The 113,610-nt window shown below is 45.2% G+C and overlaps 4 protein-coding genes, 1 long non-coding RNA gene and 1 pseudogene across 6 annotated transcripts; 3 read left to right on the top strand and 3 right to left on the bottom strand.

The window, feature by feature from the left end:
* The first annotated feature begins 634 nt into the window (after positions 1–634).
* Positions 635–6,624, top strand: LOC132486811 (protein FAM170A-like; annotated as a pseudogene).
* A 3,116-nt stretch (positions 6,625–9,740) lies between these two features.
* LOC132486290 (zinc finger protein 226-like) lies at positions 9,741–21,149 on the bottom strand. Its single transcript, XM_060093279.1, is given in 6 exon segments — positions 9,741–12,426; positions 12,428–12,596; positions 16,342–16,468; positions 18,346–18,391; positions 20,484–20,534; positions 21,007–21,149. Coding segments are annotated over 6 exon segments (2,529 nt in total). The 5' UTR covers positions 21,042–21,149; the 3' UTR covers positions 9,741–10,325.
* A 7,407-nt stretch (positions 21,150–28,556) lies between these two features.
* On the bottom strand, positions 28,557–30,435 carry LOC132486810 (zinc finger protein 234-like). Its single transcript, XM_060094379.1, has 2 exons — positions 30,364–30,435; positions 28,557–28,895 (listed from the first exon to the last, which is right to left on the bottom strand). Exons 1-2 carry the CDS (start codon positions 30,433–30,435, stop codon positions 28,557–28,559), a joined length of 411 nt encoding a protein of 136 aa, XP_059950362.1.
* Positions 30,436–38,290: 7,855 nt separating this feature from the next.
* LOC132486809 (protein FAM170A-like) lies at positions 38,291–45,411 on the top strand. Its single transcript, XM_060094378.1, has 3 exons — positions 38,291–38,327; positions 38,599–39,355; positions 45,405–45,411. The coding sequence occupies exons 1-3, from the start codon at positions 38,291–38,293 to the stop codon at positions 45,409–45,411; spliced, it is 801 nt and encodes a 266-aa protein (XP_059950361.1).
* Positions 45,412–45,593: 182 nt separating this feature from the next.
* On the top strand, positions 45,594–51,449 carry LOC132486808 (protein FAM170A-like). Its single transcript, XM_060094377.1, has 3 exons — positions 45,594–45,618; positions 50,448–51,204; positions 51,422–51,449. Exons 1-3 carry the CDS (start codon positions 45,594–45,596, stop codon positions 51,447–51,449), a joined length of 810 nt encoding a protein of 269 aa, XP_059950360.1.
* A 50-nt stretch (positions 51,450–51,499) lies between these two features.
* LOC132486298 (uncharacterized) lies at positions 51,500–101,068 on the bottom strand. 2 transcript variants are annotated; one of them, XR_009531469.1, is made up of 11 exons: positions 101,008–101,068; positions 100,148–100,264; positions 89,864–89,960; positions 88,296–88,412; positions 78,012–78,108; positions 76,444–76,560; positions 65,925–66,021; positions 64,357–64,473; positions 54,073–54,169; positions 52,505–52,621; positions 51,500–51,938 (listed from the first exon to the last, which is right to left on the bottom strand). It is a non-coding gene; the product is annotated as an uncharacterized LOC132486298 (long non-coding RNA). The 2 variants fall into 2 exon arrangements; XR_009531470.1 differs by lacking the exons at positions 51,500–51,938; positions 52,505–52,621; positions 54,073–54,169 and adding an exon at positions 63,352–63,790.
* Positions 101,069–113,610: the final 12,542 nt, after the last annotated feature.

The following is a 113,610-nucleotide window of genomic DNA, read 5'->3' as shown; positions in this document are numbered from 1 at the left end:
CATTTTTCACTCATTCGTAAGATACAATCAAATTCAGTACCTTGGAAAGAGATGGGGAAAAAATGAAGAAATCAACTATATAGTTCCTCATCTTTAAGTACAGAAATAGCCGTGACAAAATTACACGTATTGAGGGAAAACTGAAGTGCAGAGTTTAAAATGTCAATAATCCACAGGGAAACTGGAGACCATTTAAAATATTCATATTAAATCTCTATATAAAAGACATTAAAAGATCTCCAATCAAAATGTTCATTTTATAATAGATATGGTATGATACAATTTATAATAGATGTGGTATGAACCTTTCCCTTTCATGGGAAAGGTTCAGCTGGGAAACAGGAATTGTTCTTGAAAACGGGGCCTGTGCTATTGCAGACACTGTGCTCAACCTAGGTCCACCGAATGCTCCGATGTCATCATTGAGGTCACAGAATCCTGCTGTGCGCCTGGCAACCTTGCAAACTTAACAGCCCTGGTGAGCACTAGGCAGCACTGCTGGTTCACTAAGTGGTACAAGGTTTTCAGCCATTTAGGAGACTTGACTATTTTGATTTGTATTGAATCATTTCAACGGATTGCCCAAGAGCCAACAAGGGCCAACCTGTAGCGAAGAGGAGGAGTTGGACATCTCTTGAGGCATCTTCTAAGGGAGACTTCTAGTTGGTACCATGAAACGGCGACAAAAGAGGAAACATCTGGAAAATGAAGAGTCCCAGGAAACTGCCGAGAAGGGAGGAGGTATGTGGGGGGCAACTTGGCTGGGGCACATGGGTTTCTGCCAAACTGAACCTTCTCTAGGAAGCGGGGGACTGAGAACGTGTCACCTGTGAAGTAGGGAGGGAGAGACCTTGTCTCACTGATGCTGCCGTATCCATCCGGAGGGTCCCTGTGGTGTGAGACGGCACAGAACGGCCAGATGCCCCCTGGGAGATGGGAGGTCAGCTCCGCTGCTCTGAGGACTCTCTCCTGGGGCTGCCGGGCCTGGAGCTTTGTCGGACTCACAGCAGGCTGCATCCTGCTTGCACAGACCTAGAGGTGCAGCTTTTCTCAGTCCCCGATTTCTCTCTTATTCTCTTGGATCTTTCCCTGGGGTCATGAGGTGGGGGATGTGAAGGATGCAAGGATGCTGAGAGAGACCCATGACTTGCTTGGCCTCTTTTACCAAAGTGGAAAGAGAAGCCCCATGAGCTGAAGGCCCTGTTGAAAAGTATCTTGACAAGTGGAATGCAGTTCGAAAGAAGATTGTTTGTCTAGGGATGGTGTCATATTGAAAGCAAGGAGGTTTTATTCCTTCAACAGGAACAATTTCCCAAAGGAGATCAAGGGAAGGGAAGGGCTTTCCAGAGACTGAGACTACATGGGCGGGGGTTAGAAATGTCCTCAGGGTCCTGCGGGGAGCTCTGAGAGCCACGGGCCACGTGGTGCCTGCGTGCATTAAATGTAGGCGAGTAGCTTGCCCTGGGAGGGGGTGGTCACGCCAGAGTTCCAGCTAGAGGCCTCTGCCCCAGATTAGAGCCCAGGAGCTCCTACCAGGCCCAGGGCCCTGGAGACTGTAGGATGGGCCCTGGGAATGGAGGTGTAGACAGCAGGCAGATTTTCAGGCAGTGCCTGGGACAGGCTGGGGAAGGCAATGACTGCCCCTGACCATTCAGAATATTTTTCTCTATGTTCCTGTGTGTGTGTGTGTGAGCGTGTGAGCGTGTGTGTGTGTGGTAGTGCAGAGAAGAGCAGGATGAATGGGGGTAGAGTGCTTATCAGATATAAAGTCTGCGTGGTAAAGTTCTTCTCATCCTGCCTGGACCTGGTTGACACTCGGCGTACGTAAGAGTGTATACAGAATTCTTGTTAGGGGTGTTTTATGAGACAGTAACTCATACACCCATGGACACTCTGATACAGCAAAAATATCACACACCCCACATATAACTTCCGTATTAAACCACACATAGCACATGGAGGTATATACACGCATCCCTCCTGTACTACGTTCTCATACAACCCACCTGGATCACAATCCTCTCCTCCAACACCAAACACTGGAGATGAGATATGTATATAGACACACACACTATATATATAGGACACACACACACACTATATATATATATATATATATATATATATATGTATCTCCTCAACTCTCGCACAAACACAGCTAACTTCAGCCATCTCTAAATACCTCTATAAGAACCAGTCACGTGTCATACACACCACACTTGTAACACATTCTTGAGTAATGCCAGACCCGCTTTGTACAAACCACAGTAAACCACAGTCTCACTAACCCATGTCAGGGTTGCCAGATAAAATATGGGCTATCCAGTTCAATTTGAATTCCAGATAAACAACAAGTAATTTTTCAGTATCAGTATGTCCCAAATATTGTATGGGCCATACTTACACTAAAAGTAAGTAAGACCAAATACTGCATGGGAATACTTACACTAAAAAATTATTCTGGGTTTATCTGAAACTGAAATTTAACTGGGTGCCCTGTATTTTTCTTCGCTTAGTCTGGCAACCCTTATATACTTGCCATCAGCTCAGGTAGTATATATTTATTGTATTTTTGTTTAGTGTGTGTCTTCCTCTACTAGAATGTGCAGCATTACCAGAGACTACAACAATGCACGAGTGCCGGATACACAGGAGTAGCTGCTTACTGAATCTTGGTGAATGAATGAATGAACACACACCATAAATGCAAGCCACACCATGTAATGAGGAAAAGTTACATGTCCCAGAATTCCTGACTTGTGAACAGAAACCATGCACACAAAGGCCACAGACACAGATAAGACACATCTCCACCGTGCTCCCCATGCCAACCCCACACTTACCACAGACTTAACTGATACACATCACTCACTCTTCCCACATACTCACAGTCACCACCGAGGCCTACATTACCAACTAGACAGTGAGAGAATAAGTATTGATTGGAATTAAATCCTGGAGTATCCACTGGGAACCACACTCTCAACTGTGTGTACTCACTGCACCTGACATGTGCCAGACACTCGGTAAATACTTATGGACAGAGGACTGATGAACCCACCGTGAGCCTTTCATTCCTCCCTCAGGAATCTCGAAGTCACAAGAGGATCCCCCTCAGCTTGGATCCACTGTGTTGGCCAAAGGCTGCAGCCCAGGGGCAGGGGAGGTCTCCTCTGCCCCTAAACACTTCTCGTGTGCTTCTTCGCAGCGCAAGCTCATCTACGCTGGTAAGGGCGTGGGGCTCCTCAGGTGAGGGGGTGTTTGGCTGTGAGGCAGGAGGCACACAGATCCCAGTGAGGCTGAGAGGAAACCCAGGGTCATCAGAGGTGATGAGGGCTCTGTGGAGGAGCCTGGGCAGGATGGCTGAGCTGTTACGAGGGCATGGAGCCCAGCTGAGTCTGGGGCGGGGGGTGTGTGAATCCTGGTACTACCATGGTGGCGAAGTCAAGGAGCAGGGGCCGGAAAGGTCTGGGCTTGAGGTGGAGGGAAGAGGGACCAGATTAAGCATCTTCAGAGGAAAATGTAGGGTTTCTCTTTGCCTTTGCTTCCAGAGAAGGACAGAGTTCTGCATCATAGACCCCCAGCCTGAGAGCAGGACCCTCCAGCTCAGGTCCACACAGCTCACACATACATCCGCCCTCCAGGCACAGCCCTTCTCAGTGCACACAGAAACCCCAAGCACCACAGCCCCATTCCACAAGTAATGCACCACCGATGTTCCCAAACTCACACTCCTCGTCGTACACGCATCCACCCGCGTCGCTCACATACCACAGCCCTCACCACCATACTCCACACCCCTGTATACAGGCACCGCTCCAGTATCCCCCCACACGCACATGAAAAGCCCACAGATGACACCAGATACAACGCTCTGTCCTACGGCCAACAGACACCAAGCTCACGACATAGCTACGTCATGCAAATGTCCCTCTCTCGTCTACCACACCTGCTCCCTCAGCTTCCGGCATGGCCCATGCATGTTATTATGGTTTTAATTTCCTTTTTCAGGAATCCGGAGATCACATCGAGACACTGCCCAGCCTACAGCACCCCTAGCCCAGGATCAGGAAGAAGGAGAGACCGCTCCCCCATCACACTGTGTCTCCTCCTCACCCTCTCCACCCTGTAAGCACTATCTGCACCCAGACAAAGAGGAAAGGGGCATGAAAATATACTACATGCAGGTACAAGTGAACAAGGGTGTAGCTGTCTCCTGGAAGACAAAGAAACCCTTGGAGTTGCCTGAAAAGCAGCTGACGATAGAAGAAGTGACCCTTCCTGAGGATGCGTGCACCGTAGGCACTTACCCCTCTGATGTGTCCACCGAAAACCTCCTGTCTGACAGTGAGCCCACTGGGGAGGAGAAAGAGTATGAGGAAAGGGCAGAGCCAGGCAGCCCATCAGGGTCACCTGCAGTCCAGGAGAGACCCAGGGCCAAGACACCGGACTGGATGGTGACCATGGAGACCGGCTTCAGGTGCATGGCCTGCTGCCGGGTCTTCCCCACCTTGGAGATCCTCCAGCAGCACGTGAAGGGCGGCGTCCTGGAGGGCTTCAGCTGCCGTGTCTTTCATCTCAACATGGCCCAGCGGATGGGCAATGTGGAATCCGAGATCACCCCGCGGAGGAGGACGAGGACGAGGAGGAGGAGGAGGAGGAGGAAGAGAAGCTAGAAGGCCCCAGCCCGAAGAGACCCCGCAGGCAGGGTCTTTTCTCTCTTTTGAGTTCCACACAGCAACTGAGATTCATGGGACAGAAGATCCTGGAGACGGTGTGGCCTTGGAAGAGGTAAGGCTTGAGGCTGGCACTCTTCTGAGCCTATGTCACGAGGGCCCAGAGGAGTCTAAGGGAAGGGGCCGCACACATGTGCTGGTTTACCTAATGGCTCTGCACTTGCATCAACTTGGGACACACCCAGCACTTCCAAAGGAATTGAGCTCTGCTGACTTCAACAAGAAGGTGGAGCCTTTTCCTAGGAGTTTTCTCAGGGTCTGCACGATGGACCTCAACTCTTAGAGGACGTACCACCAGCAGCTCCTTGTCGGCAGAGAGAGCCAGGAGTGGTCTGAAGAGAGGACAGGGGCCCTTGCAGGACCAGAACTTTGAGGTCTGAGAGCCTGGGGCCTGAGCCGAGATCTCACCCTGACCACTGGACCTAGCCTTCCGTGACAAAGGGGAATATGAAAGAGAGTCAGGTGGAAATGAGGTCCCCCGAGATATGGAAGTGTTCCAGAACCTTCGTTGCGTGGTAGTTGATCTGGAGCCAAGCTCACTGTGGTGTGTCTGGCTCTGAGCATTAAGGCAACGCTGGAGGGTGACCCTGACCAGCAGAGCTTGGAGTGCTGCTTGTCTCTTCCTGTTCTACCTCAGTTGTTTGATCCCTTCCAGGGAGAAGAAAGGACCCTCGGGATAGTTGGTAGTAAACCAGGGTATATCCTCCCTCAAGGGGACCCGGCCTGCCCTTCATTCAAGATGCTCTGGAAATGGGAACTGACTCATGTTATCGAATTGGCTGAGGGAGTACAACTCCCATGTTGATTCCGGTCAGACATGTTCATCAGACCTAGAGCTTTTCTCCTGATTCAAATCAAGTAGGGTATTAGTAGACTTCCCATTTATTTCAGCCCTAGAGATAGCACATGAGCAAATATAAAAAATCTCTGTGTATCAAAGCATTCTAATGAGCCCTTTCATTTTGCTGTTCATTGTGAAAAACACGCTCACTTTATCTCTGCCAATGGAGTGTTTCCACTTGACCCATGATGCCCCACGATCCCATTAGCCTCACTGAATTTAGGGAGCCCATTATGATGACATAATTTCCCTCTCATTCCTGGCCTGCAGAGAAGAACAGCTACAGAGCATTCCAAGACTGCTAACGCTCCCCTCACCAATACGTTTCTTAAACCTCTGGCAAAGGAAGTGTCCTCTGAGCCCTCCCAGGGCACATAGGGGGTTTGGGTGAGCACATCTTATGTGATAAATCCACTCCAGTGGTCTGGCATTCCTATGCCTTTGTAAACCTTCTACAGCGGTGGTTCTCAGCTGGGGACACTTTTGGTCCCCCCTCCCAGGAAATATGTGGCAGTGTCTTGAGACTTTTTTCTTTAAGGAGCTGTGTTATGAATGAGCCCCACGTGGCTGGTGCACACAGATGTATCAAGGCACTTTTTTTTTTTTTTTGCGGTACGCAGGCCTCTCACTGTTGTGGCCTCTCCCGTTGCGGAGCACAGGCTCCAGATGCACAGGCTCAGCGGCCATGGCTCACGGGCCCAGCTGCCCCGCGGCATATGGGATCTTCCCGGACCGGGGCACAAACCCGTGTCCCCTGCATCGGCAGGCGGACTCTCAATCACTGCGCCACCAGGGAAGCCCTCAAGGCACTTTTTATTGTTACAACTAGGGTGGCAGGGAAGAGTATGTGCCACTGGCCCATCTTACATTGCACAGGACAGCTCCCAACAACAAAGAGCTATCCAGTTCAAAATGTCAGTCATGCCAACGTCAAGAAATTTTGCTACAACATACTTAGAAAGTTCTGGCATTTTGACTTTAGCATACGCTAACTTTGGGTACAGGTTTCAGTCATTTGAGCAAACTGTTGAAGGCATTCCCAGGTAGCCAAGCTAACACGCTGAGTCTGGAATGGGTGTTGAATGCACTCGTATCAACAAATCCAGCCTAACCCAATATTACATTACTCCCACCTGCTTCAATACCTACAAAATCCACACACATTTCTCAGGTTTCTATTGATATAAATTATAAAATTCCTTATTTTAGCAGATAGTGTCTCCTCATGGTCATCCTTTATACCCGGTGGGTACCCACCCCTTCCCTGCTCCCGTCCCCATTTCAAGGACTCTAGTCTGATTACTAGGTCTGGAAAAACGAGAGGTAGTGGAGGCAAGTCTTGAGGATCCACAGTCCCCTGCAAGGAAACTATCTCAGAGTAGAGGCAGACTTCCTTCTAATAGCACAGCAGGCTCAACTAAGAGGTCACAGGTCAGAGGTCACAGGCCTCAGCTTTGTTGGAATCTGCCCATATATTTCCACCTCAAAGTTCCAGGATTCTACTCCTTCCCACTGATGCCCTATGACATAAGAGAATCTACAAGGTTGTGAATCAATGTGTTGTCATTCAGCCACTGACTTTGACTTTGGATCCCCTTAAAAAAATAAATAAATGAAAAGGAAGGAAAGATAGAAATGCTGATTATAACAAGTCCCCCAAAGTGTTGCTATGTAGCCAAGCTCAAAGCTAAGGCAGAAAATCCCCAACGGTAAAAATAGATTTCGAGCTCAAGCTATCAACTGGGAGTTGAAACTGAAGGCCCTACAAAGGCCAATGGAACTGGATACAAAGCTAAAGATTTAGTCTTTAGCATAGATGGGAGTCAAGGTTAGAGGAAGCCATGCACTGGGAGTGAGTTGTGAACTACTCAACACTAAGAATGGAAGAGCAGCTCTTTCATTGAATGTGAAGAAAGAAACAGGTAGTCCCTAGTTGCTACCACTGTCTTTGAACCAAACTAAAGAACAAGGTCAACCAGAAGGGCAGATATGAGAATCAAAAAGGAAACCTCTCTGGAATCCTCACTGAACCAAGTCTAAGTTCTGTTCTACTTGTGGTCTTTCACTTAGAGACAAACCTTTTGGGCTTACCACAGGGATCAACAGACTTTTTCTCTGAAGGGCCAGAAAGTAAATATTTTGGGTTTTGTGGGCCATCAGTGCTCGTCACAACCACTGAACACTGTCAGCACAATGGGAAACACTCAAAGATGGTAAATAAATGGATGGGCCAATAAAGAGCTTTTATGTTCCAATAAAGCTTTAAAGGCAATGAGCCAGGTTGGGCTCACAGGAGGTAGTTTTCCAGCCCTTGACTTAACTCACTAAACTACAAATTACCTTGAGAGTTGGTGGTTTGATATCTACCAAACCAAACCAAACAAGAAAGCCCTAGGATTTCTGACATCTAATGCAATGCAATTTGAGGTAGCATGGACTTTACATACACATGTGAAGGTGTGGTCTAGGAAACCAATCTTGGAAACCTGCCTCTCACATTAAATACATCTTTTGCTGAGTAAAGCCCTTTAACCAAGTAAGTGTTAAACATCAGTGAAATGACTAAGAAGTAGGAAATGGTATGCAAACCTCCTCCTTAACAACTTGTTCCCATCATTCGAGGTTTCTTCCCTATGCACATTTTTCCTTAGGGAATCGTTGATAAATTTTACCTCTAAAACTTACCTATTTCCACTCTCTATCTTCAGGATTTGCCCAATCACTGTTACTTTGTAAACAATTTTAAAAAGTTTTTTGGGGGGTAAATTCCTTTTTCCCCACAGCTAATGGTTCTCTGTGTCATAGTGTCTGGAACGACCCAGCTACTTCTCCAGTCAGACCAAGCACTTGAAAGGACAAGCCGGTACCCCGAGCTATCCGTCCATTCACCCAGTAAGGAAGCCTGATGAGGAGAACTAGGATGTGTAAATTTCTACTGTTGGAATTAAAACAGAATATTCTGGGCTGCATGGATTTATCCTAAACTTCAAATGCATTAATTATAAATATACTGTTACACGGACTAATATTCTGTATCTTTGAATAACCATATACATTTTTTCTTTTTATAACTGATTTCTAGAGGTCTATTCCTTAATTTTGGCCATATATATGTATACCTCATGATGGTAGGATTTCTTACTGTGACGGATTAATATGTTCTTAGTAATTTTTAATATTATATTTTACATTATTTTACTACCTATGTTACTATAAAAATAACAGTATTTTACTGGAAAATTGATGCTCAATGAAAAATTTTAAATATGGAAGTTAAATGTGGAAAAAATCCCTGAAAATCTTGCCACTGTTTACATAAGGGTGAATATCCCTTTACAGATGATAGGATGCATTAACACACACACATACATGTTTGATTAAGGTATGTGATGTACCTACCTAAAATACATTCAACTGTTACATGCTTCTGTCATTAAGTTTAAGCCATCATTTTAACAGATCTGTTATTACATAAGTATCTTAAAATATAAAGACATTCCTATTGAATATTTCACTTTTACAAAATTTAGTAACATTGACATGCTACTCACCTTTTCTATTTCAATTTCCTAATTATAAGGTCCTATTCTGATTTCTATATCAAAGGGATGCACGTTCTATGTTTTGATATGTACTCAGCAACTTCACTTTGAAAATCAATTTTTCAATCCACCGCTAGGAAAAAGTGTGCAAGTCAGTCATTGAATAAATATGTTTGATGAAATTACCAAATTTCAACAAATAATTTTTTTCTTTTTATCTCAGGCCAGAGAGGAGTAAGGAGATAAGAGAACTTGACAAAAGTAATCTACTTCAAACAGCCTCTTTTCTCTACTTAAGAAGTCTTGGTGAAAGTAATGCTAAAACCCTTGGGAGACAATCACATCAAAACCTAGACGGAAATGTGGTGAATAAGAAACCAACGATCAGTTCATTTACTAAGAAATGTTTATCCTCTGTCACTGTCATTAGTAACTCTTTCTGACACTTAAACCTCTGCCTTGACATTCTTGAAAAAAGGGTCAACAGTATGTTTTCTGTATTGCAAGATGAACAATCCATTTTCAGTAAGTCTATACTGTCACAAAAGATAACCAAATTTGTACTGTCTAAGATTCACAGAATATTAGATAGACAAAGTCCAAGATAAGATCCAACTTGAAGCGAGGCTGGGGGGAGACAAATGGAGCTAATCATAACAGGACGATGCCACATTAATATTACAAATTGCAATACTGAGTGGTTTTCTAACACTTCAAATTTTTGTCTCCCTGAATTACTTTTAAGGCCAGATTTAGGTTAACTGCTCTGAATACAAATTTTTATGAAATTCTGGAGGGGACTGCAACATAATTTTCAAAAAGTTTTTCCTCATTCATTAACTGAACAAATATCGAGCACCTACAAAGTAGCTGACAATGTTCAGACTGTAGATTCAGAACAAACGTCGCTGCATTCGTGGAATTTACGTTGTAATGGGCATAAATTTTGCCATGTTCATCATACTTTTGTACAAGGCCTGCTAAAACTCACACTAAGGCTTCTCCCCTAACATTTAATAGAGGTCAAAGTTCAAACTTACTACACCATTTACCAGAGTTCTCTGCCGTGTGGCCTCCTGACTACTGGGACATGTTGAGCTATGGCTGAAACACCGACTTTAATGAAACAAATGATTTTTTTTTCTTTTGAACTTGATGACTGGAAGAATTCACATGACACCTGAGTTGTTTTTGTTTTTGTTTTAATCATTTTATGGAACTTTTTTCGTGTGTGGGCTCTCTGATGGTCTTACCACTCCTATCACTTTTATAGGATTTATCAGCAGCATGGATTCTGTGATGAACTGTTAGATTGGAGCGCCAACTGAAGCTCTTACCACAGGTCTCACACTTGTAAGGCTTCTCCCCTGTGTGCACTCTTTGATGAGACTGTAGCTGTGAAGACCGACTGAAGACCTTACTGCATCTGTCACATCTGTACGGCTTCTCTCCAGTGTGGACGCTTTGATGAAGCTGAAGACCTGAGGCCTGAATGAAGTGCTTCCCACACTCCCCACACTTATATGGTTTCTCTCCTGTGTGGACCCTCTGATGCATGGCGAGGTTCAGGCTCCACTTGAAGCCCTTCCCACACTCCTCACATTTGTATGGCTTTTCTCCAGTGTGGACTTTTTGATGGGCTTGAAGGTGTGAACTCCGACCAAAGCTCTTCCCACACTCTTCACATTTGAATGGTTTTTCTCTGCTCTGGACTCTCTCATGGGCCAGAAGATTTGAGGCCTGCCTGAAGACTTTCCCACACTCCTCACAATTATACCGTTTCTCTCCGGTGTGGATTCTGCAATGAATTTTAAGATCTGCTCTACGACTGAATCCCTTCCCACACTCTTCACATCTGTATGGTTTCTCACCGGTATGGATCAGCTGGTGGATCTGAAGTCGTGAACTCTGATGGAAGCCCTGCCCACACTCCTCACACTTGTAAGGTTTCTCTACACTGTGGGCCTTCTGATGGATTTGAAGATATGAACTCTGACTGAAGCCCTTCCCACATACCTCACATTTATAGGGCTTCTCCCCTGTGTGGACAACCAGATGAACTTGATAATGGGAGTTCCTCCTGAAGCTCTTCCCACACTCATTACATTTGTATGGTTTCTCTCCTGTATGGACTCTTTGATGTGCCTGAAGGTTTGAACTCAGAGTAAAGCCTTTACCACACACATTACATATGTATGATTTCTCTCCAGTGTGGACTCCCTGATGGGCCTGAAGACTTGAAGGCCGACTAAAGCCTTTCCCACACACATTACATATGTATGATTTCTCTCCAGTGTGGACTCCCTGATGGGCCTGAAGACTTGAAGGCCGACTAAAGCCTTTCCCACATTCCTCACATTTGTAGGGTTTTTCTCCTATGTGGACCCTCTGATGAATGTATAGATTTGAGCTACAAATGAAGCCCTTCCCACACTCCTCACATTTGTATGGTTTCTCTGCCGTATGGACTCTCTGATGGGACTGAAGGTGTGAATTCCGACTGAAGCTCTTATCACATGTGTCACATTTGAATGGTTTCTCCCCAGTGTGGACTCTCTGATGGTCCTGAAGGTGAGAGGCCTGACTGAAGGCCCTCCCACACTCCTCACAATTATAAGGTTTCTCTCCCGTGTGGACTTTACAATGAATAGTAAGTGCTGACCTACGACTGAAGCCTTTCCCACATTCCCCACATTTGAATGGTTTCTCTACAGTGTGGACTTTCTGAGGAGTCTGCAGCTGTGAGCTCTGACTGAACTCCTCGCCACACTCATCACACTCACTGTGTTTTCCTCCCACGTGAACTCTCTGATGAATATGAAGAACCGAGCTGTAACGGAAGCCTTTTCCACACTCACTGCACGTATGAGACTTCTCTTTTGAGTGTAATTGCTGGTGAAGATCAAAGATGGAGAGATCGGTGAAGGTTTCTTTACATTCATTACACTGGTAAGGTTTTTGTCCTGTGTGAATCATAGTATTCTGATCCAGTGTTGAAACCCTCGTGCTATCTTTTCTATAATCACTGTAGCCGTAAGATTTTTGACCCTTGTGTACTCCATGAGCATCAAGGTGATGTGAAATCCAACTGATGGTGTCAACATCCTCTTTACACTGACACAGTTTATTTTTCATGGAAATTTGCTGGTGTCTATTCTGATAATTCTGTGACTCAGTCAATGAAGTTTTCCTCCAAGAATCCTGGGCTCTCAAAGTTGCAAACCTTGGATTTCCAGTACTACTGGGATCACCTGCTTTATCATTTAATATACGGTTCTCATCTTCAGAAATTTGAATAGAGTCCTGCCCCAATCTGGCAGGGGGAATCACCTTGTTTGTGGAACTGACAACTATTTATCATGGAGTCTTGGCATCTGGTTAAGTCATTTGCCATTTGTTGCCCGATTTGCCAGCAGGAAAGCTCTTCACGTGATCCTCTGTCTTGAACGGCCCTCAACTCACTTTGATTGTTTTCTTCTAGAAGGACAGAGAATTCAGAGATGTGGACACGTGAAAGCTTTGTTCAAAGATTCAAGATTTTACACTTAAGACACAGTATGAGACTTTAATGAACCTCAGGATGGTTCAGCTTATCTTTCGCACGACAAATCAAGTTCTCTGGTTTATATACTCACAGAAACCAAGAGATGGTCTGTTAAACTCCCAAATACTTAGCATTAATGAAACCCATTTAAAACCAAATGACTACTCTGACATACTATTTAAATCATCTTTCAAAAATTACATGTCTGGGCTTCCCTGGTGGCGCAGTGGTTGAGAGTCCGCCTGCTGATGCAGGGGACACGGGTTCGTGCCCCGGTCTGGGAAGATCCCACATGCCACGGAGCGGCTGGGCCCGTGAGCAATGGCTGCTGAGCCTGTGCGTCCGGAGCCTGTGCTCCGCAACGGGAGAGGCCACAACAGTGAGAGGCCCGCGTACCACAAAAAAAAAAAAAAAAAAAAAAAAATTACATGTCATTCCTACCATAATACAGTATCAATAAAGACAAGCATTTTGCTGTGCTCACAGCTTTAACAGTGCCTAGCAGTTAGTCAGGGCTCAAGAAATGCATGCACAGGTGAACTCAGTTTGATTTCTAGGATTCTCTACAATTCTGAATCCCAGGTTAAGTTTGAACCAAGTCAGAGACGCGAAACAGCTTTTACAAGTCAGGTATCAGATACAGGAAAAGGACTGGAAAGTACAGTTTTGCTTAAGTTGAAAGGCTGCACCCGAGGCGGCAGCACACCAAGGGGGTTAGTGCTGAGGAGAATATGAAAGGGGCTAAAAACCGGGACTTCCCCGGTGGCACAGCGGTTAATAATCTGCCTGCCAGTGCAGGGGACACAGGTTCGAGCCCTGGTCCGGAAAGATCCCACATGCCGCAGAGCAACTAAGCCCGTGAGCCACAACTACTGAGCCCACGTGCCGCAACTACTGAAGCCCGCGTTCCTAGAGACCGTGCTCTGAAACAAGAGAAGCCACTGCAATGAGAAGCCTGCGCACCGCAACGAAGCAGTGAGCTGCTCCCACTCACCACAACTAGAGAAAAGCCCATATGCAGCAACGAAGACCCAACGCAACCAAAAATTAATTAATTTTAAAAAAGGTTCTAAGAATCAGTGGGGTTAAAAAAAAGCATGAAGACCTGTGCACTGGATCCTTCTGAGGCATTTGTGCTGCCTAATATGTTCCTCCACTCCCCCTGCCAAGCAGGAGTCAAAATTTAGAGGCTAGGGAAGAATGCTGTCTCTTTAAAAACAGCATGGAAAATTTTTGGACACAGGTACATTGGTCTTTAACAAGAATGAGTTCCAAAGTGAAGAATGGGGTTTATGAGTGAGCTGGGAATAAATTCCATAGCCTGTGATAAGTATTGAGAAGAAACAGACTAGAAACTATTAAAGAATGATCAAAGCACTCAAGGTGACATTATCTAAAATGCCTTCTACAAGATACATACAAATGCACACACACACACACAAAATGTTTGTGGAGCTAACAAAGATCGATTTCTTATTAGTGAGGTGGGCTTTGGAGGAGGCAAATCGGACGCAGCGGGGCAAATCTTTTAAGGGAAAGGCTAACTCACCAGCTGGCTGTTTTCTGAGACCTGTTCTCCCCTGGTATAAGGGATAAGGAAATAGAAATTTCTTTCCTTCTATGGGAGGGTTACCTAAGAAGTAGACATAAGAATCCTCATTCAAAACAGTATTTCCTCCCCAAATGAATTTGCTCTGCTACTAAGAGCTCAAGGAAAGTCACAGGGAAAGCATTTTACTCAGTTTGGTTATAATTACAGGTTCTATACATATTTTTTGTGCAAGTTGACGAGGGCCAACTTGTACAGAAAGGCAAACACACACATACACACATCATGGGCACCTGAGAAGTTAGAATTAGGCTAGGAATTCATTTGAAGACAAAAAAACATTTAGCAATATCCCTTATTCACTCGGATTTGTTCACCGCCTACTAGCTATTTTCATGGAAGGCTAATTTCTCTATCCATTAACTCATTCGTTTATTCAAGAAATATTTAAGAGTTCCTGTCATGTACCAAGACTATGCTAAGCACTGAGGCTACTGAGCAATAAACATGTAACAGACCGAATTCCTCCTGCACTCCTGGATTACCCTCCAGTGGAAGAAAGAGGTGAGAAACAGGTGAACAAAATGTACATGAGTGAAACGCTTAGAGACAAAACAAGGCAGGGCAGAGAGAGTAAGAAAGAGAGGACTGTATTTTCCATAGGGTGGTCAGAGGACAGCCACCCCCTCATCTTTAAGGTGACTGACTGAAAGAAGTAGAGGCCTAAAAGATTACAGGTGAAAGAGTATTCCAGGCAGAGAGAAGGACAAGGAAAAGGCTCTGTGGCAGAAGCATCCTTTGCAGGTCTGGAAAAGATAGGGTAAGAGGGAGGAGAGGTGATGTATTCAGGGAGGTGGTGGAGAACGAACAGCAGCCCACAGAAGGCTCTAGAAGCCACTTTCAGTGGTTTTTATTCTAAGTAAAAGAAGCCACAAGAGAATTTTGAAACAACAACATAACCTGACTTAAAGTTACAAAAGATCACTTTGCCACCTAAAGAACAAACTGTGGGAGGAGAAGGGTGGCAACAGGTGACCAGTACAAAGACTATGCAATAATCCTGGAAAGAGATTTCCAACTGGGACCAGGTGATGGACAGCACAGGGCTGGTGAGAAGCAAATCAGATAGAGAGCTAACCACAGGAACTCACGACTGCTTGGTTCTCACCTAAATTTCTATCTGGGTTGCTGAATTCATCAACCAAAGCCTCTCTTCTCTTTCTGTATGTTTTGTATCTCGTTTGAAGAATGAGAACATGCAAAGTCACAAGTTAACATGAACGGGCTAGAGCTAAAGTTTACTAGAAATTTGAGTTCCAACTGCATATTCAAGGTATTGAAAGCTGTGTTTTTCAAACTTCGTATCACGACCCACTGAAGAAACAGCATTTATTTCACAACCTAGATACACAGGTAGAAAAGTATACATTACTAAAACGAAGCTTGAATGACCTATATCTAACCAATGTCTCTTTTCATGAAATCTGTTCCCACTGGCTCTCACACCACTCATGCCATCGCCCAGAGTTTCTGCTGCAATGTGTTGTACTCTTCCTAAGAAACTCTGGTATTTTCTATACTATTTTATTTCATTAAAAAATCACACGTAAGGGGCCTCCCTGGTGGCGCAGTGGTTAAGAGTCCGCCTGCCGATGCAGGGGATACGGGTTCGTGCCCCGGTCTGGGAGGATCCCATATGCCGTGGAGCGGCTGGGCCCGTGAGCCATGGCCGCTGGGCCTGCGCATCCGGAGCCTGTGCTCCGCAACGGGAGAGGCCACAACAGTGAGAGGCCCGCATACCGCAAAAAGAAAACAAACAAACAAACAAACAAACAAACAAAAAATCACACGTAGGGCTCAATAAATTGGCTTTATAATCCACTAATGGCAGGGAGGGAAATCTGAAAAAGAATACACAAGGTACAGCAAGATACTGTCAATTTACAGTTCTTTTACAAAATAATTGAAAAGGACCTGAAACACACTGTTTAGAAAGACCAGAGACATCCTCTCGTGTCCCACAGGAATTGCAAAAGTCTGGTCCCCAAACTCAGGGAACCACCTCAAGAGGCCCAAAGCCTTGAAACACCAGGGTCACAAAGACACGCGCAGAGAAAAGCTGTCCTCACCCACTGAGACCAGGTTCCGGAAGTTTTCCACCATCACATCCTGGTACAGCTTCCTCTGGGCCGAGTCCAGCAGCCCCAGCTCCTCCTCTGTGAAGGCCACGGCCACGTCCTTGAAGGTCACCGCCTCCTACGACAAACAACACCACCTCAATCTTATACCCAGTGGCCAGTGGAAGAGGGGCAGCCCCGAGGAGACGAGGAGGATGGGAAGTTGCTCCGGCTCCTGTGAGGTGTGCAGACTTCCCAGCACCCCCTCCTTCCATCCTGCCAATGCCACACACTGACTTTCCTCAGCCTCACCGGACGTGCAGCTATGAAAGAGAAAGCTTTGTGTGTTTACCTGGGGCTCTCAGACAACCATAAGTAAACTCCCTAGAATTCTAACCACTGGATCCTGAACTAAAAAGCTTTCACTGTTTAATTATTATTGCCAAGTGCCCCAGAAACAGTTACCAATTTAGTCCTGGCAGTATTTGATGGCACCTGCTTTCTCATTGAGGTGGGAACCAGCTGAGAAGGAGTGTTATAGGTGGAAATTAACCAAAAGGCCATGCCAGGTCTCTGAATGAAAACTCTCTCTTTCCCCGTTTCTGTCTTTCGCTTGAATGCGATACTCTGACTCCAGACCCTTGGTTTTCTGGGTGAGTCTGAGTTGGTTCCTCCTTTTTTCACAACCCCTATTCTTTATATTTAAAACAAAGATGAAACCAAGCACCTCTTTATACGATTGTTCTGAGCTGTCTATGCAGTGACAAGTGCTTTAAGTACCACTGGACTTTTTAAACTAAGGTCATGTATTACTCTGATTAGAAAAAAATATAAGATGGAAAAAGAAACAAACCAGTAAATAAAATACACAAAGGGTCTGACTCAAGATGGGGAAGACTGAATCTAACTCTGGTCGTGAGAAAACTTCTAACAATACATTATTTTTTCTGCGTGAAGCAGCCGTTTGATCCTGCTGTGCTCTGCCGTATTTGGATATTCTACCAAAAAACATCCAAGGCACCACATATAAAACATACCTCTTAAATTCTGAATACCTAAACCTACAATGTTAAGGGCAAAAAGGGGCAATATTCTTCAGAACAGATATTTTGAGAAAAAGGTTAAATCAGGAACACTGTCACTGTAGTGCTCCTAAAACAGGAGAAGTCTTTCAACTAAATGTCTGTGAATAAAGAATAGTTTAAAAAATAGGTGCAGGGCTTCCCCGGTGGCGCAGTGGTTGAGAGTCCGCCTGCCGATGCAGGGGACACGGGTTCATGCCCCGGTCCGGGAAGATCCCACATGCCGCGGAGCAGCTGGGCCCGTGAGCCATGGCCGCTGAGCCTGCGCGTCCGGAGCCTGTGCCCCGCAACGGGAGAGGCCACAACAGTGAGAGGCCCGCATACCGGGGGGGGAAAAAAATAGGTGCATAAGTTTGCAGGAACATGATAAAGCAATTAAAAGTGAATGTTAGCTAGTATTAAATGAAAAAAACAATTTAAAACTGTATCTATGTTATAAATACAAATACACATCCATGAATACATATGATGAAGAGATTACAGAAATATAAAAGCAGCTAATTTGTAAGCAGGTAAGCAGTAGACTGGAAGATGTCCTTCATTTCCCTTAATTTTTCTTTTACTTGTAAAATAAAAAAATGATGAAATAAAACAAAAATTAAAACCGAAACCAATTAAATTTAACAGGAATTTTTAAAAAAGCACACATGGCACACTCAGGTCCTCATATGCTTAGACTCTCCTTGAAAGAGAAAACCCATATGGAACTATACCCAATATTTTGTAATAACCTATAAGGGAAAAGAATCTGAAAATATATGTATATATATGTATAACTGAATCACTTTACTGTACACCTGAAATTAATACATTGTAAATCAACTATACTCCAATCAAAAAAAAAAAGAAAAAGAAAAAAAAAAGAGGAAAACCTGTGTCCAATCTGAGTACAAAAATGGCGTTTTTAACAGCAAGAAAGGCAAGCTCTACTCACCTGGAATGTGCTCATTTTCTCTCTCCTTCTGGGGAAGTGCAGAGTCCTGGCAAGACAGACAGGGAAAGAAGAAGTCAATGGAAACTGGTTTAAAGAAAAAGAAGTCACTAACCCACGTGGTGCTCATTGTGAATTACCAAGGCTCCCAGTCCTCGGGGTGGCTACAGCTGATTATGCTTGATGAGCAGAGCCCCACGCAGATACCAGATGCCCCCGTGAACCCCCTCAGTGGCTGTGTGAGGAATGACCTGCCCAGCCATACACAGTGGCCCCCTCACAGTGTGCCTGCAGCTTCCACAGGGGTCATTCTTATTCTGGGTATGGTGTAAACAGAGACCATGTAAGTCAGAGTAGGTTTTGGAGTCAATATGCATGGGCTGTGATCAGGCTACGCCATTCACTAGCAGTGTCACCCTGGGCAAATTATTCACATCTCTTCGCCTCAGTTCTGTCCTCTGCCAGTGGGGGAGAACACGGGCATCCACCTCGTGAGATCGTCCTAAGGTAGGAGGCTCTGAGAACACCACTGTCAGGGTTTCTTATTTCTTAGCAACTGCGGTAAAGCAGATGATATTTTGGTTAGAAATTATCCTTAGAGATGTGATTTCTACCAACAGAAGACTGTCAGACACGTGGAGGTCATACGTTGTTGCCCTGTTATGTGAGAGTCTTTAGACTTCTGAAAATCTCTGCTTGTCTTCCTAAAGATTTTGTGACTGCAACAATAATATTTAAATTGACATGGACAACTTTTTACAAAAGGTATAAAAATACGTTAAGTTTCTTTTTAAACAGGAAGTACCCTTTTGACAATTATGCACAGAGGTAGAGACCTAATAAAAGCCAGGATTCTGCAACAACAATAAAAAATAGTTTGACAGTCCATACCTAATTCAAATGAAAACAGACAGGAATCTGAATTGTAATTATATCATTATAAATATAGGAAAGTTTAAGAAATAAATGGGAGACTTCCCTGGTGGTGCAGTGGATAAGACTCCACATTCCCAATGCAGGGGGCCCGGGTTCGATCTAGTACAAAAGATGGCAATGATTCCACTCCCCAAAGGTTGGGAGAGATATATCTTCACAACTTCTAACGACCTCCATTTTGACTCTACACTTGCTAGCTGTCTTCTGCTCAATTCAGGATTCTGAAAGGGGCCCTGACAGTTGACAATAATTAGTGGGGGAATAAAATCATTGGACTAAGTAGGGCTTTGGTGAATCCAGCTCAGTTTTATCTGTGACATCCAGCAGGGTCAATTTCCTCGGCCTCAGTTTCCAGAAAAGACCCTCTCTTGAGCTTCTCGAATTTTCACGTGCATGTGAATTACTGCGGGATCTTGTTGGAATGCAGCCTCCTGGGCCCCCTACGCAGAAATTATAAATCAGAAGGTCTCGAATGGGGCTCAAGGCTGGGCATTTCTATCCAAGTGATGCCAATGCCGCTGGTTTGTGGACCACAATTTGAGTAGCACTGCAGTGTAACATCAGTCCCACAAAAAACAGCCTCCACTACACAGAAACATACACAAAGAGTAACCAGACAAAAAGGCACTAAAACATTAACAACTGTTATCTTTACATCCTAAAGTTATAGATCATTAAAATTTTTCTTTATGTATATATCTGCATTTTTCCATAATGATTATGCTACTTCTATGATATACATATTATTTGAAATAAAATAAATGACCCAGTTGAGAAAACTATCTTAAAAACTCATAAAACAGCCTAAACCTTGCTCTCAAGGTCCCCACAATTAAGTCCCAACCTACTTTCATGATATGATTCTAGCCAGTACCCTATGCTCAAAGAGAATATACCAAAGGGATTAGCAAACTCAGGTGCTGGACTCAAACTGCCTGGGTCCCAACCCCAGCTCTGCCTCCTACCATCTGGGTGAGGATGGGCCAACAGGGTTGTGTTCCCTGCCCCCAGCTCCTCATCCTTAAAGTAGAGAAAACAGCAGTACCAATTCACAGAGCCACTGCCTGATGGAAATGTGTTCATTTGCATAAAGCTTTTAGAATGGAAATTAGTGACCAAGGCTCAGTTATCATCGTTACCCATGTCCCATACGTTCTACAATTTATAGGAATACCTTAAGTAGAACAACGCCAAGTCCTACTCACGTGGGGCTCTGTTGCCTCTTCCTCCGTGCAGTGCTTTTTGAGAAGCCAGGGCTGGGGAAGGAAAGGAGACTGTGAAATACCAGGGCTGTGTTTCCATCCCCACTAATTCATACCGCACCCGCTTCCGCCCCCGTACCAGCTAGAAGTCCTCTCCTTCCAAAACAGGCCAGGAGTCCAGGACAATTCAGCTTCCTGGGCTCACAGAATCCCGCTGCGAAATGGGTCCTCCCGAATTAGCGTAGTATTAATACCAACAATGTATCAGGCAGTTGTAGACCTTTTACTTGTGCTATCTCGTTTCTTCTCACAACACTCTACTAACAAGGCATTCCTTTTCCCCCCTTTTACCGAACAGCAACGGAGGCACAGAGGAGTTAAGCAACTCACCCAGTGTGACGCCGTATGAAGCGGTAGGGCTAGCTCATAGGTGGGGGACGGGGTCAGGTTAGGGGTGAAGAAAACCGGGGAGACCCTCAAACCCCAGGAGGCACGACCTGAGCCCACCCCATCCCGGGTACGTTACCAAACGCAAAGAAGCTCCGCCCGCGGGACGTACATCACCACTCCAGGCCCTCAAACCTCCGCTTTTAGCCGCTCCTCCTCTTTCTCCCCAAATGAAAGGTCTGCAAAGGTTGGCCCCAGGCGCATGTCGGGGAAGCTTGAATGGGTCGTGAAGAGCGGACCTGAAACACCGTCAGCAAGCAAAACATGGCTGCTACGTGTCCTCCTGGGGCGGAAGTGCCTGCGACTAATCCGGAACTCCTGGACCACATTTCCCAGAATTCCGCGGGTAAACCTTTACAGCGAGGCCTTACTGTAGCTGCAGTATATGGGACGACACGAGTTTACGAGCTCTGGACTACATGTCCCAGAATGCAAGGGTGGGTGCCGGGGTGTCTACCGGCACGAGCGCTGGACCACATGTTTTCACTCTGGTTTTCACTTTCCGGAATCCCCGAGAAGGTCTCAGGCAGTCTTGCCGTTCTACTGTGTAGGCCTCAGAAGAGTGTAGATTCTGTTCATTGAAAGGCGTACAAACTCAGTAGAATCTTGGACGTCTTCAAGAGGCTAAGCGACAGAAAAGCATTACCAGCCACGAAGGCTTCCTGGTAAACCCCAAAGAGTTTCACCATTGGAATAAGGGGAGAAGGAAACTGGGCTTTCTTTGGCAGGGACTGAAGCCAAACGCCAAAACACCTCATTCCCTGAAATTGTGTAAAGGTGAACGTGTTTTGTTAGCATCTTACAACCCGTGCAAAAGCAAGGGAAAATCCTTTCTAGAGACAGACATCAACATCCTAGGTCTCAAGTTATTTCTGTAATTATAAAATCTGTGACATTGCTATTTGACCAAGTGAACTTTAAGGGGAAGAAAAAAGCATTACTTGACATACGGAGGGACACTTCACAGTCATAAAAGTTTCAAATTATCAGACACTAATAACTTCAGCTGATACTTTATAAAGCAAAAATTGACAGAACCATGAAGAGAAACATTCAAATTCATAATTGGATCTGGAGATTGGAACACATACATAGAGGGAAATGTTGAGCCTTAAAAGCATATATTAAAGTAGAAAGGGGGGCTTCCCTGGTGGCGCAGTGGTTGAGAGTCCGCCTGCCGATGCAGGGGACACGGGTTCGTGCCCTGGTCCGGGAAGATCCCACATGCCGCGGAGCGGCTGGGCCCGTGAGCCATGGCCGCCGAGCCTGCGCGTCCGGAGCCTGTGCTCCGCAACGGGAGAGGCCACAACAGTGAGAGGCCCGCGTACAGCAAGGAAAACAAAAACAAAACAAAACAAAATAAAGTAGAAAGGAAGTTGAAAATTGATTCAGAAAACATCCATTTCAGGAAGTTAATAAATGAATGATAAAACTGAAGAAGGCAGATGGAAAAATATAAGATCAGGTTAATGAAATACAAAATAAAGTAGATCCCACACACACCCACAAAACAGAAATTAAAGAAACAAACAAAACAAACAAAAAAAGATCATCCATAGTATAAACAAAGATTTTTTCAAAAATTTGTTCCAAATTCTTTCAGGAAAATATCCTCCAAGAACTATTCCTGACTTAAGCCAACATAGCACACAGGATTTCTTTCCACTACAAGTAAAGTGAAATCTTGGATATAGCATGATGAAATACGGTAACATGATTAAGTTTTATTTATTCACCTCCTGTTCCCTATGGCACCCTCCACTCCCTTCTCTACCCCGTAAGCTACCATTCTAATTTGTTTGATGTGTTTTCTTTTGGGTGTGTTCTTGTGCAAAATGTGCACTTGTGTATATTTTCAATTTATATAAATAATATTGTGTCATAAAATTCATTCTGGTGTTTATTTCCTTCATTCAGGAGTATATTTTTAAGATTCACCCATCCGGGCTTCCCTGGTGGCACAGTGGTTGAGAGTCTGCCTGCCGATGCAGGGGACGCGGGTTCATGCCCCAGTCTGGGAAAATCCCACATGCCGTGGAGCGGCTGGGCCCGTGAGCCATGGCTGCTGAGCCTGCACGTCCGGAGCCTGTGCTCCGCAGCGGGAGAGGCCACAACAGTGAGAGGCCCACGTACCGCAGAAAAACAAACAAACAAAAAAAACATTCACCCATCCATCTAATTTGTTTCATAGAGTTCCATTTTCTGCACCCACATTTTACCTGTACTCTTCCAACTGCCATGCCAATGATAATAAAATAAACATCTTCTTACATTTGTTTATAGACGTATCTGAGAATTTCTTTGGAGTACATACCCGAGTGAAGTTATTTCATAGCAAATGTGTATACTTTAATAATATAGCCAGATTGACTTCCTGAATGGCTACACCAGTCCAGATTACCAAAGAGTTGCACGTCAGGTTTTTGTGCAACCACTTACCTTCATTTGGACGACTCATCACCGTTTTGCTAGTGTATTAAATGTATAGTGGTATCTTGTTTTAGTTAAATTTCTCTGATTTCTAATAGGTTTGATCTTTTTTTCAAATGCTTGGTAGCTTCATTTATAAATGTCTACTTAAAACTTTTGCCCCATTTTCTAATGTGGATGCTATCTTTTTCTTCCTCATTTCTATTACATATTCTGATTATTAATACCTTTTCAGTTTTACCAATTACAAGTATCCTTTCCTAATTGGGCACGTGTTTCTAAAATTTTTCTATTGTGTTCTTCATGGAATAGGAATCTTTAATTATAAGATAATAAACCAATAATTTCTTAATATCTGTGCTTCTGAAACTCCTCAGGTGAAAAAATATATTTCTACCTTTTAAAAATTAACTTTCTAGACTTATCTTTCACATGTAGGTCCTTTAAATATTTTGGAGTCTATTTATGTACATTTTATTACATGGGATCCACTTTTATTTTTCTCCAAGAGAAATTCTTAAAAATAGTGATATTCATGGCTTGAAGATTCAATATTACAAAGATATCAGTAATCCTCAAAATGATCTATAGGCTCAATCAAACCCCAATAAAAACATCAGCATTTTTCCCCTTGGAAATTGATGAGATGTTTACAAATATTATGTGGGAAAGCAAAGAGCTATAAGAAGAGCTGGGGGCTTCCCTGGTGGCGCAGTGGTTGAGAATCTGCCTGCTAATGCAGGGGACACGGGTTTGAGCCCTGGTCTGGGAAGATCCCACATGCCACGGAGCAACTAGGCCCGAGAGCCACATACTGAGCCTGTGTGTCTGGAGCCTGTGCTCCCCAACAAGAGGCCGTGATAGTGAGGCCCATGCACCACGCTGAAGAGTGGCCCCCGCTTGCCACAACTAAAGAAAGCCCTCGCACAGAAACGAAGACCCAACACAGCAAAAATAAATAAATAAACTCCTACCCCCAACATCTAAAAAAACATAAAAATAAAAAATAAAAGAAGAGCTGGGACAATCTGAAAGAAGAATGAAAAGAAAGATATTAGTCACATTCAATCTTACTATAAATCTACAATATAAGATAGTCTGGTGTTTGCTCAAGGATAGACAAGATAATAGACATCAAAATCCATGTTGAAACAGACATTATAACAACGTGTAAAAAGAAAACACTGCAGGGAGTTCCCTGGTGGTCTAGTGGTAAGGATTTGGCGCTTTCACTGTGGTGACCGTGGTTCAATCCCTGGTCAGGGAACTGAGATCCTGCAAGCCACGCAGCACAGCCAAAAGAAAAAAGAAAGAAAAGAAAACACTGCAGCAGAGAGGGGAAAGAACTCTTGTTAATACAGTTGATCCTTGAACTAGGGTTCAAGGGGGTTAGGGGTGCCAACCCGCTGCTAAGTTGAAAATCCAAGTATAACTTATAGCCAGTCCTCTGTACGTACATGGTTTCTCCATAATCGGCAATTCTGCATCTGAGGATTGAACCAACCTTGGATCGTGTAGTAGTGCAGTATTTACTATTAAAAAAAAATCCTCGTATAAGTGCACTTGTGTAGTTTAAACCCATGTTGTCCAAGGGTCAACTATTGGTTCTCAGTCAGCTGGATATCCATATGGGAAAAATATTAATCATTACTGCATAGGATATAAAAATATAAATTCCAGAAGATCTGCAGACTTAAATTTGAAAAGTAAACAATGATGCTTTAGGAAAGAAACGTAAGATAACAGCCTTTTTGCCCTGGAGTAGGAAGAATTTCTTAAGACCAAAAAAATCACCAACTGTGAAAGAAAAAATTGAAAAATTGGACTATTTTAAAGTTAAGAAACACTGTAAATCCAAACGCAGCACTCTTGGGCCAAAAGTGAGAGATATTTTAAAAACATCTATGGAATAAAAGACTCAGGTGCATCCCTCATGCCCATGCATTCTTCAAGGGTCAACTGTATCTACCAAAGTTGAACATATACCCTATAACCCTTTGGTTCCACCCATAGAAATATCCCTCAAACAAGTGCACAAGGCACATTCTAGATTGCTCACATCACCACTAACTGTGATAGCCAAGAATGGGGAAGTACCCAATACCCACCAATAATGGGGTTAATAAATAGATTTTGATATGTTTACACACTGCAATAATATCCACCAATGAAAATGAATCAAAGGTATCCACTCCCAACAATATGGATAAATGTCATGGATATACTGTGGAGCAAATGAAGCCAACACAAAATAGCACCTATTACATGACTCCATTTATATAAAGTACAAAATAGGCTAAGTGAATCTACACCATTACAAATTAGTGGCTACCATATGGAAAGGAAGGTTACTGGAAAGAGCCAAAAAGGGATGCTTCTAGGGTTTGGGGTTTGTCCTGGTCCTCCAAGAACTAGACGGCAAAGTGCTGAGAAAGACTTTAATGAACAAATATTTCATTAGGGGAAACATCAGAGAGAAAATGGCAGGGAGCTCTGGAAGGCTGGCAGAACTATCAGCTCATAGTGCAAGTCTGACCCTGAGTGAAGATTTGGAAGAAAGATTTGGTAAATCATCCGAGACTGCCTTGTAATCTACGTAAAATCCTTCAAGGCTGTCAGAGTCCTTGAAAAAAGGTCACTGGACAGAGGAATCCTGGTCTCCAAGAAATGGCCTGCCTTAGGATCCCTGCTGTGCTGACTAGGAGCAATCAGGGGCAAGGCCGGCCTCCAGGCAAATGTGGTGATGGATTTAAGAGCAGCAGCTGGGACCTTTGGCCAGTTATGCTCCCTGTGGTCATAACTGTGAAACAGGAGACTCTCAACGTGGATGCTTCCTTGTGATAAGATCTGGTTGTTTATTTCTGTCAGTAATAATACTGAAGCAACGTTGCGTCCTTCTCAGGATATCATACCCCAGAGATCTAAAACGTTTGTTTGTTCTGTTATTGATAATGTTCATCTCTTGGCTAAGGTAGTGTTCACCAAATTTACACCTACTGTATTTCTTGTTGTGATTAATACTTTGTGGAGAGATATTTTGGGTTTTGTAGCATCCTGCTCCTTGTAAACTTTCAACCAGTAGTTTTATAATTCATTGATTACTCTTGCCAGAACCTATCATTACTATGATGGTTGTAAATAATGATTTTTACATTACATCATTCCTTCTATATATTTATGGTTTGGCATTCTATTATGAGAGCCCTTCCTTCCCTCCCTTCCTCTTTTTTTATTCATATTCTGTATGATAATTATTTATTTTATGGTCAAATTGCTCAGATTTACCCAGTGTGAGTCTCTTCAAGCTGGATCTTTTTACACGTCCCACCACTCTTTGCTACTTTCTGGCACAGTAAATTTTCTCCAGGATCATTCTACACTTTCCTTGCTCCAGCCCTGAAATAGAAACATGGATATATGTGCTTATATACATCACATACACGTGTGTGTTTGTATATCCTCACGCTTCCATATCTACTTCTGTAAATACCTAGCACGTGCACTCACTCCCTCTCTCTCTCTCCAGATGGGTGGACGGATGGATGGATGGATAGACAGATCTGTATAAATAACTTATGGTCAGACTTCCATATCCGTGGTTCCTCTGTCATCAGGGAAGGAAGTCCCTGTCATCATTTTACCGGCTTCAGATTAATAGAGGAATCTATCAAAACTCAAATTCTTACAGCTGTACACTAATTTCCATTAAAAAATTTAGTGACATCATTGATGTGGTGTTCATCTTTTTGGTATTTTAATCTCATACTCAATAACTTCCAATTATATGATTTCTAAATCAAAGAGATCTAATATATTCTGATATATATACTCCTTTCCTGAAACCATGCTTCACTGCAACCAATAGGGAAAAGCACATAAGTGTCAGTCTTGTCTCAATAATACATTGGATAATTTTATCAAATTCCTACAAGTTTTCTGGGTATTTGCCTCATGGATGTGGGGGGAGAATATGGCATAGCCCCTACCTGAGAAGTTTAGAAGAAATGCTACAATAATTAGAAGGCAAACATTTCAAAGTCTGGATGAAAATGCAGAGAATTAGAAATCAGTAAGTTCAAGGTCAACTAAAAATTTTTTTTTCTAGGGACAAACAATTTTTGTGACACTTTCAAAGTGTTACAGTAAACCCTGCCTTAATATTGACAGACAAAAAAATCAATTGTATACTATGCAGTTACTGTTGTTGCAAAGTTAATCATGTTTTTTCACTCTGTACCATCAGAAAAAAAAAATCACAAGATAGTTCAATTTCTACTGAACACAGTCCTTGGAAAACTAGACGGGGTCTCAAATAACCACCCAACTTGAGAACAGAGGATGCGGGAGGCAAGGAGCCAGTTGCGATAGGCTAATAGCATATTAATATTGAAGATTGGGGGGGCTTCCCTTCCCTGGTGGCGTAGTGGTTAAGAATCTGCCTGCCAATGCAGGGGACACGGGTTTGAGCCCTGGTCCAGGAAGATCCCACATGCTGCACAGCAACTCAGCCGCGTGCCACAACTACTGAAGCCTGCACACCTAGAGCCCGTGCTCCACAAAGAGAAGCCACTGCAATGAGAAGCCCACACACTGCAATGAAGAGTAGCCCCCACTCACTGCAACTAGAGAAAGCCTGCGTGCAGCAATAAAGACCCAACACAGCCAAAAATAAATTTAAAAAATATATATTGCAGATTGGTTTTCTGCAGTGGTTTTCAGTATTTCAACAAAAGTTCATGTCCTGAATTGATTTTATTTTGCAGGTTTCCCCATCTGGATACAACTTTCATATATTATACATTTCCCCCTTTTGGTTTATTTAAAACACACGTACTGAGCACACCTAAAAGCACTAGTCAATGATAAGGTTGTGTAGATTCAGCAGCCAAGTCCCTGCCCTCATGGAGCACACATTCTCATGGACATCAATTTTGACTAGCTCATCCTTACACTTTTGTTAAAGCCCAGACCAAACTCTTTTCCTTTCTAAGTGCTATCTCCTAAGTGACATCTGATAAATGTCAAAGTTCTGAATGCAGCCCTTACTGCACCACTCAGAAGGGATCTCTGCTGTGTGGTCTGCTGAACACTAGGATCTGTTTAGCTACTGCTTCAACACCAACTAATTTAAAATACTTTCTCTCCTATGAGACCTGACGCTTGCAAGAATGCACGTTGCACGTGAGTTTTTTGAAAACATCATTTTGTAGAACTTCTTTCCTCTGACAGTTCCTTGATGTTCTTACCACAGTCGCTGCTTTCATAAAATGTATCCCCAGTATGCATTTTGTGATGACTTATAAGATTGGAGCGCCAACTGAAGCTTTCACCACACGTCTCACACTGGTAAGGTTTCTCCCCTGTATGAACTCGCCTGTGATACTGAAGCTCTGAAGACCGACTAAAGACTTTACCACACACATCACATCGGTACGGCTTCTCTCCAGTGTGGATGCTCTGATGAAGCTGAAGACTTGAGGCCTGACTGAAGTGCTTCCCACACTCCCCACACTTGTATGGTTTCTCTCCTGTGTGGACCTACTGATGCATGTCGAGGTTCAGGCTCCACTGGAAGCCCTTCCCAGTGTCTTGGCCACTGTATTTATTTCTACTTGTCTACACTTATCTGTCACTTGGGGGTTATAATTGTACCTGGTCCATGGATACGTTGTACAAAAGATCTGTAAAGTAGTTACAAGGAACTGACACAGAGTAAGCACTCCACAGACATTGGCTATTAGCTATTGGACATATTTCTCCATGAAACAGATTACTTTATCAGTGGATGACTCGGTGGGAGACAGTGAATCACAGCATCACAGCATGTTGAAAGTGACCTAGTTCACACTCTTATGTGAAAAAAAGAAAAGTGTGCATGCGTAGAAAATGTCTGAAAGTTTACATAACGAATAGTTCATCATGTTAACTTTGAGGATTAGAATAAATCAGGAAAGGAGGAAAGAAAAACTTGAGTGTCATTCAATTTCTACATCATTTGTGTTTCTACACCGAGACTCTGAATACACTGGAAGTGCCATTTTTTTGAATGTGGCGGGATATGTATAAGGGGACAATGTATAAAAGTACAATAAAAGTCCCCCTTCATAACCCCCCAACCCCACTCTCAAGATGGAATAGATATGCTGTGATACAATTTATAGTCGTACTACTACTACTCCTCCCACCGCAGCCGAAATCCTCTGAGCCCGGTGCAGCAGCTTCCTTTCACAATGCTAGGACCGGCCACAAAACAGATGATAATCCCTTTGGACATTTCAAGGAGCAGCACCAAGGGAACAGTACCTGGGAAATGCCACTGACAGCTCAGAATATCCATGGCATTTCTAGAGCCTCGGCACTGCTCTCGCTCTGGGAATGAAGGTCCAAAAAGCACGTCAGAGAATGTTCGTAATTGTAAACAAGCTCCACCTTTGAAACACAATCTACATAGAACCAAATATACAAGCCTGCACAATGGATGAAGCCAACGTCTCCTCCATGATTGCCCTTCTGACAACTTTGTTGTCTCCTCAACCATAAAAGGTGAACTTGAAACTCCCGACCTTGCCTTGTCACCAGAAACATCCAAGCTTGGATCAGTCTTTCTAAGACCAGATATTTGCTCTGTGAACTATTAGAGACTTGTCACATACACAGAAGTAGAACAGGATTATTTCTATCTACCTGGCGACCTGGAGTCTTTCACATTGCTCCTGTTAAAACTCTCAGAATACCAAAACTTTACCTACAAAGGGTTCAAGCTATGACACTCCCAATTCTCACAAACCTCCTCATCTCTTGTGAGTCACATGCAGCCAATTCCAGGAATTGGAAACATGGTTGTGAGGATGAAACTGACTTTGGGGCTCCCCTTGGATATGGTCTTCCAGACTTACCAAAAGGCCATTAAGAGGACGGTTTACCCCACCTCAGGGAAACCTGAGGCAGTATTTGCAGTCAAGGGCTGGCCATGGCTTCTGAGCTACATCCAAAAAGAATTTCATACCGTACCTGGATCTGCTGAAGCCATTTCTGACTGTCCGAGAGCCAGCATGTACCGCTCCTGAACTGCCTCCATTGTGGATCATCAGTGGGGCTGTCAGATTTACTAAATAAAAATACAGGATACCCAGTTAAACTTGAACTTCACATGAATAGTAAGTCATCACTTTTAGTATAAGTAGATCCTATGTACTATTTGGGGCATACTTATCTTCAAAATATACTCGTTGTTTTTCTGACATTCATATTTAACTGAACAGCCTATATTTTATCTGTCAACCCTACTCATCAGAAATGATGGAGTCTTATAGAGATCCAAGAGATGCCTCAGAGCATCCTCAGCTTTTATTTCTATGTCCTGGACAGTGCGCACGAGCTTCCCACTCACATTAATTGGCTATAACGGAGTATATTCTCCATTTTAGAGCCTTTTGTACTTGTCATTGTTATCATCTTCCTTATTTTAAAGAGATGTTTATTTTTTTCCAAACTTAATAGCTCATCCAAAAGTATTTGGAAGTTCATTCGACAAGGGAAAAACAACATGCTTCTGAAAAGTGAAGGGAACCGCCTGGTGTTTAGTAAAGCAGTATTAGGGAGATTGAAAAAGCCAAACTTAATAAGCAAATCTCTCCAAGGGTATTTTCAGAGCTTGATACCCTCCCACACCCTGAAAATATTATTACATCAAGAAGGTAGAACCTGCTAACCAAATGTAAGGCTCCCATATGATTCTATCAAACGGAGGATGCTTCTTTACTAAGCAGTGAGCACACCTGCTGCCCCAGGGACCTTGGCAGTTGCAATACAGAGCTCTTCCCTTTGGGATGGAAACAGCAAGTTGTCCTGTGGTCTACACGCTGGCCCCAAAAATACTACACTCCCAATACTTGTCAACTTTAAGTATTTTTCTACATATCTCCATTTTTCTGTTACTATTTGGACTACATCCTAGCCTTGACATTACATAAATTGCATTCAAGAAGCTATTTTTAAAAGTTGGTAGGAAATCTTAAATATATAGCTTACAGTCCCTGGCTTACTTTCATCCAGGTGCATAAGGGTTTTCAAAAGTAGTCAGGTTAGTTACCCCGTATCACAGCCCCACGCTTTTGTCAGAGATACAAAAATGGAACATGGTATTTAAGGTTTTAGTTGCCAAATCATCAAGCCTCCCAGACAGAGGCAATAGAGCAAAATGATTACAGAGGCATGGATTTTGATTTGCTCCAGTGTCTTGGGCAAGTCACTTGGCCTCTGTATTTATTTGTACTTATCTGCCCTTTTCTGTCCCTTGGGAGTTATAATTGTACCTAGTCCATGGGTATGTTGTACAAATTATCTGTAAAGTAGTTAGAAGAAACCGACACAGAGTAAGCACTCCACAGACATTGGCTATTAGCTACTGGAAATATTTCTCCATGAAACAGATTACTTTATCAGTGGATGACTCGGTGGGAGACAGTGAATCACAGCATCACAGCATGTTGCAAGTGACCTAGTACACACTCTTATGTGAAAAAAAGAAAAGTGTGCATGCGTAGAAAATGTCTGAAAGTTTACATAACGAATAGTTCATCATGTTAACTTTGAGGATTAGAATAAATCAGGAAAGGAGGAAAGAAAAACTTGAGTGTCATTCAATTTCTACATCATTTGTGTTTCTATACTGAGACTCTGAATACACTGGAAGTGCCATTTTTTTGAATGTGGCGGGATAAAGGTTTTCAAGTTCTCCTGATACATCCGTATTATTATTTCAGACTTGCTGGCATTTCTTGCCATCTTCGGATCTACACCCATTTGAGTCAGGGGGCCATTCTGGACGGAGGAGATAATAGAGCAGAAGTGAAGTGAGAGAAAAGGAGAGAAAAGATTTTCTCTTTTCTCTTCAAAGAGGAAAGGTCTTTGGAATGGGAACAACTCACAACCAAACTTTGGGGAAAGGATGTGATGGAAAACGAGACAAACATCCTACCCCTGTGATGAGAAGGATTCCCTGGGCTGGATGGAGGGAGGTCAGAGGTGGCTGGTGAGGAAACGAACTAGCGAGAAACACACACAAGTGCAGAGCAAACACCCCGAGGCCACTCAGCCTGACTCCATGCAAACATGTGTCCAGCAGCCAGCCCTTCACCTGTGGCTCCCTAGCAAGACAGGTACCTCGGGGGTGCCAACTCATTCTGAGTCCATTATGCCTGGCCATTCATAAACGGCTGTCTAACGTGTGAGGAATAAGCTCTCAATGTTTATGAGGAAATTGGGGAAGGAGATTGAAAGGTTACTTAAACGGAAAAAAAAAGAAGTTCAGGAAGGCAGGATGGTAGAGAGACAAGAAAAAGACCTTAAAACATAGAAAGGATTTGCCAAAGAAGAGAAAGAAAAAGAAATGTTTCCAAATGGGTTAACCTGCACCTAGGAAGTTAAGGAAGATTACTGATCTGTGAAGACTATGGAATAAAGAGAATAAAATTTATCAGAAGTTGCTGAGAATATGGTAAGCAGCATGATTATCAAATTATGAATTGGCTGCAATGGCATTCTAGGGGGACACTAGGAAGGGGAAGCAAATGTTCATGAGATGACAGTGGCAGGTGGAAAGTTGTTTCAGGGGAAGATCAGTCTTGCAGAGTGTGTATCAGAGGAGGGCAAGTGTGAGCAAGCAAGGAAATACTAAGTGTATACGGTTCCTTCACTGAGTGCACCCAGCCCCGTGGTCAGCCTTGAGAACAAGCAGGACTTCAGGTTCTGGAGCTACATTTCATTCATCAAGACTTGAGAAGACACCCTTAACTCAGGTCTTCTCTTCAAACTCCATCTTTCCTTCTTGACCTTCATTTGGCCTCTTCCCTTACCCTCAAGCTGTGGACTGAGGCCACAGAGCAAGATGGGTCACTAGTGTCCTCCATCCCCTGGCGACTGTGTTTCACATCAGTGGAGCACCAAAGGCAATAACCAAGTAACAGACTCAAGAGTGTAGGAAGAGGAAGAGATTCTGATAAGGCTTTCTGTGACAGTGTGGGCCGAGTCGGCTCTATATGGCTGGTATCACCTGAATGATGAGCAGCCTTAGGGGAGAAGTGCTCAGAAGGCAGAGCCTGGCTCTCTAGAGGCTCTGCGTCCTCACAGCCCACTCCAAGACCTCAGTTGCAGCTTCGGCCCCCAATCTCTCTCCCTCTGCCTACTCACAGGTTTTGAAGTCTTCTTTCCTCCACATTTCTCTTGAGAGGTGGAGGAGGAAGATGAGCTTCAGGCCAGCTCAGACTCCCCTGGGATCCCAGCAGGATGCCTATCATGAACCTCCCACCTTCTAGGAATCTCCTAACATCTCCACATTTGGGGAATTTTCATTTCAGCTATACTTCAATTGCTGGCTGGAGATGGCCTGTTGGAAGGTGGCTAAAGGCAAGTAGGAATCCTTCGGGCAGCCTGGCCCTTCTCGACTGTCAGACATCTTCAGGGATATTCTAGGAAACGTTGTTTGTTCTAGAGAAGGGAGGGAAACACTCCAATTGTCCAATAATGCTTGAATGGAAAATAAATGATGCTATACGCATGTGATGAAATAATATCAAACAGTCAAAAATCAAAGACCTAGATCTATATGGACTGATGTGGATAAATCTTGAAAAGATAATATTGATTGAAAGAAAATAAGATAAAGAATTTTAGATTATGATAACAGGTATGTAAGTATTTAAATATTTAAATCAATTCAACATATTGCTTCTATATATATAGAGGCAAGAATATAAACTTTATCCAAAGAACACATTATTTACATTTAATATGTTCATTTATCTAGGAAACCCAAAAGAACCCACAGATAAACTAGCAGGAACTAATAAGACGGTTCAACAAGGCACACACATACAAGATCAATACATTTTAAAAATCAATCAGGCTCCTCTACACTGGCGATAATAAATTAGAAACTGTAAAAGAAAATAAGAAAAAAAGAAGATCTAAAACTAGTCACAAGAGCCATATAAATTATTTAGAGCTAAGCATACGTAAAAGTAAATATAATTAACAAACTGAGTACGACCACTTAAACTCCGCCCAACCCAAGGATTAAAACACGCCTGTTCTTACTTTATGAGAACAGGCCCTCTTCTTAAGTAGTAGATCAGTACGTGAGAGTGAATCAAAGAAACACAGCATTTGAAAAGTCAGCTAGGCCAAGCCTCTCGATCGCACAGACAGAAGCTATAGCCCAGACAGGTTGAGTTACTTGGTAAAGGGCCCAATGTCCTGACTCAAGGACTAGCATTTTTCACTCATTCGTAAGATACAATCAAATTCAGTACCTTGGAAAGAGATGGGAAAAAATGAAGAAATCAATTATATAGTTTCTCATCTTTAAGTACAGAAATAGCCGTGACAAAATTACAGGTATTGAGGGAAAATTGAAGCGCAGAGTTTAAAATGTCAATAATCCACAGGGAAACTGGAGACCATTTAAAATATTCATATTAAATCTCTATATAAGACATTAAAAGATCTCCAGTCAAAATGTTCATTTTATAATAGATATGGTATGATACAATTTATAATAGATGTGGTATGAACCTTTCCCTTTCATGGGAAAGGTTCAGCTGGGAAACAGGAATTGTTCTTGAAAACGGGGCCTGTGCTATTGCAGAGACTGTGCTGAACCTAGGTCAACAGAATGCTCTGATGTCATCACTGAGGTCACAGAATCCTGCTGTGCGCCTGGCAACCTTGCAAACTTAACAGCCCTGGTGAGCACTAGGCAGCACTGCTGGTTCACTAAGTGGTACAAGGTTTTCAGCCATTTAGGAGACTTGACTATTTTGATTTGTATTGAATCATTTCAACGGATTGCCCAAGAGCCAACAAGGGCCAACCTGTAGCGAAGAGGAGGAGTTGGACATCTCTTGAGGCATCTTCTAAGGGAGACTTCTAGTTGGTACCATGAAACGGCGACAAAAGAGGAAACATCTGGAAAATGAAGAGTCCCAGGAAACTGCCGAGAAGGGAGGAGGTATGTGGGGGGCAACTTGTCTCGGGCACATGGGTTTCTGCCAAACTGAACCTTCTCTAGGAAGCGGGAAACTGAGAACGTGTCACCTGTGAAGCAGGGAGCGAGAGACCTTGTCTCACTGATGCTGCCGTATCCATCCGGAGCGTCCCTGTGGTGTGAGACGGCACAGAACGGCCAGATGCCCCCTGGGAGATGGGAGGTCAGCTCCGCTGCTCTGAGGACTCTCTCCTGGGGCTGCCGGGCCTGGAGCTTTGTCGGACTCACAGCAGGCTGCATCCTGCTTGCACAGACCTAGAGGTGCAGCTTTTCTCAGTCCCCGATTTCTCTCTTATTCTCTTGGATCTTTCCCTGGGGTCATGAGGTGGGGGATGTGAAGGATGCAAGGATGCTGAGAGAGACCCATGACTTGCTTGGCCTCTTTTACCAAAGTGGAAAGAGAAGCCCCATGAGTTGAAGACCCTGTTGAAAAATATCTTGACAAGTGGAATGCAGTTCGAAAGACGATTGTTTGCCTAGGGATGGTGTCATATTGAAAGCAAGGAGGTTTTATTCCTTCAACAGGAACAATTTCCCAAAGGAGACCAAGGGAAGGGAAGGGCTTTCCAGAGACTGAGACCGCGTGGGCAAGGGTGAGAAATGTCCTCAGGGTCCTGCCGGGAGCTCTGAGAGCCACGGGCCACGTGGTGCCTGTGTGCATTAAATGTAGGCGAGTAGCTTGCCCTGGGAGGGGGTGGTCACCCCAGAGATCCAGCTAGAGGTCTCTGCCCCAGATTAGAGCCCAGTAGCTCCTACCAGGCCCAGGGCCCTGGAGACTGTAGGATGGGCCCTGGGAATGGAGCTCTAGACAGCAGGCAGATTTTCAGGCAGTGGCTGGGACAGGCTGGGGAAGGCAATGACTGCCCCTGACCATTCAGAATATTTTTCTCTATGTTCCTGTGGGGGGGGGGGGAGGGGGTAGTGCAGAGAAGAGCAGGATGAATGGGGGTAGAGTGCTTATCAGATATAAACTCTGCGTGGTACAGTTCTTGTCACCCTGCCTGGACCTGGCTGACACTCGGTGTACGTAAGAGTGTATACAGAACTCTTGTTAGGGGTGTTTTATGAGACAGTAACTCATACACCCATGGACACTCTGATACAGCAAAAATATCACACACCCCACATATAACTTCCGTATTAAACCACACACAGCACATGGAGGTATATACACGCATCCCTCCTGTACTACGTTCTCATACAACCCACCTGTATCACAATCCTCTCCTCCAACACCAAACGCTGGAGATGAGATATGTACATAGACACACACACTATATATATAGGACACACACACACACACACACTATATATATATGTATCTCCTCAACTCTCGCACAAACACAGCTAACTTCAGCCATCGCTAAATACCTCTATAAGAACCAGTCACGTGTCATACACACCACACTTGTAACACATTCTTGAGTAATGCCAGACCCGCTTTGTACAAACCACAGTAAACCACAGTCTCACTAACCCATGTCAGGGTTGCTAGATAAAATATGGGCTATCCAGTTCAATTTTAATTCCAGATAAACAACAAGTAATTTTTCAGTATCAGTATGTACCATATTTGTATGGGCCATACTTACACTAAAAATAAGTAAGACCAAATACTGCATGGGAATGCTTACACTACAAAATTATTCTGGGTTTATCTGAAACTGAAATTTAACTGGGTGCCCTGTATTTTTCTTCGCTTAGTCTGGCAACCCTTATATACTTACCACCAGCTCAGGTATTATATATTTATTGTATTTTTGTTTAGTGTGTGTCTTCCTCTACTAGAATGTGCAGCGTTACCAGAGACTACAACAATGCAAGAGGGCCGGATACACAGGAGTAGCTGCTTACTGAATCTTGGTGAATCAATAAATGAACACACACCATAAATACAAGCCATACCATGTAATGAGGAAAAGTTACATGTCCCAGAATTCCTGACTTGTGAACAGAAACCATGCACACAAAGGCCACAGACACAGATAAGACACATCTCCACCGTGCTCCGCATGCCAACCCCACACTTACCACAGACTTAACTGATACACATCACTCACTCTTCCCACATACTCACAGTCACCACCGAGGCCTACATTACCAACAAGACAGTGACAGAGTAAGTACTGATTTGAATTAAACACTGGAGTATCCACTGGGAACCACACTCTCAACTGTGTGTATTTACTGCACCTGACACGTGCCAGACACTCGGTAAGTATTTGTGGACAGAGGACTGATGAACCCACCCTGAGCCTTTCATTCCTCCCTCAGGAATCTCGAAGTCACAAGAGGATCTCCCTCAGCTTGGATCCACTGTGGTGGCCAAAGGCTGCAGCCCAGGGGCAGGGGAGGTCTCCTCTGCCTCTACATACTTCTCCTGTGCTTCTTCTCCGCGCAAGCTCATCTACGCTGGTAAGGGCGCGGGACTCCTCAGGTGAGGGGGTGTTTGGCTGTGAGGCAGGAGGCACACAGATCCCAGGGAGGCTGAGAGGAAACCCAGGGTCATCAGAGGTGATGAGGGCTCTGTGGAGGAGCCTGGGCAGGATGGCTGAGCTCTCACGAGGGCGTGGATCCCAGCTGAGTCTGGGGGTGTGTGTGAATCCTGGTACTACCATGGTGGGGAAGTCAAGGAGCAGGGGCCGGAAAGGTCTGGGCTTGAGGTGGAGGGAAGAGGGACCAGATTCAGCATCTTCAGAGGAAAATGTAGGCTTTGTCTTTGCCTTTGCTTCCAGAGAAGCACAGAGTTCTGCATCATAGACCCCCAGCCTGAGAGCAGGACCCTCCAGCTCAGGTCCACACAGCTCACACATACATCAGCCCTCCAGGCACAGCCCTTCTCAGTGCACACAGAAACCCCAAGCACCACAGCCCCATTCCACGAGTAATGCATCACCGATGTTCCCAAACTCACACTCCTCGTCGTACACGCATCCATCCGCATCCCTCACATACCACAGCCCTCACCACCATACTCCACACCCCTGTATACAGACACCGCTCCAGTATCCCCCCACACGCACATGAAAAGCCCACAGATGACACCAGATACACCGCTCCGTCCTACGGCCAACAGACACCAAGCTCACGACATAGCTACGTCATGCAAATGTCCCTCTCTCGTCTACCACACCTGCTCCCTCAGCTTCCGGCATGGCCCATGCATGTTATTATGGTTTTAATTTCCTTTTTCAGGAATCCGGAGATCATATCGAGACACTGCCCAGCCTACAGCACACCTAGCCCAGGATCAGGAAGAAGGAGAGACCGCTCCCCCATCACACTGTGTCTCCTCCTCACCCTCTTCACCCTGTAAGAACAATCTGCACCCAGACAAAGAGGAAAGGGGCATGAAAATATACTATATGCAGGTACAAGTGAACAAGGGTGTAGCTGTCTCCTGGAAGACAAAGAAACCCTTGGAGTTGCCTGAAAAGCAGCTATCAATAGAAGAAGTGATCCTTCCTGAGGATGTGTGCACAGTAGCCACTGACCCCTCTTCTGATGTGTCCACCGAAAGCCTCCTGTCTGACAGTGAGCCCACTGGGGAGGAGAAAGAGTATGAGGAAAGGGCAGAGCCAGGCAGCCCATCAGGGTCACCTACAATCCAGGAGACACCCAGGGCCAAGACACCGGACTGGATGGTGACCATGGAGACCGGCTTCAGGTGCATGGCCTGCTGCCGGGTCTTCCCCACCTTGGAGATCCTCCAGCAGCACGTGAAGTTCGGCGTCCTGGAGGGCTTCAGCTGCCGTGTCTTTCATCTCACCATGGCCCAGTGGATGGGCAATGTGGAATCTGAGAGCACCCCTGAGGAGGAGGGCAGTGTGGAACCCAAGACCACCTTTGAGGACGAGGAGGACGAGGAGGACGAGGAGGACGAGGAGGACGAGGAGGATGGGGAGGACGAGGAAGAGAAGCTAGAAGGCCCCAGCCCGAAGAGACCCCGCAGGCAGGGTCTTTTCTCTCTTTTGAGTTCCACACAGCAACTGAGATTCATGGGACAGAAGATCCTGGAGACGGTGTGGCCTTGGAAGAGGTAAGGCTTGAGGCTGGCACTCTTCTGAGCCTATGTCACGAGGGCCCAGAGGAGTCTAAGGGAAGGGGCCGCACACATGTGCTGGTTTACCTAATGGCTCTGCAGTTGCATCAACTTGGGACACACCCAGCACTTCCAAAGGAATTGAGCTCTGCTGACTTCAACAAGAAGGTGGAGCCTTTTCCTAGGAGTTTTCTCAGGGTCTGCACGATGGACCTCAACTCTTAAGAGGACGTACCACCAGCAGCTCCTTGTCGGCAGAGAGAGCCAGGAGTGGTCTGAAGAGAGGACAGGGGCCCTTGCAGGACCAGAACTTTGAGGTCTGAGAGCCTTTGGCCTGAGCTGAGATCTCACCCGGACCACTGTACCTAGCCTTCTGTGACAAAGGGGAATATGAAAGAGAGTCACGTGGAAATGAGGTCCCCCGAGATATGGAAGTGTTCCAGAACCTTCGTTGCGTGGTAGTTGATCTGGAGCCAAGCTCACTGTGGTGTGTCTGGATCTGAGCATTAAGGCAACGCTGGAGGGTAACCCTGACCAGCAGAGCTTGGAGTGCTGCTTGTCTCTTCCTGTTCTACCTCAGTTGTTTTATCCCTTCCAGGGAGAAGAAAGGACCCTCGGGAGAGTAGCAGACAGAATGCCGTGGTCTGAAGGAGGATGAAGGGACCGGCACTCAGTCTAACATCATATGACAATAGGAACGTCCTATGCAATAAAGGGCATTTTCCAAACCTTTCCTGGAGGTTTTAGTTAACTACATTTTTCTATCTATGCATCTATCTATCAGTCATCTACATCTGCATCTTTCAAGGTTTGTGAACAAGCTTTCACATAAGCACTAGAGACGTCCGCCAGCATTTTCCAGAAGGAGGCCTGGAAATTGCTGGGGACTTCTCACAAATAGGGAATGGCCACAACCCCTGCCACACAGACTATGCGCATGGCCCTCCTGACTTACTCCCACTCTCTCTCTGAATTTCCCAACGTCTGAGATGAGGGTGCTGGCTGGAGGCAATGATCGCGTGCAGGCTGAATCTTCTCCAGATTCTGATTCTCTTCCTGGGCCTATCGTCCTCAAGCACAGTCTCCATGTCCCTGGTCACACTGATCTCTCTCCTTCAGTCCTTCCCTCCCTCCCTCTCCTGCCTCCCAGTGCAGAGAATTCTTTTTTACATTTGAGACGAGATTTATTTTTTGTGCACAGAATTCTCACCTGTTCTACTGTGGCCTCTGTTTTGAACATTCCAAAGCTGAGAATTTTCTTTTTTTCTCCCTCATTTCTGCTGAGTCTTTACCTTCCTAATGCAGTGAACTCAGAGTGCCTAGCTGACTGGAGGGGGAAAAAAATCCAGGGAGAAAAGAGAAATAATACAAGAATATATCAGTTAATTTTTCATAGTGTTATCCAACTACATATTTTTAAAATTTTGGAATAATATTAGGAATATTCTCAGTATAAAAAACTGAATTATTGGGCTTCCCTGGTGGTGCAGTGGTTAAGAATATGCCTGCGAATGCAGGGGACATGGGTTCGAGCCCTGTTCTGGGAAGATCCCACATGCCACGGAGTAACTAAGCCCGCGCACCACAACTACTGAGCCTGCGCCCTAGAGCCCGTGTGTCACAACTACTGAGCCCACGTGCCACAACTACGGAAGCCTGCGTGCCTAGAGCCCGTGCTCCGCAACAAGAGAAGCCACTGCAATGAGAAGCCCGTGCACCACAGCCAAGAGTAGCCCCCGCTCACTGCAACTAGAGAACGCCCGCTAGCAGCAACAAAGACCCAATGCAGCCCAAAATAAATTAATTAATTTTTAAAAATTGAATTATTTTCAAGGGGACAATGTATAAAAGTACAATAAAAGTCCCCCTTCATAACCCCCAACCCCACTCTCAAGATGGAATAGATATGGTGTGATACAATTTATAGTCGTACTACTACTACTCCTCCCACCGCAGCCGAAATCCTCTGAGCCCGGTGCAGCAGCTTCCTTTCACAATGCTAGGACCGGCCACAAAACAGATGATAATCCCTTTGGACATTTCAAGGAGCAGCACCAAGGGAACAGTACCTGGGAAATGCCACTGACAGCTCAGAATATCCATGGCATTTCTAGAGCCTCGGCACTGCTCTCGCTCTGGGAATGAAGGTCCAAAAAGCACGTCAGAGAATGTTCGTAATTGTAAACAAGCTCCACCTTTGAAACACAATCTACATAGAACCAAATATACAAGCCTGCACAATGGATGAAGCCAACGTCTCCTCCATGATTGCCCTTCTGACAACTTTGTTGTCTCCTCAACCATAAAAGGTGAACTTGAAACTCCCGACCTTGCCTTGTCACCAGAAACATCCAAGCTTGGATCAGTCTTTCTAAGACCAGATATTTGCTCTGTGAACTATTAGAGACTTGTCACATACACAGAAGTAGAACAGGATTATTTCTATCTACCTGGCGACCTGGAGTCTTTCACATTGCTCCTGTTAAAACTCTCAGAATACCAAAACTTTACCTACAAAGGGTTCAAGCTATGACACTCCCAATTCTCACAAACCTCCTCATCTCTTGTGAGTCACATGCAGCCAATTCCAGGAATTGGAAACATGGTTGTGAGGATGAAACTGACTTTGGGGCTCCCCTTGGATATGGTCTTCCAGACTTACCAAAAGGCCATTAAGAGGACGGTTTACCCCACCTCAGGGAAACCTGAGGCAGTATTTGCAGTCAAGGGCTGGCCATGGCTTCTGAGCTACATCCAAAAAGAATTTCATACCGTACCTGGATCTGCTGAAGCCATTTCTGACTGTCCGAGAGCCAGCATGTACCGCTCCTGAACTGCCTCCATTGTGGATCATCAGTGGGGCTGTCAGATTTACTAAATAAAAATACAGGATACCCAGTTAAACTTGAACTTCACATGAATAGTAAGTCATCACTTTTAGTATAAGTAGATCCTATGTACTATTTGGGGCATACTTATCTTCAAAATATACTCGTTGTTTTTCTGACATTCATATTTAACTGAACAGCCTATATTTTATCTGTCAACCCTACTCATCAGAAATGATGGAGTCTTATAGAGATCCAAGAGATGCCTCAGAGCATCCTCAGCTTTTATTTCTATGTCCTGGACAGTGCGCACGAGCTTCCCACTCACATTAATTGGCTATAACGGAGTATATTCTCCATTTTAGAGCCTTTTGTACTTGTCATTGTTATCATCTTCCTTATTTTAAAGAGATGTTTATTTTTTTCCAAACTTAATAGCTCATCCAAAAGTATTTGGAAGTTCATTCGACAAGGGAAAAACAACATGCTTCTGAAAAGTGAAGGGAACCGCCTGGTGTTTAGTAAAGCAGTATTAGGGAGATTGAAAAAGCCAAACTTAATAAGCAAATCTCTCCAAGGGTATTTTCAGAGCTTGATACCCTCCCACACCCTGAAAATATTATTACATCAAGAAGGTAGAACCTGCTAACCAAATGTAAGGCTCCCATATGATTCTATCAAACGGAGGATGCTTCTTTACTAAGCAGTGAGCACACCTGCTGCCCCAGGGACCTTGGCAGTTGCAATACAGAGCTCTTCCCTTTGGGATGGAAACAGCAAGTTGTCCTGTGGTCTACACGCTGGCCCCAAAAATACTACACTCCCAATACTTGTCAACTTTAAGTATTTTTCTACATATCTCCATTTTTCTGTTACTATTTGGACTACATCCTAGCCTTGACATTACATAAATTGCATTCAAGAAGCTATTTTTAAAAGTTGGTAGGAAATCTTAAATATATAGCTTACAGTCCCTGGCTTACTTTCATCCAGGTGCATAAGGGTTTTCAAAAGTAGTCAGGTTAGTTACCCCGTATCACAGCCCCACGCTTTTGTCAGAGATACAAAAATGGAACATGGTATTTAAGGTTTTAGTTGCCAAATCATCAAGCCTCCCAGACAGAGGCAATAGAGCAAAATGATTACAGAGGCATGGATTTTGATTTGCTCCAGTGTCTTGGGCAAGTCACTTGGCCTCTGTATTTATTTGTACTTATCTGCCCTTTTCTGTCCCTTGGGAGTTATAATTGTACCTAGTCCATGGGTATGTTGTACAAATTATCTGTAAAGTAGTTAGAAGAAACCGACACAGAGTAAGCACTCCACAGACATTGGCTATTAGCTACTGGAAATATTTCTCCATGAAACAGATTACTTTATCAGTGGATGACTCGGTGGGAGACAGTGAATCACAGCATCACAGCATGTTGCAAGTGACCTAGTACACACTCTTATGTGAAAAAAAGAAAAGTGTGCATGCGTAGAAAATGTCTGAAAGTTTACATAACGAATAGTTCATCATGTTAACTTTGAGGATTAGAATAAATCAGGAAAGGAGGAAAGAAAAACTTGAGTGTCATTCAATTTCTACATCATTTGTGTTTCTATACTGAGACTCTGAATACACTGGAAGTGCCATTTTTTTGAATGTGGCGGGATAAAGGTTTTCAAGTTCTCCTGATACATCCGTATTATTATTTCAGACTTGCTGGCATTTCTTGCCATCTTCGGATCTACACCCATTTGAGTCAGGGGGCCATTCTGGACGGAGGAGATAATAGAGCAGAAGTGAAGTGAGAGAAAAGGAGAGAAAAGATTTTCTCTTTTCTCTTCAAAGAGGAAAGGTCTTTGGAATGGGAACAACTCACAACCAAACTTTGGGGAAAGGATGTGATGGAAAACGAGACAAACATCCTACCCCTGTGATGAGAAGGATTCCCTGGGCTGGATGGAGGGAGGTCAGAGGTGGCTGGTGAGGAAACGAACTAGCGAGAAACACACACAAGTGCAGAGCAAACACCCCGAGGCCACTCAGCCTGACTCCATGCAAACATGTGTCCAGCAGCCAGCCCTTCACCTGTGGCTCCCTAGCAAGACAGGTACCTCGGGGGTGCCAACTCATTCTGAGTCCATTATGCCTGGCCATTCATAAACGGCTGTCTAACGTGTGAGGAATAAGCTCTCAATGTTTATGAGGAAATTGGGGAAGGAGATTGAAAGGTTACTTAAACGGAAAAAAAAAGAAGTTCAGGAAGGCAGGATGGTAGAGAGACAAGAAAAAGACCTTAAAACATAGAAAGGATTTGCCAAAGAAGAGAAAGAAAAAGAAATGTTTCCAAATGGGTTAACCTGCACCTAGGAAGTTAAGGAAGATTACTGATCTGTGAAGACTATGGAATAAAGAGAATAAAATTTATCAGAAGTTGCTGAGAATATGGTAAGCAGCATGATTATCAAATTATGAATTGGCTGCAATGGCATTCTAGGGGGACACTAGGAAGGGGAAGCAAATGTTCATGAGATGACAGTGGCAGGTGGAAAGTTGTTTCAGGGGAAGATCAGTCTTGCAGAGTGTGTATCAGAGGAGGGCAAGTGTGAGCAAGCAAGGAAATACTAAGTGTATACGGTTCCTTCACTGAGTGCACCCAGCCCCGTGGTCAGCCTTGAGAACAAGCAGGACTTCAGGTTCTGGAGCTACATTTCATTCATCAAGACTTGAGAAGACACCCTTAACTCAGGTCTTCTCTTCAAACTCCATCTTTCCTTCTTGACCTTCATTTGGCCTCTTCCCTTACCCTCAAGCTGTGGACTGAGGCCACAGAGCAAGATGGGTCACTAGTGTCCTCCATCCCCTGGCGACTGTGTTTCACATCAGTGGAGCACCAAAGGCAATAACCAAGTAACAGACTCAAGAGTGTAGGAAGAGGAAGAGATTCTGATAAGGCTTTCTGTGACAGTGTGGGCCGAGTCGGCTCTATATGGCTGGTATCACCTGAATGATGAGCAGCCTTAGGGGAGAAGTGCTCAGAAGGCAGAGCCTGGCTCTCTAGAGGCTCTGCGTCCTCACAGCCCACTCCAAGACCTCAGTTGCAGCTTCGGCCCCCAATCTCTCTCCCTCTGCCTACTCACAGGTTTTGAAGTCTTCTTTCCTCCACATTTCTCTTGAGAGGTGGAGGAGGAAGATGAGCTTCAGGCCAGCTCAGACTCCCCTGGGATCCCAGCAGGATGCCTATCATGAACCTCCCACCTTCTAGGAATCTCCTAACATCTCCACATTTGGGGAATTTTCATTTCAGCTATACTTCAATTGCTGGCTGGAGATGGCCTGTTGGAAGGTGGCTAAAGGCAAGTAGGAATCCTTCGGGCAGCCTGGCCCTTCTCGACTGTCAGACATCTTCAGGGATATTCTAGGAAACGTTGTTTGTTCTAGAGAAGGGAGGGAAACACTCCAATTGTCCAATAATGCTTGAATGGAAAATAAATGATGCTATACGCATGTGATGAAATAATATCAAACAGTCAAAAATCAAAGACCTAGATCTATATGGACTGATGTGGATAAATCTTGAAAAGATAATATTGATTGAAAGAAAATAAGATAAAGAATTTTAGATTATGATAACAGGTATGTAAGTATTTAAATATTTAAATCAATTCAACATATTGCTTCTATATATATAGAGGCAAGAATATAAACTTTATCCAAAGAACACATTATTTACATTTAATATGTTCATTTATCTAGGAAACCCAAAAGAACCCACAGATAAACTAGCAGGAACTAATAAGACGGTTCAACAAGGCACACACATACAAGATCAATACATTTTAAAAATCAATCAGGCTCCTCTACACTGGCGATAATAAATTAGAAACTGTAAAAGAAAATAAGAAAAAAAGAAGATCTAAAACTAGTCACAAGAGCCATATAAATTATTTAGAGCTAAGCATACGTAAAAGTAAATATAATTAACAAACTGAGTACGACCACTTAAACTCCGCCCAACCCAAGGATTAAAACACGCCTGTTCTTACTTTATGAGAACAGGCCCTCTTCTTAAGTAGTAGATCAGTACGTGAGAGTGAATCAAAGAAACACAGCATTTGAAAAGTCAGCTAGGCCAAGCCTCTCGATCGCACAGACAGAAGCTATAGCCCAGACAGGTTGAGTTACTTGGTAAAGGGCCCAATGTCCTGACTCAAGGACTAGCATTTTTCACTCATTCGTAAGATACAATCAAATTCAGTACCTTGGAAAGAGATGGGAAAAAATGAAGAAATCAATTATATAGTTTCTCATCTTTAAGTACAGAAATAGCCGTGACAAAATTACAGGTATTGAGGGAAAATTGAAGCGCAGAGTTTAAAATGTCAATAATCCACAGGGAAACTGGAGACCATTTAAAATATTCATATTAAATCTCTATATAAGACATTAAAAGATCTCCAGTCAAAATGTTCATTTTATAATAGATATGGTATGATACAATTTATAATAGATGTGGTATGAACCTTTCCCTTTCATGGGAAAGGTTCAGCTGGGAAACAGGAATTGTTCTTGAAAACGGGGCCTGTGCTATTGCAGAGACTGTGCTGAACCTAGGTCAACAGAATGCTCTGATGTCATCACTGAGGTCACAGAATCCTGCTGTGCGCCTGGCAACCTTGCAAACATAACAGCCCTGGTGAGCACTAGGCAGCACTGCTGGTTCACTAAGTGGTACAAGGTTTTCAGCCATTTAGGAGACTTGACTATTTTGATTTGTATTGAATCATTTCAACGGATTGCCCAAGAGCCAACAAGGGCCAACCTGTAGCGAAGAGGAGGAGTTGGACATCTCTTGAGGCATCTTCTAAGGGAGACTTCTAGTTGGTACCATGAAACGGCGACAAAAGAGGAAACATCTGGAAAATGAAGAGTCCCAGGAAACTGCCGAGAAGGGAGGAGGTATGTGGGGGGCAACTTGTCTCGGGCACATGGGTTTCTGCCAAACTGAACCTTCTCTAGGAAGCGGGAAACTGAGAACGTGTCACCTGTGAAGCAGGGAGCGAGAGACCTTGTCTCACTGATGCTGCCGTATCCATCCGGAGCGTCCCTGTGGTGTGAGACGGCACAGAACGGCCAGATGCCCCCTGGGAGATGGGAGGTCAGCTCCGCTGCTCTGAGGACTCTCTCCTGGGGCTGCCGGGCCTGGAGCTTTGTCGGACTCACAGCAGGCTGCATCCTGCTTGCACAGACCTAGAGGTGCAGCTTTTCTCAGTCCCCGATTTCTCTCTTATTCTCTTGGATCTTTCCCTGGGGTCATGAGGTGGGGGATGTGAAGGATGCAAGGATGCTGAGAGAGACCCATGACTTGCTTGGCCTCTTTTACCAAAGTGGAAAGAGAAGCCCCATGAGTTGAAGACCCTGTTGAAAAATATCTTGACAAGTGGAATGCAGTTCGAAAGACGATTGTTTGCCTAGGGATGGTGTCATATTGAAAGCAAGGAGGTTTTATTCCTTCAACAGGAACAATTTCCCAAAGGAGACCAAGGGAAGGGAAGGGCTTTCCAGAGACTGAGACCGCGTGGGCAAGGGTGAGAAATGTCCTCAGGGTCCTGCCGGGAGCTCTGAGAGCCACGGGCCACGTGGTGCCTGTGTGCATTAAATGTAGGCGAGTAGCTTGCCCTGGGAGGGGGTGGTCACCCCAGAGATCCAGCTAGAGGTCTCTGCCCCAGATTAGAGCCCAGTAGCTCCTACCAGGCCCAGGGCCCTGGAGACTGTAAGATGGGCCCTGGGAATGGAGCTCTAGACAGCAGGCAGATTTTCAGGCAGTGGCTGGGACAGGCTGGGGAAGGCAATGACTGCCCCTGACCATTCAGAATATTTTTCTCTATGTTCCTGTGGGGGGGGGGGAGGGGGTAGTGCAGAGAAGAGCAGGATGAATGGGGGTAGAGTGCTTATCAGATATAAACTCTGCGTGGTACAGTTCTTGTCACCCTGCCTGGACCTGGCTGACACTCGGTGTACGTAAGAGTGTATACAGAACTCTTGTTAGGGGTGTTTTATGAGACAGTAACTCATACACCCATGGACACTCTGATACAGCAAAAATATCACACACCCCACATATAACTTCCGTATTAAACCACACACAGCACATGGAGGTATATACACGCATCCCTCCTGTACTACGTTCTCATACAACCCACCTGTATCACAATCCTCTCCTCCAACACCAAACGCTGGAGATGAGATATGTACATAGACACACACACTATATATATAGGACACACACACACACACACACTATATATATATGTATCTCCTCAACTCTCGCACAAACACAGCTAACTTCAGCCATCGCTAAATACCTCTATAAGAACCAGTCACGTGTCATACACACCACACTTGTAACACATTCTTGAGTAATGCCAGACCCGCTTTGTACAAACCACAGTAAACCACAGTCTCACTAACCCATGTCAGGGTTGCTAGATAAAATATGGGCTATCCAGTTCAATTTTAATTCCAGATAAACAACAAGTAATTTTTCAGTATCAGTATGTACCATATTTGTATGGGCCATACTTACACTAAAAATAAGTAAGACCAAATACTGCATGGGAATGCTTACACTACAAAATTATTCTGGGTTTATCTGAAACTGAAATTTAACTGGGTGCCCTGTATTTTTCTTCGCTTAGTCTGGCAACCCTTATATACTTACCACCAGCTCAGGTATTATATATTTATTGTATTTTTGTTTAGTGTGTGTCTTCCTCTACTAGAATGTGCAGCGTTACCAGAGACTACAACAATGCAAGAGGGCCGGATACACAGGAGTAGCTGCTTACTGAATCTTGGTGAATCAATGAATGAACACACACCATAAATACAAGCCATACCATGTAATGAGGAAAAGTTACATGTCCCAGAATTCCTGACTTGTGAACAGAAACCATGCACACAAAGGCCACAGACACAGATAAGACACATCTCCACCGTGCTCCGCATGCCAACCCCACACTTACCACAGACTTAACTGATACACATCACTCACTCTTCCCACATACTCACAGTCACCACCGAGGCCTACATTACCAACAAGACAGTGACAGAGTACTGATTTGAATTAAACACTGGAGTATCCACTGGGAACCACACTCTCAACTGTGTGTATTTACTGCACCTGACACGTGCCAGACACTCGGTAAGTATTTGTGGACAGAGGACTGATGAACCCACCCTGAGCCTTTCATTCCTCCCTCAGGAATCTCGAAGTCACAAGAGGATCTCCCTCAGCTTGGATCCACTGTGGTGGCCAAAGGCTGCAGCCCAGGGGCAGGGGAGGTCTCCTCTGCCTCTACATACTTCTCCTGTGCTTCTTCTCCGCGCAAGCTCATCTACGCTGGTAAGGGCGCGGGACTCCTCAGGTGAGGGGGTGTTTGGCTGTGAGGCAGGAGGCACACAGATCCCAGGGAGGCTGAGAGGAAACCCAGGGTCATCAGAGGTGATGAGGGCTCTGTGGAGGAGCCTGGGCAGGATGGCTGAGCTCTCACGAGGGCGTGGATCCCAGCTGAGTCTGGGGGTGTGTGTGAATCCTGGTACTACCATGGTGGGGAAGTCAAGGAGCAGGGGCCGGAAAGGTCTGGGCTTGAGGTGGAGGGAAGAGGGACCAGATTCAGCATCTTCAGAGGAAAATGTAGGCTTTGTCTTTGCCTTTGCTTCCAGAGAAGCACAGAGTTCTGCATCATAGACCCCCAGCCTGAGAGCAGGACCCTCCAGCTCAGGTCCACACAGCTCACACATACATCAGCCCTCCAGGCACAGCCCTTCTCAGTGCACACAGAAACCCCAAGCACCACAGCCCCATTCCACGAGTAATGCATCACCGATGTTCCCAAACTCACACTCCTCGTCGTACACGCATCCATCCGCATCCCTCACATACCACAGCCCTCACCACCATACTCCACACCCCTGTATACAGACACCGCTCCAGTATCCCCCCACACGCACATGAAAAGCCCACAGATGACACCAGATACACCGCTCCGTCCTACGGCCAACAGACACCAAGCTCACGACATAGCTACGTCATGCAAATGTCCCTCTCTCGTCTACCACACCTGCTCCCTCAGCTTCCGGCATGGCCCATGCATGTTATTATGGTTTTAATTTCCTTTTTCAGGAATCCGGAGATCATATCGAGACACTGCCCAGCCTACAGCACACCTAGCCCAGGATCAGGAAGAAGGAGAGACCGCTCCCCCATCACACTGTGTCTCCTCCTCACCCTCTTCACCCTGTAAGAACAATCTGCACCCAGACAAAGAGGAAAGGGGCATGAAAATATACTATATGCAGGTACAAGTGAACAAGGGTGTAGCTGTCTCCTGGAAGACAAAGAAACCCTTGGAGTTGCCTGAAAAGCAGCTATCAATAGAAGAAGTGATCCTTCCTGAGGATGTGTGCACAGTAGCCACTGACCCCTCTTCTGATGTGTCCACCGAAAGCCTCCTGTCTGACAGTGAGCCCACTGGGGAGGAGAAAGAGTATGAGGAAAGGGCAGAGCCAGGCAGCCCATCAGGGTCACCTACAATCCAGGAGACACCCAGGGCCAAGACACCGGACTGGATGGTGACCATGGAGACCGGCTTCAGGTGCATGGCCTGCTGCCGGGTCTTCCCCACCTTGGAGATCCTCCAGCAGCACGTGAAGTTCGGCGTCCTGGAGGGCTTCAGCTGCCGTGTCTTTCATCTCACCATGGCCCAGTGGATGGGCAATGTGGAATCTGAGAGCACCCCTGAGGAGGAGGGCAGTGTGGAACCCAAGACCACCTTTGAGGACGAGGAGGACGAGGAGGACGAGGAGGACGAGGAGGACGAGGAGGATGGGGAGGACGAGGAAGAGAAGCTAGAAGGCCCCAGCCCGAAGAGACCCCGCAGGCAGGGTCTTTTCTCTCTTTTGAGTTCCACACAGCAACTGAGATTCATGGGACAGAAGATCCTGGAGACGGTGTGGCCTTGGAAGAGGTAAGGCTTGAGGCTGGCACTCTTCTGAGCCTATGTCACGAGGGCCCAGAGGAGTCTAAGGGAAGGGGCCGCACACATGTGCTGGTTTACCTAATGGCTCTGCAGTTGCATCAACTTGGGACACACCCAGCACTTCCAAAGGAATTGAGCTCTGCTGACTTCAACAAGAAGGTGGAGCCTTTTCCTAGGAGTTTTCTCAGGGTCTGCACGATGGACCTCAACTCTTAAGAGGACGTACCACCAGCAGCTCCTTGTCGGCAGAGAGAGCCAGGAGTGGTCTGAAGAGAGGACAGGGGCCCTTGCAGGACCAGAACTTTGAGGTCTGAGAGCCTTTGGCCTGAGCTGAGATCTCACCCGGACCACTGTACCTAGCCTTCTGTGACAAAGGGGAATATGAAAGAGAGTCACGTGGAAATGAGGTCCCCCGAGATATGGAAGTGTTCCAGAACCTTCGTTGCGTGGTAGTTGATCTGGAGCCAAGCTCACTGTGGTGTGTCTGGATCTGAGCATTAAGGCAACGCTGGAGGGTAACCCTGACCAGCAGAGCTTGGAGTGCTGCTTGTCTCTTCCTGTTCTACCTCAGTTGTTTTATCCCTTCCAGGGAGAAGAAAGGACCCTCGGGAGAGTAGCAGACAGAATGCCGTGGTCTGAAGGAGGATGAAGGGACCGGCACTCAGTCTAACATCATATGACAATAGGAACGTCCTATGCAATAAAGGGCATTTTCCAAACCTTTCCTGGAGGTTTTAGTTAACTACATTTTTCTATCTATGCATCTATCTATCAGTCATCTACATCTGCATCTTTCAAGGTTTGTGAACAAGCTTTCACATAAGCACTAGAGACGTCCGCCAGCATTTTCCAGAAGGAGGCCTGGAAATTGCTGGGGACTTCTCACAAATAGGGAATGGCCACAACCCCTGCCACACAGACTATGCGCATGGCCCTCCTGACTTACTCCCACTCTCTCTCTGAATTTCCCAACGTCTGAGATGAGGGTGCTGGCTGGAGGCAATGATCGCGTGCAGGCTGAATCTTCTCCAGATTCTGATTCTCTTCCTGGGCCTATCGTCCTCAAGCACAGTCTCCATGTCCCTGGTCACACTGATCTCTCTCCTTCAGTCCTTCCCTCCCTCCCTCTCCTGCCTCCCAGTGCAGAGAATTCTTTTTTACATTTGAGACGAGATTTATTTTTTGTGCACAGAATTCTCACCTGTTCTACTGTGGCCTCTGTTTTGAACATTCCAAAGCTGAGAATTTTCTTTTTTTCTCCCTCATTTCTGCTGAGTCTTTACCTTCCTAATGCAGTGAACTCAGAGTGCCTAGCTGACTGGAGGGGGAAAAAAATCCAGGGAGAAAAGAGAAATAATACAAGAATATATCAGTTAATTTTTCATAGTGTTATCCAACTACATATTTTTAAAATTTTGGAATAATATTAGGAATATTCTCAGTATAAAAAACTGAATTATTGGGCTTCCCTGGTGGTGCAGTGGTTAAGAATATGCCTGCGAATGCAGGGGACATGGGTTCGAGCCCTGTTCTGGGAAGATCCCACATGCCACGGAGTAACTAAGCCCGCGCACCACAACTACTGAGCCTGCGCCCTAGAGCCCGTGTGTCACAACTACTGAGCCCACGTGCCACAACTACGGAAGCCTGCGTGCCTAGAGCCCGTGCTCCGCAACAAGAGAAGCCACTGCAATGAGAAGCCCGTGCACCACAGCCAAGAGTAGCCCCCGCTCACTGCAACTAGAGAACGCCCGCTAGCAGCAACAAAGACCCAATGCAGCCCAAAATAAATTAATTAATTTTTAAAAATTGAATTATTTTCAAGGGGACAATGTATAAAAGTACAATAAAAGTCCCCCTTCATAACCCCCCAACCCCACTCTCAAGATGGAATAGATATGGTGTGATACAATTTATAGTCGTACTACTACTACTCCTCCCACCGCAGCCGAAATCCTCTGAGCCCGGTGCAGCAGCTTCCTTTCACAATGCTAGGACCGGCCACAAAACAGATGATAATCCCTTTGGACATTTCAAGGAGCAGCACCAAGGGAACAGTACCTGGGAAATGCCACTGACAGCTCAGAATATCCATGGCATTTCTAGAGCCTCGGCACTGCTCTCGCTCTGGGAATGAAGGTCCAAAAAGCACGTCAGAGAATGTTCGTAATTGTAAACAAGCTCCACCTTTGAAACACAATCTACATAGAACCAAATATACAAGCCTGCACAATGGATGAAGCCAACGTCTCCTCCATGATTGCCCTTCTGACAACTTTGTTGTCTCCTCAACCATAAAAGGTGAACTTGAAACTCCCGACCTTGCCTTGTCACCAGAAACATCCAAGCTTGGATCAGTCTTTCTAAGACCAGATATTTGCTCTGTGAACTATTAGAGACTTGTCACATACACAGAAGTAGAACAGGATTATTTCTATCTACCTGGCGACCTGGAGTCTTTCACATTGCTCCTGTTAAAACTCTCAGAATACCAAAACTTTACCTACAAAGGGTTCAAGCTATGACACTCCCAATTCTCACAAACCTCCTCATCTCTTGTGAGTCACATGCAGCCAATTCCAGGAATTGGAAACATGGTTGTGAGGATGAAACTGACTTTGGGGCTCCCCTTGGATATGGTCTTCCAGACTTACCAAAAGGCCATTAAGAGGACGGTTTACCCCACCTCAGGGAAACCTGAGGCAGTATTTGCAGTCAAGGGCTGGCCATGGCTTCTGAGCTACATCCAAAAAGAATTTCATACCGTACCTGGATCTGCTGAAGCCATTTCTGACTGTCCGAGAGCCAGCATGTACCGCTCCTGAACTGCCTCCATTGTGGATCATCAGTGGGGCTGTCAGATTTACTAAATAAAAATACAGGATACCCAGTTAAACTTGAACTTCACATGAATAGTAAGTCATCACTTTTAGTATAAGTAGATCCTATGTACTATTTGGGGCATACTTATCTTCAAAATATACTCGTTGTTTTTCTGACATTCATATTTAACTGAACAGCCTATATTTTATCTGTCAACCCTACTCATCAGAAATGATGGAGTCTTATAGAGATCCAAGAGATGCCTCAGAGCATCCTCAGCTTTTATTTCTATGTCCTGGACAGTGCGCACGAGCTTCCCACTCACATTAATTGGCTATAACGGAGTATATTCTCCATTTTAGAGCCTTTTGTACTTGTCATTGTTATCATCTTCCTTATTTTAAAGAGATGTTTATTTTTTTCCAAACTTAATAGCTCATCCAAAAGTATTTGGAAGTTCATTCGACAAGGGAAAAACAACATGCTTCTGAAAAGTGAAGGGAACCGCCTGGTGTTTAGTAAAGCAGTATTAGGGAGATTGAAAAAGCCAAACTTAATAAGCAAATCTCTCCAAGGGTATTTTCAGAGCTTGATACCCTCCCACACCCTGAAAATATTATTACATCAAGAAGGTAGAACCTGCTAACCAAATGTAAGGCTCCCATATGATTCTATCAAACGGAGGATGCTTCTTTACTAAGCAGTGAGCACACCTGCTGCCCCAGGGACCTTGGCAGTTGCAATACAGAGCTCTTCCCTTTGGGATGGAAACAGCAAGTTGTCCTGTGGTCTACACGCTGGCCCCAAAAATACTACACTCCCAATACTTGTCAACTTTAAGTATTTTTCTACATATCTCCATTTTTCTGTTACTATTTGGACTACATCCTAGCCTTGACATTACATAAATTGCATTCAAGAAGCTATTTTTAAAAGTTGGTAGGAAATCTTAAATATATAGCTTACAGTCCCTGGCTTACTTTCATCCAGGTGCATAAGGGTTTTCAAAAGTAGTCAGGTTAGTTACCCCGTATCACAGCCCCACGCTTTTGTCAGAGATACAAAAATGGAACATGGTATTTAAGGTTTTAGTTGCCAAATCATCAAGCCTCCCAGACAGAGGCAATAGAGCAAAATGATTACAGAGGCATGGATTTTGATTTGCTCCAGTGTCTTGGGCAAGTCACTTGGCCTCTGTATTTATTTGTACTTATCTGCCCTTTTCTGTCCCTTGGGAGTTATAATTGTACCTAGTCCATGGGTATGTTGTACAAATTATCTGTAAAGTAGTTAGAAGAAACCGACACAGAGTAAGCACTCCACAGACATTGGCTATTAGCTACTGGAAATATTTCTCCATGAAACAGATTACTTTATCAGTGGATGACTCGGTGGGAGACAGTGAATCACAGCATCACAGCATGTTGCAAGTGACCTAGTACACACTCTTATGTGAAAAAAAGAAAAGTGTGCATGCGTAGAAAATGTCTGAAAGTTTACATAACGAATAGTTCATCATGTTAACTTTGAGGATTAGAATAAATCAGGAAAGGAGGAAAGAAAAACTTGAGTGTCATTCAATTTCTACATCATTTGTGTTTCTATACTGAGACTCTGAATACACTGGAAGTGCCATTTTTTTGAATGTGGCGGGATAAAGGTTTTCAAGTTCTCCTGATACATCCGTATTATTATTTCAGACTTGCTGGCATTTCTTGCCATCTTCGGATCTACACCCATTTGAGTCAGGGGGCCATTCTGGACGGAGGAGATAATAGAGCAGAAGTGAAGTGAGAGAAAAGGAGAGAAAAGATTTTCTCTTTTCTCTTCAAAGAGGAAAGGTCTTTGGAATGGGAACAACTCACAACCAAACTTTGGGGAAAGGATGTGATGGAAAACGAGACAAACATCCTACCCCTGTGATGAGAAGGATTCCCTGGGCTGGATGGAGGGAGGTCAGAGGTGGCTGGTGAGGAAACGAACTAGCGAGAAACACACACAAGTGCAGAGCAAACACCCCGAGGCCACTCAGCCTGACTCCATGCAAACATGTGTCCAGCAGCCAGCCCTTCACCTGTGGCTCCCTAGCAAGACAGGTACCTCGGGGGTGCCAACTCATTCTGAGTCCATTATGCCTGGCCATTCATAAACGGCTGTCTAACGTGTGAGGAATAAGCTCTCAATGTTTATGAGGAAATTGGGGAAGGAGATTGAAAGGTTACTTAAACGGAAAAAAAAAGAAGTTCAGGAAGGCAGGATGGTAGAGAGACAAGAAAAAGACCTTAAAACATAGAAAGGATTTGCCAAAGAAGAGAAAGAAAAAGAAATGTTTCCAAATGGGTTAACCTGCACCTAGGAAGTTAAGGAAGATTACTGATCTGTGAAGACTATGGAATAAAGAGAATAAAATTTATCAGAAGTTGCTGAGAATATGGTAAGCAGCATGATTATCAAATTATGAATTGGCTGCAATGGCATTCTAGGGGGACACTAGGAAGGGGAAGCAAATGTTCATGAGATGACAGTGGCAGGTGGAAAGTTGTTTCAGGGGAAGATCAGTCTTGCAGAGTGTGTATCAGAGGAGGGCAAGTGTGAGCAAGCAAGGAAATACTAAGTGTATACGGTTCCTTCACTGAGTGCACCCAGCCCCGTGGTCAGCCTTGAGAACAAGCAGGACTTCAGGTTCTGGAGCTACATTTCATTCATCAAGACTTGAGAAGACACCCTTAACTCAGGTCTTCTCTTCAAACTCCATCTTTCCTTCTTGACCTTCATTTGGCCTCTTCCCTTACCCTCAAGCTGTGGACTGAGGCCACAGAGCAAGATGGGTCACTAGTGTCCTCCATCCCCTGGCGACTGTGTTTCACATCAGTGGAGCACCAAAGGCAATAACCAAGTAACAGACTCAAGAGTGTAGGAAGAGGAAGAGATTCTGATAAGGCTTTCTGTGACAGTGTGGGCCGAGTCGGCTCTATATGGCTGGTATCACCTGAATGATGAGCAGCCTTAGGGGAGAAGTGCTCAGAAGGCAGAGCCTGGCTCTCTAGAGGCTCTGCGTCCTCACAGCCCACTCCAAGACCTCAGTTGCAGCTTCGGCCCCCAATCTCTCTCCCTCTGCCTACTCACAGGTTTTGAAGTCTTCTTTCCTCCACATTTCTCTTGAGAGGTGGAGGAGGAAGATGAGCTTCAGGCCAGCTCAGACTCCCCTGGGATCCCAGCAGGATGCCTATCATGAACCTCCCACCTTCTAGGAATCTCCTAACATCTCCACATTTGGGGAATTTTCATTTCAGCTATACTTCAATTGCTGGCTGGAGATGGCCTGTTGGAAGGTGGCTAAAGGCAAGTAGGAATCCTTCGGGCAGCCTGGCCCTTCTCGACTGTCAGACATCTTCAGGGATATTCTAGGAAACGTTGTTTGTTCTAGAGAAGGGAGGGAAACACTCCAATTGTCCAATAATGCTTGAATGGAAAATAAATGATGCTATACGCATGTGATGAAATAATATCAAACAGTCAAAAATCAAAGACCTAGATCTATATGGACTGATGTGGATAAATCTTGAAAAGATAATATTGATTGAAAGAAAATAAGATAAAGAATTTTAGATTATGATAACAGGTATGTAAGTATTTAAATATTTAAATCAATTCAACATATTGCTTCTATATATATAGAGGCAAGAATATAAACTTTATCCAAAGAACACATTATTTACATTTAATATGTTCATTTATCTAGGAAACCCAAAAGAACCCACAGATAAACTAGCAGGAACTAATAAGACGGTTCAACAAGGCACACACATACAAGATCAATACATTTTAAAAATCAATCAGGCTCCTCTACACTGGCGATAATAAATTAGAAACTGTAAAAGAAAATAAGAAAAAAAGAAGATCTAAAACTAGTCACAAGAGCCATATAAATTATTTAGAGCTAAGCATACGTAAAAGTAAATATAATTAACAAACTGAGTACGACCACTTAAACTCCGCCCAACCCAAGGATTAAAACACGCCTGTTCTTACTTTATGAGAACAGGCCCTCTTCTTAAGTAGTAGATCAGTACGTGAGAGTGAATCAAAGAAACACAGCATTTGAAAAGTCAGCTAGGCCAAGCCTCTCGATCGCACAGACAGAAGCTATAGCCCAGACAGGTTGAGTTACTTGGTAAAGGGCCCAATGTCCTGACTCAAGGACTAGCATTTTTCACTCATTCGTAAGATACAATCAAATTCAGTACCTTGGAAAGAGATGGGAAAAAATGAAGAAATCAATTATATAGTTTCTCATCTTTAAGTACAGAAATAGCCGTGACAAAATTACAGGTATTGAGGGAAAATTGAAGCGCAGAGTTTAAAATGTCAATAATCCACAGGGAAACTGGAGACCATTTAAAATATTCATATTAAATCTCTATATAAGACATTAAAAGATCTCCAGTCAAAATGTTCATTTTATAATAGATATGGTATGATACAATTTATAATAGATGTGGTATGAACCTTTCCCTTTCATGGGAAAGGTTCAGCTGGGAAACAGGAATTGTTCTTGAAAACGGGGCCTGTGCTATTGCAGAGACTGTGCTGAACCTAGGTCAACAGAATGCTCTGATGTCATCACTGAGGTCACAGAATCCTGCTGTGCGCCTGGCAACCTTGCAAACTTAACAGCCCTGGTGAGCACTAGGCAGCACTGCTGGTTCACTAAGTGGTACAAGGTTTTCAGCCATTTAGGAGACTTGACTATTTTGATTTGTATTGAATCATTTCAACGGATTGCCCAAGAGCCAACAAGGGCCAACCTGTAGCGAAGAGGAGGAGTTGGACATCTCTTGAGGCATCTTCTAAGGGAGACTTCTAGTTGGTACCATGAAACGGCGACAAAAGAGGAAACATCTGGAAAATGAAGAGTCCCAGGAAACTGCCGAGAAGGGAGGAGGTATGTGGGGGGCAACTTGTCTCGGGCACATGGGTTTCTGCCAAACTGAACCTTCTCTAGGAAGCGGGAAACTGAGAACGTGTCACCTGTGAAGCAGGGAGCGAGAGACCTTGTCTCACTGATGCTGCCGTATCCATCCGGAGCGTCCCTGTGGTGTGAGACGGCACAGAACGGCCAGATGCCCCCTGGGAGATGGGAGGTCAGCTCCGCTGCTCTGAGGACTCTCTCCTGGGGCTGCCGGGCCTGGAGCTTTGTCGGACTCACAGCAGGCTGCATCCTGCTTGCACAGACCTAGAGGTGCAGCTTTTCTCAGTCCCCGATTTCTCTCTTATTCTCTTGGATCTTTCCCTGGGGTCATGAGGTGGGGGATGTGAAGGATGCAAGGATGCTGAGAGAGACCCATGACTTGCTTGGCCTCTTTTACCAAAGTGGAAAGAGAAGCCCCATGAGTTGAAGACCCTGTTGAAAAATATCTTGACAAGTGGAATGCAGTTCGAAAGACGATTGTTTGCCTAGGGATGGTGTCATATTGAAAGCAAGGAGGTTTTATTCCTTCAACAGGAACAATTTCCCAAAGGAGACCAAGGGAAGGGAAGGGCTTTCCAGAGACTGAGACCGCGTGGGCAAGGGTGAGAAATGTCCTCAGGGTCCTGCCGGGAGCTCTGAGAGCCACGGGCCACGTGGTGCCTGTGTGCATTAAATGTAGGCGAGTAGCTTGCCCTGGGAGGGGGTGGTCACCCCAGAGATCCAGCTAGAGGTCTCTGCCCCAGATTAGAGCCCAGTAGCTCCTACCAGGCCCAGGGCCCTGGAGACTGTAGGATGGGCCCTGGGAATGGAGCTCTAGACAGCAGGCAGATTTTCAGGCAGTGGCTGGGACAGGCTGGGGAAGGCAATGACTGCCCCTGACCATTCAGAATATTTTTCTCTATGTTCCTGTGGGGGGGGGAGGGGGTAGTGCAGAGAAGAGCAGGATGAATGGGGGTAGAGTGCTTATCAGATATAAACTCTGCGTGGTACAGTTCTTGTCACCCTGCCTGGACCTGGCTGACACTCGGTGTACGTAAGAGTGTATACAGAACTCTTGTTAGGGGTGTTTTATGAGACAGTAACTCATACACCCATGGACACTCTGATACAGCAAAAATATCACACACCCCACATATAACTTCCGTATTAAACCACACACAGCACATGGAGGTATATACACGCATCCCTCCTGTACTACGTTCTCATACAACCCACCTGTATCACAATCCTCTCCTCCAACACCAAACGCTGGAGATGAGATATGTACATAGACACACACACTATATATATAGGACACACACACACACACACACTATATATATATGTATCTCCTCAACTCTCGCACAAACACAGCTAACTTCAGCCATCGCTAAATACCTCTATAAGAACCAGTCACGTGTCATACACACCACACTTGTAACACATTCTTGAGTAATGCCAGACCCGCTTTGTACAAACCACAGTAAACCACAGTCTCACTAACCCATGTCAGGGTTGCTAGATAAAATATGGGCTATCCAGTTCAATTTTAATTCCAGATAAACAACAAGTAATTTTTCAGTATCAGTATGTACCATATTTGTATGGGCCATACTTACACTAAAAATAAGTAAGACCAAATACTGCATGGGAATGCTTACACTACAAAATTATTCTGGGTTTATCTGAAACTGAAATTTAACTGGGTGCCCTGTATTTTTCTTCGCTTAGTCTGGCAACCCTTATATACTTACCACCAGCTCAGGTATTATATATTTATTGTATTTTTGTTTAGTGTGTGTCTTCCTCTACTAGAATGTGCAGCGTTACCAGAGACTACAACAATGCAAGAGGGCCGGATACACAGGAGTAGCTGCTTACTGAATCTTGGTGAATCAATGAATGAACACACACCATAAATACAAGCCATACCATGTAATGAGGAAAAGTTACATGTCCCAGAATTCCTGACTTGTGAACAGAAACCATGCACACAAAGGCCACAGACACAGATAAGACACATCTCCACCGTGCTCCGCATGCCAACCCCACACTTACCACAGACTTAACTGATACACATCACTCACTCTTCCCACATACTCACAGTCACCACCGAGGCCTACATTACCAACAAGACAGTGACAGAGTAAGTACTGATTTGAATTAAACACTGGAGTATCCACTGGGAACCACACTCTCAACTGTGTGTATTTACTGCACCTGACACGTGCCAGACACTCGGTAAGTATTTGTGGACAGAGGACTGATGAACCCACCCTGAGCCTTTCATTCCTCCCTCAGGAATCTCGAAGTCACAAGAGGATCTCCCTCAGCTTGGATCCACTGTGGTGGCCAAAGGCTGCAGCCCAGGGGCAGGGGAGGTCTCCTCTGCCTCTACATACTTCTCCTGTGCTTCTTCTCCGCGCAAGCTCATCTACGCTGGTAAGGGCGCGGGACTCCTCAGGTGAGGGGGTGTTTGGCTGTGAGGCAGGAGGCACACAGATCCCAGGGAGGCTGAGAGGAAACCCAGGGTCATCAGAGGTGATGAGGGCTCTGTGGAGGAGCCTGGGCAGGATGGCTGAGCTCTCACGAGGGCGTGGATCCCAGCTGAGTCTGGGGGTGTGTGTGAATCCTGGTACTACCATGGTGGGGAAGTCAAGGAGCAGGGGCCGGAAAGGTCTGGGCTTGAGGTGGAGGGAAGAGGGACCAGATTCAGCATCTTCAGAGGAAAATGTAGGCTTTGTCTTTGCCTTTGCTTCCAGAGAAGCACAGAGTTCTGCATCATAGACCCCCAGCCTGAGAGCAGGACCCTCCAGCTCAGGTCCACACAGCTCACACATACATCAGCCCTCCAGGCACAGCCCTTCTCAGTGCACACAGAAACCCCAAGCACCACAGCCCCATTCCACGAGTAATGCATCACCGATGTTCCCAAACTCACACTCCTCGTCGTACACGCATCCATCCGCATCCCTCACATACCACAGCCCTCACCACCATACTCCACACCCCTGTATACAGACACCGCTCCAGTATCCCCCCACACGCACATGAAAAGCCCACAGATGACACCAGATACACCGCTCCGTCCTACGGCCAACAGACACCAAGCTCACGACATAGCTACGTCATGCAAATGTCCCTCTCTCGTCTACCACACCTGCTCCCTCAGCTTCCGGCATGGCCCATGCATGTTATTATGGTTTTAATTTCCTTTTTCAGGAATCCGGAGATCATATCGAGACACTGCCCAGCCTACAGCACACCTAGCCCAGGATCAGGAAGAAGGAGAGACCGCTCCCCCATCACACTGTGTCTCCTCCTCACCCTCTTCACCCTGTAAGAACAATCTGCACCCAGACAAAGAGGAAAGGGGCATGAAAATATACTATATGCAGGTACAAGTGAACAAGGGTGTAGCTGTCTCCTGGAAGACAAAGAAACCCTTGGAGTTGCCTGAAAAGCAGCTATCAATAGAAGAAGTGATCCTTCCTGAGGATGTGTGCACAGTAGCCACTGACCCCTCTTCTGATGTGTCCACCGAAAGCCTCCTGTCTGACAGTGAGCCCACTGGGGAGGAGAAAGAGTATGAGGAAAGGGCAGAGCCAGGCAGCCCATCAGGGTCACCTACAATCCAGGAGACACCCAGGGCCAAGACACCGGACTGGATGGTGACCATGGAGACCGGCTTCAGGTGCATGGCCTGCTGCCGGGTCTTCCCCACCTTGGAGATCCTCCAGCAGCACGTGAAGTTCGGCGTCCTGGAGGGCTTCAGCTGCCGTGTCTTTCATCTCACCATGGCCCAGTGGATGGGCAATGTGGAATCTGAGAGCACCCCTGAGGAGGAGGGCAGTGTGGAACCCAAGACCACCTTTGAGGACGAGGAGGACGAGGAGGACGAGGAGGACGAGGAGGACGAGGAGGATGGGGAGGACGAGGAAGAGAAGCTAGAAGGCCCCAGCCCGAAGAGACCCCGCAGGCAGGGTCTTTTCTCTCTTTTGAGTTCCACACAGCAACTGAGATTCATGGGACAGAAGATCCTGGAGACGGTGTGGCCTTGGAAGAGGTAAGGCTTGAGGCTGGCACTCTTCTGAGCCTATGTCACGAGGGCCCAGAGGAGTCTAAGGGAAGGGGCCGCACACATGTGCTGGTTTACCTAATGGCTCTGCAGTTGCATCAACTTGGGACACACCCAGCACTTCCAAAGGAATTGAGCTCTGCTGACTTCAACAAGAAGGTGGAGCCTTTTCCTAGGAGTTTTCTCAGGGTCTGCACGATGGACCTCAACTCTTAAGAGGACGTACCACCAGCAGCTCCTTGTCGGCAGAGAGAGCCAGGAGTGGTCTGAAGAGAGGACAGGGGCCCTTGCAGGACCAGAACTTTGAGGTCTGAGAGCCTTTGGCCTGAGCTGAGATCTCACCCGGACCACTGTACCTAGCCTTCTGTGACAAAGGGGAATATGAAAGAGAGTCACGTGGAAATGAGGTCCCCCGAGATATGGAAGTGTTCCAGAACCTTCGTTGCGTGGTAGTTGATCTGGAGCCAAGCTCACTGTGGTGTGTCTGGATCTGAGCATTAAGGCAACGCTGGAGGGTAACCCTGACCAGCAGAGCTTGGAGTGCTGCTTGTCTCTTCCTGTTCTACCTCAGTTGTTTTATCCCTTCCAGGGAGAAGAAAGGACCCTCGGGAGAGTAGCAGACAGAATGCCGTGGTCTGAAGGAGGATGAAGGGACCGGCACTCAGTCTAACATCATATGACAATAGGAACGTCCTATGCAATAAAGGGCATTTTCCAAACCTTTCCTGGAGGTTTTAGTTAACTACATTTTTCTATCTATGCATCTATCTATCAGTCATCTACATCTGCATCTTTCAAGGTTTGTGAACAAGCTTTCACATAAGCACTAGAGACGTCCGCCAGCATTTTCCAGAAGGAGGCCTGGAAATTGCTGGGGACTTCTCACAAATAGGGAATGGCCACAACCCCTGCCACACAGACTATGCGCATGGCCCTCCTGACTTACTCCCACTCTCTCTCTGAATTTCCCAACGTCTGAGATGAGGGTGCTGGCTGGAGGCAATGATCGCGTGCAGGCTGAATCTTCTCCAGATTCTGATTCTCTTCCTGGGCCTATCGTCCTCAAGCACAGTCTCCATGTCCCTGGTCACACTGATCTCTCTCCTTCAGTCCTTCCCTCCCTCCCTCTCCTGCCTCCCAGTGCAGAGAATTCTTTTTTACATTTGAGACGAGATTTATTTTTTGTGCACAGAATTCTCACCTGTTCTACTGTGGCCTCTGTTTTGAACATTCCAAAGCTGAGAATTTTCTTTTTTTCTCCCTCATTTCTGCTGAGTCTTTACCTTCCTAATGCAGTGAACTCAGAGTGCCTAGCTGACTGGAGGGGGAAAAAAATCCAGGGAGAAAAGAGAAATAATACAAGAATATATCAGTTAATTTTTCATAGTGTTATCCAACTACATATTTTTAAAATTTTGGAATAATATTAGGAATATTCTCAGTATAAAAAACTGAATTATTGGGCTTCCCTGGTGGTGCAGTGGTTAAGAATATGCCTGCGAATGCAGGGGACATGGGTTCGAGCCCTGTTCTGGGAAGATCCCACATGCCACGGAGTAACTAAGCCCGCGCACCACAACTACTGAGCCTGCGCCCTAGAGCCCGTGTGTCACAACTACTGAGCCCACGTGCCACAACTACGGAAGCCTGCGTGCCTAGAGCCCGTGCTCCGCAACAAGAGAAGCCACTGCAATGAGAAGCCCGTGCACCACAGCCAAGAGTAGCCCCCGCTCACTGCAACTAGAGAACGCCCGCTAGCAGCAACAAAGACCCAATGCAGCCCAAAATAAATTAATTAATTTTTAAAAATTGAATTATTTTCAAGGGGACAATGTATAAAAGTACAATAAAAGTCCCCCTTCATAACCCCCCAACCCCACTCTCAAGATGGAATAGATATGGTGTGATACAATTTATAGTCGTACTACTACTACTCCTCCCACCGCAGCCGAAATCCTCTGAGCCCGGTGCAGCAGCTTCCTTTCACAATGCTAGGACCGGCCACAAAACAGATGATAATCCCTTTGGACATTTCAAGGAGCAGCACCAAGGGAACAGTACCTGGGAAATGCCACTGACAGCTCAGAATATCCATGGCATTTCTAGAGCCTCGGCACTGCTCTCGCTCTGGGAATGAAGGTCCAAAAAGCACGTCAGAGAATGTTCGTAATTGTAAACAAGCTCCACCTTTGAAACACAATCTACATAGAACCAAATATACAAGCCTGCACAATGGATGAAGCCAACGTCTCCTCCATGATTGCCCTTCTGACAACTTTGTTGTCTCCTCAACCATAAAAGGTGAACTTGAAACTCCCGACCTTGCCTTGTCACCAGAAACATCCAAGCTTGGATCAGTCTTTCTAAGACCAGATATTTGCTCTGTGAACTATTAGAGACTTGTCACATACACAGAAGTAGAACAGGATTATTTCTATCTACCTGGCGACCTGGAGTCTTTCACATTGCTCCTGTTAAAACTCTCAGAATACCAAAACTTTACCTACAAAGGGTTCAAGCTATGACACTCCCAATTCTCACAAACCTCCTCATCTCTTGTGAGTCACATGCAGCCAATTCCAGGAATTGGAAACATGGTTGTGAGGATGAAACTGACTTTGGGGCTCCCCTTGGATATGGTCTTCCAGACTTACCAAAAGGCCATTAAGAGGACGGTTTACCCCACCTCAGGGAAACCTGAGGCAGTATTTGCAGTCAAGGGCTGGCCATGGCTTCTGAGCTACATCCAAAAAGAATTTCATACCGTACCTGGATCTGCTGAAGCCATTTCTGACTGTCCGAGAGCCAGCATGTACCGCTCCTGAACTGCCTCCATTGTGGATCATCAGTGGGGCTGTCAGATTTACTAAATAAAAATACAGGATACCCAGTTAAACTTGAACTTCACATGAATAGTAAGTCATCACTTTTAGTATAAGTAGATCCTATGTACTATTTGGGGCATACTTATCTTCAAAATATACTCGTTGTTTTTCTGACATTCATATTTAACTGAACAGCCTATATTTTATCTGTCAACCCTACTCATCAGAAATGATGGAGTCTTATAGAGATCCAAGAGATGCCTCAGAGCATCCTCAGCTTTTATTTCTATGTCCTGGACAGTGCGCACGAGCTTCCCACTCACATTAATTGGCTATAACGGAGTATATTCTCCATTTTAGAGCCTTTTGTACTTGTCATTGTTATCATCTTCCTTATTTTAAAGAGATGTTTATTTTTTTCCAAACTTAATAGCTCATCCAAAAGTATTTGGAAGTTCATTCGACAAGGGAAAAACAACATGCTTCTGAAAAGTGAAGGGAACCGCCTGGTGTTTAGTAAAGCAGTATTAGGGAGATTGAAAAAGCCAAACTTAATAAGCAAATCTCTCCAAGGGTATTTTCAGAGCTTGATACCCTCCCACACCCTGAAAATATTATTACATCAAGAAGGTAGAACCTGCTAACCAAATGTAAGGCTCCCATATGATTCTATCAAACGGAGGATGCTTCTTTACTAAGCAGTGAGCACACCTGCTGCCCCAGGGACCTTGGCAGTTGCAATACAGAGCTCTTCCCTTTGGGATGGAAACAGCAAGTTGTCCTGTGGTCTACACGCTGGCCCCAAAAATACTACACTCCCAATACTTGTCAACTTTAAGTATTTTTCTACATATCTCCATTTTTCTGTTACTATTTGGACTACATCCTAGCCTTGACATTACATAAATTGCATTCAAGAAGCTATTTTTAAAAGTTGGTAGGAAATCTTAAATATATAGCTTACAGTCCCTGGCTTACTTTCATCCAGGTGCATAAGGGTTTTCAAAAGTAGTCAGGTTAGTTACCCCGTATCACAGCCCCACGCTTTTGTCAGAGATACAAAAATGGAACATGGTATTTAAGGTTTTAGTTGCCAAATCATCAAGCCTCCCAGACAGAGGCAATAGAGCAAAATGATTACAGAGGCATGGATTTTGATTTGCTCCAGTGTCTTGGGCAAGTCACTTGGCCTCTGTATTTATTTGTACTTATCTGCCCTTTTCTGTCCCTTGGGAGTTATAATTGTACCTAGTCCATGGGTATGTTGTACAAATTATCTGTAAAGTAGTTAGAAGAAACCGACACAGAGTAAGCACTCCACAGACATTGGCTATTAGCTACTGGAAATATTTCTCCATGAAACAGATTACTTTATCAGTGGATGACTCGGTGGGAGACAGTGAATCACAGCATCACAGCATGTTGCAAGTGACCTAGTACACACTCTTATGTGAAAAAAAGAAAAGTGTGCATGCGTAGAAAATGTCTGAAAGTTTACATAACGAATAGTTCATCATGTTAACTTTGAGGATTAGAATAAATCAGGAAAGGAGGAAAGAAAAACTTGAGTGTCATTCAATTTCTACATCATTTGTGTTTCTATACTGAGACTCTGAATACACTGGAAGTGCCATTTTTTTGAATGTGGCGGGATAAAGGTTTTCAAGTTCTCCTGATACATCCGTATTATTATTTCAGACTTGCTGGCATTTCTTGCCATCTTCGGATCTACACCCATTTGAGTCAGGGGGCCATTCTGGACGGAGGAGATAATAGAGCAGAAGTGAAGTGAGAGAAAAGGAGAGAAAAGATTTTCTCTTTTCTCTTCAAAGAGGAAAGGTCTTTGGAATGGGAACAACTCACAACCAAACTTTGGGGAAAGGATGTGATGGAAAACGAGACAAACATCCTACCCCTGTGATGAGAAGGATTCCCTGGGCTGGATGGAGGGAGGTCAGAGGTGGCTGGTGAGGAAACGAACTAGCGAGAAACACACACAAGTGCAGAGCAAACACCCCGAGGCCACTCAGCCTGACTCCATGCAAACATGTGTCCAGCAGCCAGCCCTTCACCTGTGGCTCCCTAGCAAGACAGGTACCTCGGGGGTGCCAACTCATTCTGAGTCCATTATGCCTGGCCATTCATAAACGGCTGTCTAACGTGTGAGGAATAAGCTCTCAATGTTTATGAGGAAATTGGGGAAGGAGATTGAAAGGTTACTTAAACGGAAAAAAAAAGAAGTTCAGGAAGGCAGGATGGTAGAGAGACAAGAAAAAGACCTTAAAACATAGAAAGGATTTGCCAAAGAAGAGAAAGAAAAAGAAATGTTTCCAAATGGGTTAACCTGCACCTAGGAAGTTAAGGAAGATTACTGATCTGTGAAGACTATGGAATAAAGAGAATAAAATTTATCAGAAGTTGCTGAGAATATGGTAAGCAGCATGATTATCAAATTATGAATTGGGCCTCCCTGGTGGCGCAGTGGTTGAGAGTCTGCCTGCCGATGCAGGGGACACGGGTTCGTGCCCCGATCCTGGAGGATCCCACATGCCGCGGAGCGGCTGGGCCCGCGAGCCATGGCCGCGGAGCCTGTGTGTCCGGAGCCTGTGCTCCGCAACGGGAGAGGCCACAGCAGTGAGAGGCCCGCGTACAGCAAAAAAAAAAAAAAAAAAAAAAAAAAAAAAAAAAAAAAAAAATTATGAATTGGCTGCAATGGCATTCTAGGGGGACACTAGGAAGGGGAAGCAAATGTTCATGAGATGACAGTGGCAGGTGGAAAGTTGTTTCAGGGGAAGATCAGTCTTGCAGAGTGTGTATCAGAGGAGGGCAAGTGTGAGCAAGCAAGGAAATACTAAGTGTATACGGTTCCTTCACTGAGTGCACCCAGCCCCGTGGTCAGCCTTGAGAACAAGCAGGACTTCAGGTTCTGGAGCTACATTTCATTCATCAAGACTTGAGAAGACACCCTTAACTCAGGTCTTCTCTTCAAACTCCATCTTTCCTTCTTGACCTTCATTTGGCCTCTTCCCTTACCCTCAAGCTGTGGACTGAGGCCACAGAGCAAGATGGGTCACTAGTGTCCTCCATCCCCTGGCGACTGTGTTTCACATCAGTGGAGCACCAAAGGCAATAACCAAGTAACAGACTCAAGAGTGTAGGAAGAGGAAGAGATTCTGATAAGGCTTTCTGTGACAGTGTGGGCCGAGTCGGCTCTATATGGCTGGTATCACCTGAATGATGAGCAGCCTTAGGGGAGAAGTGCTCAGAAGGCAGAGCCTGGCTCTCTAGAGGCTCTGCGTCCTCACAGCCCACTCCAAGACCTCAGTTGCAGCTTCGGCCCCCAATCTCTCTCCCTCTGCCTACTCACAGGTTTTGAAGTCTTCTTTCCTCCACATTTCTCTTGAGAGGTGGAGGAGGAAGATGAGCTTCAGGCCAGCTCAGACTCCCCTGGGATCCCAGCAGGATGCCTATCATGAACCTCCCACCTTCTAGGAATCTCCTAACATCTCCACATTTGGGGAATTTTCATTTCAGCTATACTTCAATTGCTGGCTGGAGATGGCCTGTTGGAAGGTGGCTAAAGGCAAGTAGGAATCCTTCGGGCAGCCTGGCCCTTCTCGACTGTCAGACATCTTCAGGGATATTCTAGGAAACGTTGTTTGTTCTAGAGAAGGGAGGGAAACACTCCAATTGTCCAATAATGCTTGAATGGAAAATAAATGATGCTATACGCATGTGATGAAATAATATCAAACAGTCAAAAATCAAAGACCTAGATCTATATGGACTGATGTGGATAAATCTTGAAAAGATAATATTGATTGAAAGAAAATAAGATAAAGAATTTTAGATTATGATAACAGGTATGTAAGTATTTAAATATTTAAATCAATTCAACATATTGCTTCTATATATATAGAGGCAAGAATATAAACTTTATCCAAAGAACACATTATTTACATTTAATATGTTCATTTATCTAGGAAACCCAAAAGAACCCACAGATAAACTAGCAGGAACTAATAAGACGGTTCAACAAGGCACACACATACAAGATCAATACATTTTAAAAATCAATCAGGCTCCTCTACACTGGCGATAATAAATTAGAAACTGTAAAAGAAAATAAGAAAAAAAGAAGATCTAAAACTAGTCACAAGAGCCATATAAATTATTTAGAGCTAAGCATACGTAAAAGTAAATATAATTAACAAACTGAGTACGACCACTTAAACTCCGCCCAACCCAAGGATTAAAACACGCCTGTTCTTACTTTATGAGAACAGGCCCTCTTCTTAAGTAGTAGATCAGTACGTGAGAGTGAATCAAAGAAACACAGCATTTGAAAAGTCAGCTAGGCCAAGCCTCTCGATCGCACAGACAGAAGCTATAGCCCAGACAGGTTGAGTTACTTGGTAAAGGGCCCAATGTCCTGACTCAAGGACTAGCATTTTTCACTCATTCGTAAGATACAATCAAATTCAGTACCTTGGAAAGAGATGGGAAAAAATGAAGAAATCAATTATATAGTTTCTCATCTTTAAGTACAGAAATAGCCGTGACAAAATTACAGGTATTGAGGGAAAATTGAAGCGCAGAGTTTAAAATGTCAATAATCCACAGGGAAACTGGAGACCATTTAAAATATTCATATTAAATCTCTATATAAGACATTAAAAGATCTCCAGTCAAAATGTTCATTTTATAATAGATATGGTATGATACAATTTATAATAGATGTGGTATGAACCTTTCCCTTTCATGGGAAAGGTTCAGCTGGGAAACAGGAATTGTTCTTGAAAACGGGGCCTGTGCTATTGCAGAGACTGTGCTGAACCTAGGTCAACAGAATGCTCTGATGTCATCACTGAGGTCACAGAATCCTGCTGTGCGCCTGGCAACCTTGCAAACTTAACAGCCCTGGTGAGCACTAGGCAGCACTGCTGGTTCACTAAGTGGTACAAGGTTTTCAGCCATTTAGGAGACTTGACTATTTTGATTTGTATTGAATCATTTCAACGGATTGCCCAAGAGCCAACAAGGGCCAACCTGTAGCGAAGAGGAGGAGTTGGACATCTCTTGAGGCATCTTCTAAGGGAGACTTCTAGTTGGTACCATGAAACGGCGACAAAAGAGGAAACATCTGGAAAATGAAGAGTCCCAGGAAACTGCCGAGAAGGGAGGAGGTATGTGGGGGGCAACTTGTCTCGGGCACATGGGTTTCTGCCAAACTGAACCTTCTCTAGGAAGCGGGAAACTGAGAACGTGTCACCTGTGAAGCAGGGAGCGAGAGACCTTGTCTCACTGATGCTGCCGTATCCATCCGGAGCGTCCCTGTGGTGTGAGACGGCACAGAACGGCCAGATGCCCCCTGGGAGATGGGAGGTCAGCTCCGCTGCTCTGAGGACTCTCTCCTGGGGCTGCCGGGCCTGGAGCTTTGTCGGACTCACAGCAGGCTGCATCCTGCTTGCACAGACCTAGAGGTGCAGCTTTTCTCAGTCCCCGATTTCTCTCTTATTCTCTTGGATCTTTCCCTGGGGTCATGAGGTGGGGGATGTGAAGGATGCAAGGATGCTGAGAGAGACCCATGACTTGCTTGGCCTCTTTTACCAAAGTGGAAAGAGAAGCCCCATGAGTTGAAGACCCTGTTGAAAAATATCTTGACAAGTGGAATGCAGTTCGAAAGACGATTGTTTGCCTAGGGATGGTGTCATATTGAAAGCAAGGAGGTTTTATTCCTTCAACAGGAACAATTTCCCAAAGGAGACCAAGGGAAGGGAAGGGCTTTCCAGAGACTGAGACCGCGTGGGCAAGGGTGAGAAATGTCCTCAGGGTCCTGCCGGGAGCTCTGAGAGCCACGGGCCACGTGGTGCCTGTGTGCATTAAATGTAGGCGAGTAGCTTGCCCTGGGAGGGGGTGGTCACCCCAGAGATCCAGCTAGAGGTCTCTGCCCCAGATTAGAGCCCAGTAGCTCCTACCAGGCCCAGGGCCCTGGAGACTGTAGGATGGGCCCTGGGAATGGAGCTCTAGACAGCAGGCAGATTTTCAGGCAGTGGCTGGGACAGGCTGGGGAAGGCAATGACTGCCCCTGACCATTCAGAATATTTTTCTCTATGTTCCTGTGGGGGGGGGGAGGGGGTAGTGCAGAGAAGAGCAGGATGAATGGGGGTAGAGTGCTTATCAGATATAAACTCTGCGTGGTACAGTTCTTGTCACCCTGCCTGGACCTGGCTGACACTCGGTGTACGTAAGAGTGTATACAGAACTCTTGTTAGGGGTGTTTTATGAGACAGTAACTCATACACCCATGGACACTCTGATACAGCAAAAATATCACACACCCCACATATAACTTCCGTATTAAACCACACACAGCACATGGAGGTATATACACGCATCCCTCCTGTACTACGTTCTCATACAACCCACCTGTATCACAATCCTCTCCTCCAACACCAAACGCTGGAGATGAGATATGTACATAGACACACACACTATATATATAGGACACACACACACACACACACTATATATATATGTATCTCCTCAACTCTCGCACAAACACAGCTAACTTCAGCCATCGCTAAATACCTCTATAAGAACCAGTCACGTGTCATACACACCACACTTGTAACACATTCTTGAGTAATGCCAGACCCGCTTTGTACAAACCACAGTAAACCACAGTCTCACTAACCCATGTCAGGGTTGCTAGATAAAATATGGGCTATCCAGTTCAATTTTAATTCCAGATAAACAACAAGTAATTTTTCAGTATCAGTATGTACCATATTTGTATGGGCCATACTTACACTAAAAATAAGTAAGACCAAATACTGCATGGGAATGCTTACACTACAAAATTATTCTGGGTTTATCTGAAACTGAAATTTAACTGGGTGCCCTGTATTTTTCTTCGCTTAGTCTGGCAACCCTTATATACTTACCACCAGCTCAGGTATTATATATTTATTGTATTTTTGTTTAGTGTGTGTCTTCCTCTACTAGAATGTGCAGCGTTACCAGAGACTACAACAATGCAAGAGGGCCGGATACACAGGAGTAGCTGCTTACTGAATCTTGGTGAATCAATGAATGAACACACACCATAAATACAAGCCATACCATGTAATGAGGAAAAGTTACATGTCCCAGAATTCCTGACTTGTGAACAGAAACCATGCACACAAAGGCCACAGACACAGATAAGACACATCTCCACCGTGCTCCGCATGCCAACCCCACACTTACCACAGACTTAACTGATACACATCACTCACTCTTCCCACATACTCACAGTCACCACCGAGGCCTACATTACCAACAAGACAGTGACAGAGTAAGTACTGATTTGAATTAAACACTGGAGTATCCACTGGGAACCACACTCTCAACTGTGTGTATTTACTGCACCTGACACGTGCCAGACACTCGGTAAGTATTTGTGGACAGAGGACTGATGAACCCACCCTGAGCCTTTCATTCCTCCCTCAGGAATCTCGAAGTCACAAGAGGATCTCCCTCAGCTTGGATCCACTGTGGTGGCCAAAGGCTGCAGCCCAGGGGCAGGGGAGGTCTCCTCTGCCTCTACATACTTCTCCTGTGCTTCTTCTCCGCGCAAGCTCATCTACGCTGGTAAGGGCGCGGGACTCCTCAGGTGAGGGGGTGTTTGGCTGTGAGGCAGGAGGCACACAGATCCCAGGGAGGCTGAGAGGAAACCCAGGGTCATCAGAGGTGATGAGGGCTCTGTGGAGGAGCCTGGGCAGGATGGCTGAGCTCTCACGAGGGCGTGGATCCCAGCTGAGTCTGGGGGTGTGTGTGAATCCTGGTACTACCATGGTGGGGAAGTCAAGGAGCAGGGGCCGGAAAGGTCTGGGCTTGAGGTGGAGGGAAGAGGGACCAGATTCAGCATCTTCAGAGGAAAATGTAGGCTTTGTCTTTGCCTTTGCTTCCAGAGAAGCACAGAGTTCTGCATCATAGACCCCCAGCCTGAGAGCAGGACCCTCCAGCTCAGGTCCACACAGCTCACACATACATCAGCCCTCCAGGCACAGCCCTTCTCAGTGCACACAGAAACCCCAAGCACCACAGCCCCATTCCACGAGTAATGCATCACCGATGTTCCCAAACTCACACTCCTCGTCGTACACGCATCCATCCGCATCCCTCACATACCACAGCCCTCACCACCATACTCCACACCCCTGTATACAGACACCGCTCCAGTATCCCCCCACACGCACATGAAAAGCCCACAGATGACACCAGATACACCGCTCCGTCCTACGGCCAACAGACACCAAGCTCACGACATAGCTACGTCATGCAAATGTCCCTCTCTCGTCTACCACACCTGCTCCCTCAGCTTCCGGCATGGCCCATGCATGTTATTATGGTTTTAATTTCCTTTTTCAGGAATCCGGAGATCATATCGAGACACTGCCCAGCCTACAGCACACCTAGCCCAGGATCAGGAAGAAGGAGAGACCGCTCCCCCATCACACTGTGTCTCCTCCTCACCCTCTTCACCCTGTAAGAACAATCTGCACCCAGACAAAGAGGAAAGGGGCATGAAAATATACTATATGCAGGTACAAGTGAACAAGGGTGTAGCTGTCTCCTGGAAGACAAAGAAACCCTTGGAGTTGCCTGAAAAGCAGCTATCAATAGAAGAAGTGATCCTTCCTGAGGATGTGTGCACAGTAGCCACTGACCCCTCTTCTGATGTGTCCACCGAAAGCCTCCTGTCTGACAGTGAGCCCACTGGGGAGGAGAAAGAGTATGAGGAAAGGGCAGAGCCAGGCAGCCCATCAGGGTCACCTACAATCCAGGAGACACCCAGGGCCAAGACACCGGACTGGATGGTGACCATGGAGACCGGCTTCAGGTGCATGGCCTGCTGCCGGGTCTTCCCCACCTTGGAGATCCTCCAGCAGCACGTGAAGTTCGGCGTCCTGGAGGGCTTCAGCTGCCGTGTCTTTCATCTCACCATGGCCCAGTGGATGGGCAATGTGGAATCTGAGAGCACCCCTGAGGAGGAGGGCAGTGTGGAACCCAAGACCACCTTTGAGGACGAGGAGGACGAGGAGGACGAGGAGGACGAGGAGGATGGGGAGGACGAGGAAGAGAAGCTAGAAGGCCCCAGCCCGAAGAGACCCCGCAGGCAGGGTCTTTTCTCTCTTTTGAGTTCCACACAGCAACTGAGATTCATGGGACAGAAGATCCTGGAGACGGTGTGGCCTTGGAAGAGGTAAGGCTTGAGGCTGGCACTCTTCTGAGCCTATGTCACGAGGGCCCAGAGGAGTCTAAGGGAAGGGGCCGCACACATGTGCTGGTTTACCTAATGGCTCTGCAGTTGCATCAACTTGGGACACACCCAGCACTTCCAAAGGAATTGAGCTCTGCTGACTTCAACAAGAAGGTGGAGCCTTTTCCTAGGAGTTTTCTCAGGGTCTGCACGATGGACCTCAACTCTTAAGAGGACGTACCACCAGCAGCTCCTTGTCGGCAGAGAGAGCCAGGAGTGGTCTGAAGAGAGGACAGGGGCCCTTGCAGGACCAGAACTTTGAGGTCTGAGAGCCTTTGGCCTGAGCTGAGATCTCACCCGGACCACTGTACCTAGCCTTCTGTGACAAAGGGGAATATGAAAGAGAGTCACGTGGAAATGAGGTCCCCCGAGATATGGAAGTGTTCCAGAACCTTCGTTGCGTGGTAGTTGATCTGGAGCCAAGCTCACTGTGGTGTGTCTGGATCTGAGCATTAAGGCAACGCTGGAGGGTAACCCTGACCAGCAGAGCTTGGAGTGCTGCTTGTCTCTTCCTGTTCTACCTCAGTTGTTTTATCCCTTCCAGGGAGAAGAAAGGACCCTCGGGAGAGTAGCAGACAGAATGCCGTGGTCTGAAGGAGGATGAAGGGACCGGCACTCAGTCTAACATCATATGACAATAGGAACGTCCTATGCAATAAAGGGCATTTTCCAAACCTTTCCTGGAGGTTTTAGTTAACTACATTTTTCTATCTATGCATCTATCTATCAGTCATCTACATCTGCATCTTTCAAGGTTTGTGAACAAGCTTTCACATAAGCACTAGAGACGTCCGCCAGCATTTTCCAGAAGGAGGCCTGGAAATTGCTGGGGACTTCTCACAAATAGGGAATGGCCACAACCCCTGCCACACAGACTATGCGCATGGCCCTCCTGACTTACTCCCACTCTCTCTCTGAATTTCCCAACGTCTGAGATGAGGGTGCTGGCTGGAGGCAATGATCGCGTGCAGGCTGAATCTTCTCCAGATTCTGATTCTCTTCCTGGGCCTATCGTCCTCAAGCACAGTCTCCATGTCCCTGGTCACACTGATCTCTCTCCTTCAGTCCTTCCCTCCCTCCCTCTCCTGCCTCCCAGTGCAGAGAATTCTTTTTTACATTTGAGACGAGATTTATTTTTTGTGCACAGAATTCTCACCTGTTCTACTGTGGCCTCTGTTTTGAACATTCCAAAGCTGAGAATTTTCTTTTTTTCTCCCTCATTTCTGCTGAGTCTTTACCTTCCTAATGCAGTGAACTCAGAGTGCCTAGCTGACTGGAGGGGGAAAAAAATCCAGGGAGAAAAGAGAAATAATACAAGAATATATCAGTTAATTTTTCATAGTGTTATCCAACTACATATTTTTAAAATTTTGGAATAATATTAGGAATATTCTCAGTATAAAAAACTGAATTATTGGGCTTCCCTGGTGGTGCAGTGGTTAAGAATATGCCTGCGAATGCAGGGGACATGGGTTCGAGCCCTGTTCTGGGAAGATCCCACATGCCACGGAGTAACTAAGCCCGCGCACCACAACTACTGAGCCTGCGCCCTAGAGCCCGTGTGTCACAACTACTGAGCCCACGTGCCACAACTACGGAAGCCTGCGTGCCTAGAGCCCGTGCTCCGCAACAAGAGAAGCCACTGCAATGAGAAGCCCGTGCACCACAGCCAAGAGTAGCCCCCGCTCACTGCAACTAGAGAACGCCCGCTAGCAGCAACAAAGACCCAATGCAGCCCAAAATAAATTAATTAATTTTTAAAAATTGAATTATTTTCAAGGGGACAATGTATAAAAGTACAATAAAAGTCCCCCTTCATAACCCCCCAACCCCACTCTCAAGATGGAATAGATATGGTGTGATACAATTTATAGTCGTACTACTACTACTCCTCCCACCGCAGCCGAAATCCTCTGAGCCCGGTGCAGCAGCTTCCTTTCACAATGCTAGGACCGGCCACAAAACAGATGATAATCCCTTTGGACATTTCAAGGAGCAGCACCAAGGGAACAGTACCTGGGAAATGCCACTGACAGCTCAGAATATCCATGGCATTTCTAGAGCCTCGGCACTGCTCTCGCTCTGGGAATGAAGGTCCAAAAAGCACGTCAGAGAATGTTCGTAATTGTAAACAAGCTCCACCTTTGAAACACAATCTACATAGAACCAAATATACAAGCCTGCACAATGGATGAAGCCAACGTCTCCTCCATGATTGCCCTTCTGACAACTTTGTTGTCTCCTCAACCATAAAAGGTGAACTTGAAACTCCCGACCTTGCCTTGTCACCAGAAACATCCAAGCTTGGATCAGTCTTTCTAAGACCAGATATTTGCTCTGTGAACTATTAGAGACTTGTCACATACACAGAAGTAGAACAGGATTATTTCTATCTACCTGGCGACCTGGAGTCTTTCACATTGCTCCTGTTAAAACTCTCAGAATACCAAAACTTTACCTACAAAGGGTTCAAGCTATGACACTCCCAATTCTCACAAACCTCCTCATCTCTTGTGAGTCACATGCAGCCAATTCCAGGAATTGGAAACATGGTTGTGAGGATGAAACTGACTTTGGGGCTCCCCTTGGATATGGTCTTCCAGACTTACCAAAAGGCCATTAAGAGGACGGTTTACCCCACCTCAGGGAAACCTGAGGCAGTATTTGCAGTCAAGGGCTGGCCATGGCTTCTGAGCTACATCCAAAAAGAATTTCATACCGTACCTGGATCTGCTGAAGCCATTTCTGACTGTCCGAGAGCCAGCATGTACCGCTCCTGAACTGCCTCCATTGTGGATCATCAGTGGGGCTGTCAGATTTACTAAATAAAAATACAGGATACCCAGTTAAACTTGAACTTCACATGAATAGTAAGTCATCACTTTTAGTATAAGTAGATCCTATGTACTATTTGGGGCATACTTATCTTCAAAATATACTCGTTGTTTTTCTGACATTCATATTTAACTGAACAGCCTATATTTTATCTGTCAACCCTACTCATCAGAAATGATGGAGTCTTATAGAGATCCAAGAGATGCCTCAGAGCATCCTCAGCTTTTATTTCTATGTCCTGGACAGTGCGCACGAGCTTCCCACTCACATTAATTGGCTATAACGGAGTATATTCTCCATTTTAGAGCCTTTTGTACTTGTCATTGTTATCATCTTCCTTATTTTAAAGAGATGTTTATTTTTTTCCAAACTTAATAGCTCATCCAAAAGTATTTGGAAGTTCATTCGACAAGGGAAAAACAACATGCTTCTGAAAAGTGAAGGGAACCGCCTGGTGTTTAGTAAAGCAGTATTAGGGAGATTGAAAAAGCCAAACTTAATAAGCAAATCTCTCCAAGGGTATTTTCAGAGCTTGATACCCTCCCACACCCTGAAAATATTATTACATCAAGAAGGTAGAACCTGCTAACCAAATGTAAGGCTCCCATATGATTCTATCAAACGGAGGATGCTTCTTTACTAAGCAGTGAGCACACCTGCTGCCCCAGGGACCTTGGCAGTTGCAATACAGAGCTCTTCCCTTTGGGATGGAAACAGCAAGTTGTCCTGTGGTCTACACGCTGGCCCCAAAAATACTACACTCCCAATACTTGTCAACTTTAAGTATTTTTCTACATATCTCCATTTTTCTGTTACTATTTGGACTACATCCTAGCCTTGACATTACATAAATTGCATTCAAGAAGCTATTTTTAAAAGTTGGTAGGAAATCTTAAATATATAGCTTACAGTCCCTGGCTTACTTTCATCCAGGTGCATAAGGGTTTTCAAAAGTAGTCAGGTTAGTTACCCCGTATCACAGCCCCACGCTTTTGTCAGAGATACAAAAATGGAACATGGTATTTAAGGTTTTAGTTGCCAAATCATCAAGCCTCCCAGACAGAGGCAATAGAGCAAAATGATTACAGAGGCATGGATTTTGATTTGCTCCAGTGTCTTGGGCAAGTCACTTGGCCTCTGTATTTATTTGTACTTATCTGCCCTTTTCTGTCCCTTGGGAGTTATAATTGTACCTAGTCCATGGGTATGTTGTACAAATTATCTGTAAAGTAGTTAGAAGAAACCGACACAGAGTAAGCACTCCACAGACATTGGCTATTAGCTACTGGAAATATTTCTCCATGAAACAGATTACTTTATCAGTGGATGACTCGGTGGGAGACAGTGAATCACAGCATCACAGCATGTTGCAAGTGACCTAGTACACACTCTTATGTGAAAAAAAGAAAAGTGTGCATGCGTAGAAAATGTCTGAAAGTTTACATAACGAATAGTTCATCATGTTAACTTTGAGGATTAGAATAAATCAGGAAAGGAGGAAAGAAAAACTTGAGTGTCATTCAATTTCTACATCATTTGTGTTTCTATACTGAGACTCTGAATACACTGGAAGTGCCATTTTTTTGAATGTGGCGGGATAAAGGTTTTCAAGTTCTCCTGATACATCCGTATTATTATTTCAGACTTGCTGGCATTTCTTGCCATCTTCGGATCTACACCCATTTGAGTCAGGGGGCCATTCTGGACGGAGGAGATAATAGAGCAGAAGTGAAGTGAGAGAAAAGGAGAGAAAAGATTTTCTCTTTTCTCTTCAAAGAGGAAAGGTCTTTGGAATGGGAACAACTCACAACCAAACTTTGGGGAAAGGATGTGATGGAAAACGAGACAAACATCCTACCCCTGTGATGAGAAGGATTCCCTGGGCTGGATGGAGGGAGGTCAGAGGTGGCTGGTGAGGAAACGAACTAGCGAGAAACACACACAAGTGCAGAGCAAACACCCCGAGGCCACTCAGCCTGACTCCATGCAAACATGTGTCCAGCAGCCAGCCCTTCACCTGTGGCTCCCTAGCAAGACAGGTACCTCGGGGGTGCCAACTCATTCTGAGTCCATTATGCCTGGCCATTCATAAACGGCTGTCTAACGTGTGAGGAATAAGCTCTCAATGTTTATGAGGAAATTGGGGAAGGAGATTGAAAGGTTACTTAAACGGAAAAAAAAAGAAGTTCAGGAAGGCAGGATGGTAGAGAGACAAGAAAAAGACCTTAAAACATAGAAAGGATTTGCCAAAGAAGAGAAAGAAAAAGAAATGTTTCCAAATGGGTTAACCTGCACCTAGGAAGTTAAGGAAGATTACTGATCTGTGAAGACTATGGAATAAAGAGAATAAAATTTATCAGAAGTTGCTGAGAATATGGTAAGCAGCATGATTATCAAATTATGAATTGGCTGCAATGGCATTCTAGGGGGACACTAGGAAGGGGAAGCAAATGTTCATGAGATGACAGTGGCAGGTGGAAAGTTGTTTCAGGGGAAGATCAGTCTTGCAGAGTGTGTATCAGAGGAGGGCAAGTGTGAGCAAGCAAGGAAATACTAAGTGTATACGGTTCCTTCACTGAGTGCACCCAGCCCCGTGGTCAGCCTTGAGAACAAGCAGGACTTCAGGTTCTGGAGCTACATTTCATTCATCAAGACTTGAGAAGACACCCTTAACTCAGGTCTTCTCTTCAAACTCCATCTTTCCTTCTTGACCTTCATTTGGCCTCTTCCCTTACCCTCAAGCTGTGGACTGAGGCCACAGAGCAAGATGGGTCACTAGTGTCCTCCATCCCCTGGCGACTGTGTTTCACATCAGTGGAGCACCAAAGGCAATAACCAAGTAACAGACTCAAGAGTGTAGGAAGAGGAAGAGATTCTGATAAGGCTTTCTGTGACAGTGTGGGCCGAGTCGGCTCTATATGGCTGGTATCACCTGAATGATGAGCAGCCTTAGGGGAGAAGTGCTCAGAAGGCAGAGCCTGGCTCTCTAGAGGCTCTGCGTCCTCACAGCCCACTCCAAGACCTCAGTTGCAGCTTCGGCCCCCAATCTCTCTCCCTCTGCCTACTCACAGGTTTTGAAGTCTTCTTTCCTCCACATTTCTCTTGAGAGGTGGAGGAGGAAGATGAGCTTCAGGCCAGCTCAGACTCCCCTGGGATCCCAGCAGGATGCCTATCATGAACCTCCCACCTTCTAGGAATCTCCTAACATCTCCACATTTGGGGAATTTTCATTTCAGCTATACTTCAATTGCTGGCTGGAGATGGCCTGTTGGAAGGTGGCTAAAGGCAAGTAGGAATCCTTCGGGCAGCCTGGCCCTTCTCGACTGTCAGACATCTTCAGGGATATTCTAGGAAACGTTGTTTGTTCTAGAGAAGGGAGGGAAACACTCCAATTGTCCAATAATGCTTGAATGGAAAATAAATGATGCTATACGCATGTGATGAAATAATATCAAACAGTCAAAAATCAAAGACCTAGATCTATATGGACTGATGTGGATAAATCTTGAAAAGATAATATTGATTGAAAGAAAATAAGATAAAGAATTTTAGATTATGATAACAGGTATGTAAGTATTTAAATATTTAAATCAATTCAACATATTGCTTCTATATATATAGAGGCAAGAATATAAACTTTATCCAAAGAACACATTATTTACATTTAATATGTTCATTTATCTAGGAAACCCAAAAGAACCCACAGATAAACTAGCAGGAACTAATAAGACGGTTCAACAAGGCACACACATACAAGATCAATACATTTTAAAAATCAATCAGGCTCCTCTACACTGGCGATAATAAATTAGAAACTGTAAAAGAAAATAAGAAAAAAAGAAGATCTAAAACTAGTCACAAGAGCCATATAAATTATTTAGAGCTAAGCATACGTAAAAGTAAATATAATTAACAAACTGAGTACGACCACTTAAACTCCGCCCAACCCAAGGATTAAAACACGCCTGTTCTTACTTTATGAGAACAGGCCCTCTTCTTAAGTAGTAGATCAGTACGTGAGAGTGAATCAAAGAAACACAGCATTTGAAAAGTCAGCTAGGCCAAGCCTCTCGATCGCACAGACAGAAGCTATAGCCCAGACAGGTTGAGTTACTTGGTAAAGGGCCCAATGTCCTGACTCAAGGACTAGCATTTTTCACTCATTCGTAAGATACAATCAAATTCAGTACCTTGGAAAGAGATGGGAAAAAATGAAGAAATCAATTATATAGTTTCTCATCTTTAAGTACAGAAATAGCCGTGACAAAATTACAGGTATTGAGGGAAAATTGAAGCGCAGAGTTTAAAATGTCAATAATCCACAGGGAAACTGGAGACCATTTAAAATATTCATATTAAATCTCTATATAAGACATTAAAAGATCTCCAGTCAAAATGTTCATTTTATAATAGATATGGTATGATACAATTTATAATAGATGTGGTATGAACCTTTCCCTTTCATGGGAAAGGTTCAGCTGGGAAACAGGAATTGTTCTTGAAAACGGGGCCTGTGCTATTGCAGAGACTGTGCTGAACCTAGGTCAACAGAATGCTCTGATGTCATCACTGAGGTCACAGAATCCTGCTGTGCGCCTGGCAACCTTGCAAACTTAACAGCCCTGGTGAGCACTAGGCAGCACTGCTGGTTCACTAAGTGGTACAAGGTTTTCAGCCATTTAGGAGACTTGACTATTTTGATTTGTATTGAATCATTTCAACGGATTGCCCAAGAGCCAACAAGGGCCAACCTGTAGCGAAGAGGAGGAGTTGGACATCTCTTGAGGCATCTTCTAAGGGAGACTTCTAGTTGGTACCATGAAACGGCGACAAAAGAGGAAACATCTGGAAAATGAAGAGTCCCAGGAAACTGCCGAGAAGGGAGGAGGTATGTGGGGGGCAACTTGTCTCGGGCACATGGGTTTCTGCCAAACTGAACCTTCTCTAGGAAGCGGGAAACTGAGAACGTGTCACCTGTGAAGCAGGGAGCGAGAGACCTTGTCTCACTGATGCTGCCGTATCCATCCGGAGCGTCCCTGTGGTGTGAGACGGCACAGAACGGCCAGATGCCCCCTGGGAGATGGGAGGTCAGCTCCGCTGCTCTGAGGACTCTCTCCTGGGGCTGCCGGGCCTGGAGCTTTGTCGGACTCACAGCAGGCTGCATCCTGCTTGCACAGACCTAGAGGTGCAGCTTTTCTCAGTCCCCGATTTCTCTCTTATTCTCTTGGATCTTTCCCTGGGGTCATGAGGTGGGGGATGTGAAGGATGCAAGGATGCTGAGAGAGACCCATGACTTGCTTGGCCTCTTTTACCAAAGTGGAAAGAGAAGCCCCATGAGTTGAAGACCCTGTTGAAAAATATCTTGACAAGTGGAATGCAGTTCGAAAGACGATTGTTTGCCTAGGGATGGTGTCATATTGAAAGCAAGGAGGTTTTATTCCTTCAACAGGAACAATTTCCCAAAGGAGACCAAGGGAAGGGAAGGGCTTTCCAGAGACTGAGACCGCGTGGGCAAGGGTGAGAAATGTCCTCAGGGTCCTGCCGGGAGCTCTGAGAGCCACGGGCCACGTGGTGCCTGTGTGCATTAAATGTAGGCGAGTAGCTTGCCCTGGGAGGGGGTGGTCACCCCAGAGATCCAGCTAGAGGTCTCTGCCCCAGATTAGAGCCCAGTAGCTCCTACCAGGCCCAGGGCCCTGGAGACTGTAGGATGGGCCCTGGGAATGGAGCTCTAGACAGCAGGCAGATTTTCAGGCAGTGGCTGGGACAGGCTGGGGAAGGCAATGACTGCCCCTGACCATTCAGAATATTTTTCTCTATGTTCCTGTGGGGGGGGGAGGGGGTAGTGCAGAGAAGAGCAGGATGAATGGGGGTAGAGTGCTTATCAGATATAAACTCTGCGTGGTACAGTTCTTGTCACCCTGCCTGGACCTGGCTGACACTCGGTGTACGTAAGAGTGTATACAGAACTCTTGTTAGGGGTGTTTTATGAGACAGTAACTCATACACCCATGGACACTCTGATACAGCAAAAATATCACACACCCCACATATAACTTCCGTATTAAACCACACACAGCACATGGAGGTATATACACGCATCCCTCCTGTACTACGTTCTCATACAACCCACCTGTATCACAATCCTCTCCTCCAACACCAAACGCTGGAGATGAGATATGTACATAGACACACACACTATATATATAGGACACACACACACACACACACTATATATATATGTATCTCCTCAACTCTCGCACAAACACAGCTAACTTCAGCCATCGCTAAATACCTCTATAAGAACCAGTCACGTGTCATACACACCACACTTGTAACACATTCTTGAGTAATGCCAGACCCGCTTTGTACAAACCACAGTAAACCACAGTCTCACTAACCCATGTCAGGGTTGCTAGATAAAATATGGGCTATCCAGTTCAATTTTAATTCCAGATAAACAACAAGTAATTTTTCAGTATCAGTATGTACCATATTTGTATGGGCCATACTTACACTAAAAATAAGTAAGACCAAATACTGCATGGGAATGCTTACACTACAAAATTATTCTGGGTTTATCTGAAACTGAAATTTAACTGGGTGCCCTGTATTTTTCTTCGCTTAGTCTGGCAACCCTTATATACTTACCACCAGCTCAGGTATTATATATTTATTGTATTTTTGTTTAGTGTGTGTCTTCCTCTACTAGAATGTGCAGCGTTACCAGAGACTACAACAATGCAAGAGGGCCGGATACACAGGAGTAGCTGCTTACTGAATCTTGGTGAATCAATGAATGAACACACACCATAAATACAAGCCATACCATGTAATGAGGAAAAGTTACATGTCCCAGAATTCCTGACTTGTGAACAGAAACCATGCACACAAAGGCCACAGACACAGATAAGACACATCTCCACCGTGCTCCGCATGCCAACCCCACACTTACCACAGACTTAACTGATACACATCACTCACTCTTCCCACATACTCACAGTCACCACCGAGGCCTACATTACCAACAAGACAGTGACAGAGTAAGTACTGATTTGAATTAAACACTGGAGTATCCACTGGGAACCACACTCTCAACTGTGTGTATTTACTGCACCTGACACGTGCCAGACACTCGGTAAGTATTTGTGGACAGAGGACTGATGAACCCACCCTGAGCCTTTCATTCCTCCCTCAGGAATCTCGAAGTCACAAGAGGATCTCCCTCAGCTTGGATCCACTGTGGTGGCCAAAGGCTGCAGCCCAGGGGCAGGGGAGGTCTCCTCTGCCTCTACATACTTCTCCTGTGCTTCTTCTCCGCGCAAGCTCATCTACGCTGGTAAGGGCGCGGGACTCCTCAGGTGAGGGGGTGTTTGGCTGTGAGGCAGGAGGCACACAGATCCCAGGGAGGCTGAGAGGAAACCCAGGGTCATCAGAGGTGATGAGGGCTCTGTGGAGGAGCCTGGGCAGGATGGCTGAGCTCTCACGAGGGCGTGGATCCCAGCTGAGTCTGGGGGTGTGTGTGAATCCTGGTACTACCATGGTGGGGAAGTCAAGGAGCAGGGGCCGGAAAGGTCTGGGCTTGAGGTGGAGGGAAGAGGGACCAGATTCAGCATCTTCAGAGGAAAATGTAGGCTTTGTCTTTGCCTTTGCTTCCAGAGAAGCACAGAGTTCTGCATCATAGACCCCCAGCCTGAGAGCAGGACCCTCCAGCTCAGGTCCACACAGCTCACACATACATCAGCCCTCCAGGCACAGCCCTTCTCAGTGCACACAGAAACCCCAAGCACCACAGCCCCATTCCACGAGTAATGCATCACCGATGTTCCCAAACTCACACTCCTCGTCGTACACGCATCCATCCGCATCCCTCACATACCACAGCCCTCACCACCATACTCCACACCCCTGTATACAGACACCGCTCCAGTATCCCCCCACACGCACATGAAAAGCCCACAGATGACACCAGATACACCGCTCCGTCCTACGGCCAACAGACACCAAGCTCACGACATAGCTACGTCATGCAAATGTCCCTCTCTCGTCTACCACACCTGCTCCCTCAGCTTCCGGCATGGCCCATGCATGTTATTATGGTTTTAATTTCCTTTTTCAGGAATCCGGAGATCATATCGAGACACTGCCCAGCCTACAGCACACCTAGCCCAGGATCAGGAAGAAGGAGAGACCGCTCCCCCATCACACTGTGTCTCCTCCTCACCCTCTTCACCCTGTAAGAACAATCTGCACCCAGACAAAGAGGAAAGGGGCATGAAAATATACTATATGCAGGTACAAGTGAACAAGGGTGTAGCTGTCTCCTGGAAGACAAAGAAACCCTTGGAGTTGCCTGAAAAGCAGCTATCAATAGAAGAAGTGATCCTTCCTGAGGATGTGTGCACAGTAGCCACTGACCCCTCTTCTGATGTGTCCACCGAAAGCCTCCTGTCTGACAGTGAGCCCACTGGGGAGGAGAAAGAGTATGAGGAAAGGGCAGAGCCAGGCAGCCCATCAGGGTCACCTACAATCCAGGAGACACCCAGGGCCAAGACACCGGACTGGATGGTGACCATGGAGACCGGCTTCAGGTGCATGGCCTGCTGCCGGGTCTTCCCCACCTTGGAGATCCTCCAGCAGCACGTGAAGTTCGGCGTCCTGGAGGGCTTCAGCTGCCGTGTCTTTCATCTCACCATGGCCCAGTGGATGGGCAATGTGGAATCTGAGAGCACCCCTGAGGAGGAGGGCAGTGTGGAACCCAAGACCACCTTTGAGGACGAGGAGGACGAGGAGGACGAGGAGGACGAGGAGGACGAGGAGGATGGGGAGGACGAGGAAGAGAAGCTAGAAGGCCCCAGCCCGAAGAGACCCCGCAGGCAGGGTCTTTTCTCTCTTTTGAGTTCCACACAGCAACTGAGATTCATGGGACAGAAGATCCTGGAGACGGTGTGGCCTTGGAAGAGGTAAGGCTTGAGGCTGGCACTCTTCTGAGCCTATGTCACGAGGGCCCAGAGGAGTCTAAGGGAAGGGGCCGCACACATGTGCTGGTTTACCTAATGGCTCTGCAGTTGCATCAACTTGGGACACACCCAGCACTTCCAAAGGAATTGAGCTCTGCTGACTTCAACAAGAAGGTGGAGCCTTTTCCTAGGAGTTTTCTCAGGGTCTGCACGATGGACCTCAACTCTTAAGAGGACGTACCACCAGCAGCTCCTTGTCGGCAGAGAGAGCCAGGAGTGGTCTGAAGAGAGGACAGGGGCCCTTGCAGGACCAGAACTTTGAGGTCTGAGAGCCTTTGGCCTGAGCTGAGATCTCACCCGGACCACTGTACCTAGCCTTCTGTGACAAAGGGGAATATGAAAGAGAGTCACGTGGAAATGAGGTCCCCCGAGATATGGAAGTGTTCCAGAACCTTCGTTGCGTGGTAGTTGATCTGGAGCCAAGCTCACTGTGGTGTGTCTGGATCTGAGCATTAAGGCAACGCTGGAGGGTAACCCTGACCAGCAGAGCTTGGAGTGCTGCTTGTCTCTTCCTGTTCTACCTCAGTTGTTTTATCCCTTCCAGGGAGAAGAAAGGACCCTCGGGAGAGTAGCAGACAGAATGCCGTGGTCTGAAGGAGGATGAAGGGACCGGCACTCAGTCTAACATCATATGACAATAGGAACGTCCTATGCAATAAAGGGCATTTTCCAAACCTTTCCTGGAGGTTTTAGTTAACTACATTTTTCTATCTATGCATCTATCTATCAGTCATCTACATCTGCATCTTTCAAGGTTTGTGAACAAGCTTTCACATAAGCACTAGAGACGTCCGCCAGCATTTTCCAGAAGGAGGCCTGGAAATTGCTGGGGACTTCTCACAAATAGGGAATGGCCACAACCCCTGCCACACAGACTATGCGCATGGCCCTCCTGACTTACTCCCACTCTCTCTCTGAATTTCCCAACGTCTGAGATGAGGGTGCTGGCTGGAGGCAATGATCGCGTGCAGGCTGAATCTTCTCCAGATTCTGATTCTCTTCCTGGGCCTATCGTCCTCAAGCACAGTCTCCATGTCCCTGGTCACACTGATCTCTCTCCTTCAGTCCTTCCCTCCCTCCCTCTCCTGCCTCCCAGTGCAGAGAATTCTTTTTTACATTTGAGACGAGATTTATTTTTTGTGCACAGAATTCTCACCTGTTCTACTGTGGCCTCTGTTTTGAACATTCCAAAGCTGAGAATTTTCTTTTTTTCTCCCTCATTTCTGCTGAGTCTTTACCTTCCTAATGCAGTGAACTCAGAGTGCCTAGCTGACTGGAGGGGGAAAAAAATCCAGGGAGAAAAGAGAAATAATACAAGAATATATCAGTTAATTTTTCATAGTGTTATCCAACTACATATTTTTAAAATTTTGGAATAATATTAGGAATATTCTCAGTATAAAAAACTGAATTATTGGGCTTCCCTGGTGGTGCAGTGGTTAAGAATATGCCTGCGAATGCAGGGGACATGGGTTCGAGCCCTGTTCTGGGAAGATCCCACATGCCACGGAGTAACTAAGCCCGCGCACCACAACTACTGAGCCTGCGCCCTAGAGCCCGTGTGTCACAACTACTGAGCCCACGTGCCACAACTACGGAAGCCTGCGTGCCTAGAGCCCGTGCTCCGCAACAAGAGAAGCCACTGCAATGAGAAGCCCGTGCACCACAGCCAAGAGTAGCCCCCGCTCACTGCAACTAGAGAACGCCCGCTAGCAGCAACAAAGACTCAATGCAGCCCAAAATAAATTAATTAATTTTTAAAAATTGAATTATTTTCAAGGGGACAATGTATAAAAGTACAATAAAAGTCCCCCTTCATAACCCCCCAACCCCACTCTCAAGATGGAATAGATATGGTGTGATACAATTTATAGTCGTACTACTACTACTCCTCCCACCGCAGCCGAAATCCTCTGAGCCCGGTGCAGCAGCTTCCTTTCACAATGCTAGGACCGGCCACAAAACAGATGATAATCCCTTTGGACATTTCAAGGAGCAGCACCAAGGGAACAGTACCTGGGAAATGCCACTGACAGCTCAGAATATCCATGGCATTTCTAGAGCCTCGGCACTGCTCTCGCTCTGGGAATGAAGGTCCAAAAAGCACGTCAGAGAATGTTCGTAATTGTAAACAAGCTCCACCTTTGAAACACAATCTACATAGAACCAAATATACAAGCCTGCACAATGGATGAAGCCAACGTCTCCTCCATGATTGCCCTTCTGACAACTTTGTTGTCTCCTCAACCATAAAAGGTGAACTTGAAACTCCCGACCTTGCCTTGTCACCAGAAACATCCAAGCTTGGATCAGTCTTTCTAAGACCAGATATTTGCTCTGTGAACTATTAGAGACTTGTCACATACACAGAAGTAGAACAGGATTATTTCTATCTACCTGGCGACCTGGAGTCTTTCACATTGCTCCTGTTAAAACTCTCAGAATACCAAAACTTTACCTACAAAGGGTTCAAGCTATGACACTCCCAATTCTCACAAACCTCCTCATCTCTTGTGAGTCACATGCAGCCAATTCCAGGAATTGGAAACATGGTTGTGAGGATGAAACTGACTTTGGGGCTCCCCTTGGATATGGTCTTCCAGACTTACCAAAAGGCCATTAAGAGGACGGTTTACCCCACCTCAGGGAAACCTGAGGCAGTATTTGCAGTCAAGGGCTGGCCATGGCTTCTGAGCTACATCCAAAAAGAATTTCATACCGTACCTGGATCTGCTGAAGCCATTTCTGACTGTCCGAGAGCCAGCATGTACCGCTCCTGAACTGCCTCCATTGTGGATCATCAGTGGGGCTGTCAGATTTACTAAATAAAAATACAGGATACCCAGTTAAACTTGAACTTCACATGAATAGTAAGTCATCACTTTTAGTATAAGTAGATCCTATGTACTATTTGGGGCATACTTATCTTCAAAATATACTCGTTGTTTTTCTGACATTCATATTTAACTGAACAGCCTATATTTTATCTGTCAACCCTACTCATCAGAAATGATGGAGTCTTATAGAGATCCAAGAGATGCCTCAGAGCATCCTCAGCTTTTATTTCTATGTCCTGGACAGTGCGCACGAGCTTCCCACTCACATTAATTGGCTATAACGGAGTATATTCTCCATTTTAGAGCCTTTTGTACTTGTCATTGTTATCATCTTCCTTATTTTAAAGAGATGTTTATTTTTTTCCAAACTTAATAGCTCATCCAAAAGTATTTGGAAGTTCATTCGACAAGGGAAAAACAACATGCTTCTGAAAAGTGAAGGGAACCGCCTGGTGTTTAGTAAAGCAGTATTAGGGAGATTGAAAAAGCCAAACTTAATAAGCAAATCTCTCCAAGGGTATTTTCAGAGCTTGATACCCTCCCACACCCTGAAAATATTATTACATCAAGAAGGTAGAACCTGCTAACCAAATGTAAGGCTCCCATATGATTCTATCAAACGGAGGATGCTTCTTTACTAAGCAGTGAGCACACCTGCTGCCCCAGGGACCTTGGCAGTTGCAATACAGAGCTCTTCCCTTTGGGATGGAAACAGCAAGTTGTCCTGTGGTCTACACGCTGGCCCCAAAAATACTACACTCCCAATACTTGTCAACTTTAAGTATTTTTCTACATATCTCCATTTTTCTGTTACTATTTGGACTACATCCTAGCCTTGACATTACATAAATTGCATTCAAGAAGCTATTTTTAAAAGTTGGTAGGAAATCTTAAATATATAGCTTACAGTCCCTGGCTTACTTTCATCCAGGTGCATAAGGGTTTTCAAAAGTAGTCAGGTTAGTTACCCCGTATCACAGCCCCACGCTTTTGTCAGAGATACAAAAATGGAACATGGTATTTAAGGTTTTAGTTGCCAAATCATCAAGCCTCCCAGACAGAGGCAATAGAGCAAAATGATTACAGAGGCATGGATTTTGATTTGCTCCAGTGTCTTGGGCAAGTCACTTGGCCTCTGTATTTATTTGTACTTATCTGCCCTTTTCTGTCCCTTGGGAGTTATAATTGTACCTAGTCCATGGGTATGTTGTACAAATTATCTGTAAAGTAGTTAGAAGAAACCGACACAGAGTAAGCACTCCACAGACATTGGCTATTAGCTACTGGAAATATTTCTCCATGAAACAGATTACTTTATCAGTGGATGACTCGGTGGGAGACAGTGAATCACAGCATCACAGCATGTTGCAAGTGACCTAGTACACACTCTTATGTGAAAAAAAGAAAAGTGTGCATGCGTAGAAAATGTCTGAAAGTTTACATAACGAATAGTTCATCATGTTAACTTTGAGGATTAGAATAAATCAGGAAAGGAGGAAAGAAAAACTTGAGTGTCATTCAATTTCTACATCATTTGTGTTTCTATACTGAGACTCTGAATACACTGGAAGTGCCATTTTTTTGAATGTGGCGGGATAAAGGTTTTCAAGTTCTCCTGATACATCCGTATTATTATTTCAGACTTGCTGGCATTTCTTGCCATCTTCGGATCTACACCCATTTGAGTCAGGGGGCCATTCTGGACGGAGGAGATAATAGAGCAGAAGTGAAGTGAGAGAAAAGGAGAGAAAAGATTTTCTCTTTTCTCTTCAAAGAGGAAAGGTCTTTGGAATGGGAACAACTCACAACCAAACTTTGGGGAAAGGATGTGATGGAAAACGAGACAAACATCCTACCCCTGTGATGAGAAGGATTCCCTGGGCTGGATGGAGGGAGGTCAGAGGTGGCTGGTGAGGAAACGAACTAGCGAGAAACACACACAAGTGCAGAGCAAACACCCCGAGGCCACTCAGCCTGACTCCATGCAAACATGTGTCCAGCAGCCAGCCCTTCACCTGTGGCTCCCTAGCAAGACAGGTACCTCGGGGGTGCCAACTCATTCTGAGTCCATTATGCCTGGCCATTCATAAACGGCTGTCTAACGTGTGAGGAATAAGCTCTCAATGTTTATGAGGAAATTGGGGAAGGAGATTGAAAGGTTACTTAAACGGAAAAAAAAAGAAGTTCAGGAAGGCAGGATGGTAGAGAGACAAGAAAAAGACCTTAAAACATAGAAAGGATTTGCCAAAGAAGAGAAAGAAAAAGAAATGTTTCCAAATGGGTTAACCTGCACCTAGGAAGTTAAGGAAGATTACTGATCTGTGAAGACTATGGAATAAAGAGAATAAAATTTATCAGAAGTTGCTGAGAATATGGTAAGCAGCATGATTATCAAATTATGAATTGGCTGCAATGGCATTCTAGGGGGACACTAGGAAGGGGAAGCAAATGTTCATGAGATGACAGTGGCAGGTGGAAAGTTGTTTCAGGGGAAGATCAGTCTTGCAGAGTGTGTATCAGAGGAGGGCAAGTGTGAGCAAGCAAGGAAATACTAAGTGTATACGGTTCCTTCACTGAGTGCACCCAGCCCCGTGGTCAGCCTTGAGAACAAGCAGGACTTCAGGTACTGGAGCTACATTTCATTCATCAAGACTTGAGAAGACACCCTTAACTCAGGTCTTCTCTTCAAACTCCATCTTTCCTTCTTGACCTTCATTTGGCCTCTTCCCTTACCCTCAAGCTGTGGACTGAGGCCACAGAGCAAGATGGGTCACTAGTGTCCTCCATCCCCTGGCGACTGTGTTTCACATCAGTGGAGCACCAAAGGCAATAACCAAGTAACAGACTCAAGAGTGTAGGAAGAGGAAGAGATTCTGATAAGGCTTTCTGTGACAGTGTGGGCCGAGTCGGCTCTATATGGCTGGTATCACCTGAATGATGAGCAGCCTTAGGGGAGAAGTGCTCAGAAGGCAGAGCCTGGCTCTCTAGAGGCTCTGCGTCCTCACAGCCCACTCCAAGACCTCAGTTGCAGCTTCGGCCCCCAATCTCTCTCCCTCTGCCTACTCACAGGTTTTGAAGTCTTCTTTCCTCCACATTTCTCTTGAGAGGTGGAGGAGGAAGATGAGCTTCAGGCCAGCTCAGACTCCCCTGGGATCCCAGCAGGATGCCTATCATGAACCTCCCACCTTCTAGGAATCTCCTAACATCTCCACATTTGGGGAATTTTCATTTCAGCTATACTTCAATTGCTGGCTGGAGATGGCCTGTTGGAAGGTGGCTAAAGGCAAGTAGGAATCCTTCGGGCAGCCTGGCCCTTCTCGACTGTCAGACATCTTCAGGGATATTCTAGGAAACGTTGTTTGTTCTAGAGAAGGGAGGGAAACACTCCAATTGTCCAATAATGCTTGAATGGAAAATAAATGATGCTATACGCATGTGATGAAATAATATCAAACAGTCAAAAATCAAAGACCTAGATCTATATGGACTGATGTGGATAAATCTTGAAAAGATAATATTGATTGAAAGAAAATAAGATAAAGAATTTTAGATTATGATAACAGGTATGTAAGTATTTAAATATTTAAATCAATTCAACATATTGCTTCTATATATATAGAGGCAAGAATATAAACTTTATCCAAAGAACACATTATTTACATTTAATATGTTCATTTATCTAGGAAACCCAAAAGAACCCACAGATAAACTAGCAGGAACTAATAAGACGGTTCAACAAGGCACACACATACAAGATCAATACATTTTAAAAATCAATCAGGCTCCTCTACACTGGCGATAATAAATTAGAAACTGTAAAAGAAAATAAGAAAAAAAGAAGATCTAAAACTAGTCACAAGAGCCATATAAATTATTTAGAGCTAAGCATACGTAAAAGTAAATATAATTAACAAACTGAGTACGACCACTTAAACTCCGCCCAACCCAAGGATTAAAACACGCCTGTTCTTACTTTATGAGAACAGGCCCTCTTCTTAAGTAGTAGATCAGTACGTGAGAGTGAATCAAAGAAACACAGCATTTGAAAAGTCAGCTAGGCCAAGCCTCTCGATCGCACAGACAGAAGCTATAGCCCAGACAGGTTGAGTTACTTGGTAAAGGGCCCAATGTCCTGACTCAAGGACTAGCATTTTTCACTCATTCGTAAGATACAATCAAATTCAGTACCTTGGAAAGAGATGGGAAAAAATGAAGAAATCAATTATATAGTTTCTCATCTTTAAGTACAGAAATAGCCGTGACAAAATTACAGGTATTGAGGGAAAATTGAAGCGCAGAGTTTAAAATGTCAATAATCCACAGGGAAACTGGAGACCATTTAAAATATTCATATTAAATCTCTATATAAGACATTAAAAGATCTCCAGTCAAAATGTTCATTTTATAATAGATATGGTATGATACAATTTATAATAGATGTGGTATGAACCTTTCCCTTTCATGGGAAAGGTTCAGCTGGGAAACAGGAATTGTTCTTGAAAACGGGGCCTGTGCTATTGCAGAGACTGTGCTGAACCTAGGTCAACAGAATGCTCTGATGTCATCACTGAGGTCACAGAATCCTGCTGTGCGCCTGGCAACCTTGCAAACTTAACAGCCCTGGTGAGCACTAGGCAGCACTGCTGGTTCACTAAGTGGTACAAGGTTTTCAGCCATTTAGGAGACTTGACTATTTTGATTTGTATTGAATCATTTCAACGGATTGCCCAAGAGCCAACAAGGGCCAACCTGTAGCGAAGAGGAGGAGTTGGACATCTCTTGAGGCATCTTCTAAGGGAGACTTCTAGTTGGTACCATGAAACGGCGACAAAAGAGGAAACATCTGGAAAATGAAGAGTCCCAGGAAACTGCCGAGAAGGGAGGAGGTATGTGGGGGGCAACTTGTCTCGGGCACATGGGTTTCTGCCAAACTGAACCTTCTCTAGGAAGCGGGAAACTGAGAACGTGTCACCTGTGAAGCAGGGAGCGAGAGACCTTGTCTCACTGATGCTGCCGTATCCATCCGGAGCGTCCCTGTGGTGTGAGACGGCACAGAACGGCCAGATGCCCCCTGGGAGATGGGAGGTCAGCTCCGCTGCTCTGAGGACTCTCTCCTGGGGCTGCCGGGCCTGGAGCTTTGTCGGACTCACAGCAGGCTGCATCCTGCTTGCACAGACCTAGAGGTGCAGCTTTTCTCAGTCCCCGATTTCTCTCTTATTCTCTTGGATCTTTCCCTGGGGTCATGAGGTGGGGGATGTGAAGGATGCAAGGATGCTGAGAGAGACCCATGACTTGCTTGGCCTCTTTTACCAAAGTGGAAAGAGAAGCCCCATGAGTTGAAGACCCTGTTGAAAAATATCTTGACAAGTGGAATGCAGTTCGAAAGACGATTGTTTGCCTAGGGATGGTGTCATATTGAAAGCAAGGAGGTTTTATTCCTTCAACAGGAACAATTTCCCAAAGGAGACCAAGGGAAGGGAAGGGCTTTCCAGAGACTGAGACCGCGTGGGCAAGGGTGAGAAATGTCCTCAGGGTCCTGCCGGGAGCTCTGAGAGCCACGGGCCACGTGGTGCCTGTGTGCATTAAATGTAGGCGAGTAGCTTGCCCTGGGAGGGGGTGGTCACCCCAGAGATCCAGCTAGAGGTCTCTGCCCCAGATTAGAGCCCAGTAGCTCCTACCAGGCCCAGGGCCCTGGAGACTGTAGGATGGGCCCTGGGAATGGAGCTCTAGACAGCAGGCAGATTTTCAGGCAGTGGCTGGGACAGGCTGGGGAAGGCAATGACTGCCCCTGACCATTCAGAATATTTTTCTCTATGTTCCTGTGGGGGGGGGGAGGGGGTAGTGCAGAGAAGAGCAGGATGAATGGGGGTAGAGTGCTTATCAGATATAAACTCTGCGTGGTACAGTTCTTGTCACCCTGCCTGGACCTGGCTGACACTCGGTGTACGTAAGAGTGTATACAGAACTCTTGTTAGGGGTGTTTTATGAGACAGTAACTCATACACCCATGGACACTCTGATACAGCAAAAATATCACACACCCCACATATAACTTCCGTATTAAACCACACACAGCACATGGAGGTATATACACGCATCCCTCCTGTACTACGTTCTCATACAACCCACCTGTATCACAATCCTCTCCTCCAACACCAAACGCTGGAGATGAGATATGTACATAGACACACACACTATATATATAGGACACACACACACACACACACTATATATATATGTATCTCCTCAACTCTCGCACAAACACAGCTAACTTCAGCCATCGCTAAATACCTCTATAAGAACCAGTCACGTGTCATACACACCACACTTGTAACACATTCTTGAGTAATGCCAGACCCGCTTTGTACAAACCACAGTAAACCACAGTCTCACTAACCCATGTCAGGGTTGCTAGATAAAATATGGGCTATCCAGTTCAATTTTAATTCCAGATAAACAACAAGTAATTTTTCAGTATCAGTATGTACCATATTTGTATGGGCCATACTTACACTAAAAATAAGTAAGACCAAATACTGCATGGGAATGCTTACACTACAAAATTATTCTGGGTTTATCTGAAACTGAAATTTAACTGGGTGCCCTGTATTTTTCTTCGCTTAGTCTGGCAACCCTTATATACTTACCACCAGCTCAGGTATTATATATTTATTGTATTTTTGTTTAGTGTGTGTCTTCCTCTACTAGAATGTGCAGCGTTACCAGAGACTACAACAATGCAAGAGGGCCGGATACACAGGAGTAGCTGCTTACTGAATCTTGGTGAATCAATGAATGAACACACACCATAAATACAAGCCATACCATGTAATGAGGAAAAGTTACATGTCCCAGAATTCCTGACTTGTGAACAGAAACCATGCACACAAAGGCCACAGACACAGATAAGACACATCTCCACCGTGCTCCGCATGCCAACCCCACACTTACCACAGACTTAACTGATACACATCACTCACTCTTCCCACATACTCACAGTCACCACCGAGGCCTACATTACCAACAAGACAGTGACAGAGTAAGTACTGATTTGAATTAAACACTGGAGTATCCACTGGGAACCACACTCTCAACTGTGTGTATTTACTGCACCTGACACATGCCAGACACTCGGTAAGTATTTGTGGACAGAGGACTGATGAACCCACCCTGAGCCTTTCATTCCTCCCTCAGGAATCTCGAAGTCACAAGAGGATCTCCCTCAGCTTGGATCCACTGTGGTGGCCAAAGGCTGCAGCCCAGGGGCAGGGGAGGTCTCCTCTGCCTCTACATACTTCTCCTGTGCTTCTTCTCCGCGCAAGCTCATCTACGCTGGTAAGGGCGCGGGACTCCTCAGGTGAGGGGGTGTTTGGCTGTGAGGCAGGAGGCACACAGATCCCAGGGAGGCTGAGAGGAAACCCAGGGTCATCAGAGGTGATGAGGGCTCTGTGGAGGAGCCTGGGCAGGATGGCTGAGCTCTCACGAGGGCGTGGATCCCAGCTGAGTCTGGGGGTGTGTGTGAATCCTGGTACTACCATGGTGGGGAAGTCAAGGAGCAGGGGCCGGAAAGGTCTGGGCTTGAGGTGGAGGGAAGAGGGACCAGATTCAGCATCTTCAGAGGAAAATGTAGGCTTTGTCTTTGCCTTTGCTTCCAGAGAAGCACAGAGTTCTGCATCATAGACCTCCAGCCTGAGAGCAGGACCCTCCAGCTCAGGTCCACACAGCTCACACATACATCAGCCCTCCAGGCACAGCCCTTCTCAGTGCACACAGAAACCCCAAGCACCACAGCCCCATTCCACGAGTAATGCATCACCGATGTTCCCAAACTCACACTCCTCGTCGTACACGCATCCATCCGCATCCCTCACATACCACAGCCCTCACCACCATACTCCACACCCCTGTATACAGACACCGCTCCAGTATCCCCCCACACGCACATGAAAAGCCCACAGATGACACCAGATACACCGCTCCGTCCTACGGCCAACAGACACCAAGCTCACGACATAGCTACGTCATGCAAATGTCCCTCTCTCGTCTACCACACCTGCTCCCTCAGCTTCCGGCATGGCCCATGCATGTTATTATGGTTTTAATTTCCTTTTTCAGGAATCCGGAGATCATATCGAGACACTGCCCAGCCTACAGCACACCTAGCCCAGGATCAGGAAGAAGGAGAGACCGCTCCCCCATCACACTGTGTCTCCTCCTCACCCTCTTCACCCTGTAAGAACAATCTGCACCCAGACAAAGAGGAAAGGGGCATGAAAATATACTATATGCAGGTACAAGTGAACAAGGGTGTAGCTGTCTCCTGGAAGACAAAGAAACCCTTGGAGTTGCCTGAAAAGCAGCTATCAATAGAAGAAGTGATCCTTCCTGAGGATGTGTGCACAGTAGCCACTGACCCCTCTTCTGATGTGTCCACCGAAAGCCTCCTGTCTGACAGTGAGCCCACTGGGGAGGAGAAAGAGTATGAGGAAAGGGCAGAGCCAGGCAGCCCATCAGGGTCACCTACAATCCAGGAGACACCCAGGGCCAAGACACCGGACTGGATGGTGACCATGGAGACCGGCTTCAGGTGCATGGCCTGCTGCCGGGTCTTCCCCACCTTGGAGATCCTCCAGCAGCACGTGAAGTTCGGCGTCCTGGAGGGCTTCAGCTGCCGTGTCTTTCATCTCACCATGTCCCAGTGGATGGGCAATGTGGAATCTGAGAGCACCCCTGAGGAGGAGGGCAGTGTGGAACCCAAGACCACCTTTGAGGACGAGGAGGACGAGGAGGACGAGGAGGACGAGGAGGACGAGGAGGATGGGGAGGACGAGGAAGAGAAGCTAGAAGGCCCCAGCCCGAAGAGACCCCGCAGGCAGGGTCTTTTCTCTCTTTTGAGTTCCACACAGCAACTGAGATTCATGGGACAGAAGATCCTGGAGACGGTGTGGCCTTGGAAGAGGTAAGGCTTGAGGCTGGCACTCTTCTGAGCCTATGTCACGAGGGCCCAGAGGAGTCTAAGGGAAGGGGCCGCACACATGTGCTGGTTTACCTAATGGCTCTGCAGTTGCATCAACTTGGGACACACCCAGCACTTCCAAAGGAATTGAGCTCTGCTGACTTCAACAAGAAGGTGGAGCCTTTTCCTAGGAGTTTTCTCAGGGTCTGCACGATGGACCTCAACTCTTAGAGGACGTACCACCAGCAGCTCCTTGTCGGCAGAGAGAGCCAGGAGTGGTCTGAAGAGAGGACAGGGGCCCTTGCAGGACCAGAACTTTGAGGTCTGAGAGCCTTTGGCCTGAGCTGAGATCTCACCCGGACCACTGTACCTAGCCTTCTGTGACAAAGGGGAATATGAAAGAGAGTCACGTGGAAATGAGGTCCCCCGAGATATGGAAGTGTTCCAGAACCTTCGTTGCGTGGTAGTTGATCTGGAGCCAAGCTCACTGTGGTGTGTCTGGATCTGAGCATTAAGGCAACGCTGGAGGGTAACCCTGACCAGCAGAGCTTGGAGTGCTGCTTGTCTCTTCCTGTTCTACCTCAGTTGTTTTATCCCTTCCAGGGAGAAGAAAGGACCCTCGGGAGAGTAGCAGACAGAATGCCGTGGTCTGAAGGAGGATGAAGGGACCGGCACTCAGTCTAACATCATATGACAATAGGAACGTCCTATGCAATAAAGGGCATTTTCCAAACCTTTCCTGGAGGTTTTAGTTAACTACATTTTTCTATCTATGCATCTATCTATCAGTCATCTACATCTGCATCTTTCAAGGTTTGTGAACAAGCTTTCACATAAGCACTAGAGACGTCCGCCAGCATTTTCCAGAAGGAGGCCTGGAAATTGCTGGGGACTTCTCACAAATAGGGAATGGCCACAACCCCTGCCACACAGACTATGCGCATGGCCCTCCTGACTTACTCCCACTCTCTCTCTGAATTTCCCAACGTCTGAGATGAGGGTGCTGGCTGGAGGCAATGATCGCGTGCAGGCTGAATCTTCTCCAGATTCTGATTCTCTTCCTGGGCCTATCGTCCTCAAGCACAGTCTCCATGTCCCTGGTCACACTGATCTCTCTCCTTCAGTCCTTCCCTCCCTCCCTCTCCTGCCTCCCAGTGCAGAGAATTCTTTTTTACATTTGAGACGAGATTTATTTTTTGTGCACAGAATTCTCACCTGTTCTACTGTGGCCTCTGTTTTGAACATTCCAAAGCTGAGAATTTTCTTTTTTTCTCCCTCATTTCTGCTGAGTCTTTACCTTCCTAATGCAGTGAACTCAGAGTGCCTAGCTGACTGGAGGGGGAAAAAAATCCAGGGAGAAAAGAGAAATAATACAAGAATATATCAGTTAATTTTTCATAGTGTTATCCAACTACATATTTTTAAAATTTTGGAATAATATTAGGAATATTCTCAGTATAAAAAACTGAATTATTGGGCTTCCCTGGTGGTGCAGTGGTTAAGAATATGCCTGCGAATGCAGGGGACATGGGTTCGAGCCCTGTTCTGGGAAGATCCCACATGCCACGGAGTAACTAAGCCCGCGCACCACAACTACTGAGCCTGCGCCCTAGAGCCCGTGTGTCACAACTACTGAGCCCACGTGCCACAACTACGGAAGCCTGCGTGCCTAGAGCCCGTGCTCCGCAACAAGAGAAGCCACTGCAATGAGAAGCCCGTGCACCACAGCCAAGAGTAGCCCCCGCTCACTGCAACTAGAGAACGCCCGCTAGCAGCAACAAAGACTCAATGCAGCCCAAAATAAATTAATTAATTTTTAAAAATTGAATTATTTTCAAGGGGACAATGTATAAAAGTACAATAAAAGTCCCCCTTCATAACCCCCCAACCCCACTCTCAAGATGGAATAGATATGGTGTGATACAATTTATAGTCGTACTACTACTACTCCTCCCACCGCAGCCGAAATCCTCTGAGCCCGGTGCAGCAGCTTCCTTTCACAATGCTAGGACCGGCCACAAAACAGATGATAATCCCTTTGGACATTTCAAGGAGCAGCACCAAGGGAACAGTACCTGGGAAATGCCACTGACAGCTCAGAATATCCATGGCATTTCTAGAGCCTCGGCACTGCTCTCGCTCTGGGAATGAAGGTCCAAAAAGCACGTCAGAGAATGTTCGTAATTGTAAACAAGCTCCACCTTTGAAACACAATCTACATAGAACCAAATATACAAGCCTGCACAATGGATGAAGCCAACGTCTCCTCCATGATTGCCCTTCTGACAACTTTATTGTCTCCTCAACCATAAAAGGTGAACTTGAAACTCACGACCTTGCCTTGTCACCAGAAACATCCAAGCTTGGATCAGTCTTTCTAAGACAGATATTTGCTCTGTGAACTATTAGAGACTTGTCACATACACAGAAGTAGAACAGGATTATTTCTATCTACCTGGCGACCTGGAGTCTTTCACATTGCTCCTGTTAAAACTCTCAGAACACCAAAACTTCACCTACAAAGGGTTCAAGCTATGACACTCCCAATTCTCACAAACCTCCTCATCTCTTGTGAGTCACATGCAGCCAATTCCAGGAATTGGAAACATGGTTGTGAGGATGAAACTGACTTTGGGGCTCCCCTTGGATATGGTCTTCCAGACTTACCAAAAGGCCATTAAGAGGACGGTTTACCCCACCTCAGGGAAACCTAAGGCAGTATTTGCAGTCAAGGGCTGGCCATGGCTTCTGAGCTACATCCAAAAAGAATTTCATACTGTACCTGGATCTGCTGAAGCCATTTCTGACTGTCCGAGAGCCAGCATGTACCGCTCCTGAACTGCCTCCATTGTGGATCATCAGTAGGGCTGTCAGATTTACTAAATAAAAATACAGGATACCCAGTTAAACTTGAACTTCACATGAATAATAAGTCATCACTTTTAGTATAAGTAGATCCTATGTACTATTTGGGGCATACTTATCTTCAAAATGTACTCGTTGTTTTTCTGACATTCATATTTAACTGAACAGCCTATATTTTATCTGTCAACCCTACTCATCAGAAATGATGGAGTCTTATAGAGATCCAAGAGATGCCTCAGAGCATCCTCAGCTTTTATTTCTATGTCCTGGACAGTGAGCCCGAACCTCCCACTCCCATTAATTGGCTATAATGGAGTATATTCTCCATTTTAGAGCTTTTGCTACTTGTCATTCTTATTATCTTCCTCTCACAGCAGTGAGAGGCCCGCATATTGCAAAACAAACTAACAAAAAGGAATAAGCTTGAATAATTCCTCCAAATCTCGGTGGTTTACAACAACAAAGGTTCATTTCCTGCTCCTTGTACATGCCCATCATGGGCTGCCTAGGAGTTCTGCTCTTCATTTTCCTTATTCTTGCCCCCAGCTTGACAAAGCCACCTCTCTCAGTCATCTTTGTAGAGAGAAAGAATTCTGGAGCCTCACACTGGCAGTGTGAGTTCTGGCCCAAAAGTAACACACATCACTTCCACCCAAAATTGTTGACCACAATCTTATTTTTAGGGAAACCACTGCCCAAAACTGCCTGCCCTGACCAGGCCCGATAGTAACCACTTGCACGAGTTATCTTAAAACAGGAGGTCCTGGTAAGGAACGCGGAACTAACCAACTACCACCAACCGGAAGAATACGGGAAAGGTCAAAAGGAGAGAGGAGACTCCTGTCCATATGTCCTACCAACCTCCCAGAATCCTTCTCGCTGGAACCTATCTTAGCTGAGCAATGTGTGCACCACCAGAAAGGGTCCTGAGTCAGAATGACTGGCCGGAGACAACCCAGAAACGAACCCCATCACCATAACACCTGAGCCTGCGAGCCACGTGGCAGGGCAGTTCTCCTGGCTTCCCTTCCCCTGCTGCTCTGCACCCGGACACCCCTTCCCAACAAAGTCTGATGCTTTGTCAGCACGTGTGTCTCCTCAGACAATTCTTTTCTGAGTGGTAGACAAGAGCCCACCCTTGGGCCCTGGACGAGGTCCCTCTTCCTGCAACATTATCATGTGTCTCTCCATTTTCTAAACTCCTTAGGCAAAAGTAATTGTGAACACTACTGCTGAATAGTACAGAAACCATACAGGAAAATTCGAATCCCTCCCTGTTAAATAGGAGACTTGACAAAACCACCAAGCTATGCATTCACAAAACTGGGTCTAGAACTCACATCTCTTAGGTCATGATTCAGAACCTTTTCCCACTATGCTATATGTTAGGATTTTTACACCAAGACAATGTAGTTGGGTTAATAATGCCTTTCCTTCATTTTTTGTTTTTGTTTTTTTTTTTCATAAATTGATTCAGGAGGGAGGCTTTGGAAGCCCCTAAAACACTTGCCTTAAACTGAAAAGCAACTGGAAAATAATCCCACTGCCTTTTGAAATGTTTGACCTAGTAAAGATTAGATGTCTGGGAGGCTTTTATGTTCTGAATAGAAGGAATAAAAAGGAATCAATCTTCCTAAGACTTTAGGAAACAGGTGGAAAAACTCTTGACTCCCACTTTGCTATTTTGATTAGCTCGTTGACACTTCAGTTCTTTGACTAATAGCAGTGGCAACAGCTGGAGTTTAGCCAAGATAAAAGTATATATAATAGGGTGGCGGGCCCTGCAGAACCACATACCACTGTAAATGCTTTAGCTCAATCCTATTTGCTCATAGGTCTGTGCAAAGTAACAAATGGTTCTGAAACATTTATTCCAAATAGCTTTCTTATTACTTTAAAGATAACTTGGCTGCCAAATACTTGCTCCCTGGTGAAAAAGAATGCATATATGGGAGGAGGATTTATGTACCAAGATATGCTGCTTATTTCCCTCTTGCTGATACAATGCACATCTAATGAATTAGAGATAATCTTTCTCTCTTCCCCAAATTGTAGATAAATGAGTATGTTGTTTCTCCCTCCCTTCAATTCATCCTGGTCATAGTTATTTTCTTTAAGAATATTATTCCCCTGCTTAAATCTTAAATGGCTTCCCAATGCGAGAAGAAGAAAACCGAAAATAGTCAACCGAACGTTCAAAGCCCCGTAGGGTTGAAGGCCCTGCCGAGTTTTCCAGACTAAGCGTAACACTCACCTTCCCGCCTCCACTCAACTAGGCCAGACTTCCCTCCCTCCATCAGAGGACAGGCACTTGCTCAACTCATCTCTTTCAAGAGTATAATTTTTCAAAGTACAAATTGTTTTTAAGTTCAATTAAAATCCCACTTTCTACAGGAAGCCCTTCCAGATATCCCAGTGAGAATGGACCACACATTTTCCCAGCATGTTAGTTGTACCTCTGTGATAACTCTTTTCACATCCTTCAATCGGGCAGACTCTTAATCAATGTGTCTGATTTCCCCTACAACATAGAGTAGGAGCCCTTGGAAAGTAGAGGCCATGATTCCTTATCTCTGGATTTTCCACATCTCCTTGCACTGAGTATGATCCCTAGCAGGACCCTGTGGGCTCCTGGGCACAAAGCCTGTATCGGTGTCCCCCATTTCTTGATTACAGGAAATAGGCTTCATTCAGCCTCCATGACCTTCCCTGAGTTCCAAGGAGCAGGTTCAAACAGTTGCTAATTAGAGAAGGGAGGGGATGCGAGACAAGGGAGGAATAGTCAAAAGAAACACTAGTGCAGCCTTGGGGCAGGGTCTTGGTTCCCCCTTAAGGGATACACATAACAATATCTTTGAGCTGTTTTGCAGATACTGAAACCCCCACTAGGTGGGAGAAGTTAATGGTGTGCTACCTACAAACACGCAGACCCCAGAACCAGTTGGAACCGTAAGGTTGATGATGCTGACACCCACTTACCTCACCACCAACCAATCAGAGAAATGTCCATGAGCTGATCATGCTCTCCTCTTTGAACGATTACTATAAAACTCCTCACTACCCTCTCCAGGTCAGGGACACAGAGTTTTGAGGGCAATCACCTGCTCTAGCCCCCTTTTCCTGGCAAAGCAATAAAGCTATTCTTTTCTACTTCACCCACAACTCTGTCTTGAGATTTAATTCAGTGTCAGGGTACGGAGGCCGGATTCGGCTTCAAGTATGAGCTCCCCTACTTGCTCCTCTATCCCGCAAAAAAAAACAAAAGCTTAAATAAATCACCAAAGTACTGGATCTTCTTCCTCCCTAGGCAAAACAATGTCCTGACCAGTGGCCTCTCTTCCTTTTCCCCATACCAGCACAGGAATGCCATCTCTGCATTTATGCTTGCCTGTCACCATGTTCATGTAACTGAACAAAAGTGACAGCCCTCGGGCTTCCCTGGTGGCGCAGTGGTTGGGAGTCCGCCTGCTGATGCAGGGGACACGGGTTCGTGCCCCGGTCCGAGAGCATCCCACATGCTGCGGAGCCGCCGGGCCCGTGAGCCATGGCCGCTGGGCCTGCACGTCCAGAGCCTGTGCTCCGCAACGGGAGAGGCCACAACAGTGAGAGGCCCGCATACTGAAAAAAAAAAAAAAAAAAAAAAAAGTGACAGCTCTGTTCATCCCATGTCCTGTGTAATCCACCCAACTCCCTTCGTCTCCATCTAAAACTATTTTTTACACTGCCTAAAATTTAACCATAGAGAATCAGGACTTTGAATGTTTACCCTTCCAAGATTTTTATTAAAATACAAGTAACCTCATGAGAAGTGGTGCCTTAACTTAAACCATCATCAGCCACTGTTTTAGCAAGGACTAGGGGAAAACAGGCTGAGAATTGGGCCATTTTTTAATGGCATTGGAAATCTAGAGACAGGAAGAAGAAGAAATGGTATCTGATCAGGAGGCAGATGTTGGGGAGGTGGTGAAAAAGTACCAAAAATAAATATTCAACTTCCTCATAAATTTGCAACAGACAAAATCCTCCTGAGCTGGTGCCCCTGTGTGAAGCAATGTATTAAGGACATAAGACATAGAGATCCACTGCAAATTAATCATGTTAATAAACTGAGCTGAGACTCACAGAGTTCAAATAACTAGGGTTGAGAAGAATATTCGAAGTTTATTTTTAAAGGAGCCCAGAGATTGAGGTAAAACCCACAACTGTAAAGAACACCTTTGCATCAAGGACTTAGCTTCTATGTATGAATCGTAAGTAAGGGAAGCAGCCTTAGAAAGCAGAATCAGATGATTACTGGTGCCTAGGAAAACCTCTGGCCTAAAGAAGTCATCTGAAGTTAGCCCCATCTTCCTCTAAACCCATTCGGTAGGGTTTTGAAAATCTCCTCCATGAACATAATACACTTGACATGAATTCATGGAAGTAAATGAGGTTAACAGGATCTGACCAACACCTTAGTGTCTCTCTCAAAGGATGGGCAGTGTATCCATAATGAGGAAAGGGATATGAAATGCTCACAAATCCCATGATGAAAATGCCTCTTGGTCTATAAATCATGTTTCCCTGCTGTTCATAGCTCTGAAAAGGATTAGAGAGAAACCTACTCCTGGGTGTGACAACTGGGGTCACTGAAGATTAGATGTTGCCATGAGCCCACAGAGTCTGCCCTGCAGAAAGCAGTAAAATGATCAAACCCCCACTCCTTCTGCTGGAATATTTACTGTTGACACAAGAGTTCAGCTGTAGACTATGAGCAAAAACCTTCTGTCAATCACTTTCAGCCCTTAATTGGATAAAAAGAGCTAGAGATCTTTCAAAACAGTTGAAGATTGCTACCTGACAGGGAGCTGGGAGTGGTGCAACTGGCATATGGGTAATTTTTAAGGCTACTTTTAAGTGTGAAGCCCTTTGACTGGTTCTCTGTCTCATGGGTGTCCCAAAATTTCCATCTCACTGAAATTTGGAAAAGAATTCAGGTTCTGTCTTTCCCCAGAGAGGGGAGGCAGCCACAAGCTTTACAAACCTAGAGTTTGTACATACAGCGAAGTTAGATTCGCTTACTATTGGAGCCTGACAATACTTGATACCTGATAAAAATCACTGTCAAATAACATTTATAAGAACCCAATTGCATGAGATGGGGTACGATGTTGAGGATCACAAGCAGTTACAGCAAAGGCCTCCAGGTGCCCAGAGTTTAGGGCAAGCAAATGAGTATATAGGAAAGGCAAAATTTTTAAATGGCAGACCAAATTTGAATGGACCAAGTAACTGCTTTGCCATTGTACATTCTTCCTATTCCCCGTCACCCATCCATCTATCCATCCCCCCAAAACATACCCCAACCCTAGTGACAAAGGTGGAGGCAAAGCCTGGAAGGACAGTCCACAGGTACTGAGATGCTCAGGGTTGGGAAGGACTTTGATGCTTGTGAAATCCAATCCATGGTACCTTTGAATTTCCTCTGCCATGGCTCCACCAAGTAATTACTTGGCACATATCCTAGGACCTTCAGGGACTGGGAATCCACCACTTTCTAAAACAACAACAACAAAAAACTCAACATATTTAGGCAGATAGAACAAAAAATTCTTCCGTGTAAGGACAAATCCACTTCCCCAGAGCCTGTGGCTTCTGGTTGCATCTTTTAGGGCCACAGAGAAAAAAAAGTCAACATTCCTCTTCCACAAGACAATCCTTCTAATATTTGAAGACTGTTATCTCAGCCCTTCAAGTCTTTTCTGAAGCTGCACAGCCCTATTTCCCTAAACGTCCAGACTTCATTTCCACATTGTGATCCAAACTTTCTCCTGAATGTGTGTCCTAGTTGCTTTATATTTATCTTAGTCTACAGTCCCCAGAACTTAACACAGTATTCCAACTAAGGTCTGACCAAGGCAAAGCAGAGTGGGGTTCTTACCTCCCCCACCAGAGATACTTCTCTTAAGACTGGCTTTTTGGTAGCCACATCAAACTGCTAACTCCTACTGAGCTGATACAGCCACTTTAAAGTAGCCAAGTCATACTTCAAAACCATTATTTCTCACCAAGTAATGGAGCTATCTGGGTTATCCAGACCTCTTCTATTCCTCACCCAAAGACCATCCATAAGCCTCACCCCACCAACATAAAAGCACAAGAAATGGGTAAAGTTTTCTGTTTTGTACATTCCTTGGAAAAAGCTGAAAATTATTTGATTCGCCCAAGACTCCTCAAAATACCCCAAGTCAGGGGCTTCCCCGGTGGCGCAGTGGTTGAGAGTATGCCTGCCGATGCAGGGGACACGGGTTCGTGCCCCGGTCCGGGAGGATCCCGCATGCCGCGCAGCAGCTGGGCCCGTGAGCCGTGGCTGCTGAGTCTGCGCGTCCGGAGCCTGTGCTCCATAACGGGAGAGGCCACAACAGCGAGAGGCCCGCGTACCGAAAAAAAAAAAAAAAAAATTATATACTCAGAACTTTAGAGAAGGAGGAATCACGTAGATAAAAACTGTTTACAAAGAAACAGACTGACGGAGGTAGAGGGGGAGAGCAGGGATGAGAGGTAGGAGAAGGGAGCTTCCCTGGTAAGGTGGCACAGTTGTCAGAAAAGAAAATTCCAGGTCTCCTGATACCCAGATGACTACATTCTTTTCCCCGGGTCATGCTGCCTTTTAAGTGTTGTCTTGATTGAGAAACACCTTCCTACAAACAGAGTTCAAATTGTCAGGTGATCTCTGATCTTCTTTGAGGTTCTAATAAAATGAGAATAAGGAAAAGACATGGACTCAGGATGGTTTAGGAAGATACTGGGAACGTAAAGGGAGAGAACGGCTCCCCCCAAAACTCCCAATTCAGAGCAGGGACTATTTACCTCACTCTGGACAGTAAAATAGGGGCAGTGCACCTGGGTACTTGCCACCCCCAAATCCAAATCCAGGAAGCTCTGCCTCCCTTGGTTAATTTTAAATGCTGCTTTCATATCGCAGTTTAGATTTGTTTTGTTTTGTATGTACAGTATCAGTGAGCTCCAGATTCCTTATTCCTTAGCTCTAGGAATGAGAGCCCTTTCCAGCTGATTTGGTGTCACTCACCACTGAGGGAGGTAGAATATTCCTCTTCTGATTGGAAATACTCACTTTATTTCAGTGAGTCTCCTTCATTTCTTTCCCTTCAATCAGGGAGATAGATCTCACCTAGGGCGTTCTGCCTTTCAAAGCAGTTTTCACTTCAATAACTAAGATTTTTTTAATTTTTTCAAGTAACCAAAGAAACAGAAGCCAAGAGTACAAGAAAGAGAGCACAGAAAAATAGAAGGGAAAAAAAATCAGCCCCAGGGTGAACACAAATATTGATATATGGGGTCCCCTAAGCTTGAGTCTAGGCTCTATTTTGTGCTTAAATCCTGGGCTCCTCTGGCAGCTAATAGGTATTAATGTCTGCCAAAAAACACTAATAAGTATTTTCATGAGGAACCAAGGGGAGGATAAGGTGATGGTCTTAATATAGTTTTAATGTTCCCCAGCTCTGTCCATGGCCTACCTACCCTCATGGACTCAGTGCTAAAAAGAGAAGGCTGTCCATCTAAAAATAAAGAGAAGGCATACTAACAATCCTGCCCTGCTATGAGATCCATGCATACCCCAAAAGGGAGAGGACTGCATGTCCTGCTTCTGCCTGGCTCACATCAAGAACTCCAAGAAGGGCTTCCCTGGTGGCGCAGTGGTTGAGAGTCCGCCTGCCGGTGCAGGGGACACGGGTTCGTGCCCTGGTGTGGGAAGATCCCACATGCCGCGGAGTGGCTGGGCCTGTGAGCCAGGGCCCTGAACCTGCGCGTCTGGAGCCTGTGCTCCGCAACGGGAGAGGCCACAACAGTGAGAGGCCCATGTACCGCAAAAAAAAAAAAAGAACTCCAAGAAAGAAATCAGAGGCAGAGGCAAGAACGGTACCAGGGAAGGCTGCCAACTGAGAGCAAAATCTGTGTCCCCTATGAGGGCAACCAGCCTACCACCACGGGGGCTGAAGTGGAGGAGGAAGGAAACGTATCCTGGAACCCACAGGAGGTGGACAGAACGGGAGCACATGTAGGAGACAACCCCTGGGACTCTGCTGGGGCTGGGTGGGGAGGACATGGAGATTTGTAATAGCCAAAGAGATAAAAAGCTAAAACTACGGGTTATTACCATTGCTGTGACCCCTTTTAAAACTCCAGGCTAGCGTGGCCTGAGAAAATGGGTTGACATTGGTAATATCACCTCCTTCTGTTATTTCTCTACAGTTTAATCTGCACACAGTGTTGTAACGAGGATCCCTAGTGGGCTGTATTCATCCAGACTAAATCTCTTCTGGTGCAGGTGTTCCCAGTAAAAGAAATACGATTCTTGATTCTTAGAATTTAATTATGTGCTGCTCTTTGTATATTAAAGTAATTCAAACTACTGTACCACTGGGGTATATAATTTGTATTACTTTTCTTATAAGTGGAATGGGCTGGTAAAGAATCATGCATTTTCTCACGAAGGTTCCCTTGCAACTAATCACACACGTTTGAGAAATAGCAGGTCAGGACTAGAGTCACCGTGTGTGTCCATGAGACAATTTCTCTGCAAAGAAGCAATAATAATATAAAGAACAGTTAAATCAATTAAACAAGGAGACCATTAGACTGAGGCAGCTCTAATACATTAGCAGCCTACGTAAGCAAACCAAAACCTAAGCCTGTAATGCCTCAAGGTTAAGAAAGTGAAACCTAAGGACAACCAATCGCAGACAGCCAATTCAGCTTTTCCAAATAATGCAAATGCTTCAGCCAGTCAGATAATTCCCTCGCTTTGCTCCCCCTGCATCTTCTCTACAGAAGTCTTTCTCCCAGCTCCTGTATGGGGAGCATCCTAACCGTTTCCCATTCGGTGCTGCTCGATTCAAATCAATTTTTGCTGAAATAAACTCTTAAAATTTGAATATGCCTCAGTTTATCTTTTAACAGAACTAAGCAACACCAGTCCAGAAGATACACTGAAAAGCATTTTTATTAGCTAGAGCCTAGCCTTAACCTGTCTGGGTCTCAGTTTCCTCATGAGTTAAAAAAAAATTTGCAGTTAAAAAGATTGCATATGCCTCCCCTTGGAGTTCTTGTGAGGGCCAAAAGAGAGTATTTGAAACATTTTCTAACCTGTAAATTACTATAAAAATAAGGGGCCACCTAGTCCACTGGAGTAATGGAACTTTGTTTTCAGGTAAGTTAAAATACCAGCTTCAGCAAAGAAAAAGACCAAATCCCCTTCAATCACAGTATCTGGGCAGTTCTGGCTCATATTAGAAATCTCTGTATGATGTTACATTCTAACATCCGATATTAAGCTTTCTTTCAGAGAATAAAGAAAATATGTGCTAATATTAAGTTATTCTTGCCATTGTTGTCTTAAATGAATGTGGGTGTCTTCTTAAGGCACTTTATACAAATCAATATGCCACCAACCTAGTGAAATGTGGCCACACACACATCAAAAGTACGACTAGAGAGAAACATCCATCCCATGAAAAAAACTAGTGACTTTTAGTGAACAGAATAAGGAAGAACTTAAATTGGAGTCTGTGGGTGGTGACAGCAGAAGAAGTGGGTCATCTTTTTAAACCTCATTTCCTCCGAAGTTTTATGTTAATAGAGGCCCAACCACCAAAAAGTGAGTTTCCATATTGCCTAGGGAAAATATTTGAGTATTTTTCAAATAACTTTCCTTAATACCCTATGCAACTGAGAAATCCCACAGGCCTGTAAATCTTAACAAAGCCATTGTTTCCAGGTCTAAACCCTGCCTTTGGGTTTGGCTTTCTCCCCTTCTTTATGGACGAATAACATTTTCAATCAAGTTGTTTTTCTTCTTACTCTGGGAACCAAGCTCATTTTGCATAAACATAATCCTCTCTGGCATAAAGCCAGAGATTTTCAGGCTCTCTGGCTTTACCTTCCCTTTCTCATCACTACTAGAACATGAAAGTCACACTCCAGGAATCTCAGGGGGTGCAGGAGAGATGCTGTGCAGTGGGATGCAAGTTGCTTCTGAAATCTTAAGAGCAGGGTCACCTCAGAGAAGATGCTTCACACCCAAGTCAGGTTCTCAATTGTAAACCATGTATAATAGTGACACTGGTAAGAATCAGATAAGACTTCACTCAATGACTGCTCTTCTATGAATGCTCTCCTGTCCACTTTCCCCCTCCCTTAATGAGAATGGGCCACTCGCCACCTTTGCCTCCACAACTAAGGTATATACAAGCTTCGATCACAACGTTTCCGTCATTTACTTGCTTTTTGGGGGGCCGTGCGCCTTGTGGGGATCAGTTCCCCGACCAGGGATGGAACCTGGGCCCCCTGAAGTGGAAGCACAGAGTCCTAACCACTGGACCAGCAGGGAATTCTCTCATTTACTTGTCTATATTTCTGTCTACCCTCACCAGACTGAAGACTTTTACAGGGCAGTACCTTTGTCTTATTTATTTCAGAAATCCCCAAACCACGCTTGCCAATGTTTGTTATGTAATAGGCTCTAAAGAAATGTCTGTTGAAGGATTAATTTGTTAATTGACTGACTAGTTGATTGATTGAATGAATGCCACAGATGAAAGCACCTTAGAAACCTCCTATCGCTAGACAAATGTAAGTCATTATTATGTGGAATTCCATAAATTAGCTTTGAACGTGAGGTAATTAGGCAATTGTTCAAAGTCAAGAGGTAATGGACCTTTTAAATGCTCTTATTTCATATCATCCTTTGTTTTTGTTTATTTATTTAATCCAGACAGCTGCCAAAAATTTACACATCTTAAGGTAATAACACACTAAAAAAAAAACAAAAAACACCCCCTGCCACAGAAATACTGAGAAATATTCTGCTGGCTAAATTAGAACTGACTCTTAGAGACACAATGATGAAATTACAGACTTTAAGTTCTTCCTCGAGTACAAACTGGTGTCCTGGGGAGACCATTAATGCTAATGCCAACACAGAACAATGAGGGGACTGTCCTCAGGTGCCCATTTTGTTTTTACCAGTTGCTCTCGGTATGAGAGTACTTACAGGAAGTAGCTGGGTGTTTGGGTTTTTTTTTTTCACTATTCACTTCATAAATATTGGACACTAGCTGTGTGTTGGCTAAATATAAGAGATGCAAACAAGGATTTCAAGGTGGCACGCAGGTTGCATGAAAGGTTCTTGACAAGATTACATATACCATAACCAAGGCAGAATGAAATGCCATAAGACAAACAGAAATACAAAACTCCCCAGTGCAGTAACAGGCCCCTGGAGAAGATCAGAAAAGACTCCATGGAGGAGGTGATAACTGTGATGAAAGTTAGGCTTTGGACAATACGTCAATCCACATAGACAAGGAGAACAGCATGGTGGGACTGGGGAAGAGTGGGGATTCCAAGGAGGAATGATGCTATACAGAAATTACAGAAGGGAGTGCCAGCTCCCATGGCTGTTTTTAGTCTTCATTTCCAGAAGTTTCCATTCCATCTGCTCCTGGTATGCTAATTTGACTCTGGTAATAACCAATTTGACATTAGTGTATTTAATGTAAAATAACACTGATATCATTACTATAAATCTCTCTCTTTTCACAGCAGCAATAAATAGTATCTTGAAGCAATAGATCAAATACTACATTTATATAATATCCCTAGAGAAATTATTCAAAATTGAAGCACATTTTGAGCATATTGTAATTATATTTTCTTTAATTTTCCTTGGAATTCAAAACAAATACTTCTCAGCATTTTCTGAAAATGATCTGTGCTTAACATGGAAAAACCTTTTAATTACTATAGCATAA

This window comes from Mesoplodon densirostris, chromosome 3 (assembly GCF_025265405.1).
Source record: "Mesoplodon densirostris isolate mMesDen1 chromosome 3, mMesDen1 primary haplotype, whole genome shotgun sequence".
In the NCBI taxonomy this organism is placed as follows: Eukaryota; Metazoa; Chordata; class Mammalia; order Artiodactyla; family Ziphiidae; genus Mesoplodon; species Mesoplodon densirostris.
Note: the sequence above shows the minus strand (reverse complement) of the source record. Positions and strands in the feature narration are given on the sequence as shown.

Excerpts from the sequence above, each read along its gene's own strand:
- LOC132486810 (XM_060094379.1), bottom strand. The coding sequence starts at position 30,435 with ATGGAGGCAGTTCAGGAGCGGTACATGCTGGCTCTCGGACAGTCAGAA. Across the intron at positions 28,896-30,363 it reads CTTCAGCAGATCCAGGTACG|GTCCACACAGGAGAGAAACC; the intron begins GTATGAAATTCT and ends ATGCATCAGTAG.
- LOC132486809 (XM_060094378.1), top strand. The coding sequence starts at position 38,291 with ATGCATCACCGATGTTCCCAAACTCACACTCCTCGTC. Across the intron at positions 38,328-38,598 it reads CCAAACTCACACTCCTCGTC|GAATCCGGAGATCATATCGA; the intron begins GTACACGCATCC and ends TTCCTTTTTCAG.
- LOC132486808 (XM_060094377.1), top strand. The coding sequence starts at position 45,594 with ATGGCCTGTTGGAAGGTGGCTAAAG. Across the intron at positions 45,619-50,447 it reads CTGTTGGAAGGTGGCTAAAG|GAATCCGGAGATCATATCGA; the intron begins GCAAGTAGGAAT and ends TTCCTTTTTCAG. Across the intron at positions 51,205-51,421 it reads AGCCCGAAGAGACCCCGCAG|CACTTCCAAAGGAATTGAGC; the intron begins GCAGGGTCTTTT and ends GGACACACCCAG.